Here is a 144,179-nt window from a genome sequence, read left to right on the forward strand (position 1 = left end):
AGAGCCTTGAGTTTTATGGTGACACGAGATTGTCTAGATCTAAGGAAATTTTATCCCCTGGTATAAACTTCAGTGGCATTTCCTCATCTCCCCAATTATTCTGTGTGTTGCATCTCTGCTAATTACGATATCCTACTGTGTAGCCGTTGCATCAGGCCCAGCAGTCCAGTACACGGACTGAAGATTGGCACAGTCTTGCTAATTACTCCTGGATGTAGGCTCTGCTCCTACAAAATCATACACCTACCCAGCGGTGCGCGGTGTTTAACATTCACTACCTGAAGAGATTTACATCAAAGAGACATTTTTCAGTGTAACTGCCTCATAATTGGCGCAAAACACAGGCATGGTAACAAACAGCCTTTTGCTTCACGACAGGTCACTGCTTCGATGCGATGGAGGAGCGTCTGAGCAGCACAGGGCTGCCGTGTGTCTGCGTGCTGCTGCTGGGACCAGGCTCTGCTTCATGGGGTTGTGCCTGTAGCTCCTGGCTGGATATCTAGCCAAAGTTTTCTGCTGAAAAATCAAGCTAACAGAATCCCGTGGTTCCTCTTGTGCCAACTCTCATGGCTCTTTTCAAGAAGGCAGCACCACTCCTAAACCTGTAATCGGTCATCATGGAAAACAGAGACACTGGAAATGTATAGGTTGCATAGCAGCGATGACTGGCAGTGGCACCTGAACTTCAGAAAATCCAAATATGCTTTCCTAGTGATGTGTATGGGGGTTATCCCAGAAATTCAGAAGCTATTGTCTTCTATATCTTGATGAAAATGTTTATCCACTAGCACCTGACCACCACAGCCAAATGAGCAGACCCAGAAATTACTTTTTTGCAAAGGTTGTTGTATTGCTATCAAAAAAGTGGCCTGATAATCCTTGCCAATTTTCGAGAGTTTACCAGTAGAATTGGATATGGGGCACATCTGTCTCAAATGGTTTCTTGTTTCTTTTCACGTTGGTAGCTGGCATTCACAAAGAAAGTTTGATTCCTCAGTGTGCTGCAATACCTTTCTTCAATACGTGTTAATTTTAATGCTAGATTTTTTAAGGTGCTAGATTTTTTTTTTCCCCACAAAATCTTGCTTGTTTTCAGTATAGAGTAAGGAAGAAATTGAAAAGATAGAAGAAGTAGGAGAAAGTATCTTGCTTCAGGGCGTGGAGTGATTGCCACCTAGGGAAGGGTCAGGAAGAAAAAAACTTCTCATATGTAATATTGCACAGCTGGCCACATGCATTACTGGGCAGGGGGAAGAGCCAGCAATGTGATACCTATACCATCAGCACTCCTTTTCTTATCCCTGGAGACTCACTCTGCTCCCTAAAAACATTAATAATTAAGTCCTTGACTGGATATTTACATTGTAGAAAAAAAAGTGTTTAACCACTGCTTAAGCAGCTGCAGGACAACAGTGGAGTATGCCTTTGGGAAATAGAAAGGTAGATGGCAGGTACAAGGCTCGAGGCAACTAAATAGTACCTGTCTTGAATAATAACTGTGGGCTGTGTTCTGCACAAAGTCTGTGAAAACAAGGATGGAGCTTTGCTGAAACCTGGGAGACAGGTGTGGGGACACTTTTAGGATGGAGGATTTGAATGACTCACAAAATGCTCACTCCTAAATGACAGTTGTTAGGTTTTTATACGTTTTACAAGAAAGGGTGGATGGTTTTGAAGTGCTGTGGGGAATACGGGGGCAGTATGGTGTGATTTGGCACATCACAACTTTATGGAATTCCACAGAATTCCAAGCGTCTCTGTCAGCTTGGTGTATGTGTTTTGGTGGGATTTCCCTGAAATCAGGCAGAGTTGAACTGTTTCATGTGCTATGTTTTATGAGTTTTAAACATGGGTCTTTTTTGCGTCATGATACACAATAAATGGGCATATTTGAACACTGGTGGTCTCATTGTGTGCACATGGGCTATGCTGTGCATGCTTTACACACATTTCTTCAAGCTTTCAGCTTAAATAGCAGCACATCCTCACCAGTTCTTTCTCTGCTCTCTAACAGTGATGCCTTCTTCTCCTGTTGGTTCTTTTTTCCGTTTCTTTTTACTTTATCTTGCTCTATTAAAGGCATTTGCAGAATCCCTACACTCTCAGGTTTTCCTGACAATGGCAACAAAGGGAAAGTGTAAGCATAAGTCCTTTTAGTTATGAAATGTAAGCAGCTGTTGATTGGTTTCCAAAACAGCAAAAATGTAAAAAGCAACTGTATGCATTTGGAAGGTGGTTCCTTAGAAGTTTTTCTTTAAATCTTGGGAAATTTTGGTGTTGATAAATCTTTTCCAGCTTTTTTTCAATATTTTTGCAAGCTGGATTGGCTACTATGCTAAATTTGATTAGCATGGAGAGACTGTATGAGGCAAAAGACCCTGAGCCCAGGTAATTAATCAATCACAGGATTGAGAAAAGGTTATAAAGAGGCTGATCTAGTATTTGAAATTTTACAGGCAGCTTTTAACAGTGTGTAGCACTCCCAGTTTGTGTAGTGAATCAGCACCAGTTTTGGTTTTTTTTTTTTTTTTGCAAGCAGAGGGAAGATAGGGTTGTCATAATTTGTGGTGTCTGACTTCCCCCTGTTCATGTGGTTGGAATGGCACAGCTCCTATTCAGGAGGGACAGAGGGGGTGACCCTGACTTGAATGTCTCTCAGGAGGTTACTTTGTGTAACTAATGTGTGCTTTTTAGATTCAGATTGAGGATGCAGACGTGCTCCAAGTTTTCTGTGCAGTTAATTCAATGAATTTAAGGAGGTTGGAGGGGTAACAGTGTTTCTTCCTACTAATTTGCACTTTCAAGGTACTGTCTCCTTGTACTTTATGTGTAACTACAGTACTTTTAAACCACATTGATTAAGGTTCTACTGTTAAGTAAAGCCTTTTAAGATTTTCATTGATATCAAAAAGCCTTTATGGGGCATTACTAAAGGAGGAAAAAAGCCACAATGAGCTTTTAACTGAAGAGAAAATGTCTTGCTAAGATTTGTCAAGATAACAAACTTGCACCGGTTTTGTGATTTAATTCCTTGCATGATCAAAATGCAGTGCGTACTTTGTAATGAGACCATACAATGCTTATTTTTCAATACACTCTCTTTTTTGTTAGCAACTCCGCGTTAATCCAGGGTGGTGAAGAACAGACCAGGCAACAGGACAGTTTTGAGGTGCTCAGAAATGGGGAAATCTTCAATCAACTCCAGCAGAAACTGTGCACAATGGATGTGAGGGAAGTAGTGTGGCTGGGAAAGACAGTGGCTGTACAGGACATTGTGGCTTATCGTGCTTCTCCTCTTGAACATGTTGTAACTTGGGAAAAGCAGAAGAACTTGGAAGATGTATTTGCTGACTTTCAGCCAAGCTGGTAGTACCTGTCACTATGAAAAGAAACAGTCTTTGTATAACTTGAAACGAAATACTATTTATCTGTGAAATAAAGGGTGTCTAGCTGTCTAAGAAGCCTCTTGGAAGGAACACGTGGTCTCATTCCTTTCAGGGACCACTAATATGCTCTCTGGGTGCACAGTGTATATGGGGTCTATACACTTATGATCCACGCTGGAGTCCTGTTCAGATGATCACTGTTCAGGTGACTCCTGGATAAATTATTTGTTCTCTAGTTGCCAAGACTTTATGTTTTGTGTGGTTCAGGGATGTCCTCCTTTCAGAACCTCTCCAAACTCATTTTAGGATGGTCTTAAGCAATGTACTGTCTGTGCTGGGAGAGAAGCAAGTCATGCACCTTTATTCTTGCTAAAATGTGAGATAAGGGTTCTAGCATGGATTCAGGTAGTGTGAAGACGACTATCTAGAAAATATACAGTATGGGGACTCTTAGAGTACATGAACACAAAGAGGCAGCAATTGGTAGTGTGCCAAGTGCTCAATAAGGAGGGGACAGCCAGGCCACCGTGACCCCAATATAAGTCACTTGCATAAACAGAATGGCAATCTGGGACAAGATGCAAAGCTTTGTGAGAAGGGAACTGGAAGAATTCCAAACTAATTTTGTTCACAGGTGTGAGTGGGATAAATATTACTGTGATGTAACTTGGTCAACATAAATTGCTCTTGATCCCAATAGGAATAATATGAGGTAAATCAGTGATTATTTTAATGCAAGAAATTATGTTCTGTGGGCATTTTTTTTTAAATGAAAATGCATCTGTTTATATACTGATATATCACTTTAAAAGGCCTCAAGTGTTTTCAGGACTTTGTGCCACTGCTCTTCAGATTAGAGACTCTATTTTCAGCACACCAGTTGCTGACAGTACATTGTGCCAGTACATTGTCAGCATTCAGTGAAAGGAGTAATAATAAGTTAAGCAAAACTGCATATCTCTGTGGAGAGATGAATAGGAGGCTCTCTAAGCATACCCGGAAGGTTTAGACAGAAATGATTTTGATGGAATTGTTTGTAATTTACAGAAAAGGAAAGTGCTTAGCAATATCCCAGGACTGCTGCAGGTGTGGGAAGTGGTGCAGATGCATGGATAACTGAGTAGACTTTTAATCAGATTGAGATAACTCTTAGCTGTGTCCCAGGGTTATGGAGCCCTGCAACTGGAAGTATTATGATTAGGTGAGATGTAAATCTCAAATCCTGACCATTTGTAGCTGGTAGAATTTAATAGCTTCTTTTGCTCAGAGAAGACTTCACAACCTTAATAGCTTTCTTGAATCGTAATATCAGACATAATAATTCCTTATCGTTATTTGGTAAAGGAATTTTTATATTCTGATCTACGCCAGCCTATTGACTGTGAACACCATTAAACAGCTGCTTTGTTCATTCTATGCAATAGTAAATGGTTTCTTTTTGAAGTTTTTCCTGTAGCAGATAGAAGTTTGGATTTGTACCCATCATGTTTAGAACTATTTGAGATAACAGACTCTGCCTGTTTCACTGTGCATCCTCCTACACCTGGAGATGGAGTGACAGGTTGATGAAACAGAAAGATACGAGAAATGAGTGTGCTCTGCTCTGCTGCCTGGGACAAATTAATGACTCGCCTGGGACAATGGTGCTGCACCTCTTCTAGATCCACCAAAAGTCCAGGAAGCTCCAAACCTATCTCTGGCCTGTTTCTCTGGTGGTACCTTCTTCTGTTATGAGGATGTTCCTAAATATGCAGTAGTCCTCCATGAGGTCACTTGTATATGAGGGTGAGGAGAAACTATGATAAATTGCTGCTGCTGTGTATACTTTTCTCTTCATCCTGGGCTTATGACAACAAAACCGAAACACTAAATGACCAGGCTCTAACATTCACATGGACATGATTCGTTTCTGTGAGTTCATTCTTCTATTTAGAGAAAGATATTGCTGCCCTCCCTTTACGCACTGACACGGTTGCCAAAATAACCGCTCTTACTAACTGGCAGCTTTAAAAGCCAGCCTGCAGCTGACTTTGAAACAGAAGGTCAGCAAAAGGAGCAACAGACTTCAATTCAGAGCTTTAATGGGAGCCATTGACCACAGCAAAAGGCCTTGACTGGAGTGTCTAGAGTGTGCTTTGCACAGGCCAAAAAGTCACTTTCATACTCTTTGAACCTTTTGTATAAACCTATATATTTTTCACTCTGTGGATTTCAAGATGAATGTGCAGCCGTGTGCTAGATGTGGCTATGGGGTTTACCCTGCTGAGAAGATTAACTGTATAGATCAGGTCAGTTCTCTTTCTTTATCATTTTGGACTATAATAAATGTACAGATTGGCACTTTAAACACAGTGCAAATCTCTCAGTTCCAAAAGTTCTTTACTCATAACTGAGTTCAGAACTGAAATGAGTTAATTATAGGTATGTATTTGAAGAGAAACGCTTCAAATTCATTAAATGAATGGTAAGGATCAAAACTGAGATTTAAAACTTAACAGAATAATAATAAAATACAAATCATGTCTGTTTGTTTTGTTTTGTAATATTTCTAGACATGGCATAAAGCCTGTTTTCACTGCGAAGTGTGCAAGATGATGTTAACAGTTAACAACTTTGTTAGCCATGAGAAAAAGCCTTACTGTCAAGCGTAAGTGTGTTTCCTTTTCTCTCTCCTTTTTTTTTTTTTTAAAGTTTTAATTCCCCTAATCATTTTAATGTAATAGAACACCACTGCTTGGACTCAGCCTGGTTCCATGTGTGATGTGAAACTGGGTATTGTTAGTGCCTTGGTGCATATCTTTGTTTTTGTGAATCACAAATGATGGGAAACACTTGTTACTGTACATAAACCTTCCTCATTTGTCCAGTGTGTTAAAGAGACCAAATTAGGTTCCATTTTGGTATTATGAGAAGAAAATAAACCAAACCATAAAATTCAGTGCTTTCCAAATCAGTGGTTAAGAGTTAACAAGGTTGAGCTAATCATAAAGAAAATATATAAAATGCAGATTTTTGAGTTGGTTTGTTCTAGGAAGTTTTTATTTTATAATGATCAATTCCTGTCAAATTTGTCAGCAGAAAAAGGAGAGATGACAGTTGTTTTTTATTCTATTATTCTCTTTTGTTATTAGAAACACAGCATTGATATGACGATCATTAAAATTAATTTTGCTCTAGGCACCTACTCCATGCAATAATAACTTGAATGCAATCTGAGATCTCTGTGTGAGTGGGGGGAAAGTTATGTATAGAGGGGTGGAGGCTGGTATTGTGTGTTTGAGTGCTCAGAGAGAACCTTTGTCGTGGGCTGCCTGGTACATTCCTAATATCCTTTTTCACTTTCCAATTTTTTTAGGCATAATCCAAAAAACAATGCGTTCACAAGTGTATTTGACACGCCAATAAATATGAATGCGAAAAAACTGTCGGAAATTGTAAGTGAGGTAAGAATCTTGAGGGCCAAATGTGTTAGACTTTGTTCTGCACTTTGATGATGTGTTTTGCTTTATAAATATAAATATAAATATAAATATAAATATAAATATAAATATAAATATAAATATAAATATAAATATAAATATAAATATAAATATAAATATAAATATAAATATAAATATAAATATAAATATAAATATAAATATAAATATAAATGTAAATATGTGCTTTTACTTACCCCTCTGTGTTCTTTTTGAGCAGTAAGATCTCAGCTTTGTTTGAATCATAATTTTTTAAATGCTATTACTCATGAGAAAGAAAGGTTAGATCTGAATTTGCTTCTGCTTTCAAAAGGAAAAATGGATAGGATCTTCTCGCCTGCCATATCTGAGAATCTATATGGAATCACTGCTTGCATAAACTTTCCAGAGCTTTGTGAACTTAGCAACTAAGGAGGGGTCTACACAGCCTTGGGAAACAAGAACAACCTAATTGCTTTGTGATCTCTTCAGAAATTGATTATACCTAGGTGGGACGTTCTCACAAATACTTTGCGAAGTGTTTCTTGGCAAACCCGAGGCGGGTAAACCCGAAATCCAGGGCTTTACTGGAGGCGTTGGGATGGATGGAAGCGCTTCCCGTGCCCTTTCAGCCTCATCCATCCCCCGCCAGGGCTGCCGTGCCCCGGCCGACCGCGAGGGGCGCTCGCGGCCCGCCGGCTTCCCGAACGCCATCCCTGGATCTGCGCCGTTTCCCTACGGACACCTCGGTTCCAAACTTGCGTTTCTAAGGATTTAATGAAATTAAAGTTACAGGAGCGGCCAGTAGCCGATAGATATCTCACTTCTCCACGTGACAGTGTTTTCCTGAATGTCACGTCTTTTTGTATTCTTAAATAACGTCGTTCATTGTGTGAATATTTTTAGTAGGCAAAGCGATGTGTTTTAACGTGATTAGCCATCATTAAGTTGTATTTCTTAGATTATAGCATGCTAAATTCGTTCTGGTGTCCTGTGTTAGCTGCACAAAGTTGATGCACGTTAATAGCCTTCATCAGATGCTGTGTCTTTTATTGTTTTGTACAGCAGTTCTTGTGCATCAGTTTTTGCAATATCATGGGCCGTAACTACTCCAGCAGTGACTATCACACACTTTAAATTGTGTGTGACGGATCTGGTCAGGAATGAGCCTGGCATTACTGCAGGTTCTATTTCTGGTTTTAGGCAGTGATATGAGACTGATACTTCCAGTGCATGTGAATACACCAGGCAGACAAATTATAGCTCAAAGATCACTTTCCCTTGTTCTATACACCTAAAACACCTTCTGTCCTTTTCAATCACATAATGAGGTTCTGTTTCATAGAGAAAATTGCTAAGAGTAAAGCAAAGAAGCTGATTCTGCAGTACCTACTTAAAGGGAGTGCTTCTGTAGAGATTTTGTGAGGAGGAGAAGTTTTTCATACTAATGTATAAAATAATGATAACTTGGGAAAGGTTTCACTTGCTACTGCAGTTTGTTGGTTTTTTATATGTAAGGTTATTTCTGAGGCAAAAAATAGAACATATTTCTTCAATCCTAACATGATGTTCTCACTTGAGTCTTATGCTGAGATGTCAACTTGAATGCAGAGATAAAAATTAAACTCACTCCCTCAACACAGAATTTCTGTGTGAGCAGATGAATCATTTAGCTCTCTGCACATCTGTGCTCAGTTTATAAATGGGAATAATGGTACATATGCTCAGTAATATTTCTGTCCAGTCAGTTTAAGTTTTGTACTCTATGGGTTTTTACATCTGACGAGTCAGTTCTATACCAGAGCTGTGATTTCAGTTGGATTTCTATATGCTATCATGATAAAAGTAGCAGTAGGAAAATAATGACCCAGGACTAAATATAGTAGTCATTTACATATACAGAGTTAGGATACTTAGTGAACACTGTGCAGGGAAAAAGGAGAGTAGAATATTACTCACCTGGTAAAAGTTCTTTCATCCAATGCTGCATTGACATATCCTGCTTAAAATTTCTTAATTATTCTCATATTTTATCTCATCCAAAAGTTTCATGTAAATATCAAATTATTATTTCAAACTGTCAGACCATATTTCAGGTGTAATACACTGCTCCTTTACAGAAGCTCTCCAATATTAGCAGAAATCTTAGGTAGAAGCTGGGTGTGAACTAGAAAGCGGCATTTTGACCTTAGGGCTAAATGCTACCTTCACCTTGTTGGTCTCCCTTCATGTTCTTCTCTGAAGGGGAGCAGTGTTAGTATGTACTAACAAACTACTAATACAAGTCATTATATATATATTTTTTTTAAGATAAAATATCGAGAAGAGAGTGAACAATTCAAATCAGTCTTTCAGTGGGATGCAAGGTCCAGAGAAATTGAAGGTGTCTATAAAGCTCAACAACTGGCTACCCAGGTAAGAAATATCCCCCCCAGTCCCTAAGCCACGAGCCTGCAGGAGATCAAGGATTGGCACTGGCAGTCCTCACTGTTAGGGGGTTTAACCACAGGATTTAAGAGCTAAAAAAAAGCCATTGCTTCTCATTTGACTAAACTTGTCAAGGCAACACAGCTCAACTATAGCTTAGGATGCAAGAATCAGAAGAGGAGGAAGAGTGTATCTGTACAGTTGACTGGACTGCCACATGTACAGCCACATTCTATGTGTCTTCTCTCTACTGGCACTGGAGCTTCACAGCAAGTGATCTGATTCCCAGGGGGTGTTATCTGAGTCTCACTCCAGGATCCTAGATCCTGTCATCTTGATGTCAGTTCTTGTTACACAAGTTCTGCCTTGGCATTTTCTGAGGGTATTTGGAATGGAGGCCTTGTGCCTGTACATCTGCAGAGAGTAAATTTCACTTCCACAGCAGTGTGTGTATTTCCTTTTTTTTCTGTCAGGTCAGCTGTTTGAGTATTAAAACAAGGGTGAAGATTGGCAGTTATTTAATTTTTGTTTTGTAGAATGCTTACTATGCTGCCTATGAGGGAGGAAAATCGTGGTATTCAGGAACTATCCCAGATCCTGAGATGGTCAAGATAACACAGGCACAGAAGACTCTGAGTGATGTAAGTGGACTGATGTTTGGAATAGCTTTATTTTCATGGTCTATCATATTCTGAAGATTTACAAATGCATCAAAGTCAGCCTTTGGTAAGATTCACCTACAGCCTTTGCATGAAATACATTTGGAATGTCTAATCTTTGGTAAGAGGTTACCATAGGAGAGACTGACATATTTACTTCTGTCAATAACAATACTTAGCTGTGGAGGTGATTAAAGTCACATAGGAGTTCTATTGCCCATCCTGGATATCATACATTTATATATTTTTGTAGTTGAGAAGGACTTCAGCTACTGACCAAACCAAGGTGACCTCATCTAGCAAGTGGTGCTGTTTCAGTAGAGCAGAACTCATGATGGAAAACATCTTATTTCCATTGACTGTATTTCCATGACTGATGAAAATCAGCCCTGAATTATGACTGATTGTCTGTGTCCATACAATGGGTTAGTGACCCAGTCAACACAGCAAATTAACAGTGGATAATTGATATGAATGGGAAATGTTTTCTGTTGTATGTAGGAAATAGTTTTACCTAACAAACTTATGAGCTGTAAGTTCTTTAATTTGTTTACTTTTAAATAAAGTGACACGTACCTTTAGGAAGCAGGCATTAAAAGAGGAATCACATTAAACTATGGTGGGTTGTTCTGTAATGAGAAAACAAATTCATTTTCTAGTTTCAGTATACAGAAGAATATGAGCCAAGGAGAGGCAAAGGCAGCTTTCCCGCCATGATCACTCCAGGATATCAGGTTGCTAAGAGAGCCACTCAACTAAGCAGCGATGTAAGTCACAGGGTTTTTTAATTATGTTTTAAACTTCTGAAGCTGGACAATCCTGGGTTCAGGACATTCACTTTAGACATTAGATTCTATGATGAATAGCTGTTGTCCTGTTAATTCTACATAGTGAGAAAATTTAACATGATGCCGAAAACAGGCTTGACAAATTACTTGGCCTGGGAAGATATTTACATGGGATAAATGACAATATAAGTATTTCCTGAAAATTGTAGTGACTTCTGCTGTAGTTTATCACAACCTGAAAAAGATTGTGACTCAATCTAAAATGTTCCTTAAATTAATTACCTTTTTTTCACAGTATGGCCTTATTCATCTAATTATTTCCATTTGAAATTTTTCACTTGCTTTATTATTTGAAATTAAATAACTATAATATTAAAGTTATTTAATATGAAAGCTACTTAAATATATGCACAGAAAATTGCTTAGTTATCAAAGTAACATTTAAATTGAAAAAGATCAAGTGAAAAAAAATCCTGCAGAAGTGATTTTAAAGTATTGTTACAGTATTGCATGGTTTTCTGTCTGCATTGTCATTGCAGTATGATCTTGGAGCATTATTGACTGTTCTCATGACATTTTGATCAAATGTATGGCTTACATCAATCTAGTATAATTTGAAAATTTGGTTATCTGGGTCCATATCCATATTTCTGTCTAATTCTGAGATTAACTTAAAGGAAAATTGGGCCTTAAATATAGTGATAGCTTGACTGTACAGTGGGGAGTGTCATGACTGCTGTTTTCATTTTCTCTAGAAGCTTTCTGATAGGAAATATATATTTGCTGCTTATTGTTTGTAATATGGATTTATGTGTTTTTCTCTTCAGGTAGAATACAAGCGTGGACACGAAGAGAGAGTTTCAAAGTTCACCTCTGTTGTAGACACTCCAGATATACTTCATGCCAAGGCCGGATCACAGCTTTCAAGTGATGTAAGTGAGGAAAAATAGATTGGCCTCTTTCTGACTCTCCAAATGATTCTTAGGATATTTATAGATCACTTAAAAATATGAACATAAATAAAAATAATAAAAAATAATATTATGTGCAATCAAGATACATTTGATTTAATTGCTCCTGAACTGTCTTGAATTTTTACAGTTGAAGTACACAGAAGACTTTGAAGAACGGAAAGGAAAAGGAAGCTTTCCTGCTATGATCACTCCAACTTATCAAATAGCCAAGAGAGCAAATGAACTAGCCAGTGATGTAAGTGTTCAAAGCAAAGTCTCATCTGGGGAAGAAAACTACAAATTGTCATAAAAATTTTGGATTAAAACATTTACTTGCAGAAATTCCATAAGCATTGTGGAGTTATGCTAGCAGTGCACTTCATACACAGATTTTCCAGTGACTGTCTCTTCTTGCAGGGACAAAGCTGAATTTTATGCACAAAAAGAAAATAAGGCATTTGTGAATCAACACTCTGGATTTTTGTGGGCAAAAATGTCCCCTTTACCCAGCCTCATGTTGTATATAGCTGAGAAGAACAACAGTAATGAGTCAGCTGAAGCTCTTTTGATTTCATTCTGCCCAACTCAGTATGAGTTAGGAGGTCTGAAGTGCAGCTCTTGTACACAACCATAATATTTCTGGGTGACCCTGTATCAGGGGAGGGCTGTGTTTGCAGAGCTCTGCTTTGCCATGTATTTCTATGCTGTGAGTGGATCCCTACTGTTCATTCTCCCATTCCTGCTTTTGTGCTGTTGCAGGATGAGGCTTGAATATGAACTTAAGAAACTGCCTTTACACAAACACGACATAGATACACACACAAGCACATGACACAGGTATAGATTTATAAGCTTTAGCTTCTACTCCACTCATTTTGCTCTCCTTACTTTTCCATGTTTGTTTGTTTTGTTTTGTTTTTTTTAATCTCTTTGGTATACTGATCTTTATTGGCTTTCTTTTCCTTTCTAAATATAACAAAACCACAACACCACTGTACTCTTTAATAAGCATTGTAAAAGAACATCAGTATTGCCTTAAAATGTACAGTTATTTGTGCTTTATTATTGGAAGCTGAAAGAAAGGCTCTTTTTGTTGGAGAAGATAACATATTGTGCTAACTCAATGGAAGTCAATTTAAAACATTATTAAGAGTCATTGAGGAAAATAAGAGGAGATCTGTAATTCTGAAGGCAAAAGCAACAGACTCTTAAAAAATTAAATGTTTCTGTTTGCCTTTGATCTGTGGAAAACTGTTCATTTTATGTCAGCAAACACACATGGTGATTAAAGGGCAGCATCAAGTTACAGGCATTATTTTGACTTCAGCAAACTCAAATCCTGGTCTAAACTTGAAGGTTGATTGCCTAAAATTCTCTTGATTACTGGGGAGATCAGCATCTTTCAGAAACAAATGCATTTATTGATGGTGTTCAGGTGACTCTTTGGTAAAAAAGTGCTCTGTGGCAACCATGAAATTATATTACAATTGGCTCTAATTTTTTTAAACTGCTGAAGCATCAGGGATTAACCACTGACAAGCAGGTGGTGCTGAACACACTGAATTAATGGTTTGGTTTGAAATGGCAAGTCCTATGTGCATTATTAAAAAGGACACCACTAGTTTTGTTTTTTACCTTCAAGTGGCATATTTGACTTGTACAGATTGGTGGCAATGAGAATTTCGACAATCCTTTATTGGCAACATGTGCATGTCATTGATTATTATTTATTATGCACCATCTGTTCCCCAGGCTCAGGTTATTGGTTTCCTTTTTTCCTGTTAGGTTAAGTATCATCAAAGATATGAAAAAGAGATCAAGGGAAAAGCCAGTCATACAGCTGGAACAGATGTTACTGCTGGAAGAGAAAATGTGGATCAGTATGGCCAGGTATGCAACATCCAAGAGATAACCCTGCTGGTGTTGATCATTACTACAGCTGGTTGCTCCAGACATTAGAAACTACAGTGAGAGCTATTTTCACTTTGTTTTCCTGTATGAGATAACAAGGTCTCAAAGGAAAGGGTGATGTGCAACAGCACCATGCTCCTAATATGTAATATATTTGGAATTGCCACTTACAAGGTGAAACCACAAGGTGCATGCACTGTCTCTGCATGACCCTTGTGGTAGAGTCATTCCTAAAGGTGAGCCTTGCTTGGGCAAAATTTATCTGTGTGTATGTATGCACTATACCTTTCTATTTTGGTGTTGTTATGTATCACCCTGAAATGTGTTTGCTTGTGGAAATGCTCCCGTTCCATGAGGAAGAAAATGTAAATTCAGTCAGGAGAAAAATCAAAAGGTTATGAAATGGTAGAAAGTTGGTAGATAGCTGAGTGACTTATCCCTGCCAGTATTTTTACAAATCTTAGGAGCTTTGCAGCTCTCAATATGTGTGAGCAGCACTGAATCTCTTAGATTTTAGCTCTTTTACAAAAAGGATATTATGAGCCTGACAAGCTGTAGTTCTGTATTTCTAGAACCAAATAGGCTTTAGTTCTGTTTTGGTTTGTGGCATTTGTTTTGCTTTTGTTTCATTTTTAAGGTTTTGTGATCTCCAAAAATGCATGAAAAGTTCTATTCCAATTAAGTTAGGGAAATAGCACAGCTAAATAAAACTGAATACAGCTGAAACTGAAAGCAATTGAATAGTGTTCTTGTATAAAGAAAACTATATGGTTAATCTCAGGGGTTCTTTGTCCTAGCTCCTCAGTAGATCCATATATTTTTTTGGACCATACTACCCTAAAACATTTGGGATTTTACATTTCTTCCCTTCTGTCCAAATCTACATCTAGTAATTTGTGAAAAGCAAACCATCCTTGAAGAATATGAGTTTAGAATTGTAGCAATAGAGCCTTCAATTAGTTTCTGTCTTTTGAACTACTACAAGTTTTAATAAGAATAAACAAATAAAATGAATTTGAAAAGACACTAATTACATTTTCAAGAATTAGAATGCTTCTGTCTTTAGAATTGATTTAAGTTTTTTTTCTTTGAAAGTGTCTTTGAAACTTCAGTCACAGACTTCAAATTCAATTTGAGTTTTAATCTTCATAGATTGGATACTGATATTATTAGTCAAATAACATAGAGTCACTGAAATTAATGGATCTTTCTGAGTAAATTGTGACTTATGATGGGCAAAGGGACTAGATTTCTAACTGTTGAGATCATGAGGTACATATATATATATAACGTGAGACAATTTAAACCTTACTGTAAAATTCCTGTGTGCTGAACATCAGTTTTGTTTGTGTTTAAAAATCTTCGAAGTGGCTAGAATAATTTTCTTAACACTGAAAATACTGTTTTGTAATATGAATTAGAAATTATATACAAATTTATTTGAGAAAGTTAGAGGAAAAAGACATGTTACTAAATTATCAAAAGAGTTTTCAAACTGTCAAAAATTTACTCAAAAATTTATCTATAGATAGATTTAAGAGCACTAATTTCACAACAATTGGGTTTTTTTAAATCAAGCAAATGGAATTTTTTTGGCTTTGTTCCCTGAGGAGTTTGCCATTTTAATATCTAGGTATTTATGCTTCATTAATTAATCCCTCTTCAAAATATGTCACTGCATAAGAGAAGTTTTGTTTTGGATCAGTTATGATGTGAAAAATGGCCATGGAAAGATCAATCTACTTCTGTAACACCACAAAGGAAGGTTGACCCTACATTAAACTTGCTAAGTTTAAGCAAATCTCCTGACTGCCCAAACCTTTACATATTTTTATAATATTCCAGGGAAACTTGTATTGACATAGAGAGAGACAATTAGATATCATCTCTGTAAGAAACGAGGTGAGATTAGAAGGATATATATCATTGCATACTTGAATCCTGTCTTGACCACAGCTAATATCTATTTAAATTTCTCTTGCAATGAAGCACAGCTAATTTTGCAGGTGTAGTTATTTTAACAGATAATTTTATTCTTGCAAATGGTAATTTTTTTATATTTTTCATTTAAAAATAAATAATTGAAGCAATGGACCTTCCCACTAACAAGGTCTACGGGGCTTTGTAGTATCACCCATGGCCCCACCTGCTCATGTATGATTAGTAAACAGTATGAATTTTCTTCAGGGATATATGGATGAATTTGAAGAACGCAGAGGGAAAGGAAGCTTTCCTGCTATGATCACTCCAGCTTATCAAAATGCCAAGAAAGCAAATGAATTGGCAAGTGATGTAAGTATATGAAACCTGAATCAATACAATTCATAAACAATTAAAAACAGCAGTTTGTCAGAGCAGTGCCTGGGAGGGGAATGCTAAAATTACACTTGAGAAGTAAACAAAAGTGACATTTCACTGCATTGCTGGGAACTGAATGGCTCAGGGGATTAATAATATCCATTAATAGAAGGGGGCACAGCTCCAACTTGCATGAGGGAGGAGATGGATGTAGCAGCTAATGGGGATCCCTACTGTTAGGTTAACCCTCCTGGCAAATCTGCACCTGTATTATTAATGAAACCTTCAACTGCCTTAATCATCCTGTGGACTACTGTGGTATTCCCAGTAGTGAATAAATGGAGGATGAATGAACTGTACTGGTTTTGATATTTTGATGTATCATGCCTCTAGCACAAAGCAAGTCATATGGAGGAAGAGAAACCATAGAGTATGACATTGTCACTTCACAAAAGTGAGCTTATTCCTAGGCTGGGGATTTTTAGTTTTGAGTCCTAAACTAAAAACTTGACAAAAAGGTGGTGATATGTGATTCTTGCATACAGCCCATCCATTAAAGAGCCTCAGTCCTGTTTGAGGAGACTGTTTCTGGCAGTGGCAAAAATGGGTCAGTCTGTAGGTCACTACCCTGTGACTGCTCTGAGGGGTTCCTGTGAGTGACAACCTTTGTAGTGTGGACACCTGTCCCCCACGGGGTTGTCTGAGCTGATGAGCTCAGTCTGTTTTCTGGGGAGCTAACATATGGTTGAGTCTTTCAGCATGCATTAGCCTGGACCAGATGTGAGTACTGAACTAGTGAAAGGATCAGTCATGTTCTGTTACCTGAGCTTATGACTGAGAGAATATAAAAAACCTCAAATCCTCTGTGACAATCCCTATTTTGATGACAAACTCAGTGATTTTCTGTTTAAACATGGCATATTTAACCTTTTGAGGCAAAGATGGCAGTTTCATAGGTTTTCAAAATGCTAATGGTCAGTAGTTTCCTTACTAGTTTGTAATACCTGGAGTGAGTAGGAGGATTGGTTCACGGAGATAACATTTGCCCATTAGAGTTCTTATCAAGCTGCCTTACTGCTTTAAAGCCTGAGAAACTATGTGCAGGCTTGGAAAATAAAAACCCCAAACACTTTGTACTCCAGCACACATAAAATATTTAATTATTTTGTAAATTGTGAATCTGGTTTTTGAAGCAGTAACATAAGATGTAGAGCATAAGCATCTCCTACTATGCAAGAAATATTGAAATATATTCCCAACAGGGGTTTTGCTGGACAAAGTTTGGTAAAAAGCCAATATATGTATTATCTCTTTTCACCCATCTGAGCCCAATTTAAGTCAATAACCTGATGTATAAATTAAATTCACAAGCCCCTTATTTCAATCTCGATTTGGTAGAGAAATACAATTCCCCTAAAAACACTCAGAGTGCAAGAAGATGCAGCTTTTAAAAAGCTGGTTTTTACAAAAGGAAAAGTTTGCAGGACATCTGATGACCGTCTGCAGTTCTCTGATTAGAGGTCTAAAATCGAACTACTGAGAATTAACTTCAGTGCTCGAAGAACACACAAGCTCCAACCAGTCAATAGCCAAGAACCTGCCAGTTATCTGTTCAAGCTATGAACAACAACCAGTGCTGTTCAAACTGTGTATAAAATGGATTAAAAAAAATGCTCTCTAGCAAAACATCTTGACAGGGATTTCAGGGCTGTGCGGTTATATTTGGGTTATTTCAGGAAGTAATAAATTGCAGTGGTTCAACTTAGTAATTTCCATTCACTTGTCAAAGCAAGGATAGGAAAAAATCTTATCCTGACTCATGAAGCAAGTCTAAATAGTAATAAGGAGAAGGTGGACATCTATTTTATAATTTTCCCTAATTCTTTTCAGATAAAATACAAGAAAGATCTTTCCAAGATGAAAGGTGCAGCTCACTTTCACTCCCTAACGGCTGAAGACAACCTAGTCCTTAAACAAGCCCAAAGTGTTAACAAGCTTGTCAGTGAGGTAAGGGCTTGAATCGATCTGTTAACAAGTTTGAGAGCAGCTCATACAAACATTTCTATCTGAGGAGAAAGGACTACAAATATAAAAAGATGTTGTTCTTACTGCACTGCATGCAACAAAAATCATCTGTGTGTGGCACAGTAACTGGAGAGAAAGTTCAAGAACAGATCTTCAGGTGCTGTTTCCTGGCCTTTCCAATGAACTTTATGAATGTGTGGGAAACTAATGCCAGAAGGGTATTTCTAATTTTGACCACATGAAGAATAGAAATCTGAAAAAAACCCACCCAAGCCTGAATTGTGCTCTTAATGTGCTATTCAGATATAATTCACAAATGTTTTAGGATGACTTTGTGTGTACCTTAGTGTATTTCAAAGAAGGTTTATCTAATAATTAAAAAATAACATGAACAAAGCCAAAATTCATACCATTCTGTTAACGCAGATTTCTGTTTTCTTCCATAATGTGAAAACCTGTGAGTTACTGATAATTGATTCTTTTTCTGCTTGGCAAGGGAAGATTGCTAGAGAATTCTCAGTAGATTCTGAATTATTAATTTATTTATAGTGTCATATCAGCTATAAAGCTATTAATAAATGTGAGTTTCTAGAACTTCCCCATGGCAGTTTTAAAAACTTATACTCTTGAGATGTCAAAGTATAAAACCTTCAATAATGAAAAACCCCTGGAACTAGGACTAGAAGGGGCCTCCTGGGCCAATGATTCCTGGTTCCTGCTGTTTCGACACAGTATCATATAATCCTCCTCTTCTAATTTCTAGCCTACATTTATTCCTGTCCGCTTTATTACTCCTGTGTTTTGTGCTAACATTGCCTTTTAGTTTAAAAAAGTTCTTCTCTCTGCATGACTACCTTTTCGGGATGTTTACAAATATATAATTTTCTTCTCTCTGCCCTTGATTTCCCAGACTAAGCAGGCTAAATTCTTCTCATCTCTCACAGTCTGTCACTGCAGCTGTTGCAGGCTGAGTACATGTTCCTTAAACAGGAATGATTTTATAAGAGTACATAAGTTCTTGATGAGGTCTTGCTGGAACCTGGTACATGGCACATGTAATCCCCAGTGCCTGCTCAAAGGTCTCCACATGGCTGGGTTACTTTTGCATCTTAACTTCTTTCTGTGGTCATCCTACACACAAACAGTTTTCTCTTTCTTAGGCTTTTCAGGTGATGAGCTCTTGTAGCTGAGATTTTTATGACTACTCCTGATATATATTAAATTCTGCACTGCTGAATTTAGTCCCATTTCCATTAACCCTTTTAATATCACCCCCGATATCCTACTTTGGAGTAAAGGTACTTGATGAAAATACCAAACCTGTTCTGTATTTAAACTTATTCTGAAGGATTCTGCTGGCAAACTTCCCCTTGTTCAATCCTTCCTGATTTTTCTCTTTTCACTTGCTCCACACTCACCTTAAAATTCCTTTGTATGTCATTGTTTTTGTTAATAATTTTCCTCATGTCAGGTCTCATACACTTTGCAGAGGTCCAAATGGCTGGAATTGTTTGCATTTATTTTGCCTATAAAACAAGAACTGTGTATATGAAATTTCTCCTCATATTAATTTTAGTCATGTGCCATCTAATGAAAACCATGTATCAAAATCTCAGAAGAGTGGGTCTGGCTAATAAAAAGTGTGTGAAGGAACTTGATAGAGCAGATTAAGGTTTTACCATATCTTCCCATTGTGCATTTTTTTTCACTAAGGTGGAGTACAAGAAGGATCTTGAAAACAACAAAGGCTACAGCATGAACTACTGTGATACTCCACAATTCAAGAATGTGAGCAAGGTCTCAAAATTCACCAGTGATGTAAGTTTTCAGCAGTTTGTGTGTGGCTTCCTTAACCTGGCAGCTGCTGGAATCACAAGTCACCTCTGTGTGTGTGTGTGTGTTTCATAGAAGTGTGCACTGGAAATGTGATTATAACCAATTTTAACCCATGTCTGCACAGGACCTAACCTAGTCTGTCCTGATAAATAACTGGGGCTCATTTTAGATAGGATTTGGAAAAGAACTATTATGGTATTTAGATGAGAGGTTACTTACAATAGACTGCTAACCTAGAGAAATAGCTGTCAGTTATTACTGTTTTCTGTCATAATTATTTCTTTCACTGTGTGTGTCCATGTCCTGACTGGAAAGTTAGGCAGAAGATACTTCACCAGAGTTCATGCCAGAACATAATTACTATGTGAAAGTAATCAGATAATAATTATACCACTTGTATCTCATGATCCTGAAATGTAAGTTTGTTTCATACTGCCTCCTACCATTCTCTGAAATCCCAGAGGAGTAAATCTTTTGCCATACAGTTGAGATGGTAGAATGACTAATGTTTCTTTTCAAATTCCCCGCTCTGGGCCTGGTGAAAGATGCTCCAAACCAGCCAAATTTTGTTTATTTTTTAATGTACAAATATTGCCTCCCTGGAACTTTTTTCTAGTATTTACTTCTGTTGACATAACATGCAGCAATAGAATGCAGAGGTATCTTTTTTACGTGGCATCCAGGTGATATGAAGAACACTTGTAAAACAGGAAACTCACAGAGGGTTTTTGTTTTTATTTTTTAAAGTACCAAGGTTGTGGACTAATGAGTTTCTCTATTGATGCAACACTAGTAGACCACAGCTGAAATAATTTGTCTCCCTACTGCAAAATCTGGAATCGTACAACTGAACATATTTTCTCACAGTATTTTTGCCTTTGTTTGTTTGTTTGTTTGTTTGTTTTTGGATTTTACAGCTTAAATACAAAGAAACCTACCAGAATGAAATGAAGGGTCATTATGTAGGTGTTGGCATGGACAGGCGAATGCTACATGCCATGAAAGTTGGCACACTGGCAAGCAATGTAAGTCTCTTTTAATCACACCTGGGTGGTTGGTGCCTGCTTGTCTTTCATTTTTTTTTTCCATATTTAAGTTGATAGAAAACTTTAGATCATATTTTACTGGGGATCTGAAGAACAGATATGTTGAGAAGAGGGGAGATACTGGAAACCCTTTTGTACTGATTTATAGCTCACTGCGTGGAAGAAGTTAAAATAAGAAATTTCAGTGATCTGGCATCATACTGAGATCCTTCGTTATTCTTTGACATCAGTAGGATGCTGGAAGTTGTTTGTCACCACCCCCAGGGTCAGACCTTTGCTGAAAAAAACAGTCTTTAATGAAGATTTCTGGATTCCAATTTAATTTACTGGGTTAGTCAAGAAGCTATTTCATTACATACCATTCCTTCAAGTACATTATTTACAAATCTGTAAGAAGCTCGAGAACTAAGCAGAAAGATAAAAGAGATGTGTCATAGGTGGAAGTTAAGTTAATGCTCCCACTGTTGGCATTGGATTAATTGAGGAGCTGAAAAAGAATCAATTAGTGGCTAAACTATGCAAATAATTTCATTTTCTTTGTCACTCATGACATTGAACTTACTTTGTTTCCTGCATTTAATATTAATATTATTGTTTCTCCTTTCCTCTTGACTGATTATTATTCAAACAAATGACAGCTGAAAAAAAAAAGAATTATTATTTTTTTTTGTTGTTCTCCTTGTGTTTCAGATAGCCTATAAATCTGATTACAAACATGATGGTGTTGACTACAATTACCCAGCTACTCTCACTCCTTCATACCAGACAACAAGGAAGTTGGTCCCTTTGAAAGATGTAAATAATTTCATGTTGGTTTGTTTTTTTTTTCTGATGACTTGCATAGCTCATCATCTCTCTGTAGGAGAGGTTGTGATGGATTGCCTGTGTCAAATGATGATTTAATCATGAGAGCAAACAGCTAGTGGTAACAAAGTTAAAGCAAAAAGCTGCAGTGTCAAGGGGTCTCAGAGGGGTAGAAAGTGCTGCCACCTCCTGTTAGTGGCTTCAGTTCGGCACAGATTGTACAATGATGTGAAATGAGTGACTGCTGCCCTGTCCCTGGTCTGTGCTGAAAACCATCTCACCATCCTGGTCACCTTCAACAGCAGCATCAAGCACTGAAAGGATGGGGAGACTAAAATAGCCATCTCATCCTTTGTAAATTCCCTGAAGATATGTGTTCCCATTTGAAGGGGAACTAACTGGTCACATAACTGTCCATAAAACTGCAGTCCATGCAAAAGAGATGCCCTCTGTGTTTGGGGTTGAGTTCCTGATGGATGGGTGTGAGGAAATTCATGTACTGCTGTGGTTATATATGTTCTACAGATAAATGGAGGATGGCAGACTGTACAGCACAACATACTTTCACCTCTCCCATGCATTAAAAGCTTGATTGATCTCATCTGTGATTGGGAGCTTAACCTGGGCCTTAGTTAGGATCATAGTCACTAGGCATCACTTATAAAATCAACAGGAAGAGAGCAGCAGCTCTGCAGGGCGTTTCTGACCACCTGAGATGTACATAACCTGTTTCTTGCCATTGAAATGGCAAGAAACCAGAAGCAATATACCTTAGAGAGGCCATTAACATTAAATGAGGCTTATCTGGGCCTAAATACCTCTTCCAAGAAAGAGATGGTAGCATGAAGAGCTAGAATTGAGAACTCTGATGTTTTTGAGGTAGTACTTGATATACTTCAGTTGTAAGATGAACTATTGCCTCTTCAGCAGTAATTTCAGCTTTGTCTTTGTGAAAGCTGAAAAAAGTGGAGTTCAGGGTTTGTTTGCTTAGTGTTTGAGAGAGCTGCATTCTTAAAGAGTTCAAAGTAAGTATGAATTCATGTCCAAAATGTACAAAACCTTTCAGCACTACCTGTGACTCTACAATTCATAGTCGGCATCTGGGTTTGAAATACGGAAATCAATTGGTCACAGAGACTCAGTTGCATTTGTCATGATCATCATCTAGTATTTTGAAATAGTCCCAGGACTCATCTGCTCCCTGGTAGCCAGCTTTGTTATTCTGAACTGTTTTAGGAATACAATTCTCTCACATGCTAAGCAATCACAAGTAGTAATAAATACACAGTTTCAGTTAAAAAGAAACGATCCTTTTCTGTGGATTTAAAATTCTCTCTGTCTCTGAGGAAGCAAATGAACTGTTTTAAGTACCTTGATCACTTTGGACCTGTGAGATAATTCAGCCCTTTTTTCCCAGTTTTTGTCATTCTGGCAGAATGAGCAAGTTTACGTGAGGATACCTGAGATAAGAAGGTTCTCATTAAAATAGTTTCAGTAACTCAAAGTCTCTAGAAATGCACTCCACTTTACTGGAAAAAAGTGCTCTTGAGAAATGAGTTTTATGCAATGGGATTTGCAATGTTTGCAAAGTGGTGATTAACTACAGTGAATATTAATTAATACCTACAGAGAATAATAATTGTGTTCTGTAGTATAGCACCTAGTTTTTTGGCAGCAACAGGTTCGAAAGGAAGCTTTGCTATGGTTTTTTAATCTTGCATAATTTTGGGCTTCTTTAGCTTATTAGTGTTGCTATAATGTTAATGTGTTAGGAATGTAGTGGGTTCCAATCCTACTGGTGGCTGACATTAAAATGACTTTTTTTTTTTTTTTGTACCATAAATACATATTTTTCTTTTCTCATCATCCACACAAAACTTTCACCACACAGGGAAATTCTATGGTTAATTATTACATTACAACTCAGTAAAGAATAAGTGTAAGAGAGTCCATTTGGTCTGTGCAGCATTAAGCTGAACAGACCTCTTAATAGACAGTTACAGTGTTCCTTGTCTGAGAAAGATAAAAATGAACTAAATGATGGTTAATAATATCAGTCTTACAGCAATGATTTGGGGGACCAGCTGGTACTACATCTTTTTAAGAATTTGTGTGTTTGAGGGGGAGGAGTTATAAGTGAACCTCATTTTCAAGGTGGGATAAAAACTGTGACCTCAGACTAGGAAATTTTCAGAGCATTAAGTCAGATCTAACCCAAGAGATCCTGACATTTTTCCTCAGTCTATCCAATCTCTCATTTTCTAGTCTGACCATTTCTTCCTTTATTAATTTTTTTTTATTTTATCTTAAATTAGGTAAACTACAGGCAAAGCATAGACAAGCTGAAGTACAGCTCCATTGCTGACACTCCACAAATTGCTCAAGCTAAAATAAATGCTCAGCAGCTCAGTGATGTAAGTTCTGTCATCATTAGCACCATCATTTATTAGAATTATGAGATAACTTGATTTCAGACCATTTGTAGTTCACCAGCAGATTTATAGGGAAAACAAGAATACATACTGAATGAAATCACTTCCAACAATATAGCAAACATACAGTAGATCTGATACTTGTCTCTGGTTTTAGGATTTGTATTAGTATGCTTTGTTAGGAATTTATCTACTGTATATTTATTAATGCATGGTTTTTAAATAATATCTTTTGTGCTTATAGATAATCAGTAGCTCTTCCATTTATAGAACAATATTATGCTCCCTACTACCTAGGTTATGAGTTATGAAGTTATAATTGCCTTATTGCCCTCATATTTACATCAGCCATACTTATGAGCATATCTATAATGTGTGGCACTAATGGCCTTAACTTTAACAGCAATCAATCAGTCTAATGGTCATATTTTTAGTGAGTTAAAAATAACTGAGTTTCTTGTTGACCTTTTCAATATATACAGTTGAACTACCGAGCCGAGTATGAGAAGACAAAAACAAACTACACTCTGCCTCAGGACGTACCTCAGCTAGTGAAAGCAAAAGCCAATGCTGAGTTATACAGTGAGGTAAGTCAAGCCACCTGCAAATGTTTGCATTCATGAGGCTGTTAATAGAAATTATTATAAATGTAAATACGATGACACTGTTCCTGTAAGCATTTAGCATTCATCATTGACCTCTATACTAAACAACATGAAATATGGCACCCAGAATAGATAGGAATCCAATCTCAAGGACAGTGAAACCACTAGACCTTTTTTTTCCCAAGACATTTTCAGATGATTTGAATTTCTTTAGTAAATAAGTATTCACCCCACAAAATTAACTGCTTCTAAGGTGATGTTTGCATGATGAACCAACATTTGCACAGTTCTAATAACTCAAAGCCCACTGAAGTCAATTGGAAGAAACAATGACTTCAGCAAACTTGTGTCAAGCCCACTGTTGTTGCCATTCATAATTCATGACAATATATAGTGATTCACTTAGACTTGAGTGCTAAAAACAAGTGCTTGCAAGAAAAGTTGGTCTTCTATTTTACTTTTAAGGCATTTTTCAAGCCTCCATTGTTGTAGATTGTTTTGGAGGGGAAAAAACCCAATAAGACAAATAAGTGCAAAACGAGAAAAAAAACTCCAAACGATACCGGTGTGACTTATTTTTTAGCCAGTTTCATAATTTTTCATGGTTGTGAGCTGGCCTTACTGCAAGTTTTTCATATCTTGTGTTCTTCTCTGAAGACTTAGTTGCAATGGTGCAAATAAAAAATTGCAGTGGTGGAGTGTTGTGGAGCATTACCCTTTGTGGCTATGATGTGTTGGGATGCATGTTCATCGTCAGACACTGGTAAAATATAAGCATACAAGAAGCCAAATCCAGAAATTGGGGCTTCCTGGAAATTTGATTAGGTGCATGCATACTATGCATGAAGGCATACTTGATCCTGCTCTAATGGAATTTCAAGTAGAATCTTGAAAAAGAGCTTAAAAAAATATTCCTTTAACTTCCACTAGCTTTCAGAAGCTAAGCATGTGATTCTCATGCATTTAATCTGCATTTGTGGTTTGCTTGGCTCATGAGTGTGACTTTGAAGAAAATCTCCTGATCATGAGGGCTGCTCCACTGAGCTGTGCTTCACATCGTGGGGTGGTCTCAGAGCACACGAGCTGAATGCAGCCAAACTGAAGGATGCTCTCCAGCAGCTCACATAAAGAACCACAGCTACAAATATACATTCAGTGCATGAGGCCTGACTGGTTCTGGTTTGGGGGGTGGGAAAAAAAAATCCTGGAATGAGCAGTGTGATGTTTCATTCTTAGCACCAGCTGCTCTGTCCTATAGATCAGCTCCTGTAGATCTACACTACTTGCATTAGGAGACATAACCAGAGGCATTTTTGAAAAACCTTGCCTCGCCTATGTCTGTTTTGAAATGAGAACTGTTGGTGCATATTCTGGAATTTAAAGTGCCTGTGAACTCCAAGAAAAAAATTCTTGACTCAATCCTGGACAATTAATTAGCTCAAAATGATAATGAACTGTGATTTAAGAATATTCCAGTTCTTGGACTGTGCATTTTTAAACTTCTGTTTTGCTCTTAGTAATTTTCATGTTTCTTTGCAGATCTTGTGTGTTTATGTGTTAATGACGTATTGCTGTCTTTCTTTTCTCAGATTAAGTACAGAGAAGGCTGGGAGAAGAGTAAGGGCCAGGGCTTTGAAATGAAACTTGATTCTCTGCCTTTACTTGCTGCCAAAGCTTCAAGGGATCTTGCCAGTGATGTATGTTATATTTAGTTACCTCGGAATTATTCTTTATATAAGTCTCTATAGCCCAGGGAAATAAAGCTTAGCTGGCTTCATCTGGATTTCTAAGTCCTGCATTTGGTTGTCCATCTTTCTCAATGGCTAATGAACAGTTGGAAACTTTCTCAGATTCTGCTATCAAATTTCACTCTCTGAAAATTATTTTCTTTTAAATCAAGTGTATGGAGCAAAGCAAAATTTGCACAATAGCCCCATAGTAAAATTCAGTGTTTTGAACTGCTTATAACCTCAAAATTGCTGTTATCATTCACTACGAAGGGAATGCATATTTCTTTAGTCTGCTTCTTAAACATATGTGTGTAAAAAAATTTCCAAACAAAATCTTTCTAAAAAACTTATATCATGATTCTTACCCTGTGGAGAGGCAGAAAAGGCAGAAACTTTTTTCTGTGGCTGGAAAGTGTTCAGCAGCGATGGAGATTATGAAATCTCGCCTCATTAAGAAAATCAAATCTTGAATTCCTTGCTTGAAATCATTTCTTATCTTTGCCTTTAAGAACCAGATAATTTAGCTAATCAGAAGACTTTAAGTTTTTAATATCCTCCTTAGAGGACTGAGCCTTAAAGAATGAGGTTATAAGCTCATAAGGTTATGAGCTCATAAATGAGACCAGCCTTTTACCTCTGGAATTTCTGAGAAAATCTAGGAAATCTGAAGTGTCAAAGTGAGAATCAGACTAAGCCCTTCTAAATTTTTACCATCCAAATCACCATTGAAAAATATATTGCTTATCTCTGGAGTAATTGGAAATGTCCTTTGACTTGAACTATTTTTTTTTACAGATTAAATATAAAGAAGAATATGAAAAAACAAAAGGAAAAGCAATTGGAACCAAAGATTCAAGGCTTTTGCACTCTCTGCAGGTGGCCAAGATGAGTAGTGAGGTAAATTATTCCTCTTACTCAAAAGGTGTTTTTCATAATTATGACTCTTTCAGCAGCAATATGCAATCTACTGCTGTTACTGCTTTCACTTGCTGGAAGCATTTAACAAAATTGGTTTCCTTCCTCCATCTGTTAATCTGCAGTGATTGCACAGTATATTTGTTCTCGTAGGACATTTTGGGTTATGGTGTCCTCCTTTTGGGACAGGAAACTAATATCCCATTAAAACCTCAATATTAAAAGAAAGCATATTTAAACCAGAATATTAGCATTTCTACATAGAACTTTCAAGAAAAGAAAGTTATGTTTAGAAGTAGGATGTAATGTAATAGAGGAAACGTGTCTAGAGTCTTGCAAAATTCATGCTGGCATCTGGTTTTCCCTTATAGGACCTGATTTCTATATGGGTTTGTTTGTTTGTTGTTTTCTTAATCTGCATAAGGACTCAAACGAGTGTTGGTTTACAATAGCTTTGCAATTTACTGCTACAGGCAATTATTTTCATTCCTTCTATTTCTAGATTGCCTACAAAAAAGGTTTTGAGGAGAGTAAGGCCCATTTCCACCTGCCTATGGATATGATAAACCTGAGACATGCTAAGAAGGCTCAGGCTCTTGCTAGTGACTTAGATTACAGAAAGAGACTCCATGAGTACACAGTGCTTCCAGAGGATATGAAGACCAAATGGGCAAAGAAGGCTTATGATCTCCAGAGTGATGTAAGATGATGTACCCACACCTTAACTGTTACAAGCAGTAAGAGGGCTTATAGAATCTTTCCATTTGATGCTAGTTCTCATTTCATTTCGATGCTGTCTGGTTGTACTGACTTTTTAAAATGTCTTTGCAACATCTTTGAAGCTGGAAGGGTTGCACATGTTCACTTGTAAATATTATACCTGTGGTCCTTGTGCCAATAAATGTAATTTTTGCCCCCCAGCTTCAATACAGGGCAGATCTGATGTGGATGAAAGGAGCTGGGTGTATCACAGAAGGAAGTCTTAACATACAACAAGCCAAAAAGGCAGGAGATTTGGTCAGTGAGGTAAGCAAAGTGCTCAGGCTTCTGCCTGTTGTTTGTTCAAAGGTTTATGCACACTCATTCCACTACATTACATGTAATAGGTAAGGAGTTCCCAATAAGGAATATCTGAGCAATGATAAAACTGATGGACATAATTTAGTTATTCTATAGTTTAGGAGATCCTGGGTTAGAGATTAAAATTATGTTTTCCCTTTACATGATTACTGTATCAAGTTTGTGAGGCAGAAGTCTCCATAGTTGTGCTTCTACCACTTTTCATTCACATTTAGCAGAACAGCACTGAATTTCCTATGGCACATGCTACATGAAGTGCACAGAGGTTTTAAGGAGTAGTATTGAAAAATTAAGTATTTGTTAGCCTTTCTTGAAAATTTCCTTACTCTTTAGCGAGTAAGGGCTGTGACTTTAGTGGCAGCTTCAGCTTTTGCTGATTTTCATTACATTCACTTGATTAATTCATGGTTTTGTACTGCCATTAACCTTATGGAAGTATACTTCCTCAGTTCCTTAGCTATGGTTGAGTTGTCTCACTAGTGCCAGGAAAAATAGAGGACAGAGAGAAGAATAAATTAGGGGAAGTTTGACAAGAAGAATGAAACACCTCTTAGTTCTGGAAGAAGAAACAGAAGCCAGTTAGTTACTGGGGATCACACTCTCTGATAACTTGGGTCTCTGACATCCTCTCACTACTTCTGTGAGGGGAAAAAAAAATCTTAGAAACAAAAGAAGAGCAGCTACTCTCAGATCTGGTGCTTTGCTTGGGACAGACTGACATCTGCCGCTGGGGTGTGCAGTAGTAATAATCACTTCCACCAATATTTAATCCATAATGATCTGCCTTTACATTCCAGTGCTGTGTAAGGCCAAGAGATGGCTGACAGTCACTTAAACTGGAGACTGGTGGATATTATTTGAGAGATCTCTGTTGCCATACAAAGCCTGGCATTTTGTCATTTCTTTGCAGAATGTCACTACGTAGTGTTCCGTGCAATGTGACAAAACATGCTGGTTTTAATCTGCCTCCCTCCCTTCCAGGTTCCTAAAATAAAGCGATGAGCACCTCTTTGAAGTGCTGCATGCTTTTTTAACTTCTGTTTTGTGTTCCCCTAGCAGAGACACAGTGTAAACCGATCTGTTCACCCATCAGTTCAAACAGAAGAATTTCTCTTCTGAAATGCCAGATAATGAAAAAAAAAAGTATTTTCTAGATGAAATGCCCCACTTCATGGTTAGAATAGGAATCTGACTAAAGTAGACAAGAAGTGTTTGCTTGGTCTCCCCTATCGTACTGTGGTCTTGAAATAAAGTGCTGCATTTCCTTGTACTATGACAAAGATAAAAAGAGATGCTTATCTCACTCTCAAATGAGTGATGCAAAAGGCTGGGGCAAAGACATTGATTCCAAACAGGTTTGATCTAAAGCCTCATGAAGTCAGTTAAAGTTTTCTGTTCACTTTGGTATTTTTCAGATGTAAACCAAAAATTAAAAAGAAATAAAAGTAAGGTTAGTCTCATTTACCAAACCAAAACTCTTAGTCTCTATGCACATTTGTCCATTCAAATAGATTTTATATAAGTGCTGGTACCAGAGGAAAAATAAAGGACAATGGTTTTTTCCATACCCAAGACCTGAGGCCTCTCATCACTCTTGGCTCCAGAAAGGCTTGACTGCAGGGTCTATGTTGAGCTCTGCTTTGAAAAGAACTGTGACATGGTGGGGAAGATATTGAATTCAAATTACTTTCAGGACACCGAAACTGCTTGTTTTAATTTAATTGTTATCTTAATAATTTAAAAATACCTCAGTAACATATGTTCAGTGATTTGAACCACACATGCATATGCTTGAGAAGCCTCATGGAAGAAAATGAGATAGTAATAGGGACTATGTGGCTTATGAGCTCTCTTGGATCCTGACTTAATCACATCCAGTTTGTGAACCCCACTCGTTGGCTGGGGTGCAACCTGGGTCTTATAAGATATATAGATAGTACATCTGGCACCAAAGAGTATCCATGCTTGCAGTGTCAGCAACAATGCATTTGGCATGCTCTTGCACCACCCTCCTCACCTCGAAATACCAGCACTGGGTAGTATTTGGCAGCTTATTTTGTTGACACCTGTGCTACAAATATCTTTCAAATTTACAGGGCACTTTTGGCTCTGTCAGTCATGTACTTCTTGAAAGTGCTACATTTTGGGGGGAGGGCAAGTACTGTAGAAAACTGCATGTAACTTGCTTTAATTTACTGCAGAAAAAGTACAGGCAGAAGGCTGATGCTCTGAAGTTCACCAGTGTGGCTGACAGTTCTCAGATCAAGCATGCCAAGAAAAGCCAGGAACTTCAAAGTGATGTGAGTCCTTAACTGAATTTGTCTCTTTGCAAGTTGTTTCCTCATGATTTGGCCATTCCTGACGTAGGTACACCGAAGTGATGGCAGAAGAGAACCCAGTCAAGAAGCCTTTCAATATATAAAATTTCTTCAGATTTATTTCTAAATATTTATAATATTTATTAATATTAATAATATTAATATTTATTGTTGATGTTTAATTCTCTCATGGAAATCTTTGAATTAGAGCAGCAATGACAAAAACCAAACACCAATGGGAATGGAAACAGAGGCTTCTCATAAATGATGTTAAACACCAGAGAAGGACGGGATATCTCTACAGACAATCTTGGTGACAAACTTGTGGGTGGTGCAGACTGGATTCAAGTATGGCTGGACTGTATTCTTGACAGGATACGCGAGTGTTCCAGAGTCATTAATGTCACCTGCACAAAAATTGGTTATCCATGGGGTAGTAAAACTGAGGAAGGAAGATGGAGGGAAAATGCAGTGTTCCCAGCTGACAATGGACATTAGCACAGGGACTGACATACATCCACCCCAGCTTCTGTGTTTCTCTCCACTGAGGGCCCTGTCAGACTACCTGAAATTGTACCAGCCCTGTTAGACCACTTGTTCTTCAGCTGCTATTATTTTCCTTTTTTGACTCCTCTGTGTCAGTAAAAACCTGGCACTTCCTTGAATGAATGTTGTGTCATACGTGACACCAGACTGAATCAGAGGAGAGCACTGGTCTCCTGGCCTCTGTTACTTATCTCTTCTGTACTGGACATGCTTCCTCCCTGTATGTGTTTTGAAGTCAGAATAGTAACCAAATTTAGAGGTTTATAGTAGGGACTTTTTTTTCTTTTCCTTTTCTATGACATGTGAGAAATGTAATACTCTGTGAAATGGGACATCTTTTCATAGTTTTTCAACAGCTGCTCCAACAGCTTTGTGGTCTAAAACAGAGCAGTTCATTTCTCTGTTGCTGTAGCCCTGGGATATAAAATGGAGATGATTGCTACTTGGATCATAAAAGGTCCTTGATATTTTCATTCAAAGTTGGAATGTTAGTCCTCACTGGAGTATTATGTTAGCAAGTACATTTAGGTCACAAACGTTCTCTGCAGATTCAGTTGCTTAGTGTTCTTCATTTCATGCCTAAAATTCTCTATTTCTGTGTCCTATTAAAGACTTTCATTGTACCTAAAAAGTAGCTGCAGTTTAACATTGGATGAAATATGCTCTTGCATGCATTTCATACAGAGTATAAATTACTGCCAGCTTTGTAGCCAACTAAGTTATATGTGGTGTTCTAGTTTCCCTGAAATTTAACCATGAGTAGTTTGGTCAACCTGACTCTTTAGGTCAGCTGTTAAATTAATATTTGGAAAAAAAAAAATCAAGATGTTAAAGAATAACTCACCAAATAAATTAACCCTAACAAATCCCTGAATATTTGAGGTGTTTTAATCAGTATTCCTTCAACATTAAATGTGGACTACTGCTTGCTGACCACTGCTTTGCTTTCTGTGGACAGGTTGCCTACAGGTCAGGAAAAGAGCAGTTTCTTCATCAGTACACCATCAGCAAAGATGACCCTGTCTTCATCCTGGCCAAAGCAAATGCTGCCAATATCAGTGAGGTACAGTGTAAGAGAGATTTGGGTTCCCTCACTCCTGTGAATAGTTACAGCTGCTGTTGAAATATTTGTTCTGTAGGTAAAAGTTAGGTTCTTTCTCTGAGAAGGCCCAAGTGTTTTAGATGTAAAAACTTTACATCTAAATTTAATTACTCGCTCTTCATAAATACCAGTCACATCTGCTGCTCTGAAGCCTTGCCACTTTTAGAGTTTGAGGCTGTGCGTTTTTCACATGCTTCCAGATAAGTGGCACACTGACAGTTTCACTGGAACCAGGGAGATAATGGGGTTACAGTAACCACAGTATCCAGAGTTACAGTATGTAAGTGGAGACACCAGGATCTGATCCATAGTCATATGGTTTGATGGGCATGGAGTGTACGAGGGACTCACGTTACTTGAGAGCTTTCACTGTGAATATAGAACAAATAAAATATATTGATAGTAATAAAGAGACTGTGTTATTGTCATCTCTTCAGAAACTCTACAAGAGTAGCTGGGAGAAGCAGAAGGAAAAAGGATTTGTGCTTCGTCTGGATGCTTTGTCATTCTTGACAGCGAAGGCAAAGAGGGATCTGGCAAGTGATGTGAGTATGGAGTCCATCAGCCTTCTTTATTCTTAGGACAGCTGACAGTCCTGGTTGCTGCTAGTGTTGGGGATGTGTCACATATGTCTCAGTGCCCTGAGCCACCCTCACTGGATTCATGCTAAGGAGCAATGGAGGAGTTGTCTGGGTGATTGGCATTCTGTAATTAGTCAGAAGGCTTGCTCTGAGCAATTCAGAGCTTTTCCCCACATGCTGACTATGTTTTCTTATTCTCATTTTGACCCGAGGGTGAATTTTAGAACTCAAAATGAAGCAGAAATCTCCTGTGAAACATCATAACTTAATATGTCTATTCCTGGCCAAAACATTCCTGCAAGAGCCTTCTGACCTCAGAGCTTGAAGAATGTTGTTTTTCCTAAAGAGAACCAAAAGGAAAAGATTTCTTAGAGCTTTTTGTGAACATATTATTATTGAGAAAGGGTTTATTCTTTATAAACACTAATTTCTAAGGTATTCCAGTTCTCCTTTGCAAATGATCTTCTTCCTTACTTTTACCGAGGACCCAGCATGTCATAACACTGACAAACCATTGCTTTACTACTGGTAGAACTGTCAGTTTGGCAGCTTAGATAATTTACTCTCAGTCTATTTTTTTCTTCACAGATTAAGTATAAGGAAGGGTATGAGAAGATGAAGGGTAAGCTCATTGGAGTAAAAGCTGTGGAGGAAGATTCGAAGATGGCTCATTCCCTGCAAATGTCAAAGTTGCAGAGTGATCTGGAGTACAGGAAGGCCTTTGAGGACACAAAGACTCAGTTCCAGGTCTCCATGGATATGGTTAACCTTGTCCATGCCAAAAAGGCTCAGAATTTGGCCACAGACAGAGGATACAAGACATCTCTCCATCACTACACAGTCCTACCTACTGACAGGAAAGTGGCATGGGCAAAGTGGGCCTATGGATTGCAAAGTGATGTAAGTCTGAAGTTTGATGTATTTCAATACCCTTTCATTCAGCCTGTTCTTAGCCCCAGTTAGGGCTGAATTTCTTCAGACGTTTATGGTTTTAATGCCATGACATCTTTATGCACCTAATTTTTCAACTATTAAACAGTTAATATTAAAACAGTAAACAGTAACCACTTATTTCCTCAAGAGATATATTTAAACTGTGCAGTGTTTTTGAGGAGGGTTATGATTCTGTCTATGAGCATGGCTTCTTCAAAACCTACTTCAAATGTTAATAACACACTAGGATTCATATATGATGTACATTTATTTTTTTTCCTAATGTGCAGGGCAGCTAAATAATGTATGGTGATAAAATCGGTGATAAAATTCCATATGGACACCACATGTTCAGCTGTAACCATCAGATGAACTGTCTGATACTGTAAACAGTTACTATGTTAGATTTTCCGTTCTGAGGTTTTAGGTCAGAACTTTTCAAGACTGAGATAGAAATGTGTACAGGTCTTGTTGAGATATGGCTGCTGAAACCCTATTGACACCTTTGAGAAACATGACTTCAGTCAAGCTTTAGAAATTCAGGACTGTTGGTAGGAGAGATTTCGTGAGGAAAGTGAGAAGTACTTCTGTGCTCTTCCTCCTTAAAGATACACGGAAAACCAAACCAAACGAAATGCTTTCCCTCCAGTAAAACAAAAGGATAGGGTTTGGAAAATACTAAATATCATTTTCTTATAATTGCATATCTTGAGTTATCTTTTAAGCAGTGTTCTATATACAATAAAACTGAAGTTAGAGTAAAATTTGCAAACAACAGTAAGGTGTAGACTACTTCTAAAAATTACCTTGTGAGTGTTGGTGAGTCCTGACATTTCTATTTCATTCTGTATTTTTTTGCTTTCCTTGCAACTATGCAATAATGACTAAAACAAAACCAGGCACTAATTTGACTTGGTTGTTGTTCCTGAGATGTCTGAATCTTTTAATGGCATTTTAAGTGTATGAACATCAACAATAGGAATTTTTTTCCTTTGTCAGAACCGATACAGAGCAGATTTGAACTGGATGAAAGGAGCTGGATGGATAGCCACTGGGTCATTAAATGTGGAGCAAGCTAAGAAGGCAGGAGAACTCATTAGTGAGGTGAGATTTCATGACAGCACGTATCAGAATTTGCTGCATAATGCGTGCAAAATGTCTGTATAAAATTAAAATAATTTCCACTCAAAGGGGAAAGAAAAAGGCATACCACATGAAAGCCCTCAAAACCAGGGATAGGACTAGTAATTAGAGGGAAACCAGATACCAAACACATAACAGTAGGAGTCCATATAGCCTTTGCAAAAACAAAGTAGGTGACAAATGATATTATGAATAATAATGGCCATCAAACAGTGCTCAATTGCTACCCACTAGCCTACCTTTTTAATGAAGCAAAACAGGAGAAATGACGAAAAGATGGAGTCACTGGACCCAGAACCTTCTTTTGAAACAGATGCAGGATCCTTCTTACTCCTTTTTTATCTATATTCATGTTAGCTATTGAAATTCATATAGATACCTCTGTCCTTAGTGATCTATCAGCCCAAGTAGTTTTCATCCTGATTTCTTCCTATAACCATTATCACTTACAGGAGAAGGCAAAGTCTAGAATCCTTTGTGCCCATCCCATGAGGCCTTCAAATGAAGTTCTAGTGGAAGTGATTGAAAGGTTCATAATGTTCTGTTATTTCACAGGGAGTCCTACTGGCCAAATCTGTTGCCATAGGAGACTGAATCCTGTGATTTTTAGATAACCATGATGTGGGAATCATCCATCCATTCACTCAGTGAGAAGAACAGCATAACCATGGGGGCACTGTCTCAGAAAAATACTCATCCTTTCACAACTGACTGATTACTAACACTGCCTTTTCCCCATGTAATCATCTATAGTGAAGAAGGATGATTTTTTAGACAAAGTAAATGAGATCCTCAGGTAGTGTAAAGCAAGGCAGCTTCATAAAAGCTAGTACAGTCATGCTGGCTGGAATAGTAACAGTGAGTCTGGATACGTATTCCATTTTGATGTTATAGTAGTGAAAACTGCTAAGTAGAAATTTCACCAGCTAAGTTGTTCATCCTGACCTTTTTGTGAGTGCTAAACAATGTTAGGTTGCTGTTAGCTGTGTCCTTTCTTATGTACACACTTCTAAAGCTGTTAGAAAGCAATTGCCAGAATATAATTTCTAGGAATTATATGTAGAGATGTTCTGTTCAGCTCTGCTTTGTCTCTAAATCTGATCAAGACAAAGCATAAACCACTTTTGTCCCTTGTTACCTTTAGTAATGTTGCTCTTTTTAAAGGGATTTCTTTCTGAAACCAAAACATTGCTTGTAAGCTTATAAAATCTTAAAAGTGTTTATGTGTTTTACATTGATATTTTGAGTCCCCAGAGGGTCAAGATATTGCCTTAAATAAACTTCTGTAGATCACAGCTCAGTGTAAAGGAAAATGACATGCCATGCATTCATCACAGGCATTTGGAACATTTAGTATATGCTATTTGGAGAAGTTATAAGAATATTGATGTGTTTAAGGCAACTCCTGCAGGAAGGGAAACTTTTAGTGACCTGGTCACTTGAAAAAAATTTCATTTTGTCATCAAACAGCCCTAATCTTAATTTTGTATATATAAAAATATGTCTGAGAAGCTACTATGTGTCCTTTACAGCAAGCAAAATTAACATCATTATCTAGAAGATATACCATAACAACTACTGGTACAGTGCCAATGGCTGCACATGTTTGCTGTAGGTCTTAGAAGGAAACCTAAACCCCCAAACAGTAAGTTAAATAGCTGCCATTATTAACACACTTCAATTGTATATAATTTCTTGCTTAAAGAAGCTATAGATGAAAAATATAATCAGCATACTTTATTTAAAGTAACCCAAAGAAGATTTTAAAATCCTAGGTTCTGGAGTATTTGGGTAGGCAGAATCTGATTTTGAAATGTTTTTCTTATATTGAGAGAGAAATACTTTAATATTAATTGGCAAAAGGTTATTGTTAAATTGAAACAAATATTAATCTGAAAGTACCTAGGACATAAAGATGAGGAAAGAGGAATAATAATTATGTTCACAAATTCACTCTAATCTCCAGCAACCTATGATTTTTCTCTTTCAAATAGCATGAAAGAGCAGCACAAAATTCACAGCTTTGATCTTTTTCTGCTCAACAGAAGAAGTACCGTCAGCATCCATATGCTTTGAAGTTTACCAGTATTAAAGACACTCCTGAGATGATCCAGGCTAGAATTAGTTATAACCAGGCTGTGGATGTAAGTTATAATGTATATACATTATGATTATAAGAGTGGTATCCTCTTTGAACGACCTGATTGAAGCACTGGCTTTCTCTCTCTTTCTTTCTCTGAGATTATCTTTGGGAACCATGAAACTTCTCTATTCTGGTGTGGTGCATCCCACAAAGAGCATGTTTCTAACTTGGAATGAGAAGTCATCCCACTGAAGTGAATGGGATTTTCAAACAGAGATAACTTTTTGTCCAATTCTTTTTCAGAAGCAAAATTCAGGAGTAAGGCCTTTAAAAGTTTGACCTTTAAAGACTTTTGGCCTTTGGAGATTTGTTGAGGAAGGATACATTTGGGTTCTTTCCGCTTTTCAAACAGATCTTTCAAATTTCAAATTTCAGTTTCTGCATATTCTTCAGAAACAAAATGTAAGGCAGCATGACAAGGAAGAAAAAATAAATTATTTCAAGCTGTCATCCTGCTGAGAGAGAAATCCAGGAGGGGAAACCTTAAAGGAAAGAATTGAGGCTGTTTGGTGTTTAAACATGTTTATTTTTAATAGAAGAGCGATTTAAAAATATTGTAGACTTAACTGGGATAATGCAGAAGTGAATAATAAGCAAAAGTCACTCAAAAAAGACAAGTTTCAAACATGAGAGGATGTTTTATTGTGAAAATAGATATTTTTAAAGTGAAGGAGAAGATGAAAGACTTTGTGTAAAACATATGCTATTGTAATACTTATAGTGTCTGTGCCTTTGGTTTAATTAATAAGATCCAAAAGGCTTACATCTCAGACAGGATAAATATAAGTCATTTTGTTCCACTGAGCCTCAGTCAAAATCAGTCTGGTGCTCTACTTCTTCACATGTGGAGTTCTTATTAGTTTTCCTCTTAAGGAGCTGCAATACAAGTGGGCCCAGCTGCTAAAGAAAGTGGCAGCAGGGTGAAATGGTTCATTCTAATCTAGAGAGTCTTGAACTGTCCTGCAGAAATAATAGCCTGGGAAAGGCAAGTCAGGTGGTCAAGACATAGCCCATACCTAAGACCAAAAAAACGGTGTCTGTCTGTACTTATCTGGAAGTTACGGTGTCAATGTAAGAAGAAAGTAGGCTGGGAAAAGTAAATATGAAAGATGAGAACTCCGCATAGCCATTGCAGGGCAAGATCCAGTTAATTGCACAGAACTCCTTATCTGTCTGCAGACATCTGAAAGCTAGATAGTCCCAGGCCAGCCCCATATTGTTCCTTCAAGGGTTGATATAAATAGCCTTAGAAGCCTGAGACAGACACTTTTTATTATGTGATCGGTCACCTTCTGACATTTTTTAAACCTCTTACCATTGACTATTGAACACCACCTTGCAGCTAGCTCAGGAAATAAATTTGGATTAATTACACAGATAATTACCATCACATTTATCTGCTAAAAAAAAACCCCACAACCATCTTTGGAGAGATATGTTTGGGAAACTTCAACTCCCCATATTTCTGTGGAATTTCAGAGCGTTGGTGGGCCACTCATGGCTGCTCATCCTTAATAATTGCTGTTTATTCTTCTTCTCCCTACTCAAGTATGTTAGAAGTCTTATCAAATTAATATTCAAATATCTGAATTTTCATATACCTTGACTTACACACTCAAAACTAGAAGGAGTTCCTCTCTAGCATACCCTAGCTGATAGGTGTATCAGACTCCCAAAGCTTTTTGAATCTATTTTGACTGATACAATTGCCTGTATTTATTAATGCTGCTGTCTCTTTTCTGTAGCATTTGCTTTTCATAAACCTATTTGTTAATGCTTTAGTGTAAAGTAATGATTGAATGTGTAGTGAGTACTTGCTACTGAAATTCATCTCTATTTGCAGAGGCTGTACAAGGAGCATGCAGAGAGTATAAAGCATCAGTATACACCAACAACAGATCTTCCTGAAATTCTTCAGGCCAAATTAAATGCTATGAATATCAGTGAGGTATAAATCTAACCTTTAATATTTTAAAGGAAACTGGAAAGGTTGGTAGTGCTTTGCTGTTTGTCCTACACAGGAAATCATAGTAAATGTCTTTCCTTTCTCCCCCATTTGATCATTCTATGGTCTAACTCTGTCTGAAGTAATATGGGAAATCAAACTCCTTATCCAACTTCTTATCAAACTTCTCCTACATTAGAAAGATTAAGAACAAACAAACAAATGTGTTTTCATAATGGACCTTTGTCATGTGATAATTCCTGTTGTGCATTGATAGTTTCGCTTACTTTAACCCTCTGTGTCAGAATAGAATGAAACTAATCTGGTAACATATCTAGGATCTCAATAATACTGTACTGTCAACTCTTGTGAACAGCAACTCTGTTTTATTCCTCTTCCATATTTCTTAGATTCATTACAAGGAGTCCTGGAGAAAGATGAAAGATGGTGGGTTTCAGCTGAAACTGGATGCCATCCCCTTCCAGGCAGCAAAGGCTTCGGGTCAAGTCATAAGTGATGTACGTGAACTTATTGCTGATGTTGTCCAGTAGGATATGTCAGTCACTCCAGACTGTATCTGCTCTGCTGAGTGACTCTTGATGGAAGCAGCATGTCCAGCCAACTCTACATCTGGGAGACATCTGGCCTCGGACTAGTTAGCTGTGCTTTTGGAGGTGCAGCCGTAATGAAGTGTTGTTGGTAGCTAAGCAAAGGAAGGTTTGTGAAAGCAAACATCCATTAGCAATGCAGACCAGTTTACCTGCCCTAGTGACTGGGCAGTCACGGGGATTGTTCAGGTGAGGTCTTTTGAGCATCCTCTAAAGGTTCTTTCAGATTTGTTATCGCAATGAGTATCATCAGAATTTATTGTCCATAGTGCTCTTTTATTCAGGTTTCAACAATTAGACTAATGCTTCTCTTCGCTCCTATCCACATTTGTATTTTTATTTCCTTCTTAGCACAAGTATAAAGAGGCATTTCAGAAAATGAAAGGACAGATGGCTGGCTCATGTGGCCTGGATGGTGATATTCATATTGCTCATTCAGTCCATGCAACATCTCTGCAGAGTGATGTAAGTAGGAGAAATGAGATGGGGGCATATTTTAATTGGTTTCCTAACTGTAAGTAGTTCCTCATGGAAGATGCACTTAGCTGTGGACTAGTTGTGGAGTAGCTACTTATTTAAAACTTAAGGACTTTCTCTTCCACTTTCCAGATATTTTAATACAATCATGATATTCTTGCCATTCTTTTACGTTATTTGCAGTAACAACAATTTCACAATAAAAAAAAGACTGTGTTCTTGCACTATCCCTTGCTGCATGCCACTGTTGCCTAGCAAAGAATATTTTATTCTTTAAAACTACCACTCCAAGTCAGTTCTATTTGAGAATTAGCAGTGGTCTTTGTACAGAAGTAAATTAAATTTGGTAGAGATACGACATGTTTCAGTGTTTATTTTCAATTTACTGTTTTCCTGAAAGACCAAAGGATGAATGAGTTTATGAAATATCAAATCAGAATTTTTTGGCTGGGGAATGGTTTCCACTTGGTCTTGAGATATGCTAAGAATCTCATAATTTGTCCATTGTCTATAAGAATTGTAACTGTTTGGTGCATTTTAAACACTGTGGCTTGATTCAGAAAGAGATATGGGAGTGTGTTCGTGGTTTTCAGAAGTGCTGGTCTTGTACTGTCAGTCTTTTTTGTGTGATAGTATGCTTAGACACACAGGTAATAGTAAGTGTCTGAAGAATTCATCCATCTGTCAGGTTACTTTAAGTCAGTTTGATGATCATCAATAACTCTGTATGTTCATTATTCCAATGAACAGCTTGAACATCTTGAATTTGCATAATCTAATAGGGAAATGTCATGTGAAAAAAGTTCTTTGAAGATTTCTATGCCTTTCTTTTCCTGGACAGAGACAAGAAGTGAAAAAACAACCCACCACTAAATATTACATTTAAAATTGTGAAATGAAACTGGCCAAATTAACAAATATTTTCAGTGAGAATTTGAACTAATTCTAATATAAATAAGGCAGTTTGTATGTTGCCTTTAGGTAGTACCTTCCTCTTTTTGTTGTGCTTTCTTGAAATGAAGTGACTTAGGACTTCATTTACCAGTTTGGTTAATTCTATAGATATGATGTATCCAATTTTAGCAAAAAAAGAAAAAAAAAGTCTCAGCTTAATTGACTATAATATAGATGGCTACTTTTTTGATGCAGAAAAGGCTACCACATATTCTAATTATAATTGTTGATCTTTCACAGTATAGTTAAACAAGTTAGAGAAACTTACTTTTAAAAAGAATAATTTATACTTGAAAACTGAGGAAATATGGAGAATGTCTTTTCTGATCAAAACCTGAGTTCTAATTACCATGCTGTGATATCTGTGTGGTCTGTTTTTAATTTAATAGGTGAAATATAAGCAAGGTTTTGAGGATACAAAGTCTCACTTCCACTTGCCACTGGATATGATAAACTTGGTACATGCCAAGAGAGCCCAGTCCTTGGTCAGTGAAAAAGAATACAGGCAGCTGCTACACCAGTACACTGCTTTGACTGATGATGTGAGGTTGAGGTGTGCCAAGAATGCCTACAAACTACAGAGTGAGGTAACTGCAAAATATCCCAGAGATATTTCCCTGTTGGTTCTGATGCAAGATGGTTCTGTTCCAAGTCATGACATCTGACAACATGTGTTTGAGCAGCAGCTGAGAGATAAACAGTGGCTGTTCCCCCTTGATTACCTGTAGGGATGAGACATTTATCTTATTGGGCAGTTGCACAACGTGTGTGATCACACTATACTGAGAGATAAAGTATAATGGTCTTTGATGATTGGGTAGAGGAGTGTTTGCAAGTGAGGATGATTGCACTGTTGCTGAAATGCTCTTTTTAAGGTCTTGCTAACAAGGAAAACTGTTTACCAACTGGTATTTTATAACTTGGTTTTCATCTGGGTGAAATTCATATGTACTTCCATGAGAAAGATGCCTGTTGGTAAAAATCTGATTTGTGAAAGACTTATAAACTCAGGCCCAAGATATAGTCTTTGAAATTCTAAGAAGTGTGAGCTTAACTCCCTATGCAGTCTTAGTAAAATTAGCTGGATATTGCCTTATGAATTAGTAGGCACAGCCATGAGCAAAGGGCTTTCCATAGATCGATATTGTCTCTGGAGACCTCAGGAGGGGATGCGTCTTAAAATCTTGTCTGGCCACAAAATGTTACTGTATATCATTTTAACACTTTAAGCCAACAGATTAAAGATGGCAGACTGTGTTCAATCAAGTGTAAACATCAGCTGCCACTTATGCTGCCCTAACTTGGGTGAAAACACATGTAATCAGAATTCTGAGGCAAGTTTCCATCCATGCCTGTCTTTGAGCTGGGGATGAAATGCTAATTGGCAGCAACACATTTTAGAGTTGCAGAATTTACTCTCTTACCAGCTGGTGCTAGTAGCTGACAAGAGATGAGGACCATGCTCTAGCTTTGTGCTCTCTTTTCCTTCTGATTCACAAAGGATATTTCCCACACACAGCATCATGGTGCCTTTGAATCTAAGGATCAGCACTGGACAGACCTGGATGGAATAGGAGCTAGTTCTATTCTCCCAGGCAGCTAAATAAAATAAAGGCATAATCTATTTCCATTTTAAGTGGTTGACTGAACCAAAACACCTCATTAACTAAAGCTGGTTCTGCCCTCAGTAAGCAGTAGCAGTTTCTGCATATCCATCAAGTAGGCAAATCTGCTCTTTACTAGTTGTTTGGTCTTTATAAATCTTTTGAAGCAGAAAAATAAGATGATCCTCCTCATTATCCTTCTTGTTATCAAATCAAATAATATGGTTGTAATATATATATCAGTAACTGATTTGTATCTTTTGAAAAATTAATATTTACAGTGAATCACTACTAGATTTGGTGGTCTGGAAAATATTTTGACAAAGATTGTGCTGTGGCTTAGTGCAATTTTTCCTTAACGTTCCTTGCTTATATTATGACCATTCAGAACCATTGAAAATCAAGGCTATTTTGTCTGTAGTTTATTTAAAAGTTAATAGCTTTTATTTAAATATATTTTCTTACACTTTTATAAACTGGTCTTATATGATAGATATATTTATAAATAAGTAATATCTAGCTGTGATTTACATATTATATATGAAAAAATTCCTGTACCTAGAAAAGGTTTTTTCAAGGTTACAAATGGAAGCTAGGAGTTGAAGTATTATTTCTATACTATATATAGAGTATATACAGTATGTAGTATATATGTACATATACTATTTATATATTACTGAGGCTCAGTAGTCCTCATAATCTTGCATCTGTACTGTAGATCTGTCAGGGCTGTATTCACACTGACATAAACACAAGATCGTAGGGTAATGCATATGAACTCTCTGTGGTGGATACTAATTTTAATGGATTTGTTTCAGTGTGGTTATTGTGTATTTTTGGGTGAATAAATATAGGGCATCTCAAATGAAAACTTGTAATTACTTCTGCTTGGTTTTCCTTAGAATTTATACCGCTCTGACATGAACTTTATGCGAGGAGTCGGATGTATTACTCCAGGGGCCCTAGAGATTGAAGGAAAGAAGAAAGCTTCTGAACTCATCAGTGAGGTAACAAAAGAGGGGTTTGATTTCTCCACTATGAACAAGAGTTTGCCAGATGTCTTTCTATTAAACTGGGCTGGCAAAGTGACTCACTGGATAATGCAAGACTCCCTCCCTTTGCTTTGATCATTCCATTTGTGTCCTAACCACAAATGGGTGAACCTGATGGAGTTCAAGGCTTTGCAAACTTTGATAACTTTTTTTGCAAATATTTTCTCCCGTGTTTCAGACACAGGAGGTTGTTATTTTATGTTATTTATTTTAGAATTAAAATACCCTTTTTAAACTAAACATAAGGCTGTGCCTATCTATAAGTACCTGGTACTGTTTCTCCAAAATCAGACTATGCTGTGGAGTACCCAGTATATTCCACTGTCCTCAGCTCTGCTTCTGCTTTACAATCTTAATCTGTTTTTCACTTGCTGCTTTTATGAGTTATTGTTTTCTCTTTTATTTTTCTTTTTTTTTTCTCTGTCACATTCTCTTTGTACAGTCTCTCCTAGTTTCAAATCTTGGATCTTTCACATAGATGTGAAATGAGAAAAAATAGGAGTTTTGTTTTAGTGAACAGATCCCTGCTTGCAGTGATCTTGCAGTTGTTTTGTCCATGGTTCTTACATAGGACCACAGGCCAGGTGAAACCTTGCTTTTCTTACAAAAAGCTTCAGGGGGCTTGTGCAGTTCCGGCTTTCTCTGTATTGGATGTAATTCCACTAGTCCAGGTTAATGACACCAAGGGATGAAATAACCTTATTACTGTGTTCAGCATATTTAGCACAGCAGCACTATTTTTTTTTTTTTACACCTTATTTCTTATTTACTTTTCATTTCCCCTGGGAGACTTGAATGCACCAAATTCAGAATAGCAAAAGGTAAATTAGCCTAATGATTAATAGACAAACTAGAGTTTTAAACATGAGAAGTAATACTAGACCACTGGTATTGGAAATAGTCCCTTATCTGACAAGACAATTTAGTTATTCTGTTCATTTTTCTTTGTGTGTGAACTCAGAGTAAATATCGTCAGCAGCCACATTCCTTCAAGTACACATCGGTGACAGACTCTCCTGGCCTCCTTCATGCAAAATTCAGCAATATGATTGCTAATGAGGTAGGCTCTCCCAACGTGAATCAGAAAACATGCTTTTCAAAATGCAGCAAGCTGGGGATGGAGAAGTGGGAAAGAGACAACCTTGTTCTGAGAGCAAAATGCATCAAACAAAAGCAAGCATTGCTTATCTGTGCTTTTTCACAGTTACATCACATTTTAAAATTTCCAGACATTTAATACATTTTCAGTTCAAACTCTTTTAAAAAGCTTAAATTGTGTCCATGCAATAAAGTCCCATTATCAAGTTTTTTGTATGAAACAGACTTAAAAATCAGGACTATGGGGTGTTCTTGAGGGAGCTCATTTGCATGGTGTGGTCCACTTTTGAGGACTTCAAAAAAAAAAAAAATCACTTTTCTAAATTCTGAAAAAAACCAAGACAAAACCCATAGACAAATTATGAAAATCATACATGAGGAAAAAATTCAAGCTAGAGAATATGGCCAGTCTACCAGAAATGGCTACCCTTTTATTTAACACACATTCACAATGCCCTTAACATTCTTAGGTCTACTTTTGGCCTGCTGGGAACATAAGAATGCAAGGATAAGAATGCAGTGGGTTGGCATCATCATCATATATTTATAAAAATTAACGTAAATGGTTTTTATGCTCAGCAAAAGCCCCACATCTTTATGCCCAGAAAAAAACTTTGCAATTGCAATGGTAAAGTCTTAGCTGTTTTTAATGATGGCTGACTGTAGCTGTCATAATCATTAACAGCTTAAGTACTGCTGTTACATTATTGAAACCATAGAGAAAATAAACTGCAATTGTGTTTTTGTTCTCTCTCCTAGCGCCTTTATAAAGCAGCAGGAGAGGACATTCAGCATCACTATACACCAACTCTGGGTCTGCCTGAGTTTACACGGGCAAGAATAAATGCAGCCAACCTCAGTGACGTAAGAATTTGTCCTGTATTTCTTGTACTTATATACTTATACTATACTGGAATATGAACTGTGCAGTGGCAAAGAAGATGGATAAGTAGAGAACATTTTAGGTCTATTCTATTTATGCTTTCCCTGATTTGATTGTAATGATATTTATCTCAGTTAGTACAGATGCGGTTGTGAGTAAATTAAATCTACATAAAGAATGAGACGTGTTTTGTCTGAGTTAGTAGGATTTCCCAAAGATAGTTTAAAAAAATCCTTTGATTATAAAGAATGTGACTGTAACACAGAATAACAAATGAAAGAGGGTTCCTTTGTTTGTTCCTTTGTGCATTTAAAAGTGGAACAGCAGTGTACATGTGCCTTTCCTACTTTAGGCAAAATACAGAGAATCTTGGCATAATCTACGTGCTCAAGGCTACAAGCTGACAATGGAAGCACTCCCATTCCAGACTGCCAGGGCCTCCAGAGAAATTGCCAGTGATGTGAGTTGAATGATTCAACCTCCCTTCTTGCCTAATTTCTGTTAACTTCATGTAAAACAATGTCTAAAGCAGATTTTACTGAATTAAAGCAACTCCATAACCGTGTGAGACAAGTGTGGGACAGAATATATTACTTATGAATGAGATTCTGTGTGTGAATTAGAAAAAAAAGGAAGAGGAAGAATCGCTGCTAATCGTGAACCAAGACAGGTTAAACATCTTCCAGTGGGAAATAGCTAATGAATTACAGTATTTGCAAACAGAAAAACCTGAGATTCTGTTCCTTTTCAGGCTTTCAGATCTTCATATTAAAAAGTGCCCACTAACTCTGTCCACTTTATTTTGAGCTGACTTTTGGCTTAGTTCTTCTAAATTGAAATGAAGTCAGAAAAAGCTGAGGCTTCTTTGAATCTCTGAAAATCAGGAGTTGCCTCTCTAGTTAGGAAGTGAAAGTGAAAGTTACTGAAGTTACTGTAAATATGTATCCTTAAGTTCTGAAATAGAGGAAACAAATCATTTTGTCTCCAAGAATATCCTATCGTTTGGATTGTTGTTTGCAAAACACTAAGGCACGGTGGTATCCATTTGTCAGAAACCCTAAGTTCACCTCTTCCGCATAAGAAACTTAATAAATTCTATGAAAAACTGATGATGAAGCTAAATTTAGTAAAAATCATCATTTTGCATAGTATTTAGTGGCATATTTTATATCTAGTGTGATTAGATATGAATATATTTCATGTGTGCTTGTTTTATTAAGCAACAATTTCTAGCTGTTATTTATAATGTATACTTAACCATATTTTACAGTGTGCTTTTGGTTACAGCTTCAGATCTGCTCTAGAGGGTACAAGTCCATAACAGAATTACATCCACTTACAACAAATCTGAATTTGGCCCTTCATCTTGGAAGCACTTTATAAACATTAGCTGCTGTAATTTAATCCCCATAACTCTCTTGTGTGGTAGATAAGTGTTATTATCCCATTTCAGCTACATTATGAACTCTTCAGGGCCCAGGCCTTCCCTTTAAAGTTCTAAGCACCCTGTTGATGCTATATAAATAAGCATTATCATCATCATCACTATTTCATAGAGAGGATAAATGCAAGATCATAGGGAGAGTCATAGTCCCAGCTAAGATGAGAATGAGGGGCTGCTGGTTCTTATTCTTTCCAGGAAAACTGAATTTACTCTTTAAAATAGCTGGGTGGCATTTGCAAATCTGAAGGCTACAGAGTGCACAGTGTTTTGCTTTTGTGTAGATTTTTTTTTCCTTCGCTCTTTTGTTTGTTTCTCTTATGTTCTCATCCCTAGTTATGGGAATAAAATTCTCAGAGAGATCATAAAAGTACACGATTTGAGGTTAAACATGATCAATGCTTTGGGCATATTCAGAAAATGTATTGAGATGTGCTTAACTTTAATGTTGCAACTACTGTGGTATTTAAATTTGAGATCAATGAGATATTCAAACATTTGCTTTCTTGTGCTACATACCTTGACTGGTTTTACAGAGAACATAGATGTTTCAATGACTTAAGTTAGTTAGCTAGAATATCCAGTCTAAGTTTGGCACATTTTCACTTCTACCTTATTTTTTTTTTAATTTTTAGTACAAATATAAACACGACTTTGTGATGGAGAGAGGAAAACACATCGGTGCCAGAAGTGTTCTGGATGACACCAGGTTGCTGCACTGCTTGCATGCTGCCAAATTGCAGAGTGAACAAGAGTATAAGAAGGGATCCCAAGAAATGTGGTCTCAGTATCATCTACCCATGGATATGGTGAATCTTGTCCATGCCAGGAAAGCCCAGGCCTTAGCGAGTGATCAAGATTACAGGAAGAGACTGCATGAATTTACAGCACTCCCAGAAGACATGAAAATGAAGTGGGCCAAAAGAGCCCACATGCTACAGAGTGAGGTAAAGCCTTTCTTTCTGTTAACAGCAAATTGAATTTGACAATACCAAAGCTTTGAGTGACCAGCACAAATTGTATGTTGGCACTGGGAGGTGTTTTTAGGAAGACTGTTTGTAAATTTATGTATGTGGAGCAGCAAGATTTCTGATTGCTCCTCACACATGGAATATACGTAAATCAGAGGTTCTCGTGTTATAAACCTGAGGGAAAATCACAGTGGTCCATGTTACTTATTCTAGAGCTGAGTGATATACAATCATCTCTCAGCTGTTTGGATCACAGCCAGTCAGGGGCTTGACAGTCACTGTTCTACATGCAGAACTCTTTGAGGTTAAATGCTGATTTGAGATACATAGGAAGAGATATTAAGAAGGTAATTCTTCAAACCAAAACGGTTATATCAAATAGCCAGTTCCCTAGCTGTGTTTGCAGAAGTTGCTCCCACAAAAATGTAAGTTGAGGCAAACTTTGATGACAAAAGTGATGGAATCTCAGCAAGGGCCACATCCATACTCAATTCACCTTCAAAGCAGTGGAGATATTGTAACCTTCTTTCTTACTCAGTGTACCTGATATTTGGTATCCCAAATGTACTTTTCATTGCCAGAATTTTTAGGATATTCTTGGGATGGTACAAAAGCTATTATTAAATGTTGTTCTTTGGTTTTCCAACTCTCATTCCTGCCTTCTCCTGTAATGGCTCACAGATGGCATGCAGGTAGTTAGATTCAGGAAGGCAGGATTTTTTACTATTTACTGATGTGTGGTGGTGGCTCACATTATATGAAAGTGGAATTTCCAGGGACCCTAACAGCACATACATCAGAGCTTGCCTACAGAGGGACAGGATAGGAGTTAAGTAAGAAGCTCAACACTTGGCTCTTTGCCTTTAGAGATCCTAAGTTAGGAATCCAGTGAAATGATGAAGATGGTTTTGTCTGATACCCTCACTATCTAGTAAAGTAATGTACAACATACATGAGGGAGTTGGTTGTCATATCCTTTTGCATATAGGAGGGAAGAAAAAAACCCCAAAAAATGGATGATTGGATTAAAGTCACACAGTGAGCCACCATCACTCTGAAGTGAAGTCAGGATTGTTGGGATTGTGGGTACTTTACTGACTTCCACTTTTTATGGGATCTGCCTGATTTTCTTTACTAGATTAGGAGGTGAAAGCAAGCCTTTAATGTGAGTAGAGAAAGAGTAATGTGTTCTCCTAGAAATGAGGTTAATGAGGAAGCATGAACCAGATAAAATAATTAGTATTCCTGACTTGAACTCACCTCAGAAAATTATTTCAAAAGAGGCTCTTTTACGCCCAGTACAAACAGGTTATTACTTACTGCTTTGAGTCATACTAATTCACTCATGGGGCCTTCTCTTGTAACTTGCATATGATACATTATTTAATTCCTGGTGGAATGAACAAATGCAAACAGTTTGGCTTTACGATCTGATATGTGCATGGCAAATGAAAAAACCTCAAAATGTGAATATGAATCAGGGAGTTTTTTAAAAAACCTTAATAGCTGTGGATACAAAACTGATAGTTAACGATTTTCATTTTTAACAGCTTCGCTATAAATCAGACCTGAACTTCATGAAAGGAATTGGTTGGATGGCTCTGAGATCTCCGCAGATAGAAAGTGTAAAGAAGGCTGGAGAGCTCATCAGCGAGGTAACTGATAAATCTTTCATGGGATAGCAAGTCTGTAGGAATTGTTTACCATCAAGGCTCCTCGTTACATGACACTTACGAATGTAGCTTATCATTTCCTTTTGATGTGGGAGCCTGTTTATACAAGGTGTAAGTTACCAAGAAGCAGTACAGGAGACGCAAGTCCACTGTGTGACACCTGCTGAATATTTTCCATTCCAAATGAAACACAGGAGTATAAGCAAAACATGTAGCAATAAATAAATGCAGTAAACTCCATTATGAAATTCTAAGCAGGTGGTTATGGAAGTTGTATAGAAAGTTACAGCACTGACAACCACACTGAAGGGGCACTTGCCTGCTCAGTATCATGTATTAATGGAGAAAAATTATGAGCTGTCAAAAGTGTAGTGTTCAAAAGCTTTTTGCATGTGAATTTTCAGTGGGAAGTCCTTCTTGCACATACACACAAAAAGAAGTTTGGTGCCCGGGCACCGCAGCAGTGATACAGAGGCATCCTCAGTCCCTAGCTGAAAGAGCAACTGAGACTAAAGCAGAACAGTGGCTTCAAGAAAGTGTCTTTTATGTTTTACTCCATTTATCACGCACTCAGAATTGTCATATACCATTAACAGAAACATCTCGTGTTTTTTTCCTTTGTTTGTGTTTGTTGCCTCCTCCACCTCTCAGATAAAGTACCGTCAGAAGCCAGAAAGTTTGAAGTTCACTGCCGTGGTTGACTCTCCAAATTTGATTCATGCCAAAACCAGCTACCTCCAGTGCAATGATGTAGGTTTCATTTTAATGTAAAAGTGATCTTTATTTTTGTTGTACTATCATGCATGAAAGAAGTGATTTTGACATTGCCTCCAGTATCAGTTTCATTCAATGATTTTGGCTTCACAGAGACTGTACAAGGCTGGAGGCTCTGAAGCCAGGCACAGGTACACTCTGCCTCCTGATCATCCGGATTTTATCCGAGCCCGACAGAATGCACTTCAAATCAGTGATGTAAGTAAACCTTTTCCTTTGAGGAGGTGACTTGGTAAACTTGATTGGGAATAAGAACCTTCATATATGTAGAAGCCAGGTTCTCTGAGCCTGACCAAAACTAAAGAAAGCCAGAGGCTGTGAACAGCCAACATTTGTAGTTTTGGGCTAGAGGAATCAGGAAATTCTTTTGAGAATTCATTTAACTTTCCAGGGCAGTAAGCTATTATTAAGGATTTCAGACCTTTGGTACAGTTATGGTTAATTACAAATTAAAATCTTTTTGCTTATGTTTGGGTGAGGACTATATAATCTGCGTTTCTGAAGTGCATTACTGTGTTTGAACATAGTCATACTTGTCATCAATATGGATGTAACTGAATCAGTGAGTGGAATTGGTGTAAAGAGAATTTCTTTCCACATTATCCCATACAGAGGAACTCAGTCTATTCCTGGTATCCTGTTCCCTGACTAAAGAGCTGTTGTCTTTACCTGTAGGGTCAGAATGACCTTAGTTTGTCAGAAGTTTGTTTGGTGATAGATGCTATGTAGGTGAAAGAAACAAGTGGGATTCATATTTTTTGAAGTGATAGAGAGTAAAAAGGCAAATATTGTGTTCAAAGACTGTTCACAAATGAAAGGTCAGCCTGTTAGCCAGGTGTACAGTGATGCTTGTGTTGCTTCTATCCAGGCTGTCTTGCAGGATTTCCAGCATCTCAGTGTATCTTCAAAGTTAACACCACCCAGCATTACCTTCACCAGTGAAACAGAAGCTTATCTTTTAAATGTGGAGTGGATTTTGTGCTTGTTTTCATGTGGTCACAAAATCCAGAAAGGATATATCAAAGACTTACAGAAAGCAAATTAATAAAATCACAAAGGGACAGACAAAAATGTCAGCTGAGATACCATGACTGTGTAGCAGGACCTGCAGACCTGAAGCTATTTTAAGAAAGCTACTAGTAGAAGAGGAACCAAATCTAGAGCAATTTCTCTTCAGGATGTAAATGTGCTACACATCCTCAAAGTCACATTAAATATGTTAGAACTGGCTGTTATTCTGTATGAGTTAATGAAGCCACATGTGGCTGGGGAGAGAGACAGGGATCATTTGAAAAGCTTGAAATAACTGGTATTGAAATTATGATGCCAGGAAACCCAAGACACTGTGAGTGGATGCATCAAAAGAGAGAATAAGGGCAATATCAATGCAATATTGATGTGACTGATGCATCAGAGTTTCTAATAGAAATTAAATCACATCAAAACCAACCACATTCAAGTACAAAAGGAAACCCTGGTGGCACTTTTCAGATGAGGCATTTTATCATTATGGTGAATAGAAAAGAAGTTGAAGTACTATAGAACTGGATCAAAACCTTGGAGATGGCACTGATGACTCTTGATACAAATAAGCCCAGTAGGATAAAACATTTATTATTGCAGTTATGGGACTGCGTTTAAGAAACTGCAGGGGGAAATGACTGTTTTGTTCTTTTCTTTTCAACACAGAAATTGTATAAAACATCTTGGGAACAGACAAGGGCATCTGGCTATGATTTTAGAATCGACGCCATCCCATTCCAGACAGCAAAGGCTTCAAGAGAGATTGCCAGTGATGTAAGAATTGTTCTGCTTCAAACACTTCCCAACCCTCTTCCTATGCCATCCCATCCTGTAAAAATGGGTGAATTCTGACATAAGTGAACTTTGCTCTGTTTTGGAAAATTGGTGATCCAGTGAACCTGGGTGCTGGTTAAGTGTAAATATTTCCAACTGAAGGCTACCATTAATAATGTCCAATACCAGTCTGCCTTGTTTCATCTCCCAAAACTTTTTCTTGGGAAGGAGCCATATTATGATGTAGTCAAGTAAAATAGATACTAGGCTATGAAGAGTTAAAGCATGGCCTAGAATAAAGTGGGTCATCTTTGAACACAGAAGATCACAGTAGGCAAGAAAGCTAAAGATGGAGGAGCTTCATTGCTTGAGCTGTGTATTGGGTGTGCCCAAGAGTGCAACCATGAGGGCATCTCTGATTGCTTTCAAGATATGAGCATTTTGCCCCCACTAAGTCTTTCCACTCTTTTGAAAATGAGCACAAAGGTCATTCTTCTAAAGCATCTTGTTAGATTAGGAGATGTAGTTTGATACCAAACCCCTGGTCTTTCTGCACTGCAGGAAGCATGACTGATAGCTAGGGGATGGTAACGGAATTTGAACGTAATCCAAATGTGAAAACAAGATTTTCCTCTGCACTTCCTGCAGTACAAATACAGAGAAGCCTTCCTGAGAGACAGAGGCCAGCAGATTGGATTCCTCAGTGCAAATGATGATCCCAAAATCAGACATGTCCTCAGAGTGGGGAAGCTCCAGAGTGACATCCAGTACAGGAGTGATTATGCCCTAAATAGGGGACAGTTCCAGAGTCACCTCAACCAGCCAGGATTCCTCCACGCCAAGAGAAGCCAGCAGCTTGCAAGCAATGTTAACTACAGGCAGCCTTTGCACCACTACACTTGTGATCCTGAGCAGCTAAATGTGAAGCATGCAAAGCAGGCCTACAAGCTGCAGAGTGATGTAAGTACAGCCGAGTGACACGGTCCTTCCAGGTGCTATGGGGCAATGTGCTTTGCAGACCTCACCTGTCAACAATATCAAGTTCTTGAAAGAACTACAGTCTACTTGCTAAATATGAATAATTTGTTTATTACCACCTCTGTTGTTCTTGATATGCTCCTCTTGAATACCCAGGGCGTGTGATTTGATTAGAGCCCAACCAACCAAATACACACTGGGGTATGTTTCATTCTCTCAGGTAAAATACAAGTCTGACTTGAACTGGCTCAGAGGCATTGGCTGGACTCCCCCAGGTTCTCACAAGGTGGAAATGGCAAGAAGAGCTGCTGAGCTGGCCTACCTTCGGGAGATGGGATTGCAGCATGCTGCTGCTCAGTACAGACCTGGAGCTGTAAGTAGACTAAACCCCACAAATCCCAAGAGCTCTGCTCTTTGCCAGTGCACATCCTGTTTCATACTTTTGAGTGCTCCCTGGAGTCTGCAGTTCTCCCTGATATTTGAACAGGATATGTACACTTCCCTCATAATGCTTTGTGGCTTAGTGTACATCTTAATTTGAAGGAGATTACATGGCATCACATAATTATATAGTAACACATGGTGTCCTGCTGAAATTAGGAAAAGAGAAGGGGAGTTGCACAGGGAGCACCTTCCACCTCTATTTTTGCTTTACACAGAGGTACCAGGACACTTGGAGATCTGACAACATCCACAAGTTAAGGGAAACACATCCCATCACCTAAGTAAATCCCATTCCATGGCACTTCATAGTCCCTACAGGAATTTCTCAGCTATGACACTGCTGAATTCCCTTGAGGGATCAAATTAGAAATTAGGAGCACATTTAGTCCTTTGGTATGTGTGGTATCTAACTTACATGAACAGGTCCACTTTTTGCACTTCTCCACTGTAGAAATTCTGCTCAGTGCACAGCAGTGATTTAGATTTTGTTCATTTGCTGGTTGTGGTAATTTTTAATATGCAAATATTTTAATAGAATAATAATTAAAACCCTCTTCTGTCCACTGACTGGTTTCACGATCTATTTGGATGTGATTTTACAGGACCAGTTGGAGACAGAAGGATCTCAGCAAGTCGCAGTCAACCCTGATGCTTCAGAAATTCTGCAAGTCAAGAGAAGGCAAATGCAGCTGTATCAGAAGTAAATGGAAACATGACATAACACAAATAGATTTTCATCTTGTCCTGAAAATCCTGTAGGTTCTCCAGTTTTTGGGGAAACACAATAGATGGCATTTAAGAACTTCTTGTTTTGAAAAGCAACCAAAACACTGCTATTTATAAGTGATAATTTTATTTTGTGTGGATACTTTATGATTTATCACTGTATGTATTACAGATTCTGCTATTTATTTGAAGCTGTAAATGAAATTAGTACTAGGTGACTGGCAGGCTCAGCTTTGTACCATGGATGGTAGAGTATGAAATAATTTGTAATGAATAAATTGGGTGAATCTTAGTCCATACTTATAATTTTTGGAGAATTTTATGTTCCTGGATTATTGGCACCATCGACCTAAGAGAATACAAAAGTGTGATTCAGGTGGCTTAACAAGAATAAGACAAAGTCCAATGGGAGCAAAGTTCTCACTGACTAGCCAAGGTCAGGTCTTCTGGGAGACATCAGGGAATTTGCTCTAGATTAGCAGGATGTATTCAGATCACAATTAGTTCTTCAGTCTTTTTCAAACCTTCCAAAGCAAAAAGAAATCAAAATTACTATTTTAGAAATTGTTACAATAGGGGTAGCTATTGATAGATTAGGTATCTGCTTATAGAAGGTTGTAAACGTTGGAATTCAAATGAGACAGACATTACTGTTTTAAGGAATTGGTTCTTCACAAACATATTTATTCTTTATATACTGATTTAATACCAACCCCTTGATTTTCAAATGTCTGTGCAGAATCACTGGGCAAAAATTACACAATTTTGACATGTAAAACTTATGAAAACCTCAATAGTATCCAATAGCTTTTGACCCAGATTTTTTTAACATAATTTAGTACTTGCAAGGTCTCACTGAGCTTGTTAAGCACATATATACCATTGTAGATCTGCAGCCTGGTAAGTAATTAGCCTTTAATCTGGAATAAAGTGGATAATTCTTATATTGAAAGTTTGGTGGTGTTTTGTGGTTTTGTTGGGTTTTTTTTGTTTTTTTTTTTCAATATGGAAGGCATCACTGATGGAATTTGTGGTTATTTACCCTACCAAAGTACTTTTAAAAATAATTCTCTCTGATCCTCCCTCCTCAGATAAGTCCAATGGCTGCATTCAGAAACATGGTGGGTTTTATGTATGTGAAAAATGGCACTGACTTTAAGAGCACACACCAATAGCTTTGGAGTGTAAGGGTCAAAAGAGTGTAGAAAAAACACACCTTAAACAGTAGCATAAGGGGAAGAGGGAGTGGCTGGCAGCAGCTGAGCCTGTAGAATTTTCATGGCTTGAAAAGCAGAGCTAGAAAGATTGATATTAGGGGCTCTGATTTATTTGAGGAAGAACTGGAGTAGCTTTACTTCCTGACTGCTTTTGTTACAAAATGTGGGCTTATTTCAAAGGCCACAACAGAAAAACTGTCTCTGGCATTCCAGCAAGCAATCTAAAGTTATTTTTAAAATGGTGGAGAAGGATGCCCTGTGTAGGCCATGAGAAAATATAGAAAAATCTGGTCAAAGAGGAGGAATTTGGGGAATTGATAAAAATAGTAAATACCTCAAGCTTACCATTTGTCGTTCTCTCCTAATGACGTAACCTTGACTCAGCCTGAATTGCAGATTTAATCCAACTGAGAAATGTTGTCACCTGGGTATAAACTCCTGGCTTGTTTTTTAACCCACAGCCATCACCCCAGCTCACAAGGCCATATACATAGTAGGAGCTGTTTTCCACACAAGTCAGTGGGCCTCCGGAGTCTCCCTGATGAAGGAAAGCACATGTTCAAAACATGAAGCAATATCAGAATGCTTCTCTGTCATCATAAAACTTTGAAGATGCAATGATGTTGTTTTCCTATTGCATTTATCATCAGATGCTGCTTAGTCCCTGAGTAGACTTGCAGTTCTGGAATTAGGTCAAATGATACCAAACTTTTTGGATGTAATTTTTTGTTTGTTCCAGTATGTGACGTACATCTGACAAGGTCACATGAAATTTCCTAGGCATGAAAGTACCAGGAATTCAGAGCCTGAACTCAGAAAGATAAAGATATGATCCCTGGCACAAATGAAACCTTGATCTGTCTCACGCCCCTCAAATAGACTTGTTCTGAGTTGGTTGGTTGGTCTAATTTTTGGTTTATTTGTGATTTCTATTGCAATGTATGCTTTACAGTGGTAGTTTGCACCTTAGCAAGTGTTGTTCAAACTCTTCCCTGCCTTTCATTGGTTTAAGTATTAACTTGCTTCCCATTTGCACCAGCTGTAATGAGAAGAAACCTCAGTACTGATGCCCTGCAAGTCTTAGCTCTGATAGTGAAAATCAGATTAGAATTGGTGCTTATGGCATAACATGTAATAAACTTGAGGAAAAACAGGTAAGTTTTTAGGTTATTATGACAAACTGTTTCAGAAACCAAACTTTCCAGGCTGGTATCTAGCTTCCATAGATCTGCCTGTAGGTGACAGTGACAATATCAGCTCTGGGGATGTGCATCTCAAAGCCTACTGAAGAAAGGTTCTTGATGTACACTGATGTGAGAAACAGACACATATGCAGCACCCTACCAAAGCTATTGCTCTGCACAGCCTGACTCTTTACACAAAAAATTAGTGTTCAAATACAGAAAAGGCAACAAACCTGACAAGAATCAGTTCCGGGTTTTCGAAGTTTCCCTGCACAAAACATGCTTTCATCCAGTAAGTTATTATGTAGTTCAGGTTCATTGCATTTCCTCTGTGAAATCAGCTTGACCCTGGCATCTAGCAGCTGATCAGATGCTTCACCTATGGGATGTGCACCAAAAGAGTGGAGTCACTTTCCTCCCAATACTCTTATGTGTTGTCTTTATTCAAAGTACGAGGTTGCTTGCCATATAGATGGGATGGGGAAGAGCAGGAGGGATGCATGTGCTAGCCTGGGAAGAAAAGAACTATCTGTCAGAAATTATAAGGGTTAAAGTTGGTGTCTGGAAGCTTCCCTCAGGACACCACGTTGTTGCCTGAATAAAAGCAAAGTCATGTATTCAGAATTTAGCTCCAATCAGCTCTATCCGTGCAGTCCTGCTTTTCCAAGGTGCTGGTTGTCTGCAGCTCCCACAGGTCCCCATGGGACTTCGAGCTGCTCAGCACTTCTCAGACTGGTGTCATTAGATGTTTTAACATGCAAGCTAATGAAACAGATGAAAACTGAAAATCATACAATATTTAAGGGCAATGATTAATTACAGTGAATCTAAAGACATAACTTGACATCTAAAGGCAGTAGCCAGAGTTTCAAAGCACTACATCTGTAGATAATTAAAGGTGGTTTATAAGTTTGGTTCTGCTTGAGTTTCAGGAAATATTCCATTTCTGTGGTGATTTCCTGAAATGCTAATAATAGCTCTGCTCAAAGAAGGAGCCATCTAGTCTGAACACGTACAGGGTACTTGATACTTTTTGTTGGGAAAAAAAATAAATTTCCCCATACCCTTTTTAAGAGAGACTTTTTATTTGGAACTTTTAAAAAATGTCCATTAAATTCTGTTGGTGCATTCTGATCAAATGAACACACTTGTCTCTTGTGGACTTCAATGAGAGTTACATCAGAAGGGAGAATTTGGTCCTATGTATCATATCAGACTGCATCAGTGACAAAGCACTAGGACACCTACTGCAGCCTCAGTGACACGTTTTCCTTCTGCTGCTTTACAGCAGCACATCAATCAGAACATAAGAAAACGCATTTTTTAGAAAATTGCCATTATCTTTTGTTTTAAGAACAGTAATTTCTCCCCTGAGGATTTACTGCAGGCAAGAAAGGTTTTGGATAGAGCTGGTTGAACTTGAAAAGCTTTGGTTTTTTTTTTTTTTTTTAAATTTTTATTTTTCAGTACATCTGAAGATCCAGATGCTGCTTCTGAAAAGCTTTATCTGACACAATGGGCTGGAAAACTATGTGAAAGTTCTTGTCTTTCTTGGTCCAATCTTGAAACACACAAGCTATACAACAGCTTCTCTTGATACCTTCTTGCTTCTGTTGCTGGCTTCAGATGAAACCATGACATAGTGAGGCATTTGGCAAGCAAAAAGATGCATCAGGAATTTTTTCAGACTTCTGAATGGTTTATTGGTATAGCACTTATAGATTTCTGCTAAGAAGTAATTTCTGTGGCATGTTTTAGCTTTTGAATTCCATGTCATGGTTTCTCTAGGGCCTAAGTTCATACTTGATTCTGGCAATTACTACTTAAAGTACCACCAAAGTGCCCACCGAAATCCAGATAGCCCACAAATACCTGTCTCTGTCTCTCCCCATCCAGAAATGAAGCAGTCAGTCCCAGCAGGAAAGAAGAAGTTAGGGAGACATGCTGTTTTCACATACTTTGTTTCCACTGCACAGTAACCATCAACTGGCTTCAATTTAAGTAGTGCTGGAGGGCAGATAAACAACAGCAAAAAGTATTTGATGCTAAATTTAATCCCTAACCATTGTTACCAGCCTGTGACACCCCCCCTGCAAAGCTGCATGTACCCCATGTGCCATTTGCAATCCATGTTGGACCTGTCCCAATTGTTCTGCTCCTCCTACAGAGTAATTTCTGCCTGCCCATTACAATTTATGTCCCAAAGATTCAAATGGGCCTAGATCACAATTTGTCCTAATTATTTCCAGAGCATATTTTCAATGAGAATTTTAGTTGGAGACGAACAGCTTCAAACAGCTGGGGTTGGAGGTGAGACACGTGAGTATTCAGTGAAAGGGATTTACCAATATCATTGTATGGGACACCACCTCTGTCACTGTATTTGTCATGAATAATGATTTTCTCCACATCAAACCTTTGCTCATGAAACTCTTTCTTCTTCAGGTTTTGCTTTCCAAGGGCTACTTGGATATTTCGTTTCACGTTTCTAGAAAACAAAAAAACCACCACAAACAAACAAACAAACAACAAACACAAAAGTAAATTACATACAGACATTGTCTACCAGTGGTAATGAAAACCTACACTTTCAGTACCAGGAAGTCAAGATATTGCTTCCTGTTGTAGAGCATGGCCAGAAGATTTCCTAAGATCATTATAGGAAGGCTTAGTTAGTAAAGCAATGGTGTTGGAAAATATATGTGCTCTTAACTTGCTGCAATTGTGAAATAAAGCAGATTTAAAGCTTCACATACATGATTTTCCTTGCATTTTAGGGCAGAGTAGCGGTGTGCTGGAGCCATGAGAGTACAATTGCTTGCCACTGGCTGGGCATATTTAAAATTATCTGTGTTGGAATGATCTCCAGAGTGTAATTTACCTGTTTCCTAGGTGGTTTCCAACTAATTCAATAAAAATATTGAAGGAAATATTTAAAGCTAGCTGACACAGTAACAAATGAAAGCAAAATGCATGTTTTGGCTGTTTTGAAGAACTTAATTCTGATGTAGTATTTGATATTTCTTATAGTATTCCAATATCCCCTGAATTTTTCATAGAGTTCTTCCTTTATACATTGCAAAATCTTGTTACTTTCCTCCTTTTCTCCTCTCACACAACTATTTTAGCTCATTTTAGGAAATGGGGCATAAGTTTCTTATTCCAACAAGAACCATTTTCAAGTATGTAAGCATTTTTATGTATGTGTCCATTTTTTTCACATATCAGTTTTCCTTTCAATTTGATTCCCAGCAATCATTTTGGTCGCAAATAATTTGGATACTAAGCCGTCTTTTCTAACCATCCTGATTTTTATACACTTATCTACCCTAATTCCAGGGCATGCACCTACTCAAAGCAGTGCCCAGCAGTAAGAACCCAGCATGATTTAATTAGCACTCCACCACAGAAATGTGTACTCCCATCTGGAGTCTTCATCTGCACAGATGCCATCCAGGGATGTTTGCCAGCTGTAGCCTTGGATCCACCATAGATCCTCTTGAGTGTTCCACGAACTTCTGGTTGCCCACATGTATCGAATATTTCATTTGATTCAGGTGGGTCTGTTGGCTCTTCATCTGTGTTGGAAGTGACAGCAGATTTACAATGCAGAGGTAATATTAGACTGGAGGAGTTAAGTAGCAGTGCCCTCTGCTCTGGACTGCCTAAACACTGTGGAGTGGCTCGCTTCTAATTCTTTACCTGAGCAGGGTGAAACATCACAGAATTCCCAATCTACTTCCTTATTTTTTCTGACATAGCACCAGGGTTTTTCATCTTCATCAGGATTCCTGAAGGGAACATTTGAAAGAATCAGCCAGTGGGACTGGGAAAGTCTCTATGAAGAGAAATTCTCCAGTGAAGGAGCAGAGGATGCTTAGCAGGGATGCAGCCTCATGCTCTCATAGGATCTGAACTTCCAAAGATACTCTTTCATAAGATTTGACAAAGAAGATGCTTGAGATAAAGAGGAGCCTTCTTCCATATTACCTGTCATACCATCCTCATACCTGTCTTAACCATAAGAAAACTGGGGGACTGGTTCAAAGGAAAAAGGGCTGCTTCTGGAAGCCTCACATCAGTATGGCTAGAGAAGACATCTCTAACATTCTAGTGTTTTATAGACAGGCAGTGTCTAGAAAGATGTGAGATCTTAACATCATCAGTTTGTCAAACTCATGAGCAGTTTGCCCTCAGTGCTCTCTTTGATACAGATCTCTACAGCTACTTCTTCAAAATATTACCTGCAGAAATTATGATCACCAATGCCATGAAAGTCAGCATTCTCCATAAAGGCATTAAAAGGAAAGTCCAGGAGATGGTGGGAATTCCAGTTCAGGCAGGTCCTGCCATCTACTGCTTGATTCACTCTTCCCCTGTACTTAGAGGAGTCTTCTTCATAACAATCATCTGGTCCTGTAGGGAGACAATGCTCATATGAAAACGACTTTCGTGTTGTTCCTTTCTCAAAGTGATTCCTCTTGCTTGCCTTCCTTGTACTACATTAATTTTATGGAAGATCAGAAGAACCTATGGGGCCAAGTAATGATGTTCCTTATTGTACACAGTCCAGAAATAAGACCAATGTCCCAGCATTTCTCCACCTTTTAGCTTGATTGACTTCAAATGCCTAAAACCTCTTTGCTTGGTAAAGACCTAGCAGATAAGAGGTATCTTAATTTCAAATCAGAATCTCTCCACCAGTGGCCTGTGCAGTAACTGGCTTTAAGCAGGACTAGGCAGATCCCACGGGAGTGGGCACACTGCTGCTACCATGCCAGGGCAAATTATGTGCCAAAAGGAAGGTTATGGGGCTATGAACCTAACCCGTAGGTGAGGGGAAGGAAAAGTCACCTGTAATGTGGAGCATTTAGTGGTACATGGGGTTTGATGGAGTTTGAAGTGCAACCAGCTTATAAAAGGGAAAGAAAAGGATCCTTCTCCTTGGAAACCTGTGTGGGGTGTGGTGCCCACAGTGATGCTGCAGAGGCAGAAGGCTCTCTGTGCAGCAGGCTGGGGTAATTCCATACCCTTGGCCACACATCAGAAGCAGTCCCCTCAGCCTGGGGAATCAAGGCATTAATCTTCACTACATCAGATTTCGAGTGTTTAAGGAAAACCTGACATTTCTTCTCCATGTGACATGTGCAACCTCTGGGAAATATGTGCTCACTCATTATGTACCTTGCCAAAAGTACCAAGTGGGACCTTGCCAAAGCACACCTGGAAAATACAGGTACGGGAACTGTTTCAAGCCCCTTTGCCAAGTCAGCCTCTTCCTCTGACCCTCTCCCCAAGGAGATTGGTGCCCAGGTGTAGTCGGGCACTTGGAGCAGTGACAGCATCGGTCAGTCTGGCTGCAGGGTGAAGGCAGCCCTGGCTGTCTGGAGGCTTCTCCCCTACCCCTTCCCCTGGAGCCGTGACATACCGATCTCGCAGAATCTCCCTCTGAAAGGTTCAGGGCACTCACAGGTGAATTTTGATCTCTTTCTGTTCCGTATGCAGGTACCTCCATTTTTGCAAGGGTTTGGATTGCACTGATTAGATGCTGTCGATGTGGAAAACACAGAACAGCCTTGTTAATCTGCTGAACACTAGGCAGCCATTCACATGTCCAATGGAAACTGGAGAGAGCTCCCCCTTAGCCTGTTGAGTTTGAGTTCTTATGAAGTCTTGCAAAATGCATATCACTGGGTGTTTTACGAGTGACTGAACCACCACCCTGCAAACCAAGCATAACTCATCACTGGCCAGCCCCATGGATGGGAGCTGCAGCAGACTCAGGTTGCAGTACTAGGGCAGGATCACCCTCTGCAGTGGGCTGCAAGGGATTTCCCACTGCAGACCAGCCATGGTGCTGTCCCCTCCACAGTTGTCTCAGTGTCCTGCTGAGTGCTCACCACGTTGACAGAACGATCCCTTGTATGGAGGCTTACAGCTGCACCGAAAATAAGGTGGGCTTAACAGAACCAGGCAGTCACCAATGCGGCAGTTCATGTCCAGGCACGTGTCCTCCACTGTGGAAAACAGAGACACAAGGTACTTCATCAGCAATTGTGTGTGCTCAAGAGCTGTGCCTTTGCAGGGATCATGGGAAGATGTTTGCTCCTGATGCCCCAAGGAAGCTTTCATTTGACAGGTGTGGACCTGTGATTTCTCTTCATGTTTGTGGTATTTATGGTAAAATATCTGTGGTACAAATGAGCAGCTCCCCACTGCCCACCTGGCAGGGGATAGAGGAGTAGTCTCTGTACTCCTGAAGTCTATTTTACTGGATGCTATTCAGACAGACTTTGGTCTGGATGAGGCACTAAGTGTAAGATCTATGAACACTGCTGTGGGCTGTCAGAACCCTCACCCCAGCAAAGAGTGGGTTTATAAAGTCGTAACATTAACGTTGAGTGCCAAAATAAGGAGTGTAGGTTAGCCAAAGATCCATTACCTTTTTCACATGTGGTGCCACCATATGGCTTGGGGCAGGCACAGCTGAAGTCCCTTCCATTGGGTGCACACCTACCACCGTTCTTGCAGGGGTCAGAGAGGCATAGGTCTGCAGAGGTAAGGATGAAGATCTTTCAGCTTCTCAACCTTCATCACCTGCTTTTTCTTCTCGCATCTTCTGACTGCAGAAGGCTGCCTTCCTGGGCACAGCATCCAGTGTAACATGTACTGTGCTTATGCCTCAGTTCAGCAGCCACAGCAGTGGTGTGAATTGCTGCAGAGCTTACTGCAAGCTGTAACAGCTCATGGCTTTGGGTCTGCAGCTCCTTCACTCCCTTTGCCATGTCTGCTAGGGAGCTGCGATGTGGCAAGCCCCTTTCTTTGCTCAGGGATAGATTTGCCTCTTTGGCATTGCCTCTGGCTGTCTGCTTTCATGCACTTAGTCTGTAGGTACCTGTATTTGCCATTCTTCTGTTTGGAATATGGCACTGAATTTCCCCCAGAAAGGCCATCCATCACCATTAGCCCCTGGGTGGCTGTTGCCAGTCACTTGCACACTGCTCCTTACACCATGCTCAACCTCCCCACTGCAGTCCAGGCTGCCAGGAGTAATGGGTATTGGGGACAGTCAAATACAAGCTCTGCTTTCTTTGTACTGGGGGATAACTCAGGGAATGTTACAGGCAACTTCCCTGTCTTGCCTTTTGTGTTTCCTGAGTAATCTTGAGGATCCTTTCCTGTTCTCCTGAAGTTTGGTGAAACAGAAAAAGGAAAGAAAAAAACCCTGCAACTGAAAAAAATAAAAGAAAAAAAAAAAAAAAAAAAAGAACCCTGCTCTACATTTGGTTCCCAGCATAAATACAGAACATATATCCCATGAAAACAGCAATTACATCTTACAGTGTCTATAGACAAATAAGCCTGTGCTTTTTTGTAGTAGCAATCAGAAATGTTCTGCATGATCATAATCCATCCTGTGAAACCTGGAGATAAAACACAGGCTCCTTACAAGAGAAATACAAAGAAGAACACTGCAAATGATCCTCCTAACTCATCCCTTTGATGCAGGCATTTCGAGAGCAGGCTGGCAGCCGAGACCTGCCACACTCACACTGCAAGCTCAGGGTTGGGATTTTACCCCTTCCTTGCCTCCCCATGCCCACCTCTCAGAGGTACCTGGCATGGTATAGAAGTCACCTACAGATGTCTCCATAAAGCTCACTTGCTCCCAGGAATGGTGCTGGAGGTTGGGGTCCTGCTCCTGTTCCGTGGAGTCATAGTATTCAAAGTCATCATCCTTGTCTGCAGGGAGGGGTGAGAAGAGGGTGAAAGAACAGAGGAATCAAAACTGCTGGAAGGAGACAAGGTATGAAAGAAGTTATTCCCTGAGATGGACAGTCCTTATCTCTTTCAGCTCATTTGGGATGTCAGTGGGTCTAGAGATTACATCATCCTGAGCACCAAAGGTGATGTTCAGCTCTTCCTTGGCATAGGTACAGCTCACCTGGAGCCCAGCATGGGCACCCTGAGCATCAGTGGCCCCAGTGCTGCCCTCCCTGACCCTCCTGAAGGGCACTGGGTCTCTGGCTGCTCAGCTGTCTCCTGTGGTGGCAGCTGGGATGCCCCAGAGGGGATGCAGGCCAGGGCTCTGCAGGCACAGGCATGAGGAGCCCTCCATGTGGCAGTACAGCCAGAGAAGATGCTGAGGGTGGTACCAGCACAGTGAGAGAAGGAGATTCAGATTCCTACAAGAAGAAGGGGTTTTCTTTGTGCAGCAGCTTTGATCACCGGCATCATCGCTGCTGCAGCACGAGGCAAGACCCCCCCCAGCACACGGGTGCCTGCTGTGTGTGGGGACAGAGTCCCATTCCAAGGACAATCGGGAGGGATGGGGAGTCTGAGGCACCTGCACATCTGTGTGACTCCTTGCCCATAAAACACCCTTCAAGGAGCGAGGGCCTGACACAGCAGACATGTGCTGAGGAGCCCACCCTCATCCCTGCCAGCCCCCAGCCCCCAGTGTCCTCACGGGAGCCTGCTGGGACCTGCAGCTCTGCCAGCCGCTCTGGGGGGATCGTTTGATTAAAGTGGGCTGGCAGCTCCTTCCACAGGTACAGCTGTTGTCGGTGGGAGCCACTCCAGTGTTTCAAAGACAAGGTATGGTAATGAGCAAAGCTAAGCTACGTACAGAGACATTTTAAAAAGCTCTCCCCTAGGGCTGGACCGATGGCCCCATGGATAATGCTCTGCCTTGAACTGATTATCGACTGCATTATCTTAGTTTTCTCTCCTCATTCATTCGCTTGCAGCCTTTATCTTTATTCTTTCTTTGCTTCTGAAAAAAAGAAGAAATTCCACTTTTGTACAATGGGTGTTTTATATTTCATATTAAAATAGAACTGTCTTTTTTCTTCTTTTTTTTTTTTCCTACTTGCCAACTCTCATTCCTCACCAAAAAAAAAAAAAAAAAATTTAGAGGAAAGTTTCACCTCATTTATTGCTATGTCAAGTCAAGACTCCTTTTCCTCAGCTCATTATTTCCACAGGAGCCGAGTCTCGGCTATGTGGAAGTGTTGCAGAAGTGTATGCCTTGCAGAGGAACAGAAGGATCTTGCTGGAAGATAAGGACATTGTCTACAGTGAACAAAATTAAATTTAATGTGATGTAGTTAAGAAAGAAAAACAAAAAGGAAGTTTTGCCTGAAATGCAGCCTGCAAGTTCACTTTGTTGGAGAGGAGATTTTGCAAATGACTGGAGTTTGAGAGAAGTGTCTGAAGGAGTCTGATTTTGTTTCTCCAGTTTATTTTCAGAATCTTAGTGGGGCATGTTGGCTTTTATTCCACAGATGCTTTAAAGAAGTATTCTGAAGGATGGGGTAGCCCTTTTTATGGATAAATATACCTGTTGGAAGTTATGAAGGATGAAGAGGGGGAGTTATGGCTGCCAAAAGCAGACTGCAAATACGCTGGCATGCTTTACAGAGGTTGGAGAGGACTGTCTTGAATCAACAGAGGAAAAATAAGTGACCCAAATGAGCACAAATTGCCAAGCCATTGTAGAATCATCTACTCTGTTTTTTAAACCAACTGTTAGTGTAAGTATGGTGTTAAGAAGTGACACTACTGTCACTTGATTTTGTTACATAATTTGGCATAATTTCTTAGCAATGGATTAATCATTTATTAACAACACTCATAAAATTACTTGTTGACACATTATAGACTATTTTTAAGCACATTTCTGCAGTAAACCCCAAGTTGGCCAAGACGTAATTCAGGTTTTGCAAGACATCTGCTTCTGGTGGCCCTGAGATATGGAAGAGCACAAACCCCCACTTGCACTGACAGGGCAGTTTTGGGACAGGCTGTTGCACATCTGAGGCCAGTCTGGCCTCCAGCACCCCTTAAGGAGGACCATTTCAGGTGGCCAGGGCTGAGGTCAAACAGGTGGGACTGAGCAGCCCCCTCATGGACTGGCAATACCATTTCAAGAAACTCAGTGATCAAGTCATGGTGTTATGGGTGTATGTGGAAAGGGCTCAGAAGACATCAGCAAACCCTTTTGGATACCCTGGCTCCCATGTGGATAGTGGGAATCGGGAAGCTGAAGGGACTGCCCTGGAGACCAGCCAAGGTGATGTGAGAGTGCAGGAGATCTAAGAAATGACCAGTGTCCTGCTTTGTCCATCACCATCCCTCTTCATGAAACTGTGAAACAAATATAGCTTCTAGGGGTCGCATGAGTGATGCTTCCCATCTCCCTGCTATTCTGTCTCCTCTCCAGCTGCACAAAGCAATGAAAAACAAAGACCAGAAAACCCTGACTTGGATATGTGACACCAAACTAAAAGACATCTTCTTATTTATCACTGCTTTGACACTAAATAACTATTTGGCTTCCACATCTCTTATTTAAGAAGTGCTCCCATTCCATTTTTTTAATTATTCATAACAAGCCATAGGTTTAGTAAAGTAAAAACAACACTGTTTTTTATCTGAACACATAATTAAAGCACAAAGTCTGATACACTGGTTGATTTAAACATATTACTAAATCAGAGTGCTCATTCTTTGTAAGTGCTGGAAAACCTTAACATGCTTAAAAAAAGCAGTGATCTGACATTTGTCACTGAAATGTGACTATTACATGAAATTAAATTAGACATCCTGCATGCAAATTTTCAAAGAATAACTTTCCTCTGTGTAGTACAAAAAATCCCCCCATAATTGATAGACAGAGATTGACTTTTAAAGCTTCAAATCAGCTTTGAGGTCTGGGTGATCTTTTAAACTGCTCAAGCTTTCATCTGCAGGTTTTCATATTGCCAAGAGCTGTCAATCAAGCAATGGATTTCTGATCAATATCCCCTTGTTCATTAGCTTACACAAGCTCTCTGTTACTGAGAGAACAGATATCTCAACGTCGACAGTCACACTGTTTTCAAAACCTTCACTGGATCAAGTCATGACTAATGTTCCAAGTGGGAAAGTGATGCATTAGGATGCCATCGGGTGACCTGAATTGCGAGGTAACTTTGTTGGACTGCAGTTGTCAAGATGAGTGATGTGCAGAGTTAAAACCTATTGCCAACACACATCAAGAGCGCCAGAAAGTACCCACCATTTATTCAAGCTCTCTGAACCTCCGGGGACTGACTGAAATCTGGCCTAATTTAAGCAGGATGACTTTTCCTACCACCTCTCTAAATACCTTTTGTCTCCAGCTCTGAGGTTATTGTAGTGTTATTTTTATGAGGCTGAAATCCTGACTATATTTTAAATAATGAGATATTCCCCATTTACTTCTGCAGAGATGAGACCTCATAGTATTTCATCCCTTCTAAGCAGGCTGTGGCTGGGAGTATCTGCAGCTTCAGAAAGAAGGGAGGCCAGCTAACAACAGAGCCAGGAAGCCTTTCAAATAGTTTTGTGGTTGTTACTTAAAAGGAGCTTTGCAGCATCTTTTGCAGCAGAGGGGTGGATGCTGGGTTAAGCTGGAGCATGATGGTTGAAGGAGTGGAGACTTGCAGGGGGATGGAGAGTGGGAGAGAGCAAGGTACAATGGAGGGACAGTGTAAGGACCGTAAACCACAAGGGAGGGAATGAACTGAGAAATGGTGAAAGGGATACTCTACCATTAAAAAGGAAATCAAACAGTTTGCACAGGGCTGCAAACTTGTTTGTAAACAGGTGTGCAAACCCTGAAGTCAAGTGTATGACTCTATGGTCAAATATTTACAGAAGTCAGATACTGAGCTCAAACACACAAACGATTTGGAAATTTGTTTCCTACACACATGTTAGAACAGCAACATTGATTTGGGGAAAGAAGCACTGCTGTATGAACTACAAGGTTTCTGGACTTCCAGATTTGATATGAAAGCAAAAATGCCACTGGAATGAACAGGAATGCAGATAGATAATGAGTGCATAGTAAAACCCACACTCTTTTTTTGCAGAATAATGAACAAAATTAATGTAATACTTGATTAGATATACATTATAAACTCAGATGTAAGAGCCACTGTAATGAAGAAAAGGAGGAGCTGGGGTTACCTGCAAAATACTAAACTTATCAATAAAACCATAATCTTCTACATAGACCAAGTAGGCTGCAAAAGGATGTACAAATCCTCACACAATTTACACATCCTCACACAACAACCATCACAGCTTTTCCCTTATCAACATCTTAATGCTATGTAGCCTTTAATGATTTTTTTACTTGCATGGGCTTGTAAACACTTTTTGAACCTTCCTGCACTTTGGACAGAGCCTTGCAGAAATAAGTTTCACAGTTAGTTGTAAGCTGCAAGGGAAAGTCAGCTATTTATTTGACCTTCAGTTTTCATCCACAGCTAGGCTCTTTGCTTATCCTTCTGAGAGGTTTGTATCCCAGCACCATGACTTCTCCTCCAGTCCATGGCCCAAAGCACATGAAGGCACAGAGTTGCAGAAAAGTCCTGGCCTGGAACAGAACTGAGAGTTGCAGGTGTGATCTGGGAGAATCCCAGGATCAGCTGCTCATTGGTACTGCTGCTGTACCTCTGTTTTGAGCTCCAGTGTGCCAGGCACACTCCTGGCTGGGACACGATGCAGAGTTGCCTCCTGCACCTGTAGCACTTGAGGAGGTCTGAAAATGCTTGCCATATTACTTGTCCAAAGGTAAACAGATTTTCTACACAGGCCTTACTTTAAGCTCAGCAAGGCTCTGGATGAAGTAAAATTCAGCACTGGGCACTAGTGAAGGCTCTTGATGAACCAAGTTGCCAGCCTTTCAGTTTTGTACCCAGAAGTTAAAAAGAAGAAACTGAAAGCACTTACCTTGCATTAGCTGGACCCAGAGGGAAACTTGGGAAGCCTGCATGAGATAATAAAGGGTAGAGAGTCAGATTCTGAAAAAAACCAAAAGCCAGAACAGAGCTTTGCTTACAATGCAAAGTTTCTGTTTGCCCCTAGTGCTGGACATCCAGATAAGGTTGTTCCCTACTTTGGAGCTCATTAGACTGGGTTTTACAAGCTCTTTCAGAAGATTAACAAAATGTCAGCAATCCACATGGGATATCTGGCTTTCTGAGCACACAGCCCAAGCTGCTGGGCTGGTCTGTTTGGGGGCAAATCTGTCCTGAATGAGTTAAATTGCCTTTTAGCTTACAAAGTGATGGCACATGGGCTGTTTGTTCAGCTTCTCTGAAATGCTGACAGGGGCCACACTCCAGCTGGCTGACAAAGCTGGAGGCTGGGACATGCCAGGGCTTGGTAGAGTGGAGGTCAGGCACTGCAGCACGGCCCAGGAGTCTAAGCCTGGTGCAGGCAATGGGATCTGGATTCCTGAACTGGAAGGCTGTTTACAGCCTTTGGATGTAGAAGAATATTTCTGGTGCTTTCCATGAGGAAATGCCATGTGTCCAACCTCGGACATGGGGCTCCAGCTTTTCCGGTTTGGCTCATGATCAAGGGCAAGCAACAAAAGGGAACAGAAGAAGACGGAAAACAGCTCTCAGCCTTTGAAGAGTGTGAGTGAGGTTTGTCTGAAAGGAGACACACTGACTCTACACCAGGACATATCCCCAGCATGACGATTTCCGTTTGCTTTCCCTCTTCCTTTAAATCCCAGCTGCAGGCTCAGGATTACCTGCCTGCAATGAGGATACACATGCTAACAGTGGTGTAAAGGAGGAGATTTGGAGCTGCTGTTCTTCATCCTTCACACGATTTTTTGAAGAAAACATATTTCCAAACAATTTAGTAATAAAGACAGTATACATACACAACTATTATGCATTGTTATAGATACAATTAATTATAAATATATGCCCTGTTTAGTTGTACCTTATTTATAGAAGAAAGATATTCTCATATAATGCTGGTTGTGACTAAGAACAAATGAATCAGAAGCAAAGAATAAGAAACAGAACAAAAAGAAGCTCAGAATTCATATTTGTGAATATTATCTGGAATATATAAATGAGTTTTTGCTTCAGGCACGTTTGTATCCCTCTTGTGTTTGAGCCAGGAAGAACAGACACTCCAGCTCTCCCCTTGCCACTGACTTTAATGAGAGCAATGTCCCCTGAACCACTCAGCTGAGCCCCTTCCCAGGTGCATTTAAGTGAGCCACACACATACAGAACTAAATCCTTTGCAGCTGGAAGGACACATCCTCACACAATTGCCCCCCGGAATGAGTGCAGAGATGATGGTAAATGAGAAGGCTGTAAAAGCTCTGTCCTTGGTGTATATGCTTCCTGAGTGCAGGTACAGCGTTCTTCAGATCCTTTGCCAGACCCCGGCGGAGACCATATAAAGCAAAGGTCTAATTGCTCCATTTACAATTAGTGGTAGCGTTCATCCATAAACAGACCAAAACAAACCCTGCAAGTGTACTCTTTTCTTTTGGAGGAAGAGATGAAACAAAGAACAAGGAAGCAGGATAAAGCAAGAAGCGTTTCATCTCCCTCCCCAGCCCTCTGCGCTGCCCTGTTGTGCTGTTTGCCTGGTGGGGTTGGAAAGGGTTTGGGTCTGAAGGGTTTGACTTTAGTGAGCTTGCTCCCGCACTCGTGGCAGCCCTTGGCACCCCAGGGAAATGACAAAGGGTTTCAGCCCAGGCTGAGTGAGGTGCAGGATGTGACTGCATTGCACTTTTCCGTGCCTCAGTTTCCCCAGCTGAAGAGCAGAGATGGAAGTCTCACAATGGTCACACCTCAAGGAAATAAGAAAGATGAAAGACATAGCCCCTTTGCTACACTACTTTCTTTTCCAGGTGACCCACCTGCCCCTCCTGTCCAAGCACGGGCACAGCTGACTGCAAAAGGGCAGATACCCTAAACTCCCTCTTGCAGTAAACTGGTACCCTAAACAGTGTGCAGGTTTCCAGTAACATCCTTCAGAGTAGGCAGTGGCTTGGACTCTAGGGTGGCTGAGTCCCAGATTTTGGTTCCTGCTTTTGGATGAAAGCCTCTGTGTGCTGACACAGCACAAATGTTATTGGGAACAAAAGCTCCTGGAATACCCAGCATGGAAAGTCAAAGAGTTAAACACAATCTTTACTGTAAGGCTCCTGTATCTTATTTTGTGCTGCAGCTTTCCCTTCTTCTGTGCCCGTCACAAGCTGCAGCAGGGGACAAAACCTTGAGCAGAGCTGACTTCTCAGTATGGAGAGTTTTCTCCTCCCTCCTGAGGCCCAGTGGACCACTTACCACACTGGTTTTCAAGCATTTTTGCCCCCACTGGCCAGCACAGGGCTAAATTTTAGCCTTTTGTCTCCTGTCATGAAGCATGCCACGGTGGTGTGCAGAGTCCACCTCCTTCCCTCCTGCCTGCTGGAGCTCCCCCCTTCCTCCTCGCCACAAGGGGGTGAGGGATGTAGGGTTTGTGATGCAAGGTGTTGGATATGGGATGCAGAAGGAGGTTGTTAGGAGAGGTGCACGGTGCGAGGCGGTGGCAGGAGGGGGCTGCAGGAGGGGGTGCAGGCAGGGGCAGTGAAGGCAGGGCCTCCTGCCTGCAGTGCCGTATTGCTCATGGCCAGCAGAGGAGGATCTTGTCCTTCTGACGAGGTGCAACACTAAGCCCAACACGGAGCAGGATTCAAACAAAAGGAGTGAAGCAGGGGAGAAGAAATTAGACTGAGGGGCTGGTTTCACCGAACAGTCTCCTTGCTTCAGCTCGACACTGATACTTTGTGTGCTCTCTCAAGAGGCAATAAAATCACTGGATCCTGTTCGTAGCAGGTCTGCAGAGATGAGGGACAAAGCTGGAAGAATTTGCAGAGAGCAATTCTAAATTTTATTACTTTAGGCTCATAAAAAAGAAACCCTGAAAAAAAAAGGCTAGGAGAAACATTTTATATGGGTATCAGTGCATTACTGACTGTGGAACCAATTACATTTATAGGGCTCCTAGAAAAAATAGTGGAAAAAATGGCTGAAATTCAAAATATCCTAATTTCACCTGATCTTTGTTGTCTGTCGTCATTGTAATGATTAGCACTTTACTAAAACTTCATTTCTCCAAAGAACCATCAAAATTTTGCTAAATAGACTTTGTACTAAGATTAAATATTGAAGATATATGATGTTCTCAATTTTTCCATTTCAACTTCTCAAGAAGAAGAGATTAATAAAATGTAATAGATTTCAAACAGGAATGTCAGAACTATGAGCTTTCTTCATCTCAGGACAGAATTCTGTGATTCTTTCTCAGACAAAAATGTCCAGTTAATTTCTGGCAATTCTTTGTGAATAAAGCCAGAAAGATTTGACCCCAAATTCAAGTGAAATTATTTACTGCTGCCAAGGGCATTCTGCAGTTGAACTGTTTACTATGTCTTGGGTACTTTGCTACCCCTTATTACAATAAAAACAAATAACTAAAGAAAAAAGAAGGTGGAGAAAGAGAGGTGACAGCCCAGGGTTAGGCTGTGAATTTACATGCGTGCAAAGCAGAATTCCAGAGAAAACAGTGTAGCTACTCAAACTGGCATGACAGACTAGCGAGAGAGATGAAAAATACCTCTACAAATGCAAACACTTCAAAACAAAGCACTACAGGAGTTCAAACACCAAACTGCATTGGTAGGAATTGGCTAGTTCAGTTAGTTGCATTAAGTCCTGCAAATTCTCCTGCAACTTGCCATGAGGTGGCCTCCATGGCAGAAGAACAAAGATTACGCTTTCATTTGTTCACCTGTGCAGCCACAGCTTTGCAGCCAAGAAGGAGGTGGAATGGGGTTGAACTGGAGAATGAAGATGTATATATTTGTTCAACTTCCATCCAGAACTGACATCAGGCATGAAGGAGCCATGAGGGCAGGCACAACTACTGCCTTCTCGTAGTGAACCCCTTGATCCCACTGACAGCTCTCAGTAAGAACCTTTGTCTGGGCTGCTTGCCAAAGGAGGAGGGAATCGACAGTTCTGATGCTCTTACAATTGGCCAGATTTTTGCCTGCAACCGTCTTGGGTAGTGACAGTCTTTGAACTTCAAGGGAAAGTTGCTTTTCCAGCAATGACATTGTATTTCTCAGCCAAGACCATGCTTGCTGTATAATGAAAGCAGGGCACACTATCATCTGGAGCACACATGCAACATATGTTGAAGTTTTTGCCTGGGAAACCATTCTCTGAAAGGATTCCACCAAAACCTCTGACTTCTTCACCTCTCTGCTAACAAGACATCTCCTACCTCCACACTGAGCAGCAATGTGTGCCTTAGAGTAAATGATGTGTCCTTATCAACTTCTCCCAGGGTACCCAGAGAGGTTCACATTTAAAGTCTTTATTTTGCTGATTATTTAATTGTGAACCCTTCCCGTGGTAGCACCTGATACAAAAACCCCACAGGGATCCAGGAAAAAAAGCAAGATCCCTCAGAGGTGCTGCTGAAACCAGCTTGGTTCTCCACTCAGGAGTTACCTGCTCCTGTTTTCCAAGAGATCAAAGTTTCCAAATTAATCTTTGCACTGTGAGAAGCGGCCTGGTAACAGTGGGTTGTTTTTAAACCTGCTCGCTGGTGGGTGAGGTGTGCTCGTGCTCCCGTGTGGGAAACGGGGTCAGCCTTGGATGCCATAGCAAGGGGAAGCTACAAAATCTGTGTCAGGGGGCTGCAGGAGCCGGCCTGTCACACTACACACGAGTGCGCTGCGCTATCAAACGCTTCTGCAGCCAGTGCTGGGAATGCAGGTTATACTGCTAGACTTAAAGCTTATGCAAAGTCATTAAGTCCCTTTAGTTACACGGGATATCAACCTGCATGCTGCAGGGCATAAGCTGATTGCCTTCGGGGGTCAGAGCCGAACGCTTCCCTCTCTGAGAGCACCGTGCAAAATTAGCTGGGGGCGCTCCCAGGGCTTTGTTGCTTTCCTGCTGCATCAGGCAAATTTAGGCGAGTGCTGCAGAAGGGTATCACACCTGATGGGCCACAAACCGAGACGGGCCTGACAGCACTCCCTTCTCTTTGCAGGGGATCAGTTCTCAACACAGTGCAGCATGAAGGCCTTGTGCGAATAGTGCAGCCCTGAAGTGAGGGTGAGGGGAGAAGAAGTGGGAGTTTTCTACAGGAATAGATCCACTGGGGATTAGGAAAAGATATCAGACAGTGTTAACGTTGGGACAGCCCAAAATGTTGGTCTCCAAGCACCTGAGGCAAGGAAGGACCTGCACTGCTGGTAATAGTTTCCTGCTTGCTGTGGGCCAGGCAGGAGACAGGCACTGTTGATAAGGTTTTTTGGCAATTGTTTGATCTTAATGTGATACTTTCATCTGTTTTCACTGATAAGTGCTCTTGGTTATTGGACTGGGCATGACTAGTGACTTCAAAACACTTTCCACCACAACTAAGCCGACAACAATTTTTTGAAGTTCCAAAATACTCAGTGAGGAACTACCTCTGCTACTCTGCCCTTTGCAAGTCTTCCTCCTTCCTGCCAGGAGAGTTGAGTTTGCAGAGAATTCTGATACAAGGAAAAAGCCTGATCTGAACACATGTTGATTTACGCTGGAGTATTGTGGGATCCAACTTGGTCTTGTCGTGTTCCAGATTTCTCTAGCCCAAGTAGGCACATTTCTACTACAGTATTTTGCTGAGCAGAAGTGAAATGAAAAGCAGGAAAAAACCAACCATCAGAGAAGACCTGCCATGTCTGAAGACAGTCTTTGGTGTGCTGGCAGCATGTATGCTTAAATAAAGGACCAAATTTGTTCTCACTTGCATTCACCATGCAGCTTTATGCCTTTCGTGGAAATAGTTTGGATTCATACAGGTGAATTCAGTTTACCTTCAGGTAATATGAAAGAACTGAATGAAAATTTTTGCCTAAGGGTTCTGCTCCAAACCCACCAGATCCTTGAATGTCTGAGTGTTTGAACTGACTCAACATGAGTTACTGCTTAAACCTGTGTTTGACTTATGCTGTATTTCACCAATAATATCTGTTAATCAGTGTGTATAAAAACTCCTAAAGCCTGATTCAAATAAAAATGAAGATAGGTATTTCTAGGATAAGATGGAAATAGCAATTGAGACTGTTTTCCATGGTTTCAGCAAAGTGCAAAGTCTATTATTTTTTCATTCAAACTATTCCAGTGCAACTTTTTCTTTGGGACAAATCATTAAGGCAAAAATGTCCTCTTATAACTTGTTTGTCATGAAATGGTCACATCATGGCAACTCATTCCCCTCTTATTTTTTTATTTTTTTTTCTGGGATCCATGCCAAGTGCTAAGCCAGAAAACCTTGCTATATTAATTATGAAGAAAAAGCATGTTTTATTAAAAACTAGCCTGCTGAATATTCTGTCGTGCTGCTTTTCAGTGACAGCAGAATTGCTTATGCATTTTAGCAATGTTAATGAATTTTCAGGGTTGGGGGGAGATATACACTACATTTTCTACAGCAATATTTAGGGCAAAGTTAGATTAGGATTGTCAAAGCTAATGAATCAACCTAACACTTAGGACTAGTTACGAAAAATCTGCAAGTCTTCATGTTGTCTAAGACTGCCCCTACATCTCCTTCACTGAGCATGAATTAACACAGCCAATTCATTATGATCTTATTTATATTAGATTGGGTTCTGCCAATGTCTGTAAACCTGGCATTGAACTACCCTAGAACTGATCCCCTCAGTAAGCTGCTTCAGGTACTGCTGGACCAAGTGCTGACAGAGTAGACACTAACTAATAGTTACTCTGTTGTGTTACTAAGATCACTGATCTCCAATTCACCAATCTCTTCAAAAAGATCTATAACCCATTAAAGCCCCTCACTATGTCTTTTTCCCAAAGACCTCAATCTTAACCTGTCAACATCTGAATTTTCGCAACACATTTCAGTAAATGTGAACCTGCACACATGGGAAATGTCACTAAGAAAGTAGTTGTTTTAAAGAACTTCAGATTCCTTCATGAGAAAATCGACTTGATCCCCATGCTTGGAAGAACAAAAGAATTTTTTAAAAACTGGCTTTTAACTTTCCTTTGGTTACAAGTCATTCTTCCAGTCTTCTTTTAAGAGGAGATGAATAGATTTGGGGAAGTATATCAAGCTCTGCCTGAGTAGGCCTCTGGCCATCTCTAGCTGTGTTGAATATTTTGCCACTAGCCTTCCTCCCACATTAGTGGCAATGATAATTCAGTCATCCAAAACATACGGCTGGGGGAAAATTTCACCTTAGACAGAAGAGTTTGCAAAACTGCCAGGACAATAGTCCGATATTTAGGCCCTTCACCATGAAGACTAGATACAAGGAAGAAAATTTTTATGGTGAGGGTAGTGAAACACTGGCACAGGTTACCGAGGGAGATGGTGGATGCTCCATCCATGGAAACATTCAAAGCCAGGCTGGAAGGGGCTCTGTGCGATCTGGCCTAGTGGAAGATGTCCCTGCCCACTGCATGGGGGGTTGGAACTAGACGATCTTTAAGGTCCCTTCCACCCCAAAACATTCTGTGATTCTAAACTGAGCTGCCCATGCTGCAGCCCAGTGTTCTGGAGCATTTCTTGGTGCCCAGGGCTGTGGGAGTGACTGCACTCCCCACTGCACACCCCTGGGAGTAGGGTGGCCACTGAGCTGATTGCACCCAGATGAGCCGTTCCTTGACACCGTAGATGTCTGCTCCAAAAAACCATAAGACTTCCCTGTTATGCTGCATTTACTTGGACACCTCAGTGTCCTGAAATGTGGACACTCCACTGGAACTATCCAGGCAGGGCTCAGCACGGAGCAGAGCTGGCACATGGAAAGAAAAGCAGTGTAAAAACATACTCACGCACAAATGTGTGGTCCCAAGGAGAATGACCAGTGGGAGAACCTTAAGGGTCAAAGCACTGGCAACCATCCTTATGCTCTTTTTTTTCTTGAAATTGGCTTCTTCTTCTTGCCTAAGTTTTTTCAGACAAGCCACAATCTTGAGGGTGAGCTAATTCAGTGCAAATAATTAACCGTGCTTCAAATATTGTTTAATGTTCAACTGGTTGTCCTGATCAAATAAATGCATCCTTTCCAGGTAATCACTGCATTGATTGCTGACAAATGTTTTAAATCTGTAAGTGTCAGATGGGAATGGTACAAATTATCAATGAAAGCATACATTTTCCTTGTATTAGTATAATCTTTCAACTATGATTATCATTTGGGAAAAAAAGTATGAATCAGACTTACTTCTCTCCCACCTGAAAAATAGTGAGATCTAGAATAGATCTAGATAGTGAGATCTAATACACAATTTTTAAAAATACAAAAGTACTTTTTTAAAATTATTTTTAAAATTTCAGACATACACAGACCACATTCTCCAGCATTTGTCCACTAATGTGAGAACTTGTAATATTTTTTCTTTTTTTTTAAATAAAAATTCAAATTTTTGAGTAGTCCCCAGTCTCCTGAGGCTGAACAGTAGCAACAGTAGCAACTGAGGAAATTAAAGTATTACTGAAAGAATAAACAATCCACTATTGCGGAAATGCTGAAAAACTTTTGCTGAGCAGATATTGTTTGTGCTATGTGTTATGAAAACAAATGAAATGACAGTTCTTTCTCCCCAACAGTTTAGAGCCTAAAAAGGAAGTGAAAGAAATAGTGTTTTTACATCACAGCCCAAATTCACTAGGAGTTACCTATCAATGTTTTCTTTGTTGTGATAAAACAGGTAAAAAGGATAATGCTGAGCACATTACTCTGCACCAGGGGAAAAGTGAATATGCCTGTCCACTCAAAAGGACCTGAATATAGTACAGCAAATACAACCGATGGGAGGGGTGTCCACATGTTGGAATATGAGGAAGAAAACAGTGAAATCCCAAGGGCTTCATCGTTTCCCATCCAGAATGTGATTTTTCTGTTGAAAAAGATCTGTTGTGAGCACTTGATTACAGGCTCTGTGACAAGTGCTGAAATTCTGGTGCCAGAGAACCTTGTTTCTGATGATTCCTTACTGTGAAGCATGAACAATCCTAAAGGCGATTTCATACATCAAAAATTATACACAAAGAATTAAGGTTTGCTGATTACGCCACATGTGCATACCTTAAGCAGGTGCCTACAAGCAATATGTGTTGGAGATTTATTGTGTTGGTGGCCAGCCAACACATTCAGGTTTATGAGATTCCATATTCTTTAACTAGTTAGAAAGACAGCAAGATAAAAGGAGTTAGATAACGCACGACTTTATGTAATGTGTCCTTGAGTAAGCTGATTTGCACTGAATTTTAATAGAGCCCTGATTCATCAAATCTCAAACAGAATTAAGGTATGGACTGGATCCTAATAACATCATGCTTTATATCCATGAAAGATAAATTAAAGGATGCAAAACTGCTATTGACAAACATTGATTATATGTACTTTGATGGACTTTGAAGTTGTGCCAGATGCGTCTTGTCAGCCTCCAAAGTTTTCTTTTAAATCTCATTGCATAAGGCTTTTACTTTTTAATTATTTTTTCTCTCAGCCTCTTTGATCATGAAAAAATGTAGATCATATTTGTGTGATGCTATTTCCTATGCATTTTATTTAGATATGCCCTTGTGCACAGCTCATGATATGTAAAAAAATGTTACATGGCACATAGTGATCTTACCCTGTTATCCTGGGTGCTATTTAATACTTAATTGACCTTCTCAAGCTGCTAGGTGAAATCTCACTGTGTACAGAGAGTTAACGCAACACTCATATCTTTTTGTGCCACATAATTCTACACAATTAAGATGTAAGCAACAAGGTTGCTGGTCTCTCTTTGTTCCCACGAGGATTTTGACCAGTGAGAATGTCAGATGGATCCATTTCATTCTGCCCTCTGTTTGTGGCAAAGTGGCCCCCATGTCAGACCCAATGGAAAGGCAAACCTCTCTGCAACTTCTGCTGATTTTAGGAGATGGACCAAAGTTCAAACAAGAAGTCCAAACAGGTGAAAGTCCTTCTTTCACTTTCCTATGTATGGAAATATTTTTTCAGCACGGAGCTTCCAGGAACTGAAAAGAAGTTTTGGAGCCATTTTAATACTTCAAAATTGTGAGCTCATATATATCATCTTGCTTTCTGTGTCCATCAGGACATGGTCAATCCTTTCAGAGCAAGGGAATGCATAAAGTATCTTGCTATGCATGGCAAAAGGCTTCAATATTGGTGCAGGAGTTGGATGGAGATGTTCTTTTTTTTGGTAATGGGCTCTTTCCCTTCATCTCCAAGCCCATCATGGTGATCACGGCTTGTACATCAGACATGAAGAACTTCTCTGTGACAGTTTAAGTGTCTTCAAACAATAAATGCAGAGAAAAAAATAGGTATGAACCATCCAATCCTTTTATATTGAGAATAAATAGATGAAAAAAAATGTTTTAAGTACTGGATCAGAACTGTGGTGGACCAAGGGTTTTGTGCCATCGATACTGCCTTCAATAAGTCATTTACTCTTAATATTCCTTCATTCCCTTCAGAAGAGTGTGGGTAGTAACTTCTTTCACTATGTGCTGTCTGTTTAGATAATAAACTCTTCTGTCTCAGTATTCTTTCCGATATTAATGAGCAGCTCCAGGCAGAAGAGATGCCCTGTCTTGGCTGTGATGTCTAGTATAAAAGAAGGAAAAGAATAACCTAAAAGGATTGTAGTATCAAATGATTTATTTGGAATTACTACTAAGTATTATACTTTATAATGCTTGAGCAGCTTTGGTTGCCAGAATAAACAGCAGAAAAACTACTTTGTCATTTTTTTTTTTCTCTAAAATGAGAATTTCCACAGAAAAATATTTCCCTTGGATATTATTCTGCCACTGTACAAAACACTTGAATTAAACCCTTTCTGGCTGACAACTCTTCTCCATCCTCCAACACAAATGAATATTCTGTGCTGGATGTACCTACATGTGTCTGGTGTGTGTGGATTATTGTGCTGTTAGACACGCTAACTGCAGATCTAGTTATCAACACTAGAATAAACAAATCACCACAGCTGTGAGTGAAGAGAGAAAATTTCTAGGATAAATGCAAAATAAAAACATCTACTATGTGACTTTAATAAAGGCAGAAGATTTAGAAAGACTTACTGGTATAAGCCAAGTTTTACAAAGGTAAGTGCATCTTTCTTCAGAGGCAACAGCAATGCCATGGAATATGCATGGATGCTTTGACTTTGCTCTTTTCCACTGCTACTATTCTGTGGTTTTCCTTAATTAACCTAGTAACTCAAAAGCCCTATACATCTGTGCTTCCTTTTTAGTGTTCTCTCCACTTCCATTAAATACAAGCCCTTCTCAAATGAAAATGAGAAAGCAGAAGCCCTATTATTCCTCTTTATACATAAGGACCAGAGTTGAGTGAGAGCATAGGGAACTGACTTTTAATATAAAATCTGGAAAGGGGAGGAGGGGTATTCACTATGTGAAATTCATCTTGGTGCAGAAAGGCAGCATGAGGTCTTGACATCACTTAAATCAACATTTAAAGTGTTGTGGTTGCATTTTGTTTCGTAATTCTCTCTAGCTGCGCATTCCCAGTAATGGTTTCAATTCCTGGGCTCAGATCAAAAGCACAGTAAAAAATTTAAAGACAAGCAAACAAACAAAAAACAGAATAAGTGCAGGCAGCAGAAAGTTCTGTTGGACATGCAAGAGGGCTCTTCCCTCACCCACGCTGCTTTAACACAGAAGTAGCTATCAAAGGCTTTATGCAAGCTCAAAGCCAGTGCAAGAGGCTCAGCCAGTTAGAGAGGCAATCCCACACCAGGACCAGCAAATTCTCTTTCTCTGACACTGATTTGGTACCAAACTCTTCCCCCTCTGAACGGTACATAAACACCACCAAGCCCTTGAAGAAGGGTTTTGAGCTTTGTCTGTGTCCTCAAAGACTGATGTATGCCTGGCCAAAAGGTTTTCTGTCCTCTTCGGCCTCTTGGGTGTTCTTTTAAATCTTTCCTATAACAGCTCCAGATACTCTTGTTAGCTGTGCTCCTTTCTGAGCCCATTTCTGTGTCTTGGAGCTGCCTGCTAAAAGCATTAAAATTGTAAAATGGTGGATGAAGGAAGACAGTTTTGCTTTCAAGCTGAAAAACATGCATCAAAGCCCCTGTAGTAAATTTACAGAGTATTAAAAACAAACAAAATCTGACCGTAGGGTAACATCATTTTAGGAAATATGCGATGGCCTACCTCAAAGTCTAAATTTAATGTGCACAGCTCTCACTTAACCTGCCTAGGCTATAAATCCCAAGGGTCACATTCTGTCCAACCATCCTAAAACAGAGATATTTTTAGACTGCAAAGGTAGAGCTAACATAGTCTCTCTGCTCCGGTTACCAAACGTCTCCTCCACAGGCTGCATTGGTCATTCTGCAGACAAAGTGAAGAGCAGAACATTAATCCAAGCAAACTCGTACAAGAAAAGCCACAATGAAGTATGACCTCCATGCTATTTTGTATGCATTTAGAGGCAAGCATAAATTAGAGACATACAACCCCCCAAAACAAAACAAAACACCTCTCAAACCAAATCAACCAATCAAATAAACAAAAAACAACAAAAAGACTCCACACCAAAACCCAAGGCATGCCTCCAAATATACCAATTAGTGCCGTTTTTTAATTATCCCCCCCCCCCCCTTCACTGTAGTGTTGTTACTTTAAAGAAGAGGCGCACATTTTTCATTGGGACATGATTTGTTTTCAAGAAAGGAATCCAACAGGAGGTCATACAGGAATACATACACTAAATATCTGGGAATTCTTTGGCAGAATAATTTAGTATACTGTTTAATGAGTTGTCTTAATGACTGAAGTAACATAGACAAATAACTTCAGGTGCAATGACATGTAAGTCTTATGAGTGCAGCTCTGCCCTTCTGATAGAGCCAACAAATCTTACTTGAGTAAGAACTATAAAAATATTTTATTCTCTTCAAGTGTTTAGTTTTCCCTATGCATCACTCTGAATAGGAATATACGTTAGATTTTAAATTTTCATTTATTTTCTAATGGTCATCACTAAACACTGACAAAGTTCCTCATCTGAAGGGCCAGCCAAAAGGATGCACACTGTTGTAGAGCCTGCCTTAGCTCCTTGTTCTCATACATGGATGTGATGACATGTATAACAACTCTAGTACTTATGTCATGTTTAGCTTGGCTTTGTGTTTAACTTGGCTGGCCTGGTGTGATGAGCAGGGTCAATTTAGTTGAGCATGAAGAGGTTGATTACATTTCAAGCCCAGCTTTCCCAGGTTAGAATTCCTCTTTTTGTTCCATCATCTCAGATCTATACCATGACCTGGATTTTGTTTCTGTAAAGCTATTTTTCTATGGACACTGATCCAGTATTCAAGCTCATTTTTCACATAGTTGGAGTCAAAGAAGTATTTTTCTTAATTTAAGTTTCTGAAACTTGTAACAGAAGCAGAACAGCACTGTTTACACTTCTCTCCATGTGTCAGTGGCAACCACAAGTAAAATTGATTATGGTTTTTATAAGACTGTCTGGGATAAGAAAGTTGTCTCTTGAGCAACAGTACCAAATCTGAGCTCGAGATTGATAACTGCAGAACTAATAGATTTTAAATTAGTCACTGGAATTGTGAGCAGATCCTAAGGGATTTTTTGTCCTATTCCAACTGCATTCCCCCTTGCCTTCCTTTGAAAGCCTCAACCACTGTTCCTCCCCCTTGTTCACTGCATTCAGCACTGTTTACCTGCTTCCCTCTGATCCTCTTTAACTGGCCCTTTTTGACTAAGCATCTCTTTTCACTTTTCCACTCTCCACTTTCTGTTCTTCTCATTGCAATCAAACCTTGCAGGCTTTAAAGATACGCTGAGATACAAAGATACCAAGAGCCAAGCCCAGTGAAAGTGATGGGAGAAAGATACTTCCAGCCCAGCGGGTTTCTGTGCCCACGTCACCAGCACAGTCTCCAGAGGGACAGACTAGGAATGGGCAGACCCAGCACAGTGAAAAATCAGAAACTGGGGTTCAAAAGGGAAATGCAGACAGTGTTCACTGAGGCTTCCCCTGTTAACAGCCAACAGCTGTATCAGCTCAACGGAAAGTCAGTGTCCTTTTCTTGCTTTAGAGTCCTAAACCAAAAATTAAGTATTTTTAAGGTTGAGAAACTTTTATATGAGCCTCTCATCATAATGTTTCATGGTAGCAGTAGTCTAGTTCCTTCTCTCCTAACCCTTGGTAGTAACACAAACATCCTTGTTGACAATCTTTCTGTGATGCATCATAATCTCCCAAAAAGAAGGAAAGAGGTAAGAGTCACTATGCCTCCTGTGAAATGCTTCATTAAAAGGATATCAGTGAATCCTTTCAGCTGTTAAAAAGAACTTTTTGGGAAAGACTTGATATTTTATGTGTAAAGCAGCACTTTTCATGCAGTAAATTTAGACAGACCCCCAAGCTTTCACTGCAAATTTTCAATGTGGAGGTGCTGGTATGGGTGGCAGCATATGCCAGTGTTTACATTAAAAGTAATTACAGAGATGTTATTATTACAGAGATATTTCCTAAGCTAGGCATTGCAAAACTGAATAATTTATTGTTAAACTTAATGCAAATGTGCTTCAAAGTAGAACTGATTTCTGAACAGCCTAATCTTGGCTCAGTAGTGACATCCTGATGTTAGCAAAGCAATACAGTTACACTGTTCTAAAGTCTGTGGTCTGTTCTTGGAGTACATGATTTTTTAAGTATGTATTTATTTCCTCTTTTCACTTTACCATGGTGCCTGGCAGTAGCACAAAGGTTTCTCCTCTCTGACACACATTCTGAGACTTTCTCTCCTCTCTTCTCCTCTCCCCTAACACCCTCTGTTCACAGCTCTCCCCATCCAGCCACAGCTCTGCATCTCAGTCCCTCTCCTCTGTGCTCCTCCTCTTGCTGCTCTCCACATGCAGACCCTGAGCTGCCTTTTTTGCTGGGACCAGCTCCAGCAAGGGCTCAGTGGAGGCCCTCAGTTCACATCTCCAGCTCCCTGACGAAACCTGTCATGTATTGTCCTTGCCTAAGCTAGTGCTCTCTCTTGTGCACCTAACTCAGTGGGACTCAAAACAACTGAAGCAAAAACCACCTTGAGGAAAGGAGCTTTCTCATCATGTACAGGATGCTTTGGAAGAGAAGACTCCAGGGAGGAGGATGAACCAGAAAAACCATTTGTCCTGGCCCCTGAAACTGCTTCTGAAGGAGATGTTCCCATGGGAGAGCTGCCCAGCTCCTAACATTGCATCCAGCAAGGAGTATGACAGACAGACCCTACACATAAATCCACTTTGCTCTGTACATCTTTGGGTCTGTCCTTCCAGCAACCTGCCCCATATATTTGGAGCTCAAATAAATTTCAGGGGAAGGAAAAAGCATATCTGAAATTACCCCTTCCCTTTCCTTCTCTGCCCTTCCCTCCTCAAGCAGATGTACCTGCTCCATGCCCCATATTTGCAAACTTTTTGCTTCTTTGAGTGATTTCTCTACTCTGAAACCACATAATTGAATTTTGCTTAGTTAAGGCAAGACGGCTCATGTCAGAAAATGTTTGGTAGATTGGGTCTCATTTTGTAACATTTCCCCTCAAAGGATCATTCAATGATGCATCTTAGAATCAGATTCCAGAGAGGGAACTAAAAGAAACATCAATAAAAAAAGAAACTGTGAGGAAACTAAATATAGAACAGGCCAATATGAATTAAACAACATCCTAGAAATCTTCACACAATAATTGATTTGCTCATTTGTACTTCTTTCTATTCTTTAATCTTTCAGCAGGGCTTCAATCCTCCCCCCATTGCTTTTTTAATATTCTCTGTTCATCTGTTGTCTACAATATTGTTTCTGATCTCTCTCATCCCATCAATCATCTATAAAAAGAGACTAGTCCACACACTCTGGTCTCCAATCCTAATGACTGTAAAGAACTAATCACCTAAACTGAGTGATGTTCATTGTTGTAAGTGTCTCTTTGATTTATTAAACATCTCTGTATAAATTCCTGCATGTTTTGCAAGTTGTTTCCTAGAACCTGTATGAAGGCACTTTGAAATCCTAAAACTGTCTACTTGTGGGGTTTTTGGTTCACTTAATAAATGCATTCTTGTCATGAAAAATGAGCTTTTACTTAACTGAAAGGACCACTGAATTCCAAATTCAGGTCAGAGCCTCAGCTTGAGCTTTCCCTGAATATACAGCAAGCTTACAAAGGCCACTCATATACACTTTATACTAATTTGAAAATGCTATGTGCATTGCTTTGGGATGTCTGCCTGCTGATGGAGAGGCATAGACACTATGGAAATACTCCTAATGATGGCATTTTCCCTAGCTGTCCCTTTCACATGCTGTTGCAAGCTCTTTGGTTGAGCAAGCAGACTTCCAATCTGATTAAACAAAGTTTAAGAACTGAGTATGTTCACAGTCTGTCCTGGTCAAAATGACACGTTCAGCACCATGCCATCAGTGAGCAACCATTCCTCACAGTGACCAGGTGTGATTTGAGTGTTAAAGTTGCCCTCTTTGACCATATACTCAATGACCACCAAAGGATCTGGGTGTCAACAAAACTGGGGATCCTCAAAAGTGTGAAAAGTCCAGGTTCTGCCTGTCACATCAAGGACTGCCTCCCCATCTATCCCAGTCTCACTTGAAAGAAAAAGGGATACAAAGGACAGAGTAGAATTCAACACGAGCAAGGTGTGTTTGAAGACAGTATGAGGCTTTTGAAAGAGCCCAACTTGAGGTTCTCATGAGATAATTGACAAAAATGGGAACAAGACAAAACATTATGTGGGTACAGCTTTTGGCAGAACCACACAGGGGACAACACTCAAAATGGGGGACCAGTTTCACCAAAAACCCTTCTTTGTGCTTTTCAAGTTTTTTCACCAGAACCTTAGGGTGCTGGACTAGAAAGGAAAGGTATAAAATGTTTGAATGGTTCCATTCTGGGAAGGATTCTTTGCCAATGAGAATTTTATTCCCCTTTCTCATGATGGATTTGGACAGAATATAGAGTACCTTCTAAAAATATATGCATACTCCTTAATGTTCACCCCAGTCTTTACCCAATCCCTGCCTAATGAACCAGCTATTGTTACAGGCAGGCGAGTTTTGTGCGTTGATTGCCTTAGTGCCTCATACTAAGTAAAAAGGACATTATAATCTTATTATTACAGAAACATCATGGCAACTCATAAATATAGATTCAACAGTTAACATCACAAATCTGTGAAAACCCTTTTTTCAGCACAGTATGGGCAGAGTTATGTTGGCAGGCTAAAGAATTGGGGGAAAAGTATGTATAATTTTTTCTGTAGATTTGCCCACTTTATCTGTTTACAAAATGTGCATTCATAACTTACAGCTTTTGTGTTCTGTAACCATTAGCAAAACAGTCTCCTGCAAATCTCTGGTAAGGGTGCATTAAGCAAGGCTGGTAAATCTTGGTTTGGTGTATCTACTCGTGTGGCTTTCCTTTTCACTGCCTGATTAGCAGACTGTCGAGTGTTACTCTTAGAATGAGATTTTGTTTCCTTACATTCTCTTTAGCATTCAAAATTTGCTTTCTGCATGTATCTCAGGATCTCAAGCAAACATCAATGTTATGTGATTACAGTAGTCAGCCAGAGCAGCCACAGAAAGTGATTAGCTTCTCCACAAGTGCCCAGGCTAGGGGTCTTTTCTCTTTTGCTGCTTTTTTTTTAAAGGAAAATGTGGCAATGATGTGTTTTTTTTTTTTTTTTTGGGGGGGGGGATATTTTTTTCCTCAAATAACTAAAAAAGAAATACACAGATAGTAGATTTAGACTTCAGCTCAAGCAAATGTTCATGGAACTGATTATGTAGTTTATGATGTCCCCATTATCTGAACTCATATATATATATATATATATAGTTGCTGCAAAAAGATATTTCTATTAATATTAGGTGAGAGACCTCCATTACTCTGTTATAAGAACATAAATAAATAATAGCCATCTGCAAGACTGGTGTCAGCATCTTTATTGCAGATGCTGATTTGGGCTACATGATTTCCAAACTCTCAGGAAGGAGAGACTCATTTCTATTCTGAAAAGCTGCTGCTCAGAGGACTGTCACACAAATGGACAGAGATTAGGAACAACCGACAATTTCTACCTGTGTGAACTCACTGCACAACAGAAAGGCTTGCAGGGAGAAATGTTTTTGAAGAGCTTCAGAAGTAAAGCACAGGCAGGATAGAGGCTTTACACTGCGAGAAAAAGAGCACCAACAGGACAGCTGAAAGCTCATGAAGAATTTAACCCCCAAGCAAGTCCAGCCAAAACATTTGCTTAGAGTCATATCACACCACTCTGCAGTTGGATCACGTAAACTAATACCATATCCTTAAAATATTTACTGACGATAAAGTCCATCTACAAATTTGGTAGCAGTGGTTTCACTGAGAAATGATCTGTGATTTTTCTCTGCACATCACCACTGACAATTTAAAATGTATTGTCTCACAACCTACCTCTATCTTAAAAATTATTTTTTCCTCTTTCCTCAAACAAATGCTTCCCAGATCTCTGCAGAATAAATATAGTAATGATTTAGTGTGGTTTACAACCTATTGAGCTTTAAACATGTCAGCTCATCTAAGAATGGATATTTTATATTTTACAACTCTGTTTCGGGAGAAAATCCTACATCTTGAAGAGAAGAAACAAAGACTCTCCTTTTAGTTTCTGATTTGTGTGTGTGTTGTTTGGGTTTTCTTTTCTTTTCTTTTGTTTTTCCCAGAAAGGTGGTTGTTGCTTGAGAAGCACCGAGCAGTAAAGAAGGCTGAAAGTAGTTAGTCTTGGTGGAGGTGAACTGTACGGTTAGAGGGCAGAAAAGGAGGTCAGAGGTATATATGATCAATACAATATTGCACAGGAATTGCCACAGAGGACACCTCATCCCTACTTTGTGTGAGCACTTATAAATACCTGTCCGTATTGCCAATCCCTGGCTCAGCTGAAAAAGGTTCTGTATCTTTGACGCGAGGCAAGAAGATCTCCATCCCCGCAGTTCTACTGAGATTACTCAGCTGTGAACAGATAACTCGATACAAAGAAGAGGAAGAAAAAGCAAGGAAAAAAGTAGAAGCAGACAATTTCATAGAGCCCAAACCAGACAAGACTCTCTCTGATGACCAAGGGAAAGGCTTTGATAAACGGTAGGGCAGCTCCTCAAATCCAGGTCTCTGAAAGTGGGGGTGGAACACTGCAGGAAATAATACGAGAGTCCCTGCTGTGGGAGTCAAGGGAGACAGGGAAAATAGTTCAGGTAATAAAAAAAATGTTAATATTACAAGAGTGGAATGCATCTGAGTATAATTCCAGACTTTTAAGTTCAGTTTTCAAATCTTGGAGAAAGAAAGAGACAGCCCGCTGCCATCTCACTAGTTTATCACATTGAGTTTAAGGTGTGGAATAAATCAAAACTTTTTTTTTTTTTTTTTGGAACGTGGTACAAAGAAACACATTAATAATACATGAAAAAATGTTCATCACGTTGGTGTGCATCAGTGGAAACACTATTTTAAAGAAACTATGAGCAACACATGAAAAGATTTGACCTAGGTTTCACTTCTGATGTGCCAGGGTGGGGGCAAGGGAAGCATTTTTCTCACCTACTGATGTGCTGTATCTGTGACTTCCCACTTGGGTAGAGAAGTTGGGTTCCCAAAGCAGGAATGATTCTTTTTCTCTACAAGCAAGCAGGGAAGTTTGAATCCTCTGAGCCATCCCCTCTATGTGCATTCAAGAGGAACAGACAGAGAAATAAAACAAAACCTCCCAGCTAGCTGGTAGCTGCCATGCCTTTTCTTTCTCTGCATGCTGAATGTTTAAATGTCTAAAGACTCTGATGTTTGCCGAGAACAGCAGTCATATTTGTGTTCAGCTCTGCACACTGTAGTGCAGACATGGGAGACATGCACATGCCCACATCCTGTGCCTTTCTAAACACTTGTGATTTCCTTCCCTTTAGCTCCCAGATACACACTTTAAAAAAAAAAAAATTTAAAAGTTGTTCTGATTAAAAGTATACAATTGCTATTTATGGAAGAGCATTGCTGCAATAAATATTTGTTTCTAGGGTAGATGAATTATCAGGAATGAGAATGTGGGAAAGATCAAAGGGAAGACAAGATAAACACAAAAATGATGTTTAGATTTGGATTGTGGTAGCTCCCAAATGCTCTACACAAAAATGAGACCTCCTGCAGTCGATGCTGTAAAGGTAAAAAGTGGGATTTTCTTGTCTTCTGAATCACCAGCAGTCTCAACAGGCAAAGTGGACCCAAGAGGGATGAAAACAGATGATTTCTGCTAGTGACCAGAGTGAGGAAATGTTCATTTTACCAGAGCATCTCTGCTCTGGGGCTAAATTGGTTTGCAAGAGGTGTAGGTACCCTCTCCCCAGCTGGTAACATGCTGACAAGAGATATTTGGGTTCTACCACCTCTATGGTAGAACTCTGTGACAAACTGGACAGTTTTCTGCATTTAGTGGATGCTTAGCGGACAGAGAGAGAAGGGAAATGGACAGTGCACTGATTGTGCAGACCCACAGCAGCAGTCTGTCATGTCCCACTCTCCAACTCATGTTGGAGGACACCTCAGCTGTGCCTGGGCAATCAGAGGGGAAGGCTCTGCACCATGTCCTGCGGGCTGGGAGACTCACAGCTGACAGGTCCTCACAGGGTTCTTTGCACGTGTTTCATTCTTCTTCCCAGAAAATGCAACTCCACCACCCTCCCCTGCGTAGGAGGAGCCCAGGGGTAAGCATGGTTGCTGTCAGACTACGTCAAAAAGCCCCACAAGTGGCCATGGGAAATCTCTGGAGTGACCTGCTGTTGGCCATCACCTCCCTGTGGAACCAGCAGAGCAATCCTCAGCAAACCCATCACCCTGAGCAAGCAGTGCCTCTCATACAAAAGCTGCCCCGCCTTTCCCTGCTGGACCCAGATGTTCAGGTGGAGGGTATGGGAGAGGGGGAATTCACTGCTCCAGCAGACAGTCATTGTTCTCCTTATATATATACCTTCAGCTTGTTGTCACCATCTTCATTTGTGGTTTTGTGAACTACTTTTAACTTATTTAATAGACTCTCACAATAGGAAAAAAGACCCTAAGGAAAGAGAATAAAAATTGTTGCTTTGCTAAGACCTTGCCTGGCAAGTTTCGGCTCACAAACCCCAGAGAATGCAGAAGAGATGAATGAAAATGCTGAGAATCACCATAATAATTCCAACTACCCGCACCAGTGTCAGCAGGCTCAGCAGGGCCTGTCATTAGAAAGCCCCCTTTTAAATGGGTGTCCCTCCTATTAGTTAAATTATCTAGACTGTGGCGAAGAATATTCCAAGGTGACAGAAATTGGAACAGTACAGACTGCTAAAAATGAAAATCAGATAATTGCTCATAAATTACTTCTGGGGTCTTTCAAGATCTTTCAGTCTTGCTGACTGAAAGGCAAGTCATTTGGAATGCAATAATTAAAATAAAAGCTGCAACATGCAGGAAATGTAGTTGGAAGGAAGATACTAAAAGATATATTGTACCTGCATAAATTATCATCTGGTTTTCAATAGCATTCTGAGTTTGCTCTTATTCTCCTTAAAAAGTAAGTATGGATGAGAACCTTGTCCAACCCTTGCTCTGGTCCCCAGTCTCTTCGCTGGAATATCTTCACACATATTCTAGCTAGGGGTAAAAAGGATATTATTGTCCTTTTTCACACTTTTTTTGCTAGTGTTGTGTCTGCTTAATGCTCAGTGACACCCACCCTTGACATAGAGGATGAGCAGATCTCCAAGGGTGGCACCGCCACCCTCAGATCCCCTCATGACTTCAGCCCCTTCAGAGGAGGGAGACTGCCCTCTGCTCACATGAGTTGAAGAGACATCCCAAAATTTCCTCCCTTGGAATGGGTCCTCAGGCCTTCACTAGGAAATATTTTAAACAGAAGGTCTTTTCTCCTAATTTTGCACATCTGAGGCTAAAATTAATGTCACTTGGTGTTCAGTGGAGACACCTCTCTATATTTTTTTCAGTAGCTTTAGATGAAAGCTTCTGAGAGACAGAAGGGGTGCTCTGATGAGCTGAAGGTCAAGACATCATCACCTTTTCAGCTGTATTCTCTCTTCTTTTTCTGATCATCCCACACAGCTACCAACTGTTTGGAGGAGCACAGCCAGGCAATTCCAGAAAATGTCTGTTAAAAATCCATTTGACTCTCATTTACTGCTGACCACGTTTGGTCTAAAAACATTAGGAGACTATTTCACCCTTCTTGGCATTTATTGGACTACATGGAGATGTTTTCTCAGACTTTTCTTTTTATTTTTTTAAAAGCCAGACTGTATTTTGTTAGTTACCCAGAGGATTTCATGCATGGGTTACTCTATAAATAAGACTTATTATTCCCCAGTGACAAATATGGCTTCTCTCTGAAAAGTTGTATAATAGCTCAAGTGGGATGAACAGGAGTTTTCTGGTGGTGTTAAGGTTCACAATTAAACTGAGGACAGTTCCTGCTATAAGAGGGATAGATAACCAATTTTTAAACAACCTTTTAATTTGTACTGAAATACAAATTGTACTGCAAGTCTTCTGCCCATGAGTTACAGCTGGGCAGTGAGAACAGGACAACATCAGATATCAACTAGTGATTCTCTGTGGTTCCCCAGAGAAAAATTTGGTTCTCCCAACAAAATTTATAGTTAAGAGGAGTGGGGGGAACCTGTAAACTGAGGGCTGGAATTGTTATCCTGATCTTAGTAAGGCCAAGGATTAAACAAGCATCTGAAATTTCCAGTGCTGTTCAAGATGAGGCAGGAGACAATCCTGCAGGACAACCACTGTGGCATGGACAACACTGTCTTTTCCTGGGAAGGAAAATGTAGGATTTTTGTCTTCAGGGCTGCTTCTCTGCGCTTTCTGCAAAAAACTAAATTAACCCCACGAACATAGAACAAATGTACATATATTACAGGGCTCCTTTCATGAATAAAGGATGCCAGGTCACCTAACCTCCATCCAAATGCGCAGCTCAGGAAGGGAGAGAGGAGAAGTGAAAGTAATTCGACGTTACAGCAGGGAGGAGGTGGAGGTTTACATATAGCTGAATCATCCAACAACCCAATCTGTGAGAAAATGGCAAATATCACAAAAATTCACATGATTTTCATCAATCTGTCCCCTGCCCTAGCACTGATGGAATCTCCTCTTGCTGGTTCTCAGAGACCTTGCACAGTGGAGACATCGCAGCCTCCTGGCACAGCCCCTTGCAGCGTCGATCTCACTGCAATGCTGGACCTCAGCACAAAGGAAGAGACAAGAATGATTTTACCAGTTATGGTATAATTTCCCCACAAATGATGCTTTTCCCCAATCCCATCCCCTAAAATTCTCTTAAAACCTAATGGTTTAGTACATGTCCAAAATTTCCATTACAGTGAGCCTTTACCATTGCTCCTGCTCTTTAGATTTAGAAAATACTTTGCATAGGATTCAGGGCATGCAGGTGGGAGTGTTCCTGCAGCCTGACCTTTCTGTAATCTGTAATTCTCAGTGGACATGGTTTCACCTTTATCTGGAAACACAGGAAAAAATGTCTTTTGGAACAACGAGAAAAAGGCTGGATAAATAACTGCCTATCAGCTTCTGGGATGTGTGGAAAGAATAAGGATGGTTATCCCTCAGTGAATGCCTGAAGTGAGCAGTCAAGAACAAATAAAAAGCTCATACTCCTATTTTATGACTACATCTCAGTGTTACATTGAAATGAAGCCAGTTACTCTGAGCCCTACCTGGGCCCTTCAGAGTTCAACCACAATAGGCACCATGGGGCTGGTGCTCAGAGACACCACTGAGGTGCGTGTCTGCAACACATGAGCCCACTCTTAGTCATGTTTAGGGGTCAGGGTTCCTGGCTAAATGCATTGAGATGGACTGTGTGTTGTCATTATGTGAGAAGTATGTGTGTGCAGCCCAGAGGAGATCAAATTTATTTGTAGACAGAGGAACTTTGAAGTCTTTCTGTGCGGGAACCCACTGGAGAGCAGATGGAGATCAGGCAGGCCACAGAGCTGGTATTTTATGATAGGTCTCAGTTTCTGCATTGCCAGTTTCACATGCTCCTCTTAAATTTCCCTGCTCCTTTACCACACTGTTTCTGTATACTTAGTGTTTAAAAATATTTACATGAAAAATGTTCAAAAGGGAGAGAGGTTAGCAAACCTGTCAACTGGGATAAAGATATTAAGCAATTTTTCCCCATCCTCCATGAAGTAATAGATTTCTAGCTCTGCTTACGCAGGAATTCTAGCAGGCTGCTGTACTCACAGGAGGGTGCTTTCTTAGCTTATTTTATGCATCTGTTTCACGTAGAATAATTGTTTGCTTCTGTGAGTGAAGAACACATATTTTCTCACAGAGATTGCTTACCTCAAGGACAACCTGGATGTAGGTCTTCAGCATGGAGAACATCAACTTTTTGTGCAATTCAGCTAGCAAATCACAGAATCATAGAACCATAAATACCAGGTTAGAAGGGGATCTCAAGGATCTGGTCCAACCTTGTTTGGAAAAAGCACGGTCTAGACAATATGCCCCTATCCATCTGAATCTTAGAAGCGTTCAGCATTGGGGAATTCAAATGTAAAACCATGTCTACTCTTGAGGACTTCCTTCAAACCAGAGCAGATACATTCTCAAAAAAGACTGTGAAAATGTGATGACATTGAGTCTGAACTCAAATCTTAGCATTTGAACATGTATTAGGCTAGTTCTGAGACCTCCATTCTCTTGCATTTTTTACATGGTAGATCTTTATATTCTTCTCTCTCTCCTTGGACACAACTTTATTTTCCTCGACCAATAGCAGGAACTTTTCGGATAAGCATCCAACCATGTAACCTCTGTATCTAAGACAGACAGACAATAAATCTGAGATTGTTTTGGCTGCCCTCCCACGAGGTACTCCTATGGTTTTCCATCTACACTGCCTCTGCCCAACTGATCAAGGCTCATCCCGGCACCTGAATGAACTGGACCATATTTTTGGTGAAGAAACAGGGAAGATAGAAGAAAGGGCCTCCTGCTGTGCTGGCTGAAAGAGAAGGACAGAAGGAACAGGAGGAAGAGAGAGGGAGTGAAGCTGCCGAATGCAGCTGCAGCCTGTGACATTGGGACAGACAGCATGGAGGGGACAAGAACTCATGGGATGGAGCAAATTAAGCAGTTTGTTTACTCTGCAGTGATGAAACAGAAAGGTCATTTTCTATACACCCTGGTTTATAGGCCGGTATATATGATTCATATATATGTATTTTAAGTCTTCTATATCTCTACAGCTCAGGCTGCCATTCGTCTCTAGTCTTCTAACAAGCAGGCTTTTGAACAGCATTCACGCTCACTTTTTAAGTTTCTAAAGAAGCGTCTCTTGCTGTAGAGGCTGCTGCTAATGAGAGATGAGGCAAAGTGAGGAGACAGCACTACTCCAGGTCGCCTCTGTGTTGAGCCATCCTGTGCTGTGTGAGCAGATGATAGCAATGTGCTCCACCACTCTGGCTGCACTGTGTGGGTCAGAGTTTGTGTTAGCACACAAGTAACCATTAACCTGGCCTTTGCAGCTGGCTCCCAAAAACATTTCTGAGCATTCACCTCTTATTCTGTATATAACAGTTGCATTCAAGGAAATGTCAGCGAGCAAAAAGATGTGACAGGAGTCACAGAAAAGCAAAGTCATAGAAACACAGAATTCACCCCAATCTGGGCAAATAGAGAAACTCTCACTGGCTTTATCTGTGCAAAGGGAGCTGCACTTCAGCTACAGTCACAGGAAAAGGCTGTGGCCACAAAGTCCCTCAGTTTTTCCCACCACTGGGCGTGCATCCAGCATCTGGGTGGCATGAACTACAAGTTTGTCTGGTTTGCAGTGGGAAGACCTATTGAAATGGGTGCTCAGCATCTTTTAGCCCTTGGTCCTTTGGGATTTTATTCACAGAGCAGAGGAGTAACTCCTCTCTCCAGCCACATGTACTTCAGACTTCAGAGGTGTTTGAAATATTGAAGTCTGATAAGAAGATCTCGTAGTATGTACCTGGAAGGGTATCTCCCCCTGTTTTATAATTCAGAAAATACAGGACTGAGAACTATGTGTGCACAGCGTTATATTAATAATGCAGCAGAGCTGTCTGACCAGACTGGTTGGATGGTCCCATTAGAAGTTTGGCTTGCTCCTGTGGCCCCGACTGCTCCTCTCCACCCTCTTCAAAGAACAAATACATTTCTTTTTAACATGGTTGGAGAAGGTGGGAAAATAGGCAGAAGTAACAACTACCTGCAAGTCACTACTGCTGTCAGGGCAGCATCTAAGGATGTTTCCAAACCTGCCTCAGTTCCACTGACATGTTATAATTCCCAACCTCTAAGAACCCACAGAGGCATAGAGAGCCCCAGTACCTCTCCTCTTCCTTTTTGCAAAAACACCTTTATAAGAAACCTCCCCATGCTAGGAGCATAAGTTCAGTATCAGCACAGCATAAAACCAGTGATTGAACAGTGCCTTGCTGGGAAATTACCACACCTTTGGAGGGCACCAGTAATAGAGGAAAAACTCTACCCAGACCTGGTATGGCTTTGATTTGTTGTGTCCCTCAAAATGAAAAGTAATGTCTACATAGTCTCACGGAGACCTGAAAAAAATAGAAGAAGGAAAGATGACTCTTGCTCAGTTAAATTTTTCTAAAAACCTACAATATTCGCAGCCTGCTGTCTCTTTCTCAGCACAAGGCTTCAGGGGCTGGGCAATACACAGCTCGGTGAAATGGTTGTACTAAACATTGAGCAAAAGCCCTTCTCATTTACAGCTCTCCTACCTTCAGCAACATTACAACAGGGATCAGTTCCAGCTGCAGTACAGAGCTGTGCAATTTATACACCCTTTTCTGTCTTGAAATTCCCAAGCTGCACTCTACAAGCAAGGAAGCAATAAAAGACATGGTGCACAGACAAGGCTTACAGCCTGCACTCAAGCTCTGATGCTGTAAAAAATGCCTAGCTGAAACAAAGATCTAAGTTTCACATTTATTTAACTTTCAAACATCATATCCCAGGTTTTACAGTGATGGGCACTACAGAAAACACAATGAGAAATAGATGGGTAATTATGGTGGTGGTTTTGACTTTTACCATCATCTAAAACTGTAGTGAAGTCAGAAGACACAGGTTTATGCTTCTTGAGATGTGTTTAAATCTAGTTTGTGTCATAAGTGATCTGAATGTAATGGTCACAGCTTGACTCCTAACCAGTCTTATCTAAGTGACTTCGATTTAGAATTAGGCGCGATTTTCTGTATCAGAGCACGTGTTCTGCAGTTTGGTACAAATCAGTGTGACTGGCAGCACACTTGGGACTAGGAGGGAACAAGAAACCTAATTTTGGAAAGAAAGTTGCAGACAGTGAGGAGTGCAAAATGTTTCCTGGGCAGCCGCCCACAGCCTGCCTGCTCCTGAGCCTCCAGCCTCTGCAGCAGCTCCGATCGCTGCAGTTTGTGAGAGGCACTGCTCGGTTTAGGAGGAGAAGGGGCAGACAGAAGCAGCTGGAGGTGGGATAAAAAAAAAATTGTTTTAAGAACAAAACAGACATGAAAGGTGTTTTAAATGGCACGTATGTATAGATCACAGGGGAACTTTGAAATGCACGATTAAGTATTGAAGTAGCCATCATACAGTCCATAACCCCTGACTGTTACAGAAACCCCACGCAGGCAGGTACCGCTCGGGCTGCAGCATCCTTTGATGTCCAGGTACATGACAAGAGCGTGAGTCACCGCACGGCGAGAGACCCGACAGAGCAGACCCAGTCCCGAAACGGGGTCAGCGCCGAGCAGCCTCACCGACAGCGATGATTGTCTGTGCTGCTTCCCGGGAAGGTTTGTGCCTTCCGCCGTGGGTGGCCCGGGCTCCGCAGGGCTGTGACCCGGGGCACACGGACCTGCGTGGGGTGAGGGCTCAACCCCATCCGCCTGTGTGGCCCCGCGGGGACGCTCCAAGGGGGCAATGCCCACGCAGGAGGTTCCTCCGGGTGCTGGCGTGGCCGAAAGCACGGAGGCGAAGGCGACGTCGGTGGGGAGGGGTTCCCAGGCTGCGGTGCTGCGTGGGGCATCCCTGGGTGGCGGTGTCCCCGCGTGGGGCCGCCTGTCCCCCGTGCTCCCGCGGCGTGCGAGCCACGAGAGGGCACTGAAACACAACCGAAGGGATGCACCGCGCTCGGCTCCTGCGCCGAACGGGGGGGTCTCCGGCGGTGCCACCGCCTTCCCTCTCGTTATATCTTTAGATAAAATTCCACAACAAAGGATCAACGCAGGGATATGTTCATTGCTGCGCGTTTCAGCTGCCCCTTACCAGGTCTGAAACAAAACCGGGGGTTGGTAAATACCTGGCAACGAAACGCTTCGTGCGTCGGGAGCTCGTAAGATGAAATAGGACTTTCTGTTGCAGTTGTTTGTCAGGCTGAAATGATAATTGTATCGAAATTAAATTTTAATTAAACTGTTTGGTGTGCTCTGGGAATCTGCATTGGCATGTATGTGGTGCCCATCATCGCTGTATCGGTGGGCTTTATCTGCACAATCAGTTAAGCTTAGTATGTTTTAATTGAAATTCTTTCAGTCGTTCAGCTGTTACTTCCTCCTTCAGATTATCATTCATATTATAGCTGCATTTCATGCTTATCCTATCCTGAGTGATTACACAAATTATTCTGCCATTATTTTTAATTCTTCCCTAATTCCCCCTCACTTTCACAATCCCTTTTTATTATAAACTCTTGCTGTTATGAGGGAATTTGGTGCAAATCAGTTCACACCTTTTTTTTTTTTTTTTTAAACTATAAACCAGATGTAAGAAACCCCAACATTAAAAACATGCAGAACTGAATGGCTATCATTCTTGATAGCTGAAAATATGCCACTAAGATAGTATGAAATATTTTAAAATGCAAGGGGATTGTGTAAGGTGTAAATACTAAAAAAATTTTAATAAAATATACCCTAACAGGTTTCCAGGAGACAACCTCATCTAAAAAGGAATGAAAAGAGAGCCTGTTACTGTCTTTTTCTACACAACATATTTTATTTTACTTCATGCAAATTAAGTTTCTTTTAAAATTTTTTAAAACAGTCTTAGCTCATCTTATATTAAAAAAGAAGAAAAAGAAAAAGAAACTAGGAGATTCACAGGTTTCTTGTATGAAATAAAAAGGTTAAAATTGAAATTATTTGAATAAGACAGATTTTGAATCACATTTGTCCAATAAATCCAAGTATTAACTTTGTTAAAAATAATTTCTGCAGATAGCTGTATCAATTAATACTCTCTTAGGACTGCATTTTTTACTGAAACCTCTGGAAATGTATTTTTTAATCTCTATTTGATATTCATTGTATCTCATCTCACTGGTATGGCATTTTTTTATTTACAGTTTAAGTATAAATTTTAGTGCTGAAATCCCCGATCCCGAACAGCCTGCATTCCTAACCTCTGTTAGAAATAAAACAGACAGGATACACAGGGAAGCTCAGAGGAAGGAATAACATCAGAGTTTGTTTTTAGGTGAGTAAGAAGCATCACATAAGTGAGAAGAATTAGTAAGACTGCAGTTTTGCAGGACAACAGTTCACATCCAATGCTGACAAGGGACAAGACTTAACCTCATAGCTTGTTTCCATATCTCACTACCTCGAGTCTAAGTAACATCCACCACACTCAGCCTGAATGAGGCATTTATTTCAATTTCTGAGTGCTAAATTCTTGTCGGTCGTAATGGCATCGTTCTGGCACTCAGCGTGGACCTGCACCTTCCATTAGCAGCTGTGAGGGCACTGGGATCGCAGCAGTGCTGAATAACCCGTGGTCACCCACTCAGCAGGATTACAGGGAACTTTGCCATTTGTTTGTGAAACCTTTAGACCTCGTGAGTTTTGATACCTCTAAGTCCAGATCACTTATGCGAGTGTGCCTGTGCCAGTAGGGTAAGGGGAAAAAAAAAACCCCACCTTTCTCTAGGAATATGTATTGCCTGATCGTGCTTTTCTAAGGAAAAAAACAGGTTTTGTCCTGTCTTGTGCTGTATCTCAGAAAGCTTGTACCGAGGTAAAAACATGTGAGGGACACGTCTTCGTGGCTGCAACGCAGGCACTGGAAAATTTTTTCTCGTGCTTCCAAACAGTAGATTTGCATCCACAATGTGCCTGCAAATATAGAGAAGGTACCTAAACAGATAGGGAAAACACGTGCATGTGTCAGAGCAGTATATATTCTGTATGATTCTATTATATATCTGTGTATGTATGAATGCGTGGAAATTCTGCATACTGAAGAGGGGGAACAACACACTGAAAATGCATCCCAGTGTAGTCTGGTACATTCCTGGTTACATTGATTAAGGAGAGTACAAGATTTGTCTGGCTCCTGGGCAGATAACCAGCGCACACTCAGTATTTTCCATCCTTGAATCTCACATGGCCCATAAAATCTTTGCAAATATTTCCCAGTGTTAACTGCAGTATCTCACGATACAGGTAGAGTCAATCTCTTGACTGATTTCCTCCCACCAAACTACCCAGTGAAGCAAACCTGACACCAACACCCCCATCTACACACGCTTCTCTCTTGCACCACTGGGAAACACACTGAGCAATATTCTGCCCACTGGGAGCAAACAGCAGCCCAGCAGTGCTCCAGACACACTCTCCTTTAGGCAGAGGAGCAGAAAAACCTCTTTTCAAGTTCACAAGGAAGATTTGACTTCCTCCCCCATGTTCTTCTTTTTTTCCCCCCCACTCTTTTAAATGTCAGACTTCTACACAGTTTCTTTGAAAGTTTGAACAGTTAGTTAGGTCAGTCTGGAAGCAAAACAAACCACAGCACATTTCACCTTTTGCAGAACTTTCCAAGCATGCATTTCAGAGCAGTGACGATTCAGCGTTTAGCTCTCTGGGGTTGGGGTGTAAACCTAAAAATTCAAAACAATTTCTTGTACATCTGTGTTGAATCAGGGCTTTTTTTCTGATTAAGGTGGCTGAATTTTTAATATTAAATTCTTTTCTAAATTGATCACTGTTGTATTCAGGGACATCACATGGAAATGGATAGCTCTGCTCTAACCTTGTTCACTCTGCTTAGGATCCAAGTTAACAGGGTTGGAAGGTTTCTGATTTTTCCTTCAGCTGTGTTTTGCCTGAGGTACAGCCTGTGACAACAGAGCCTAGACTCTTTGACCTACTTGTGGCATTTTCTTTCACTGCATGTGAAAGTATGAGCATCACTGGGAGATGCTCAGGCTGCTGCTCTTTCCCTTGTCCTGATGCTTGATGGGAAGTTCATCTCCTCTACCTCCCCCCACTCATGGGAGGCTGGGTGCTGAAGCATCCCAGGCTGATGGCACATGAGGCACAGATGAAATAGGGCTTCCCAGGCAATGAAGTGCTATGGGAGACACTGGTTTGGTTTTGAACCTTGAGCTCTGAAGGGGAGTTTTCTGCTCTATCTTCCCCTGAGAACTGGGCCAGAACAGCAATCTCACCGCACAAGTACTGGGAGGAGTGAAGGATGTAATGCAATGTGGGGGTCAATAAGCAGCCAAACCCACTCAAACACAGGGCTTAAATAAGAGGGGACAGAGGAGAGAAACAGGTTTGGGTCTTTACCTGGTAATGAGGAGTTTGTGTTTTGCTGTCCTCTGTTCCCAAGAGCAGCCTCAAGCTGGAGCTGAACTAGCAGCTAGGGGTCTGCCAAAATCACCTCTGGTGAGCACTAGTTTGGTGTGTGTGTGTCATCACCCTGGCAGCATCAGCAAGAAGGGTCCCTGACATTTTAGGGGTGCCCAAGTGGACATTACTGTGCTAAAGAAAGATACCTAATGAGCAGTGATGGATCTGAAGGGCCCACAAACCGATGCTTAGTGGATGCAGACGATGCTGCTGGCTTGCACATCATACACACAGGCTGTGGGAAGCGCACAGCATGATGCTCCAAGCACAGTTTTCTAACTGCTAAATGTGGGTTAGCATGTTTATACTAAATCCAGGAACCAGTAGGATGCTGTCCTGGTAGCAGGCAGGGCAACAGGCTCATACAGTCCACACCAGGAAAACAGAGAGGGTAGTAATAGTGTGTGCCCAGGGGAGTGCATAGGGCAGAAAAAGGCCCTGCCTCCAAGACAAGTGAAAGCACTCAATTTACGAGTAAGTGAAGAGGGCTCAACAGTGGTTTGGATTTCTCAGGACCTGTCACTGAACAATGTGGCTCCCACTCCCCTGGACAGGGCTGCCACAACAGCTGGCTGCCAAAGCCAGGATGGGGGGACAGGAACACCTCTGCCCTTCTGTGTGACCTTCACAGACAGGTTGGTTGTGTCTAGAGTTTATGGCACATTTTTTAGATGCTCTGTGCCAAGGTGAATTGTGTTCATATCAAGTTTCAACAGCTTGGCTTACGCTTAGGGAGTTGAGGGCATAGGTGGGGGCTGGCAGCAGGCAGGCAGCATGCTGGGGAGCAAAGCTGCCTCCTGGCAGAACCAGTTGGATGACCTAGTGGGATGGTGGGAGATGCATGACAAAGATGTTACTCACATCTGCACAACCCTGGTGACCACGATATACCACAAGTCATCGCTGGCAGTGCTGCTTGCCTGGAGGTGGCAGCTGAGTCCACCTCTACAGTACTTTCAGGCTGTTTCATGTCTGTTGTTTGTATGTGCTGAGATAATGAAGAATTCTAATATTTTTTTTTCAAAGGAATGCATCATAAACATTAACAATCTAGAAAATACTGTGATTTATCTATCTGGGGTCACTGGATTTGCCCATCCCATGTCAAACTTTGTTATTCTCTGTCATCATCCATCACTCAAAAGGAATGGCCAAGGACACCCTCTTCTTAGCCCCCAAGCCTGTGCAGGGGCAGCATAACATTTTGCCTTAACTCTTAGCTTTCCTGCCAGAATCCCCTCAGCTCTGAATTACAGATGACAGAAGCACTGAAAAGAAGATTCCTTCCACAACAACTGTGACTTCAGAATAAGTGGTCTCTTCTTCTCAATATTAGCAACACAGAAACACTCTCGTTACCAAGCTCAACTCTGTGTACAGTCTGTATAACCTTTTAAACAGCTTTTGCTGTAAAACACAAGTCTGTGTTTGCTGTAACAGAAGCGTTTCATTCCTCACGGTAGAATAAAAGAGTTTGCTGAAAGAGAAAGGGCATTGCAAGTCCGTGCTTTGTGCTCTGAATTCTTTTCCAGCATCTTCCTTTTAATACATCGCAAAAGGGGGGAGAGAAGAAAAAAACACATTTGAAAAAAAAGTGTTTTAGAGTGTTTTCCCAAGAAATATCACACACTGAATTGAAACACCTTATCTACAAGGAGGTCCTGGTGGCAAGTGTAGAAGCAACACAGGAAAAAAATCAATACAGCCTGCAGAGATTAAAAACATACTGAAAAAACATAAGGAAAATGTAACAATTAATGCCAGTTGTACATACAATACGTGAAAACAAAGCAGAGAGGCATTAGTCTCTACACACAGATCTATTGGATAGGTAATGCTTTTATCTCAACTTGAAAATGGAAGCTTTATTAGACTGCTTCCCATCAGGAGGCATCATACCAAGAACAGTACAAGGCTCTAACTAGCTGAAAGCCTCTTCTCCCCACACCCTCCATCCCAATCACTTTGCATACGGGTGAAATTCAAATGGCTCAACCTCAGACTGAGGTGGTGTCAATCCAGGGTTCAGATTTACCAGCCTGGATGAAACCACACACTCCCCCTCAAGTGGAAGACATGAAGCAGCCGACCAAGATGCCTTGTGATAGGTGGGAGCATTTGGTCTGTGATTTTAAAAGCCCCTCCATGAAGTTGCAGCTAGAGATTATCTTATCATTACATTGTATTATGCTGTATCACCTATTAATACATACCCAACTTAAATATAATGTCTTACACAGATTTTAGCTGTGGAGGGTTTTGCAATTAAGATGCTCACAGACAAAAACTAGGCAGATATTTCAGGTGTGGCTCAGACACTTACCATCAAGACAAATTTCAGCAAAACTACACAAGACTCACAGCAGGACTATAGAAAAGGATAAGCATCAGATAGTTTAGGAATACTAGAAAAATACCACTTCAACCTTCCTTCTACTACCTTCACATAAAATCAAATCAAGGTTTAAAACCTTTACTTTTAAACCCCAGAAACATGACTTATGTTTTACTCATCCCCTTTCTGACGCCAGTGAGTAGGGGGGCAGGTACAGAGTCACACAAGTGCTGGTGGGTTGGACATGGTGCTACTTGAAGGCAGTAAAAGAGCTAAGATGATTAAACCACCTGAGAGTCCTCCCAGTGGAGGAACTTTGAGGACTGTGAGAGCATAAAACAGCCAGGCCTCCAACTCACGTTTTTTACAATTTACATCCAGATACACCCACCATACTCTCAGCATTGCACAGAGGTCAGCAACGTAGCAGCATCTTTTATGGGAGTGTGGGCTAGACAGACACAAACAGGAACAAGCAAAGGGAAAGATTTCATGGAGTTAGGAGTTCTGTTTCACATAGATTTCACAAACGGCTCTCAGAGCTAAGCTTGCTTTTTGTGGCAGGGGCACCTCATGCTTTGGCCAGGCTCCCATTTTAGCATCGTATAAATCCAAATGGATAAAGAACATACTTGGGCACTGGTGTTCCCACTACAGACAGGCTGCTTGCCAGCATGGATAAACAAAAGTACTTTTCATTTATTAGTTACTAGTTTTCATTCAAACTCCCAGAGTGCCGAATCTTTTACTTTGGACCGCATCCCATGCTCCCACTGAAGCCAGTTTTAAGATTCTCCTGACCACATTGAGAGCAGATTAATTTGAAAAGCATTTAAAAGGCGTAGCTCTGCCATTCTTACACAAGAAGGTGTAAAGCAAATTCAACAGGTAATTCCCGAGGATGACTTCACACAAGCCAAATTTGCAAGATTTTAATGAGCCTTGGATAAGACCATTAGCTTTTTTTCCAGTAACGCTGTCCACTCTCAGCAATAAGTAATAAACATTCACAACACCCCATGAGGCAAAAAGTCATAGCTGCGCCTACTTTAAGATACATAAGCTGCAGAAAAGCTATTAAGGCTTCATAGTGAGCCAGTGCTGGAGCCAGCACTCGGAGTGCAGGCAGTCCTGGCTCTTAATGCACATGTGAACCTGTTAGTGCTAAGGTTCAACTTTGTCCTGTCAGTCGTCTTGAGTGTTTACTAAATCCAGATGGCCTGAGGAAATAAATGAGATTAAAAAGAGTCTGTTTCATTCTAACACTTCCCAAAGCCCTCTGCAAAAGTATTGAGTTACTACAGATAGTGCATGTACGTGCAGGCAATGGTGCAAGCATTATAGATATGTTGAGGACTTCATTCAACTTTTCCTCAGCAAAGCTTAAAAGCCTTTAACACTTCCATGCCTGTAAAGAAAAGGAACATGCCATTCTACCTTCTCTGTTCATTTTGACAAATGCTGCCTAGTCTCTTGTTTTTAGCTGTGCAGCAGCTGCGAAACATTTTCACTGACATTTCCAAGAATCCTTGAGTGGCATTTTCCAAAATGGGAAGGATGAGGAGGATCCTAACCTCTTTGGAGGGTACAGGAAGGACACATAGGCTCTGTAGTGATGGAGAGGTGGCAAGTGGAAGCACTTGAGCTCAGAGACTCTCCACCCACACCAAAGGCAGAAAAATGGTGAGTTTAGTTAGTCTAGCATTAAACAAAAAGGTAGACAGGGTAAAATATTCCACATACGATTGGCTGTTAAGAAAGACGAATGAGTAACAATCCTCTGTGTTCTTCAGAGAGGTAAAGATATGTTGAGTCTGGGCCACCAGCCCCCTGGAGCAGCAGGAATCTATAGGATGCCCTTAATGGAGCTGTTAAGGAAGAGATCAGAAAGGATCTAAGAGTTGCTCAATCACACCTCAGCGAGGGAGAAGGACTAAACAGGCTCCTGAGACTGCCCAGAGCCTGTGCAGGGGTGAAATGAGCCCAGCTGCTCTTTATATGGGGTGCAGAAGGAGAGATGGGAGCCTTTGCAGTCTGTAAGGCAACACCTGGCCACGCTCTACACTAGCCTGCAGGAGAATGACATTCAGGTACGTGTCCTTCAGCAGGGAGCAGTACCACACAGGGCTGACTGCTGCTGTGCTCAAGGGCACAGCTGAGTGGGATATGCATAAACACCAGGAAGGCACCCAGGGTGCTGGAAGAGTGAGAAGGATGATGCAGTCAACTCCTTCATCTCCTGCATATGGTGTTTGTGGGCAGGGGCTGGACAAGGAGGTTATCTTTGCAGCAAAGATTTGCAGGATCTTGATTTTTTGCTTTTAATAGCTAGTCTTTACTAGCAAGTCCTTCTCAGATCTCCTTACCTATGACTCTCTTCCTTCTTCATTTTAATCTGATGAAACACTTCTCTTTTTGTAAGAAAAAGGTATCAGGTGGAGAGCTTCATATAGGATGAGAGGAGGGAAACAGGCTCGGGGTAAGGGGTTGCGGCTCGGAGAAACCCAGATCACTGCTTCTAGAGACTTGGACAGGTCTCCTGCTTGCTCCCCACTTCAACTCACTGCTTGCAAGCCAAAGATAACAGAGTTCTTTTCTTTCAGCCATTTGTCTGGGAAGATTTGGGGTTAGTGCACATCCAGCAAGAGGTGGCCCAGGCCTCAGCGGAGATGCCGCCGCTTTACCATTGTACAAACAATAGCACCTCTGAGAAGCAAGCCCTTGCTTTGTATATTTACTTCGTTTCTTGTTCAAGCTTTGTTAGGGAACCAAGGCACTTAGGCTGGTTACTAAAATAAAGAAGTGCTACAAAAAGAGATCAGCTCTTGCAAGGAAATGCAAGCTGCAGAAACACGAACAAAGATCCATTGAAAGGCAGTGTTAAATAAATACAAATTAATTTTGCATAGTTCCATAGTTCTTCAGTCAATAAACGCCCATTTTCATTATTATTCAATAACATTTAGCTAATATATTTGGATTTGCAAGGCAAACATTTTCAAACATTTTTCTAAATTAGCACAAATCTTCTCCTTCGTCTTTTCTTCGTCTACTGTCAGCGGAGCAAATAATCAGAGAACAAATAGTTCTCCGCTTATAAATTCCTCTTGCCAAAGACTCGACCTCTAGAGACTTGACTTCACATTTGCTTTTCTGTAGAATTTAACAAAATTAGTCAAGCGCGATTTGTTGTGTGTTTGTGTCTTTTCAAATGACGACAAAGCTCAGAAATGTCTAGCTTGGGTGATTAAAGGAAGAAGAGAGATTTTACTAATAATGCTTAAGTGGAAGGATATTGGAATGCCAGAAATACTTATTAACATCCTCCACCTGTAGGCAAAAGCTTGTAAAATTTTATCTTCTGTCAAGACTGAGGTCATTCCCACTTAATTGCCACAAAGTCAAAAATCGGGAAACAAATCTTAGCCTCAGATAGCCCTGCATCTTCCCACCTGGGCTTTGGGCAGAATAGGCCAGATATTAAATTTCAAAACAGAATAACGTGCAAAGCACCTGCATGGTGTGGCCCTATCCTGAGGCACAGACAACCTGAGATGATTATCATCAAAAGCGCATCCTTTCCCCTGTCTCATTAGAGCCAGAGGAATGTACTCTGGCTGAACCATTTGCTGCACTGGGTGCAAGAAGGAGGCAACTGCATTTGAACAGGGCACTTACCGAGGTTGACAGCAACTGGAGAGCTTCTTGTTGTAATGCTCTGTACTGTAGTTGCCACAGCCCTGCAGTGTGACCCTGCTTACTGCAAGTGCACTCTCTTGTCACTTAGAGGCCTCTAAATCATGTGAATCCCCTCATATGGGTTCAAACATGTCAGAAAGGGAGGAGAAGCAGAGGCCATGGCCTGCTTATTGAACATGGTTGTATCTTCATTTTTATGAAACAGCCTTTCTGGTCTTGAGTGATAATAAATGGAGGATTTGGAGATCAAAGGTAATTTGATTTCTGAAAGAAAGCTATCTGTGACAAACATGCTACCTGGGTTCATTTCAAGTCAGTAACATCAGGGAAATTATACAGTTACTGCACTGATGTTTCCCCTGTAAAAATAAATTTTAAAAAAGTCAAAAACTGGCAGTCTTGCTGTGTTCACTTTGGAGGGGCTGTACAAGCCATTACACACTGGCCAAAGTCACCAGAGCAATGGGGAGAACATCTGAGAAGAGTCCTGACCATCAATATTCAGCAAGAAGTAGTGGACACTCACCAAGTGAGAAAGAGTTGTTTGGTTCAATGGAACAGAAAAGACCTCTGTATAGAAAATTCATATCTGTTACAGATCTAGCCTTCTATATTCTATGTTCACAGCCTTATTGAGAACTGTGTATAATAATAAGTATTACTCCCCAACCCAACTACACTGACATTTGCAACCATTGCAGCTCCAATGTGCCTCATCTAAATCAGACAGGATTCAGCCACTTTTCTGGCATTTCCAAGAGAGAAGATTACCCTGGAAGCATACCTGGCCTCTCTTTTTGTCAGCCTTTGACCTTGTACTAAAAGGAACTTCTCCTGAGGTTTGATGACACCCCAGAGGAGCAAATCCTCTGAGTTTCACCAGAGTCAGTATGATGGACAACACCACTGTTTGCTGTCAGATTAGAGCCTGTGGGATCACATTCCATTTCTCTCTATGAAACTGTAAAGTGCTTCACTCAAACCAGTGTTTACACTTTTGTTGGGTGAAGACAGTGTGTGAAAAGATTGTCCAAGTCAATATCTTCAGTCAGGTGCTCTCTGCATAATTGGAGCAGAACAGGTAATAAAATCTCTGGAAGCACATTCTAGGAACAATCACTTAGTACCAGCTGCCTCACTGTGTCTTTTCTCTCTTCATCTCCATTTCTTCCATCTTCTCACCTACTCATCTCTTCTTATACTCTTATGCCCTACTTTTCCTCCTATCCTTTGCTTTTGAGTTACTTTTCCATCACTGCCTTTCAACATCCAGCTTATTCTCTTCCAGTTCCACTCAGGGAAAAATTAAAGTTCGTGAACAGCATGCCTACAGGCTCCTTCAAATATGGCTTATCTCAAGTGGTCCATTCACCCCTGGGCCATTAAGTAATACCTTCAGAAACAAAGTAAGTTCATTTTCTGAAAGATATATGAGGGAAGAATAATGATACTGCCTGCTTAGTGCATGTGTGCCTTTATGGGCAGTAAACTCAACAGGGAAGGCTCACAAGGCAGGGTGAGCATGGTCATCTGCTTTCTTTTTGCACATTTTCTCTTCCTGTGCTGGACTAAAGTGAAGTCTTTGGACTACACAGCTTTCTGACAATGGTATCTATAGATGTCCATTTAACCATTCCTTTGTTTGACATCAACTCTTCTTTCTTTATAGAAGAGTCCTTATTTTCCCAAAATTTTGTAAAGAAACAACATTTCCCCTTCTCAAAATACTTGGGGAAAGAGATTTCTTGTTTTTTTCACCAGGCAGCATTGAGCTGCTGAAGGGCCAAACAGTTGGGGTCAGCATTACCCAAGTGGTAACAAGCAAGCGGGCAAAAAAAAAAAAAGTCTTTTTACACTCTAACAAGACAAGCATCTTGTCTGAGCAGAATTGTGCGTTTAAGAGACAAACTATGGGAGCACCTGCTCTTGTACTATTCAGAGGTAATTATTGTAATTAGCTCACCAAAGCCACCAGTAAGTCAAAAACATTTTTTCCTGAAAGACAGAGCAAAAGAGTCACTTGCACGGTGAAATGACTCTTCCTGACAGTAATCCAGGAGTCAAGACAGATTAGTTGTTCCATTTCCCAGTGGCAGCACAGCCCTCTGCATATATCCAAGTGCTTGGAGCAATGCAGCTGGGCTCCCAGGTACGGCAGTTTGTGTCATTCCCATGACCAGTGGTGTCCCTGCTGCTTGCAGTTCCACCTGGGAATGCTGCTGGAAGGTGAAAAACAAGTATGAGAGCTCAGTGATGGCTTCACTGATTCACTATGATGCTGGCAAAACTCATGTAAAATAAGGAAAAGTGACAGGAACCTTATAATCATGCAAAAGTCAGGTCCCTCAGTGCAGCTGAACTTTTTCAAACACACATGGATGTTCCCGAGATACGGCTTGCGGACCCTCTCTTGGTTTCTCCTGATGAAAGTCTGGATTCAGCAGCTGCCACGGTCTAAAACAAAGTTTCCTTTTGCTGGGTTAAGACCTAAATAGTTGAGTCTCCAGGCAAACACATCAAACTCCTTCTGTGCAAGTCCCTTCTGGCCTTCCCAGGTCTTCTGGTGTTCCTGAAGGCAGCAGGAAACCATCATGTGTTCGAACGGATGGAAATACACAGCAGCTCTCAGCAAAAATGCACACCATAACACGTATAAAATCTTCAAAACCATTTCAATAGCCTTCTGCAGCTGGAAGCCTAATTCACGTTAGTAGTTTCAAGAACTTCACCCCATGTTTTGGGTAAATTCGGAAGATATTGGATCTAGTCGTAATCAAAACCAAAACTTTGAAACTGGGCCTATTTCCACTAAACCCAGCAGGACTTGGATCAAGCTGGCACTTATGTTTGAAATAACATATTTGAGAACTGTGAGTCTATTCTAAATATTACTTCAGTCATGTTTATATGGAATTATTTGGCTCCTGTTACTTCACTGAGCATCTATATATGACCTGAATAGCCACTCCTTTGTGATGTGAGCTGCCCAATGCTGGCCAGAGGTAACCTCTCAAGCTAAGAGACAGCTGCAGATGACACAGAAAAGATCAAACTATTTTAAATGTATTTTCCTTCAGGGAGGAAAATTATTTGTCCTCATTCTTCTAAATACCAGACTTTTAGGTTTTGGTAGTTGTGTTGTGTTCTTTTTGTTTGTTTGTTTGGTTGGTTGGTTGGTTTTGTGTTTTTGGGTTTTGTTTTTGGGGTTTTTTTTGTTGTTGTTGGTTTTGTTTTTTGTTTTGTTTGTTTGTTTGCTTTTGTGTTGTTTTTTTTGTGTGTGGTTTTTTTGTGTTTTTTTATGTTTTGTTTTTTTTTTTTTAAATAGCACAATTCTCATTCTTAGAGAAAGAATAATCTTAAAAACAAAACCAAAACAAAGTAACCTACTTCAAACTTCACCAAATATGAAAACCACCAAAGGCTTAGCCAGCTGCTCACAAGGAGTTAAACTTGCCTGGAAGAAATTGTTAAGCACCTTCCTAAATAAATAAATAAATAAATAAATAAATAAAATAAACAAATAAAAAGTTTGCCTGCCTTAATCTTCCATGTTATCACTATGTTTGCCCACAAAGCTTCTGTAATTTCAATAATGTGAAAAATAATTTCTTTGTCCTTATGGACAAAAAGCCTTTTTCAGCTCATTGTACTCTGGAAAAATCTTGACTATAAGGTGCTTTGTAATTTAGTTCTGATATACACCTTGGCTAACAGGTGTAATTAAAAATCCATTAAAATCATCCAACAAACAAATCAGAGCAATCCCGAGAGGAGCTGAGCTGTGAGAGCCTCTATTTATAAAATCATAGTTAATGTAGTCTTATCTCTGCACTGAAAAAAACATCTGTTTAACATACTGTAAACAAAAATATTAAGGTTCTCTGTCCTTTTTGTCAGAACGACTTCTAATGTGATCTGCAACATATGCAATTAAGGTATAGCAGAAGAACTGCCTAATTTCTATGGAAACAACTACAAAAACCTTGTATGTTTGCTCCCAGTTGATACTTTAGCTCAGGAGTGAGGAAACAAGGACTGATAGGAGAAGGAGCTGGAGGGATTTAAGAGAGGCTTGGTCAACAATTTACAGCCTCTTATTTTATGTCTCAGCCCAGACAAAATAGAAGTGGTAAAATGTTTTCTTTGCTATGATTTTGTCTTCATACTGTAGGGAAAAATACATGTTGCCTCAAGTGTTAATGAGCTCAAATTAAAAACAAAACAAAACACAAAACAAACATAAACAAACCACTACCAGCACCATAACAGAGTAATAAGCATATTTGCATAATCCACTCTCTCCCGTGCATTTATAGATAATCACATCTTAAATCCACAAGATGAGTTCAGTTTGCACTACCACGAGGATAAAAATGGGAATATAAGCACTTAATGGTTTAAGAAGTTCAACTAAAATAGCACAATGAGACCAACAGAAATTGGCCATCAACCCTTGTCAGTGTCATTCTAGGAAAGTCAAGCATAAAGTTAAATCTTTTCCACTGACCCTGTGAAATCATGTCCCCCACCAATATATTGAATCTAAAACTGGTGGGCAGACACTAAGCTGAGTGCCAGGATCAGGATAGACACTGATGAACGGTGCTCTTCCCTCAGGCTCTGCTCTCCCTGGGAGCAGAACAGATCCAAGCAATACCACAGAATGGCAAAACATGTCTCCCACTTCCACAAAGTAGGAAACCCCCCAGCATAGGCAATGGTGCCAGGTAGCAAGGTTTCCTGGGAAGCTTCATGGACCAGTATGGGATATCCCACCTGAATTCATGTGTGCATCAAAAACCAGAATAAGGGCTGGTAGTGCTCTGATCAGGTAGACTCTAGAGCCCACTGCCTGTGCTAGAACATCGTGTACCTGCAGCAAGCAGTGCTGGTGTGACAGGCAGGGATAGCAGGAGCTCTTCTGGGAACCTGGGCACCCTGAAGCACATACTCTTTTTCTTTTGCCTGGGCCAGCTGCCCTCCAAATCTGGAGTATGGGACTTTCCTCCAGCTTGTGTACACTGATTTTCTTCTGGCTTCGTTTTTTTGCCTTCAGTAGTTCACAGAGTCCCATTGCAACTACAGCCCTAGAATGAATCAGTTTCTCTTCAGGGATAAAACTCTATTTCCCTAGTTTATTGCGGCCAGGCTCTTATAAGGGTGGATATTAAATGCAGTGATAATTATATTTTTGAGGAAATGGATAATTGCCTAGAATTACATGTCAATAAACACAAGATGCAGATGAGCAGATTCCAAGAACCTAAGGAAATTTCATCAGAAAAGCCTTCACAGCAAGGCCATTGCTAAAGACAAAAGACCTGAGCCATCCTACACTGCCTGGTTTGTTTACTTCCACTTTTCACATGGAGAAAGTATCAGGTTGTCTGTATGGCTTTTTCAGCTTTCTGGAGGCACTCTTCTTTTTAGTATGTTAAAATGCCAGCTTACAAATGAGAAGCCTCTCATATGCAAAATCCAGAAGTAAACAGTCAGATGGCACTTCTGGTTTCCTCAGAAGTGCCCAAATATGATATTTGTGTAAGGCATGTAATTTCTTGCCTGGGCAAAAAAAACTGTCCTTAAACTCCAGGTTTCAAAGTCATGGAATACTGCAATAATTTACTAGAATGGGAAAGCAAAACCAGCACATGATGAGGCAGTACCAACATAGGGTGAGGCACTTGCTATGCACACTCCAAGCCACGGCTGAAACCCTATGGCTGCTGAAGTCAATGAAAAATTTCTGACCCACATAATGGCAAAAGGATCCTGTCCTGTGTGACAAACCTGTGTTAATGGTCCCCTGTGCAGGTGCATGTGGCTGACTTTCAACATCTGCTCTTGTTGTGATCTGGTACAGAGGGTCTCGTAATTCAGAGAGAAGCCACTGATAATTATCGTCTCTGGAGGTCTCCTGGCTGATCCACCTACAACAGCAGAATTGCCTGATGTGTGTTTATTTCCAAATGGCAAAGCTGGTAAACAGCTGGTAAATGGCTTACTTGGGATTGCATGATTATAGTTAACAGCAAAATATATCTGGTTAAGAGAAATCCCAGGACAATCCAGTTTACAAGTGATATTTTTCCTTTGAAAACACTTCCAGTGGCTCTCGCTACAAAGCTGAGCCATTTCCCTGCTTTTCTCAATAGCACAGTTGAGTAAAAAGAGAAGGATTTCCTCTGATGTTCAGTTGAGCCAAAAAAACCAAAACAACCTCAGAGTTGAATTTACCACACTTTCACAACCACCAAGTATCAGAAGGGGCTGCCTGAGATCACAGCCGACACAGGAAAAATTAATTTGGTATTGACACTTCACAGTGCTTTGAGATTGTAAATCAGAGGCTGCTTGGCAGGTAACAAACACCACCTCCCTTAAACACAGGAACACAGCAGCAGAAGAGACCTTTCTGAGTCATCAAGCACAGTCCCCCACTATCATAGATTGCAGCAGCTAATATCCCTGCTCCTTAATAGCCCTCATTATCACAGCAGCTAAGCATCTGGCAAAGTACACAACGCTGGCACTGTCCTCCCTCAATGATCTGAGCCTGTGTGTGTGCTAAGGGGGAAGAGATACCATTTGTACATTTTGATATACCTGTGAACTTCTGAAAACAGACAACAGTCGCTTATAGCCCAGTGGAAACCTGGGCAGCAAAGATCTTTGAAATGTTTCTCAGATGGCTGAGAAAAACAGAACTAGAGGAAATTATCCTATCCCACTCTTATATCTGGAAGGATCAGAGTATATTTAGGCAACACATTCATTCCATGCAAAAATTTAGTCCCAGACATTAAAAAGAACAAATAAATCTTTCTAGCCTTAAAAAGCCTGTGTACTCAGCTTAGACAGGCACATGGCAGTGTCAAGTGCAATGTGTATTCCCTGTGATAATAAATCTCATAATGGAAATCAAAGCCAAGTTGAACAGCACGTTAGGCATTAAGTGTGTCCCAAACTGCTCATCTTGCTAAACCTTCATAATAAAATAACATTACAGTCTGTAATTACATGGTGTAATGATGCCACAGGAGTAAAACTCAGGAAAGGCTTAATTTTCCAGGCTTTGCAACAAGTGTGAATTGGTGTGAGGCTTAAAAGGCACTCACAGTCTGAACCCAAGCCTAGGTGCAAATAGGACTATCACATATGTGACACAAACCAGGCAAATGGTATGAGTTCATGCTCAGACTTACCAAGCAAGCACCAGGAAGGGAAGCTCCCAAAGCCACTTAGATTTAATGGAGCTTCCTGTTGCAACTATGGTGGTGTTTCCAACAGGTCTGAACAGAGGGACCTGGAAAGTCTTGAAGATTTTTGCGCTGTTGCTTCTGACAAATCACAAAACAATGGTAGTTAAAACAAGGAAATTAGGAAAGATGTCAAAAATTAAAATTGCACTTTTAATAGTAATCTCCATTCCTATGGAGAAAGGTGACCCATGCTCAACTGCTTCAGAATAGGACAAACTGTCTCCTGGAAGGGCCTCTCTTTGCAGTGCCTGCAGAGGCACCCTGGAAGACCTGGGTGAGATTCTCAGCTTTCAGATCATTAAAGTTTGGTTAAATCAGTCACTCTTGCTCAGCTTTTCCATTCCCTTCTCATGGAACTTCTAACCCGTGGAACTCCACTGTTGTGAAATCAATAGAAAATGATGAAATATCATCCAAGAGGTCATGGAACAAATTGTTTGGGAACAAGCACAGCCAGAAGTACTAAAATGATAATTTCAATATCTGACTGAAAGAACATTTTGGGGATTATGAAAACACTTAACTTTTCTTATTTCAGTGACCAGAAATATTTCATTTTGAATCAAGGCATGTCAAAACCAAAACAAAAATAGATCAGCGTTGTACTAAGCTGAAATAAAATTACTTATTTAGACTCTGCAGAGAGCATCATTTAGATGGAAAGCAAGTTTTATTCCAATCACTTTGATTTCGTAATAGCATCACCTTCCCATTAAAATGACCTCCAGAATTCTCTATCAAGCCCTGTGACTGTGTGAGATACTAGAGTTCTAGACAATTCTTCAGATTTATATTATACTCACAGATCAGAATTTAACCCTGAAGTCCCACATGAAAATGAAGTACCTGTAAGTATTTCAATAGCTCATCTTAACCTCAGCTCTAGTCTTTTTTTTTTTTAAACAGACTTGCTAAAAAAAAAAAATCCTGTTGTAAATACAGATGCATTTTCCTGAGCTAAAAATATAGTAGTAGAAATACAAAAAATATAATATTAGAATAGAATTTAATAATTAGCACTTATTTAGGACTTGAGAGCACAGGAATTGGGCATAAAACAACAGGTCTCATTTGCCATTTTGACGCTTTCTGTGTATTCTGCCCCATTTTTCTGCACCAAACTTCTACTGGAGGAACTGGTGCAGACTAAGCATCTGATCCAAAGCATGTCTATTGCAGATCAGAAGGGACAATTTCAGCTTGTACTGCTTAGGATGATGGAAAAATCACCACAGTAAAGAACAGAGCATCAGACCCTAGGGTTGTGGGTTTGAACTCAGGCTGCAGGCATGAGGGAGCCAAGCCTGACTTTCAACAGCAAAAGGAGGGCAGTATTACTAATCTTTCTCCCTCAATCTGCTCAAGAGTTGTATCAGCAAGAAGAAGGAAATGAACTTTTCTGTGTTTAGGTAATCTACAAGGCGAAAGGTTATAACAATTTCTGTTTTGGAAAAAATTCAGACACTGTATTTTCATTAATTGTTTATACAGGGTACAGTGGAAGCTGCATCTCTTGTGTATTGACAACCTTTTTAAGGCTTTGGATGCTTTACATACTGATCACTCAAATGCTTAAGACCTTATCCATGACTTGGTTTTGGATGCAGACAAGGAGTGCACCAAGAATATGGATGTATCTACATACAACATGTATGTACAATATGTGGATGTTTTTAATAGTGGTTAGAGTCTCCATTCCTCAGTTCCTCTTCACTGGTTGCTGTTTTTCCCCTTGTTGCATTAAAGACACAAGCTGATGGATCTTAGATGGATTGGGGTCATAGAACACCTTGGTTCCTTGCTCTGCCCAGTAGCAACTAAAGGCACAGGCAGACAAAATCCTGACCTTAAGAAGTCCATTATAAAAAAATCCATTGATTTCAAAAGGCTAGGATTTCAAGTCTTTCTTTCCGTGGTGCTGAGGTATTGCCACAAGCACTCTCAGACATATCCAGGGACCTAGGTCTCTTGAGTACTAGTGGCTATTTTATTTACAGACATGTAAGACCCATAATGGTCATATAAATAGCAGCAGGGGAGTGAAAAGGTCATGGCTCTCTTACAAAAACTCTATCCATTACCAGGCACATGGCAATAGGTTAGTCATGGGGTCCCCTATGCCACGTGGGACCTGCATCCAGGTGCCTGCACAGCTGCCTCACAAACTCCAGCTGGGCTGGAAAAACTACTCATTATAACATCTCTATGAATGCTTTTGTACAATAGGATGACTGTGAGAAGTAAGTCTCCCCACAGACTTCTCTGATACCCTCCTCAGAAGCTTTTGACAAACACTGGTGAAAACAGACTCTTGTGGTGTGGGGTTAATTGTTTTCCATTTTCTGTATACATAAATATTCTGCAGACTGAGGATTGCTACTTCCAGAAATATACAAATCAAGTAAGAGTTTCATATCCCCAACTCATGGATAATTTCAGAGGCTGAATCATCTGGTTTGCAGCAATTAAAACAAAGGGTGCTTGTTCTAATGCATTGTTTTCACACTAGAAAGACCAGTCTGCCTTCAGCTGTCTTTACCAACTAGGAATTCAAGAAGAAAGAAGCTATTAAAGTTTCTTCTACCCAGTTTAAATGTGGCACAACACACATTCCTGGGCAACTTTTCAGACTAAACATCTTAGTAAATTCTTCCTGACAATAGTTAGTGACAAGCATGTCAAAACCAACAAACTCAGTCACATACAAGGCTTATCAATAATTTAGTCTCTTCCCCCCACGAGAGACTGTGTGTTTTGCAATAATGAAATATATGATTTTAAAAATAAATAATAGGCTGTTGTCAGGCCGATTGTAGCTAGAAGTTATGAATTTGATTGATTGAACATTTGAGTTCATTCTCTCTAGCAAGATCAAAGCGAAACTCTTCCATTTGCCCAAGGCCACTTGCAATTTATTTAGAGATTGTGTTCATATCCCAGCAGGTAGCAATATTGGACTGAGGTACACAGAAAATCAGCTCTTTGAGGTTTTTTCTGAGTCTAAGGGATGCAACAAATGAGATTTTTTTAGTTCATTAAATCATTAACCACTTAATCACTAAAAACCACAACATCAGTTGCATTTTCCCTTAGCTAGGTGCAACAAGGAAGCAGTTATGGTATTGAAAACCTCTGTTTTAACATCGATGCCTTTGTCAAATGAGACAAGCCTGTATTTCTCATTTGTATGACTATTTGCCCCCTTTCCTCTTCATGGTTTAATTAGCACGGCAGAAGGCAATGACACCCAAAAGGGAGAGGCATATGAATTGCAATGGGAAATCCTTTTAAGAGCAACATGGAAAATAACACATGTGCATAAAAGCACACAGAATATGTTTGTATAGCAAATATTGCAAGTACCCGAGTGCAAAAGAGCTCGGAACAAGTCAGCCTAGACTAATGTGAAACCTTCAGTCACCCTGAGACACAGCCAAGATCAGCTGTATTTTTCCCTTCTCCAGATAGCATTCACATGCTGACTACAGGGGTTTGCAAGGCTTTCTCGCCAAAAAAAGAATCATTCTTTAGCTGTCCTGTATTCGTCCTACACAAGATTTGGGGATTAGCAGCATTAAAAGCAACAAAATCCAAACCAAACCAAGAAGGGTCAGCGCAGGCAGCTGAGCAGCAGCTTGTTGGCAGCAAGGCACACAAATGCAAATCAGGAGTGGCTGCGCACGTGGGACCTCGGTGGGGCTGCCAGCAGCACAGAGCCAGAGGCTCCAGGAAGACATAACGATAAGGATAAATGCCAGGGTTGAGGGAAGAAGGACTTTTAGGAGTCGGGTGAACCTACCTCAGAAGAAGAGAGAGGGTTTATAGGAGCCATAGCAGGTCCAACCTGGGCGATCAGTAGCTGAGAAGAGGACTGCCAACACTGGAAGTGCTGGTTCTAGTCTGCAACAAGTCATGCCACTTGGGGCCTTAACACCTTTTGAGAACGGTCAAGACCTTTGTCTCCCATTCAAGTGGATGAAAAACTCCTCTGGGTCTGATGGCAACTTGGGTGATGTCTAGATTCAAATCTCTGGTTAAATACAACTTCAAAGGGCTTTGTCTACGTTAGTGTGGGCATGAATTGGGAGTAGACCCATCCATCAATGTACAGCAGTTCTAGAGTCTTCTCCAAATGGCTTGGCACTATCACACTAAAGGGTAAAGGGTCTCCAAGGCAATTGACATCTTGTACTTTCTCTGCAAAAGTGTTCCTTGGATCTCTGAATCCCCGATAACAGAAGCAGAAACCTGGAATTAGAGATCCAAGTGTTTAAACCAAATAAAAACATCCCCAAACAAATAAACAAAATATTTAAAGATCTACTTGTAAAAGAGAGAGCTGGGAACACAACCATGCAATCCTAATCCTCTTGTTCTCAGTTCTCCTGCTCGTTAAGGAGAGCAAAGTTACTCCAGCTGCAGAGAAACACAATTAGACCAAGTAACCCTGTTTGCAGATGGGCTACACCAGATCAGGTGAAAGCATGGCATTAAGGTTTATCAGGGAAACCTGACAGCTATTATCTGCTCCTGTTATCTGAAAAAAAAAGAGGCAAGGAAAAGCTGAGCAAACACCACAGTGTCAGAGGGGTTTTTCACATACAGTACCTTCAATATAGATATGGAGCTAAAGGAGAAGAATAAAGGGTGAGTGTTTGCTCAAAACCCAAACTTCATTAAATTTATCATAGCAGACCAGTACCATAAGTGGCCAACAATCCAGATAAGTAACACTTCAAGGCATACATACAAGGCATTTACCAGGCTGTACCCAAAGGCTGTACCCAAAGTACAGCTCCTTACGGTGATCACCAGTCACTAGAGGGCATTTATGTCCATGAAGATGTCAGATTCAATTTTTTCACTGAAGGTATGATTAGTTAATGAGGCTTGGCAATTCCTAGAGTTCAGCTAAACAGCTGAACATAATCACGGGGAAGCAAACATATAAGCACAATTAGCAGAGATTTTCATAGGCCTTCAGAAATGTTGACAGTGAGTTACAAGAATGAGCCTGGCTAGTTTTCTTTGTAGTACAGCCTGAAGGAGAAAAAAACCCAAAATGCCTCAGGGTCCCAAGGCAGAATTAGCAAAGATTCAGCTCTCTCAGGATGAAGGGATAAGAGCAGAGATTCAATCTGCCTACAAAAATGACCTGAAGGGATGACCAGATCCTGATTCAGAAATAGGAGTATAATGTGAAGAATGGAAATAGTATTTTGGATCTCAACAGGTTAGGAAATGGTCAGTCTGGGCATCTCATCAGGCAGGAAGTTAATCAGAAGCTTACATGCATGTTCCATGGTGTCATGACTTGGCTATAAATACTTCTTGTATGAATCAGATTTTATTTAATAATGAACTAGAAGAACAAAGCTGCAGGATACCAAATAAAAACTTTAGAACTGCCTTGAATAACATGAAGGAGGCATGAAACATGCCAAACCTATTCCCTTTTTTGTATTGTATTTCCACTACATCCAATCTGAAAGATTTTTTTTTTTTTTTCATAAATACCAGTGCCCAGGATGATTAAGATAATAAAACAAATCAAAATAGATCACTGAAACCCTCTGGGATTCATGAAGAAACTAGATATATTTAAAATAATGGATGGAAAGCTAGATAATAACACTGTTTATTCAACAAAAACCTTTTCTCTAAACACTGTCTGTCCACCATTAAGATAAACCACAGTTTGGTTCTAAACACCTTTCTTATTTCAGTGACAGATTGCCAAAAGGTGTGAGACACAGGTTGATCTTCTGTGCCAACACAGAAGGTGAAATGAGTATTGTTAGTGAGACCCTAAGACACAGACTTGCAGGGATTATTTCAGAAAGTGAGCCTTAAGGCAGTGGGCAGAGCAGGTGTTACCCTTTAAAGAGAGGAAAGTGATGGGGTGGCTGAGCACATCTCTGTGGAAGAGTCCAGCATTTTTTCTTTTTATGCTGGAAATACAACTGCTTAGGTCAACAAAAACATTAAACAAAGTGTTCTGAATGTATCAAGTCTTGAATTAATGGTTTAGTTAGCTCTCACTTTTCTCAGACTTGCTCATCCATGATTTGTTCAACCGTGAATAAATATTCTGATTAGGGAGAGAGAAATCAAGCACTGGATATTGGAGCAAATCTGAGCAAAAACCCTGTAGCCTTTGAAATCACCTCCTAGTTCATGAACAAAATAATGAAAGTCTTGCTAATGGCAAAGGATCAGTGTCATTGCAGTCCTGCTGGTCTAAAAACATAAGCAAGACAGTAGGACTAAGGAAGAAGTTACCTTATATTAAGACAAATGTTCTTGCCTTTCCCTGTAGCCCTTTCTTAGAGAGCTGTGGCCAGAGCATGGAAGGTAAAGTTCACACAATGTAATCTTCCCCATGTAATGTTTTTCTCCCTTTAGATCCAGCTTTCTGCATACATATCTCATGGCCAAAGCCAGAGGAGGAAAGTTTGGGGTTTATGATTGTCTATAAATGCAAAAAAAACCAAAAGTGAAAAAAAAAAAAAAAAAAACCAAACCAAAACAACAAAACCACAAAAACCCCACCAAAAACAAAGAAAAAAAAAACCACAAAAAAACCCCACAAAAACCCCCCAGAAACCAAATTCCAGTGCAGAGAAGAGAAGATTTTACCATCATCTAAGAACAGCTGAAACTGCACAGAGGCTGTTCAGCATTCTGTGTCCAAGAAGGTACATGCAAGTGTAAAACAGAATTTACATCAATGAAACACAACTTCAATCCAGGAAAAAAATTATAGGCTTAAGGCCTGGTGAAAGTTCCTGCCTCAAAATATAATTGGAAATTTTGTAACAGAGAAAAAAGAAAGCAAAGTCACACTGTACATCAATGAGGTGGAAGAAAGTTCTGGTTATCTATATTGGCAGGGAAATGGTAATTAATGAAAATCATTCACATTCTCTACCCACTGCCAGAAATGGATGACAAGCTAAAACTGGCACATAATGATAGGCTGAAAAATTCTGCATATATTGGCAGCTCTTCCTTTTCCTCTTGGTATCCCCCAGCTGCTGAATTTATTTTTAGTTTGTTTAGAGATTTTGGATTCCTCCCTCAGTGTCCTGTTCTTGCTTTGGTACTAGAGCCTGGTGCAGTCCTAGAGTAAGTTTCCAGGCATTTAAGAAATGAACAAATAAAACAGTTGTAGCTGTAGCAGGAGGTCTAATTCAGAATAGCTATTTGTGTTTATCATGTGACAACAGCTGGACTTGTTTAAGCAGTCCTCTTAGGCATGGTGAGACAACTTGGAGCTAGCTCCACAAAGAAAATTGAGTCCTGGACCTGCAACTTCTAAATTCTTAACCATCTAATGAAGGCAGTAGTCCAGAGTTAAGCCTGCAGGGAACACTAACCACCTGAAAAAATGAACCACAGAATTAAGGGCTGTGATCACAAACCCGGGCCAAGTGCTAAGGAAATATATAGGAGTCCTGTGCAATACCAGTTAGCATATACCAGAAATGCAGCAAGCATTTCAGAAGAATACTTCACCTGTGAACTACTGAAGCAGGACCTTGTTTTCAGGCTTACTTACCCTTCCCAGACTCCGTATCTTTCCTATTCTTACCCCACATATCTGTATAGTTTGCTTTCCATGTCACATAGCAACTGGAGGCTGCTCCTCCTAAGAGCATTTACTGAGGTGATAGTATGGAATTTCATTAATTGGTTCAAATCTGAGTCACAAATACAGCATCCTTTAAGAAAGCTGTGTATGTGTAACAGAGCCAAATTTACCCTTAACATCCATAAAATGCCCTGGAACATTGAGTTAAAAGGCTTTAAAGAAGTTGACAGAGTGATAATTAAAGCTGACTGCTCCTATTTCAGCTGAAGACACCCTGACCTTAAGTTCATGCATGGAAAACTGATAGTCAGAGCATACCTAGACAGGTGCTGCACTAACTGTGAAGCCACAGCAGAGCCCACAGTGGAATTCAAGTATTTCTCCTTCCACCACGCTGTGTAATGTAAAGAAAAACCAGCCACCACGCTTGTGCTGAAGACCTGAAAGGTCCGTGACAAATCACAACGTAGGATATGGATCCTATCTCTCCACTTCTGCTTTGTTTTCCCGAGCACACTGAAAAGAAATCAGTGAATCTACAAATGTGCTGCTCTGACCTCTCACATTGTTCCCCTGGGCTCAGACACCAGTGCTGCTATGAAGCAGCTCTGTGCTGGCATGGCATTGTGGCATTGACATGCAAATAAGCAAAGCCAATGGAATATATACCAGTCCTTATGAATGCTTGATTTTTTTTTTTTTTGGTGGTTTGTTTTTCTTTATAGGTTGTATTTACTTTTTGATGCTTTCATAGTCTCCCAGAATAACTTAGATGTATTCCTACTTCAGCTGCTACTTTTTTTTTTTTCCCCAGCAGACTTGGAGTGTTAGTATGTGTTTGTTTATATATACATATAGATGTGTGTAAATTCAGCTTACTTTAGGAGCAGGAATATTTTAAGCATTTCAACCACAAGAAAAAGCATATGACGATTCTTTGAAATTCCTTAGTGTAAAACAGCTGCAGCTGCCCCTGTCTTGCTTTAAAATCAACAGAAAATCTGAGACCTAACACCCAGAAATGATTATTCAGCTTGCATGAACTGACAGTCTGTGTGTCAGGAGAAAAAAAATTAATACATTCCCCCTTTCCTATTTGGCTCATCAGGGATGAGCCAGAAACTCAACAACTAAAACCCTGCCTGAAACTTTTACTGCAGAATTGTTCCAGAAGTGCACTTTTTTGCATAATTTAATTTTCTGGTTTTAGATCCCCCAGAGTCAAAAGCAACTCCCCCAGTCCCTTCTAGCAGATATCTAAAAGAAAAACAGAAATCTTCAGTGGGCTTAACTTGCAATAAAGGTACAGAGCAGGCTTTACCCAATCTTCCACGTACTTAAATCCGAAGTTCTGGCTGATGTTTGAGAAGACACTGAAGTTCTATGAAAAGTTTACCTTGGAGATGCGCATTGGACAGCTGCATCTTTTGTGTATAGGCTACAGGAGAATGGGGAGCACATTCATCTCGCATGGTGGAGTCAAAAAACTTGAGCGGGTTTTTATTTCCCCCTACGTTTGACATCAGGGGACATTGTTAACAATTAAAGCCATAGCGAGGCTCTTCTGCTGAAGCGGCTCACTCGTTTCAGACACCATAGAGATGCAGGTTGCTGTAAAAGGTGCTGAATGCTGTTGTGTGCTGTTTCAAAGAGAAGTGACATTCCCTCACAGATGCTTGCTGAGTGCCACTTCTACTTTCTTCTACCTATTCCTGCCTGAATTGTAACTTTTTTACGTTTGTCTCAATTATCAAAAGTGAAACTTGACAAACGTCGTAATGAACCCCAGGCCAGATTTCTCACGTGATCTACCACTTTGTGCAAAGATAAGGAAGGATTTTTAGAATTTGACCAGCAAAAGGACCTCAGTACTAAGACACATATTTTAAGGTTTCTCGTGTGCTTTTTTGTAGGTTTTTTTAATGTATATAGGCAGCTAATGGATACTAAGGCACTCAGAATAGCTGAAAATTCTAACATTCTTAATAATAGCATTTATTTTAACATCCTTGGTTATATATAGGATCTTGAGGTTAACATCCAGAGGGAGGGTTTGTTTTGTTTGAACCACAGAACTGTGGTGCAGTGGTCCAGACAGTCCTAATTTTATTTAGCCCTAATTTTATTTAGCTTGGGAAAAAACAGGAGACAAATTGTTTACATCTCCAAGTATCTTCAATAAACCAGTGGTTTATTGCTAATACCAGACCCCTGTGAATCTCATCCCCAGGCCCAGTTTTGCCATTGACTACCCTGAGGTTTTCAACAAGCTGGCAGCCCGTGAATCCTCCAAAGGATGAGAACAGACAAAAATAAGTGGGTGGGGTAAAAAGGAAGGGGATGTTTCAATTCAGAGGATGATCTACTAGGCACAAATTGGCTTGAAAGGACAGGAACGTAAACAACACACCACCCTTGGCAATGAGCAAGTTAGCAAACAAAAATAGCCCAGGACTTTTGTAATGGTGCCCGACAAATATCAAAACGGCTCGAGATTTCATTTGAATGTTAAAACTGAATTTGGATCTGAAAACAAAGGATAAACATATTTCTTCTGACATTTAGTGTTGTCTGATGACATGCAATTTCATTGCTTTTTCTTTATGATGTAATTTCTGTAAGTGATACCAGTTGTCATCAAACGTCATAAAAGCCAGACTTGCCTCAAGTCATCAATATTTATTGTTCTCTTACAGCAGAGCCTGTTTTGAGTTTGATGTGCATGGTTTTAATTGTTTAACGGAAGAGTTAAGTCCAACCTTTCCTAGTATAAAACACCAGGCTGGGATGGATCTGCTGACATGATGCAATTGAGATCTTCTGGCAGCTGGTGCAGTAAATGCCCTTTGAGAGGAAAAGAGATGGGGATCTATCTGGATGACTGGATCAGTAAGAGGATACTAAGCTGGACCAGTCATTCAAATCCTTCCTGGACTGGAGCACCCACCAGCCCTTAGCACTGCAGGGTCACTGGGCCCCCAGGGAGCAGGTCAGCAGGTCCCCAGCATTACACATGGCATTAACAAATGCCTTTGTTCTCTGCAGAAGCCAGGAGAGAACAGTGGGAAACAAACCTGCCCTGGAAGTGTGAGTGTGTTGAGAAACAGGCCAGTCTGAGCCACTGTTAGGCCTACGTTGGTCAGGGAGACACAACAAGAAAACCCCCAAAATGAGCCCTACACCCTCTCTTTACTACTTGTTCTTCCACTGTTGTCCAAACCCTATATGTTATAGGAAATCATACCACATCCCTTAGAGACACTGCAAGGGATGCTCATCTGGAGGGACATCTTAACCCATGGACACCTATAGCCCCAGTCTCCCATGGACACATTCTGCCAGTTTATTCAGGAGATCTGCAAGTCATTGTGCCCTTCTCCTTTTGTCAAAGGGAAGGAAGTTTAATCCACAGCTGGAAGAAAAACTTTTGGCTCTGTGTAGTCACTAAAGCACAAAAATGAACAGGAAAAACCCATTTAAAAGAGATGGGGACTGGAGCAGTGGAAGTTTGACAAGGAAAGGGATGTAACAAAAAAAGCAAAGACAACATTTTTGGAAGGAGCTCTCTAAGCTTGAGCCTCTCTGGAGAGCTGCATAAGATTCACTGGAGCAGCTGAAAGCAAGGAATAAAATTCACCTGACTTGTTGGGAGAACACTGTTCACAAACCCCTGCTAATTTGGCTCTTAAAGCACACAGACTAACTCACATATGCACAGGCTCAGGCGCAGGTACTTCTGCTTGCTTGCCACATTATGTTTAACTGGGTGGGTTTTATTTTATTTTATTTTTATTTGTTTATTTATTTAGTCTACACAGCTGGTAGAGGGGGCCTGTAGCAGCTTCAGCTCACATTTGTCTTTTTGAATATTTTATGTTACCACCCAGGATATCAGTACTAGATCACCAAACCTCAGCGCAGCACAGGTGCTGTACAGCTCAGATGTACCTGGGATTAGACAGCCTAAAAAACTGATGGGGGAAAAAAAAAAAAAAAGTTAAATTTTCCAGACTTTGCTTACAGTTTTAATTGGCTTTCTCAGTCTCCTCACACATGGCATGAGGCAGACTGCATTTTACTCACAGGCCCACTACACAGTGAGGTTTGGTCAGGATCTATTAAAACCTGTTTTCATCACATGCTTGGCTTCCTTTAGCAGTGCTCTGAGACTCCATGATTTTATTTACTTGTTATTTTGCATTTATCCACCCTGGGTCCTTCATGTATGTTCATTAAGCAGGTCCCACAGCTTGCCTGTGAAGTGGGTTCCTGCTTCTGCTCATTACGTTTCATACAGAGCTAAACTAACGTAAGAAACAGCTTGGAGTGCCTCCAAGGGGGGCATCAGGACAAGGTGAGGAGTCCAGCCCTTTAGAGGAGGCTTTTGGGAGAACAATCACCTAAGTGCCACCTTCCTCACCGTGCTCAGGGTGTCACCATGCCAGTGGGAATGAATTATACCACTGTGATGATTTTTGTTGCTGCTATACCTGTTTCTGTAGCTGTAAACCCCATCAGGGTGTGATGGGAGCAGGTTTGTGTTGACCTGATGTGGTGACCACAGAGGGCACTCCTGCCAACAACCACCCACTGGAAAGGACATGGGGCTGAGCTAGGATGCCAGCGTACTAATGTGTGCAGGAGATGCAGTGCTTGATTTCAAATTATTTTAATTTTGGCTAAACTATTTCAGTTTTCTACTTTATTGCCAAACAGAAGTTTGGCCTAGAGGGAGAAAAAAATGGCGCCTTTCTGTCGTATAAGATTTTTCATCTAATTTTCAAACTCTAGGGCAGCTATGTTACCTTGGAGAATTCTCTGTCTATGATGGGGGCTCTGTCCACAGCCCCTGTGGACAAATGACTTCATAAATATCATGGAAGAGACTGGATAGAGTTGGAAACATTCAGTATGGCCTCGAGTATAAGTTTGAATAAAAGCATTAATTAGGGGATGATGTGCATACTGGCTGCTCTTTAGTGCAGTGTGTGTGTCTGTCCTAATGCCAACTTTCAGTCTGGTTCCAGTTCAGTATTTCTAATGATGAAAGGTCATTATGCAGATTTCTGGTAGTTACTGAAGCATTGTCCAGTAGAGGCAATATCTGGCAATCTCTCCTTTGTTGCAAAGTTCTGGGGGTACTGAGCTTCACAGAATAGCACACTGAATTTTGGGTGAGTGTTGTATGATGTAGGGACTAGGAAATTGTGGAGCACAAAGGGAAGAAAGCTACACTGACTGCTTCTACTTGCTGATGGAAATCAATATTTTCCTTCCTGTTAAGAAATGGTGGCATTGGAGACACTGTAAGGAGATGTTATATATGCACCCTACACCTCCAACAGGTGTGAGTGTGTAGGGCAAATCTCTTCTTTAACAAAGAAAGGAAGAAAACTCATACTTACACAAACCTATTCAACAAAACATCCTCTGGTAGGTGCAAAGAAGCCCATTTTCAAATAGGTTTTTCATCTCTTGGAGCAACGTTAGCTGTCACCTGTTTGTGAGGAGACAGGCTGCCATGTCCATGGGGATGAAGCATCTTGGGATAATAATCAGCCTTTACTTAAAAAATTTATTTACCAATGTCAGTCTAACACTCCTTGCTTAAGAGAGCCTGGGTATCACCAATGACAGTGGTGTTTAATCAGGCTGAAGAGCTGTTTAAACATACTTGTAACTGGAGTAAAGTACAACGTGACCAGCCAGCATGGAGCAGGCAGTGTGTTAAGAAGCAAACAGCTCCTTCTTCTCCTCCACGCTTCCAGACAGAACTGGGGCTCATTTAGCTCCTGATCCAATAGTGTGTTTGAATCTGGGTTCTGTGGGCTGACTCCCAGCTGAGCACTGGAAAGTTTAGTTTGTATTGGCAGGTGCTGGCTCCAAAAAGTAAACTCTGTGCCCTGCTTGCTTTAATAAAACAGACCTGTCTGTGTGCATGTAACCCTCACAGCTTCTTCAGACCCTTTCAGTTCTTTGGAAGACACTGGCTGAATGCCAGACTTCCCTTGCCCAACAAGCATGTGACTAAGCCCACAGGAGAGGCTGGAGCACCTCACGATGTTGATAAAGCCAATTCTGCTGAAGCATTCAGAATTTTATCTTTATCGAAAACATCACCGAGCTGGGCCAAAAATACCATTAGCTATTTCCATCCTTATCCCTAATACTCACACAATGAAAAGAAGTTAAATATGAAGTTAAAAAAAGATTTTTTTTTTCAGAGGTAAGAAAAGAATTTCTCTGGGATAGGTTCATTCTTGTTGCCATATCCATCTTCTGTTTTGAGGACTTAATCCTGCAGAGCTCCTGGCTCATGCTCACCTCCACCTTTGACTGTCAAGTTTTACTTATATAATGAAATGAAAAAAGGAATCCTGAGTTTTCCTTAACCTTAAAGTCACTGATAACCTGCAGTTAGACATTTCCTTTGGAAAGACATTGCACTAGAAGGGCACCAAATATGAGCTTGGGAGCTCCATCTCTGGTCCAGATTCCCAGTGGGCCATGACCATAGTGTTTAGCCTCTCTGCCTTTGTGCTCTGCCAGGGAAGGGGAGAACTTTGCACCACCACAGGCAGCATTTCCCAGGCAGCCACGCAGAGTGATTTGAGCTGTTCTATCTGGTGTTGGTGACTGCCATCATGACCTAGAGCAGCTGCACCTCCAGCATATAATCACTTATTAGGCGCACAAACACGGATTTCTGGATGTGTAGCAGAGGTGAGTCCACATGTGCTCTTCAGTGCTAAATGCACACAGAATTCCACTGAAATGAGAAGGAGGAGGGAAAGACAGCAATGTGCACAGCTGGAGATGAGAAGGACAGATCAGGAAAAGTCAACGACTTCAGTGTTTAAGTGCCTGGAAACTTTACTCTGTTCAAGTCAGCTGCTGTGTGTGGAAAGGAGTGGTATGTCCTATCAAAAAGGGTGCAGAACAGAGTTTATAATATGAATCTGGGAGCATGTGGTTTACCACTATTCATTAATAATCTCTCTTGTTCCTCCACACAAAGGTGTGGAACATTCTGGCTGAATGCACTTTATGGCAATATCCACCTTGGATAAACAGTATGTAATATAGCGTTCCTGTAAACCCCTTGGCCAAATAATTACTGGGATTCTTGTCAGTGGTCTGAAGAGGGGGAAAACAGTCTTCCATGAAGAGAATTAGGAGATGCTGACCTTCATGCAAATATTTAATATTTCTTTCTTCTGCTTCCTTTTTCGTCTCCTATTTTCCTGCAATAAGACTATTTTAGATGCCCATGAAAGAAGTTGTTTGGGAAAGGAGGTGTTGCATTTTGTTGTGGTTTTGGTTGGGTTTTTTTTAAGAAATGCCTATGTAATTTCACAATTAGCCTACAGCAAAAATTAGCCCTTCATGTAGATTCACACACAAAAAAAATAAACTGTTTTTACTGGGACTGTAGTAAACATTTTTAAAACAGACATAGCCTGAGGTGAAGCTATTTTTGTGCTTGTGTTTAGAAAGGAAAGGATAAAATTTTGCGAAATTAGTCATTCCTGAGTGGATTAAAACTGTAAATGCCTGTTAAAAACACAGTCTCTGATCATATGGGCAGATGGTGCATTCTGTTATATAAGAATGTCTCTACCTGAAAAGATGAAGTGCAATTTAATTGACAGACATTTTCAAATCCACAATAATATACCTTACAAAGAGTAAGTCAGAGCCTGGTGCTGTAACCCTTATTCTTGGCAGTAATCTTTACTCACCGGAGCGGTCTACTGGTTTCACCTTTTACCAGCTTTAAACTGGGGGGAAAATAAAGAATATCCATGGATAAGTTTTTATCTTTGTTAAGGTGACACATTCTCTTCACCCATTCAAGAAATATCGTCCTCTCTTATCACCCTCTCAAGGTCTTCAAGTACCTACATGGGGAAGAGATTTCTGATGGAAGAAGAGTCTTTAATCTAGCAGCAAAAGGCATAATGAGATCCAGTGATTGAAAGCTGAAGTTAGACAAATTCAAACTATCTTATCTAGGAACTTGGTAGATTCCCCATCACTTTTGAAGTCTTTAAGAAGATATCCAGTCTTGATGTAAAAGATATGCTCTAGATCAAACAGAAGTTATGGGTTTGATGCGAAAATTATTGGGTGAGGTTCTGCAGTCTGTGTTATGCAGGAGGTCAGGCAAGGGAATCATAATAGTCCCTTCTGGCTTTAAAATCTGTGAAGCCCAAACACGACTTCAATAAGGAAAAAGCAAGCCACCCTGACGACCTCTTCTGCCCACAGAACTTTAATTTTGGAAACAGAGGCTGGTTAAAGCAGTTCATCAGCCTTACCTGGACTCTGCTTAGCAGAGTGTTCGTAACACCTCAGGTTCTTTCAAAGAAAGAAATTGAAAAACACTCTAGTTCTCTTTAATAAAAGTAGCTGGAAAATGCTGACTGGTTTCTCAACCAGCATACAGCTACTTCTTTTTGACCTATAACAAGTTCATTTTAAATTTTCACAGAAAGCCTTTTACATTGTTTGTCATAATTATAAGCATGTATTTATTTGATGCTCCCTATGACATATTCCTGCAAATGAAAAGGAATGGAACCAATTAGGTAAGATTCCTATTTTTAATAGCATTTTTATAGCTGCTGAATTTGGAATAAATAATATCTTAGAATCATATTATTTTTATTGCTTTTCTACTATGCAGCTAAGTTAAGGAACAGCTTTCAAATCAAGTCCCAACAATACCAGCGTTCACAGTTTTATCTTGAGTCTTGGATAATTTGCCTTAAATTGCAAGCTCCAGGAATCATGTGAATATATGAAAATCTTAACATTTCTTTTCCAAAAAAATAATTCACAGTGGTTGCTAGTAAAGTTTGAAAACATGATACTCACTCCTCAAAAGACCCAAGCAAAGAACTAAATTAATAAACACCTCTATTTCCTTTTTCATCTCATGATTTTAAAGCAAATCCACTGATTCTGAGATTTAAACATTTGAGGTTTGCAGTTCCCAGGTGTATTGAGACTTAACTTCTCCCATGTAGAAGGAAAATCTGGCTAGGCTAGAAAGGGCCACCTCAGTTTAACTGACATTGGCAGATATCCTTACTTAAAATGTCCTCCTTAAAAATCCTTACTTTTCATAAATAAACACTCAAAATTCTAGGAAAAGTAAAGACCTGAGCACAAGATGAAACCTTGGAGATGCTGGTGGTCTGGTCCAGACCAGGGACTTTGTGTGGCTTCTCCCAACAGCACCTTTCCCTCTGTAGTGGTTTTGAGGGCAGTCACTCAATCACTTTGAGCTATGATGACTATTTGGGCAAGGAAACCGTAACAGGCCACGGTGCTGCTCCCATTCCTGCACCACTGGTAGTAAATATTCACTTCAGCATCAGCCAGATGTTTCCTGCACCAGCAGTCTTAAAGAGGCTAAAGCCAGTTTTCTGTAACACAGAATGTTTTATCCACGTGGGGCTGCTGCCACGCTCCGAGCAGCTTTCAGGCATTTGCTCCTGCAGGTTCCCATGTGGATATGGGGGAGTGCAGGGTGTGCCCACAAAGTCCTGGCAGTGCTGGGAGTCATCAGCTGATCTGGGGAAGGGTCTGTGGGGGACAGAAGAGGCTGTAGGTTGTAGGACAGGGTGGTAGTGGGACTGTCCTCACAGCAGTGCTAGAGACACAGTCTCAAACCGTAAGATTGTCAAATCTTTGTTTGAAGAGTAACAGTATGGATCAGCAGTAAGGTGGGCAGAAACTCAGAGCTTAAATTCCTTAAATGACCATGTGAACCTGCTCACACTGGCAGCAGCAGGGTCCCCAAATGGGCTGTGGTGCAGAAGGCATGGAAAAATGGCAATAATATGTAAAAGCCCCTTTAAAACCTCCAGTTCTGAAAGAGGCATGGACACCCCACTGGCTCTCCAGCTCTTTTCTGTTGTCATCTCACTCCAAACTGTCACAAGATGTCAGTGTTTTCAGATACTCCTGCTATGGCTGAGCAAACAGCCTCTCTGCACTGCCTGGCTGCCTTTCAATGGCATAAAATTCATCCATAAAATTGAGCCATAAGGTTCTCAGCAGAGGGGCGATATCACAAAGAAACTTGGCGTGGGGACCACATCAGCCTCTGACAGTGAGATCAAGGTACAGTTGCAGTTTACCCTGGTCCCTGGTGTAGTTATAAAGCACCTGGGCACTCGAGCTGAGGTGGGTGATCCTTAATAGGAGCTTGGTGTTGGCACAGAAATCCTCAGGGCATAAACACAGCAGGGTGAACCAAGGGGAGGAAAGGTGGCAAAGATTCAAATAACTTTGTCTTTCTGTGTGTGCTTTGACATATGCTACAGGATTGCCCTTTTGGGAGGATTCTGGAGACTAGGCCACAGTCTTGTAACAAACTCCCCATGCTATCAGTGTGATGGACAGAGGGACACTGCTCTGTCAACGGACTTGCTCCTGTCAATGAGCAGAAGTAGAACAGGTGGGAAAGGAAGTGGCTGAGACTGTTAATGTGCTATTGCTTAGCAAGATGGTGCTCGGGCAGGTCTTTGGGCTAAAGCATTAAGGTTATTGCAGCCCTGGTTTTGAACAAGATGTTTCTTTTTTTTCTCTTTTCCTTCTTCCATTTATTTATTTATTTATTTATTTATTCATTCATTCATTCATTTATTTTATCCCATAAAAGATTCTTTTGGAGTGCTCTGGGATGAGAAGTTTGTTTTAGCTGATAAATTCCTTAATCCCAGCTTTCCCTGCGTGGCACACCAGCCACAATGACCTCTGGTTGGTAGTTCATTATCCCACCTATTGGTATTTTCCAGGTTCCTTTTATATCCAAAGGCCTTAACCCAGGCCCCTCTTCACCCATATATATATAAAAGGATTTTCAGGGACCCAAGGTCATCCACTCTTCCCAGCAAATACAGAATATGTAATTACGTATCCACCGATGACCCTGCTGCTCTGAAGCATTTTTATAAAAAATGGTGAAGGTTTGTGTTGAGTGCCCTGGGCCTTGCCCTCCCAGTGACTTGTTATTCTTATTAATGTTAAAAGTCCACTTGTAAAATTTAAGAGGAGCACCTTAACGTCAAAGACATCTACATTTACCGAGCTATCTTCGATGTCCCTATAAAACCAATGCATGGGTTATAAAATCAATGTGTGATCCTACTTTGGAAGCTTTGAATTACCTTTTTCAGGGAGTCACTCATTGTCATCGTATAAATAAGAAGAATAAAATTCTGCTAAGTAACTGATAGATTCCACCACCTGGGTAGCACTGATGTTCCCTTGTCCCACAAGGCCTTCCTGGCAGTATTCAAGTGACCCCTGCCATGGGGACAAATGGTGTTGTATGACAATTTTTTCCCATTTTCTTTATGGGACATTTGTCTTTCTCAAGACCTAAAGTTTTGTTCTTTTAAAGAGATCTTTCTGGAGACTGCCTGTGAGGCCATGAGAATTAGCATAATTTCAGATGGCAGCATGTTACAGGGAAAAAAAAATGGTCTAATTGCACAGAAAACTCCTCGGAAAAATGAGTAGCTTAAAGTAATGTTTTTAACCAAACAGATTCCTCTGAGTCGAGCCTTTTGTGTTAATTCCAAGGTGTTTATTTCAGAGAGATGCTCTAGGCTGGCTGTCTCTATATGAGACAGCTGATTTATGCCATGGTTTTTTGCCACCAGTGGTCTTGCTGCCTCGCAAGCCACACCCTTTGCTGCCATCCTGAGATTTGGATTTGATTTCCCTTGAGAAAGAAGCTTGTGTTCACATTCCCCATCCACCTGTGTTGCCTCAATACAGCATTGTATGTTTCTTGCTTTTTTTTCCCTCCCCTCCCCACCCCTATGAATTTGTTCTCATTGAGTGGCAAGAAGAAAAATAAAAATAAAAAAAAATGCCCACCTCCTACTAAGAGGACTAAGACCTGGGGAGCCAGCGAAGAGGAGAGGCCGTTGCCTCTAAAGTTCAGAAATAAAAAAAAATGACTCATTCTTTTGAGCTTGCTGTTCCCTGATGTGACACTGTGATCAGTATCAAATGCTTGGTGGCAAGGATTTTTGTCAAGCTTTCCCAGCTAAAATAGATTTAACCTACCAGTTGCTCTTTGTGGGTTTAACAATGTGTGTGACAATAAAGGGCTGCTGCCGCTGCATTGTTAATACATGAATAGTCCTGGTTCTCTGTATTTACTATTGTGCACTGCAGATTTCCAGGAAGGAGTGTTTGGCTCTGTCTATTGATACGTGTCCTGTTTTGCAGAAGGAGCTGAATCAGCCCCTCGGTGATTAGTTGATGTGAAGGGGCAGTTAGGATTTAATTGAAATTAAGGAAAGCACCCTAACGCCTTTGAACTGCTGTCTTGGCTTTCTCCCCTGCTCAGAGGTGCTGCACCTGGGTTTCGCACTTTGCTGTCACTGCCTCTGGAAGTGAGGAGTTCACCCTGCAGGCAGGAAACTTGCAAAACGCCACAATCAAGGAAAGAATCTGTACCTTGATAGCAGTCTGTGGTTTGTTCTTGGCTAGGGCTGACCAGCAGTAGTATGGACAAGAGGAAGAGGCAACAAGAAAGAAACTGGTATACTCTGTCCTCCAGGAAAGGCACTGTCAGACAGGTCTGAACAAGAGGGAAGCCGTGAGTGCCGTGCCAGAAACTCCTGGTAACTCCTGTGCACGTCGTTTATTCTCATTTTCTGTCACACAACACTGCAAGGACCCAGCCCTCCTCCTGGGGTGGAGGAGGATGGTGGAGGCAGGAGGGCTGGGCAGGGTCAAACAGAATGCTGGCAGCAATCCCCGCAGGTCCATCATGGGGGTGACTGACTCCTGTAGGATGTTGGAGGTGCGTTCACGTCACTGTGCCCTTCTTCACTCATAGCCTCTGTGGGGCCAGGGAACTGTCCATGAACCTTGGCCAGCCCCATAGATATCCCCCCCCAGGAGCAAATCTCAGTGCCCTCAATGGGAGCTGCACCCAGCTGGATGGCAAGAGCCAGATGCGTTCTCAGGTGACCCAGAGTCAACCCTAGGCAGGAAAGGAAAGTTGCTCTCAGGTGCTGAGAAAAGAAAAGGAAAAACCCCAAAGGGTGAAACACCTCTCCATCCTGGAAGTGATCTTTGCTGGTGTTTCTCTTGATTTCATTTCCGTAACAATCAGCCACTTATTATTAAATCAGAGCTGCCGGGGAAATGGAGTCAAATTAAGGGAGATCAGAGGCAGGAACGGAAGCGACGTCTATATAAATATCTACCTATATTATATAGAGTACTGTAGTTAATCAATCCTGAGAACAAAGAGCTTGGCTTGAACTAAGGAACAGCCCCAGCCAAGTGAAGGAGCCCTGCTGCGGTAAGCAAGCAAACAGTGCTATCGACAAGGAAAATGTTTATAAAGAGTTCTCTCCCACTGAAGGAGTTGAAAAACAAGGGTTTTCAGCCCCTGGGGCAAGCACAGGTCCCCTGGCTCTTTCGGCAAGCACTCCTCTGAAGGTTAGTGAGTGCAGGAGCCAGATGAGGGGACAGCAGCTCCTCTCAACTGAGGGAAAAAACTTATTGATTATACGTTCAATAAAAGGTCAAAACTCCCTTTGAGGGTCACCACAGTTGTGGTAAAGCTCTTCCCAGCCCCAGCCCCTCTCCCTGTCTGCTGAGTGTTTTGTGCCAGTCTCTCCAGGTGGACACCTGGGGTAAAAGTGAGCTGCAAATGAGCTAATCATCATTAATGTGTCGGTAGAACCTGCCAGCCTGACATCCCTCCTAATGGCTGACAAATGTCAGGGTGACTTGTATGCTTTTTTTGTTAATTGAATTGGTTAATTAGGTCCCAGAGGCCTGGCTGCTAATTGTGAGCTGCAGTGGAATATGGGTTTAAAAAAAAAAAAAAAGCCACAACAACAAAAAAAACAACCCCCCCCCATAAAATCCGAGGCAAGGAAGTTAAAACAAAAGGGAATGATGGGGGGAAAAATAGCACCCCCCATTCACTCACTCACTCACATGCACACACAAAACCTCCTTTGTGTTCTTTACAATCTGTACAGCTACCTTCACTTAATTTCTGACCTGCCACATGCTACTGCCTTCTTGATGTGTTTTTAAAAGGAGGGTTAGAGAAATTCCAAATCTGCCTTTTTTGACGAGAGCATCTGCTCAGTCAGAAACACAGTCATTAATTTTCTGCCAATTAGCAAAAAGAAAAAGAGAGAGAGGGAGGAAAAAAAAAAAGGAAGAGGGAAAAAACCCCTCCAGATTTGCATCTTAATTTGTTACTTTGTAAAGATGTTGGTTTTTTTAAAAGTTAAATACTCCCTCCGGTTTGCCAGCCATAGAAAGTGAAGAGATGATAGCAACTTCCCACCAAGAAAAGGCAATTAATCATTATATTTTGCACTTCTGTAGCAGCTTTCATCCCCTGATCTCAAAGTGCTTTGTGAAATTATTGTATTAAGTCTCCTGCCAAGCCCCGGTGAGGGTGGCAGTGTACCAGCAAACTCCTTGGGGCCAAGGTGGTCTTAATCTGCATCCCCTGAAATGTGCCAAGGACACTAATAAACTTTATAACAAATAATTACTAGTCTACCTGTTTCAGGGAGGGGTAAGCAGAGGCTCAGGGAGCACTTAGGGACTTCCTGGAGCAATACAACCTGGAGCTGGAGAGAACATCTTGAACCAGCTTCCTCTACTCTCAGCATTCCCACTTCTTCTTTATTAACTGTCTCAACTGGCAGCTACAGGCAGAAAGATCTCTGGCATTGCAGGCATTAAAAGTATTAGAGCTAGAGCTGTTCAGGAACCAGCTTTTCCACTGTTCAGAATACCCCACAGACCATGAAAACTGCATCCACTCTATTCTGAAACAAGAAAAACCATTTCCTTCCAGGCAGAAGTTGAAAAAAAAATGCCCAATCACTTGAAACATCTTTTTATAAACCACACCACTAGGCACCATGTCTCAGCATTGCAAACTTCTTCATTCATTTCCATCTTCATAAAAGAAAATTTATTTTGTTTCAAAGATTAAAGATACTTCTTCTGAATGAAATGAGGGTATTCTTGTCAATGACATTTGTTTTGTTTGGTTTGGGTTTTTTTTTAATCAGATGCTTCCCTCCATAATTGGTTTGTGCAATTTTAAAGCAACATGTCAAAATCCATATATTTGTAAAGAAAAGGAAAAAAGGTTCAATTAACATTGAATGATGATTGCTCCTACAATAGCCTCTTCCTGAGCTGGTACTGATATGGGAGTCTTAGCTGCTTGCCTGTTTCCATGTGTTTTTTGCATTTATGAGAATTTTTCTTCCTTCATACAAGAGAAAATGAAAACCCAGGTGGCTGATTCCTGATTTATTTATTGTGCAGACTTGTTGCAGCAGCATGAGTGAGTGTGCCTCAGTTTCCCCTTTCTCCCCTTGATCAGGGCTGCATGGTGCCCCCAGGTTCCCTCCTCGGCCATCTGGGCACATGCCTTTACTTCCCCTCTCTCTTCTCACCTCAAACTCTTAGAGACACCTCAGGGCTGTCAGGAGGGGCAATTTGTGGATGCTGGCAATGGACTTGCAGCCCTCAGGTGAAGATAAAATGCGACGATTATTCTGCCTGCCTCCCCACCCCCTTCCTGTCGGATAGCAAAGTTGCCTTACGAGTTAAAATAAATTGCCTCACGCTCCCCACTGAAAGCATTTTGACTTTGTCTTGAATCGCGTATTCCAGTAGTCATTATACTTCAGCTTCTTCTTCTTCTTCTTCTTAGCATATGACATACATAGCAGTTCAAAAGTTGCAGCGAGCTGCTGCCAGGTCACATTCAAAGGAAAGTATCTGGGAAGCTGGCAGCTAAAAGTATCTGATAAGTTGGCACTGTTACTGCTCAGCAGGAGGAGGGAGAAGTGAAGGAAGGAAGGGGAGGGGGAGCCAGGCATGGGGGAACAGGGAAGGGGAGAGATTCAAAGGGCTTTTGTTTCTGGATCAGATTCTTCCAGACTCTGAAACTTTTGCAGAGATGTATGTGCCAGGGATTTTTTTTTTCCCCCTTCTCTTCCTCCTCTCCATAGTTTAATGCATTAAAATAACCTATTAAAAGGCCTATATTTGCTTTCAAGCAGACTCTGAAAGGCGCTCAAGATGTCACTATTAAAACCGGCGCTGTGCTTTGCAGGCGAAGGTCTGTGGCGAGGAGAATAAAGCAGAACTGATTAGCTGCTCCGACTTTGCCAGCCTTACAAAGCCTGTGGTGTGCCACAAGTTGCTAGAGAACAGATCAGCAGCTTCTAACCAGCCCGCCTGTATACAAGGGTGCGTCACTTTGAAATCCAGCTTGGTTTTGCAAAGCCTGACGCTGGGTCTGGCATTCCCACAATGTCCCCACATTTCCCGCTTCCTGATGTCCTATTTTCCTCCTTTTATGAGTCCTTTGGGAAGAGTCAAAATTAAACCATCAAGACACGGTCTCTGAACCCAGAGAACAAAATACCTACCCTGGGAGGCTGTGGAGGGCGTTCGATCCAAGGAAGCCACAGGACCCCAGTGCAAACGCTGCAGTTGTTGCCCCAAGAGGCTTGTTCCTGGCTACATAACAGATAATGAATATTAGAACATGCACGCTGGAAAATGTTGGAAAATGCTGAAAATGGCCAAAAGTGTAAAGCCAGGGCACAAAGGTAACGAGAGGATTGGAGCCCTTATATTCTGCATAGAAATGATCCACTCTGCACCTTTGAAATTAGGGAATGGTGTTCATGTCATGCCGTGCATCAGTACAACAATCCACCCCTGAGTAGTCATTGTCATTATACCATGGGTCACATGTGTTACAACCCTATTAATGTGTATGAACTTACTCCCAGTTTAACACTGGTCTAAGAAAATCAGGCTTAATTAGATTCTCCTTGTAATTAAATGCAATTTACTCTTGGGCTTTGTGTTATGCTCCTGGCTTGCCTGGACTATTGTGTGCTGATTATTTGAAATGTATTTATGAAAGGTGTAACAATTGTGTAAGAGCCATGTTTATAGAAGACATACAATTAGCTATGCTTGTACCATTCCTGGCACAGCAGGGCCTTGGTCCCTGAATGTGCAAATAAATAGTAGGCGCAGGCAAGCCTGATCTCATTTGCTTTGGTAGGTTAAGGTTGTATCATACAAAATCAGGCTAAGGCTCTGTGTTCCATGTTTACACCTGTAATTCTTACCAAGGTAAGATCCCACCAGCCCTGACTAGTGACTGGCTAACACTTTTGCCTCTGCTCTTTCAGAGATTTGCACATGATTAACTTGGCGTGTTCGTAACAGGGCCGCTGACTTGAACAGAGACTAGAGCAACAAGATAAGCACATATCGGTCACCGAAGGGCTTCGACTCTGTGTTATTCATACCTCTGCAACTCAGCTGGAAAGCACCCTTTTCTCCTTTCATAAGTATGCCAACAGCTGCCCAAGGTACAAGCAGAAGAACAGGTCCAAGGAGAGACAAGGCTGCAGAAGCAGGCTCATATAAAGAGCTGCTCTCTCCATGCATCCCCTCATCAAAAATTGCCAGCCACTGGGTTTTCATTCTTTATTTTCAAGGAAAAGTTCTCTGAATGGTTCTTCCATGCCTACTGAAGTCAACAGAGTAAGTAAAAAATAATCTGATACCTTCAGTAATTTCCATTTAAATCAGTGGTAAACTGGGTGCAGAGAGCAAGCTGGGTCTCCCTTGCTGCTACTTAAAATAGTTTTATAGAGGGGAACACCTTTGCAGGTGAGCTGGTTCGGGGAAGTGAGAGTCCGGAGCAGACTGTGAGAACAGTTATTTTCCCCACCACCAAGCATATTCTCAAATAACCTGATTATTCTCATTAACGCTGCATTCAGATGGCTGCAAATGAATAGAAGAAAGCAGGGGCGGGAGCGGGTAGTAAATCCTCCATATATGAATATGATGAGGAGTTTAGGCAGCTCCCTCCCACTTCTGCTAAAAAAAGTTTTAATCTTGGCTGCTCCGTGCATATTGACTGGCTGCTTATTGACATGCCACCTGCTGAGGCTGCTTCAGCTATTGATAACCAATGCCATCACGCCTAAAGTTCAAACACCAACCGGCGGCTTTCATGTTTGTAAACAGTATTGATCTGCATAAATAAGCTTGCCATTAGACTGCCGGGATTAAACAAGGACGGAGACAGAACATTTGTGAGATTAAATCCGGAAACAGTTAATTAAAAGCTGAGCAATAAACCCAAGCTGTAAACAGCAGGCAATTAATTCAGGCATCTGTAGATCTATATGCACAGTCCTTCCTCTCGTTCCTGGCTGTGTCCCGCACCGGTCCCCTGTCCCTCCACCTGCCATCTCTCCCCAGCATCAGCATCCCTGCCTTCTACACCTGTCATGAAGAGCCATGCTGGGGTGCTCCCTCACTGCTGCAGAAGGGGCTCTGAAAAGTTATCTTGAGATGCAGCACTTTTTTTGTGAGGGGAGGGACAGGGAAACTCTCTGCATTCTCCTTGTTCACAGTGTGCTTGTGCTACAGCAGAAGACCTCACGTAGCTGCACTGTGAGCAGTGCTGGTCTGGACCTGAGAGAGGACCCAGGGATTCCTGCAGACTAAATATCTTTTCTGATGCTGACCCGCACTATGTGGCCACAGGGTCATTACTCGAGTGCTTCACTTCAGTTTCGCCAGCTGCAAATGGAGAAGACAAGGCCTTGGACTCTTCAATGCATCCATACTTTCCAGTTGCAAACAACCCTTTTAATGAAATAGAAATGTCTGGGGGTGACATAAATTTTCGTTTTTGAAACAAAAAAAATCCAGCCAAATGATCTCAAAAAAAACACACACACAAAAAAACCCCAAACAAACAAACAAACAAACAAACCAACAAAAACCCCACAAACCAGCAAGGTTTGAAGATTTTTAAGTTTTTACTCTTCTCTATTGGTTTTCATTCCCTTCTTCCCTTTCTTCACTTTTTCTAATGACAAAATGGAAAAAGAAAAGGAGAGAATGGAAGCTGCTTAACGGAAGAAAGAGAAGTTCACTTAACTGAAAGCAAACAAGCAAATTTAGAAAAAAAAAAAAGCAAAGTTTATTTTAAATTCTTCCACCCATGGCTCCAGGACATGGTGTGTTCTGGTAAGTTAAATACCTGTAGCTTAGAACCACCATCCAATTTTCAGGCTTAATCTAAACAAACTACTCCCCTTGAGGTATTCCACTGACATAATTTTTCTCTCTCATGGGAAAAGAGCAAGAAAAAGTATCTAATGAGAAGCACTTGAAATTAAATGCCTGTTACTCATCTTTTTGCAATACTGTTCTGATATCATGTCCTGGGTCCTCCCCTTTGGATAATGGCAAGATCTGACAGTGGTAAGAAAATAGCAGACAAAATATTTTTGTGTGCCAGCACTTTCTAGGGATCACAGTTGCCTATCAGGCGTATATGCAAATAATATGCAAAAGGCAGATTGCACAGAAGGGTGGGTGAGAGTCCTTTATTTGAAGCCCACCATCAGAAATTCAGCATCATCACATCAGTAGTTTTAGAATGGTGAACTACAGACTTTTAGGACACTGTGGATATTATTTTTTGTAATAAATTTAAGATTTTCCCATCCTGCAGAAATCCCCTCACGTGAGTAAGCAATGTCTGTGCTACCAGCATCTCACTGGGTGTGGTGAAATGACGTGGACCAAAAACCAAAATAAATCAACCCAATCCAAACAAAAAACAAAACAAAACAAATCCTCTATTTTTGAAAGTTTAAAGTTGCTAACTTCAAAACCCCAGTTTGCACTACAGTTCCAGGGTGTTTTGTTGGTATAACTGAGGAGCTGTGATCAGGAAGGAGAGAAATGGTGCCGTGAAAGGCAATAGAGTGATTCTGGTGGCATATCTGGCAATGCCTTCAACATTTTGAACATTAGTTTTCTACTCCTGCTAACTTGTGTGATGCCAGAGCTGCTGCTGTGCACAACTAAACCTATCAGCACATGTGCTCAGCAAGGGCACCAGTAACTCCAGTGGACACTGTCACAAAGTACCGTACTATGGAGCAATTTTCAAAGGTAAGGGAAAATAAACAGTAAAAATTACATGTGCCTCTTCTTACCATGTGAGTTTGGTCTTTGTTTTTTCCCTGTTTTCAAGAAAGTATCTGAAGTCCTCACAAATCCCTCCTCACAGTGACTCAGAGAGCCGGTGGTGGGAGCAGGCTGGTCAGTTTGGAGGATGAGCTTGCTCTGCTCCCTGCTCCTCAGAGAGCAAAGCTCACCTTGAACTACCTGCATGGAAGTCAGAGGTTCAGCCAGCGGTGACTCCTTCCTTCAGTCAGCCCCGCTGAAGGGTGTATCCAGGCCTGGATACACGCGTGGGGGGTGAGTTATTTGTTTAATAAACAGAAACCCACGTGCTGGGAAATTAACTTTTATGAGTCTACGCATTGACAAATGTGGTACAAATTGCTGTTGTCAGCAATGACCAATTCCTCCTGACTGGCTCTGCCCAAGGCTTTGACTGGAGGGAGAAGAAAGGCCAGGGATGTGTTTGAGACCTAATAAGCCTAAACCAGTCACCGGCTTTGCTTTGGGCACCCCTGGCATGGGCAGCACTTGGGAATTGCAAGTATAATGCTGAAGCACTAGGTGATTTTAAAACAACCCCTCAGAGCTCCCAAACCAGTGACAAGACCTGGATGGTCAGAAGGACATCATTCTGGGCAGAACAGGAAGGTGTAGGGGCTAAGCAAGACACAGACTTTTGTCCCTCCTTATCCTGTCCCTGGCTGCTGTGACCCTACATTAAAGCAAGAGCCTTGTTTCTTTGACACCTCTCCACTTTACTTAAGGTTGAAGACCATCTACAGTTCAGGATCAAGAGTAGTAGGGGGCAGCATAGCCTTTGAAGACCCTTCCACTTGGCCTCTCTCCAAGGTTTCATTACTATTTATTGCCTCATGAAGTTATTTCTGGTATTTAATGCTATTATTTTGGCACTATAGTTGTATGTTAGACATCTGTTATGAACCAGAACCCTACTGTATTAGATGCTATACAACTCCATGGGGAGAAAAGCAGCACTTGTCCCCAAAGCTCACAACCTAAATATAGTATGGCATTCCAGCCTTTTGCCTTCATTCAGAGCCTTGTTTTTATCCTCCCGCATTTGTCTTGTAAATTCCGGTGCAAGGACCTTGTTTTTCTTAAAAGAGCTTAAATATCACCAGTGATGACCAGCAATGATTTTTCTGGTGTTACCAGCCAGCTGACTGCAACTTGCAGTGGAGCTCAGCCACATTCACCTGCAGCAGAGCAGGACCTCCGAAATCAATAAATATTCCTACCTGATCAGGCTCAGGATAGGAGAGTTCACGAAAATTTCATATGTCACATGCTGGGGGAAACAGCAGAGAGTTAAGGATGCTGCTGCTTCCCAAAGGCCATGAGTAAATAAATTCCTCTCCAGCTGGAGACTCTTATAAATGGTCCAAAGAACCAGATCTGTTTAAATTACAACAATGTACGTGTCACAGTATGTAAGAATCTGTTTGAATCGTATGGAAATAACTATTCCTGGAACACCCAGGTCTCCTGACATCACTTCCTTGAGAAACAGATCCAATTACTTCTATTGAGAGATGAAAAAATTAGTGGGGGGAAAGGAGGA

General features: G+C 40.5%; 2 protein-coding genes across 4 annotated transcripts; one reads left to right on the top strand and one right to left on the bottom strand.

The window, feature by feature from the left end:
* Positions 1–5,602: 5,602 nt before the first annotated feature.
* On the top strand, positions 5,603–54,831 carry NRAP (nebulin related anchoring protein). Of its 3 annotated transcripts, XM_050305216.1 has the most exons (42): positions 5,603–5,674; positions 5,939–6,033; positions 6,742–6,829; positions 9,152–9,256; positions 9,805–9,909; positions 10,587–10,694; positions 11,543–11,647; positions 11,817–11,924; positions 13,454–13,558; positions 15,767–15,871; positions 17,768–17,884; positions 19,616–19,720; positions 20,656–20,763; positions 21,475–21,579; positions 23,904–24,002; positions 24,503–24,607; positions 26,215–26,322; positions 27,151–27,252; positions 27,773–27,970; positions 28,192–28,296; positions 30,552–30,650; positions 32,173–32,277; positions 32,754–32,861; positions 33,486–33,797; positions 34,830–34,934; positions 37,019–37,117; positions 38,960–39,064; positions 39,472–39,579; positions 40,021–40,134; positions 41,490–41,687; positions 43,607–43,711; positions 44,718–44,816; positions 45,614–45,718; positions 46,090–46,197; positions 47,814–48,125; positions 49,700–49,804; positions 50,474–50,572; positions 50,690–50,794; positions 52,286–52,393; positions 53,042–53,353; positions 53,592–53,744; positions 54,418–54,831. In XM_050305216.1, exons 1-42 carry the CDS (start codon positions 5,603–5,605, stop codon positions 54,517–54,519), a joined length of 5,214 nt encoding a protein of 1,737 aa, XP_050161173.1. In that variant the 3' UTR covers positions 54,520–54,831. The 3 variants fall into 3 exon arrangements, with proteins under 3 accessions (XP_050161173.1, XP_050161175.1, XP_050161174.1); XM_050305218.1 differs by lacking the exon at positions 32,754–32,861; XM_050305217.1 differs by lacking the exon at positions 19,616–19,720.
* On the bottom strand, positions 54,652–77,803 carry HABP2 (hyaluronan binding protein 2). The gene is made up of 14 exons (XM_050305219.1): positions 77,651–77,803; positions 69,708–69,744; positions 64,560–64,685; positions 63,385–63,492; positions 62,843–62,959; positions 62,371–62,490; positions 61,187–61,358; positions 60,645–60,733; positions 60,295–60,520; positions 59,288–59,430; positions 58,815–58,949; positions 57,176–57,321; positions 56,104–56,296; positions 54,652–55,065 (listed from the first exon to the last, which is right to left on the bottom strand). The coding sequence occupies exons 1-13, from the start codon at positions 77,717–77,719 to the stop codon at positions 56,120–56,122; spliced, it is 1,665 nt and encodes a 554-aa protein (XP_050161176.1). The 5' UTR covers positions 77,720–77,803; the 3' UTR covers positions 54,652–55,065; positions 56,104–56,119.
* Positions 77,804–144,179: the final 66,376 nt, after the last annotated feature.

Source organism: Myiozetetes cayanensis, unplaced genomic scaffold, assembly GCF_022539395.1.
Source record: "Myiozetetes cayanensis isolate MyiCay16 unplaced genomic scaffold, myiCay2020 scf10, whole genome shotgun sequence".
In the NCBI taxonomy this organism is placed as follows: domain Eukaryota; kingdom Metazoa; phylum Chordata; class Aves; order Passeriformes; family Tyrannidae; genus Myiozetetes; species Myiozetetes cayanensis.

What these genes read in the sequence shown, in the direction of transcription:
- NRAP (XM_050305216.1), top strand. Translation starts at nt 5,603, where the DNA reads ATGAATGTGCAGCCGTGTGCTAGATGTGGCTATGGGGTTTACCCTGCT. An exon ending in GTTATAACCAGGCTGTGGAT is followed by an intron (nt 37,118 to 38,959) that starts GTAAGTTATAAT and finishes CTCTATTTGCAG; the next exon opens with AGGCTGTACAAGGAGCATGC. An exon ending in CCAGAGAAATTGCCAGTGAT is followed by an intron (nt 46,198 to 47,813) that starts GTGAGTTGAATG and finishes TTTAATTTTTAG; the next exon opens with TACAAATATAAACACGACTT.
- HABP2 (XM_050305219.1), bottom strand. Translation starts at nt 77,719, where the DNA reads ATGGTTGCCAGTGCTTTGACCCTTAAGGTTCTCCCACTGGTCATTCTC. An exon ending in ACTGCTGGGCACTGCTTTGA is followed by an intron (nt 59,431 to 60,294) that starts GTAGGTGCATGC and finishes TTTGTTTTCTAG; the next exon opens with AAACGTGAAACGAAATATCC. An exon ending in ATGGGGAGAGACAGAGACAG is followed by an intron (nt 57,322 to 58,814) that starts GTATTTGTGGGC and finishes CACATCCCATAG; the next exon opens with GTGAAGCATCTGATCAGCTG.